Source organism: Dermacentor andersoni, chromosome 1 (genome assembly GCF_023375885.2).
Source record: "Dermacentor andersoni chromosome 1, qqDerAnde1_hic_scaffold, whole genome shotgun sequence".
NCBI classification, from domain to species: domain Eukaryota; kingdom Metazoa; phylum Arthropoda; class Arachnida; order Ixodida; family Ixodidae; genus Dermacentor; species Dermacentor andersoni.
In genome coordinates this window covers 213,881,660-214,006,978 of record NC_092814.1, presented here as the reverse complement: position 1 = coordinate 214,006,978, position 125,319 = coordinate 213,881,660, and the positions used below count along the sequence as shown (strand labels likewise).

The 125,319-nt window shown below is 41.6% G+C and overlaps 2 protein-coding genes across 2 annotated transcripts; both read right to left on the bottom strand.

The window, feature by feature from the left end:
* Positions 1-4,699: 4,699 nt before the first annotated feature.
* LOC126548112 (uncharacterized) lies at positions 4,700-86,262 on the bottom strand. The gene is made up of 14 exons (XM_072289161.1): positions 86,208-86,262; positions 86,034-86,078; positions 78,096-78,146; positions 72,738-72,835; positions 70,324-70,432; positions 63,735-63,814; positions 58,114-58,281; positions 57,160-57,338; positions 48,149-48,275; positions 38,737-38,879; positions 34,677-34,716; positions 32,056-32,133; positions 28,179-28,292; positions 4,700-21,329 (listed from the first exon to the last, which is right to left on the bottom strand). Exons 4-14 carry the CDS (start codon positions 72,797-72,799, stop codon positions 21,071-21,073), a joined length of 1,359 nt encoding a protein of 452 aa, XP_072145262.1. The 5' UTR covers positions 72,800-72,835; positions 78,096-78,146; positions 86,034-86,078; positions 86,208-86,262; the 3' UTR covers positions 4,700-21,070.
* A 3,204-nt stretch (positions 86,263-89,466) lies between these two features.
* Positions 89,467-98,731, bottom strand: LOC140219386 (uncharacterized). Its single transcript, XM_072289157.1, has 5 exons — positions 98,262-98,731; positions 97,468-97,540; positions 94,753-94,818; positions 90,010-90,039; positions 89,467-89,922 (listed from the first exon to the last, which is right to left on the bottom strand). The coding sequence occupies exons 1-5, from the start codon at positions 98,339-98,341 to the stop codon at positions 89,818-89,820; spliced, it is 354 nt and encodes a 117-aa protein (XP_072145258.1). The 5' UTR covers positions 98,342-98,731; the 3' UTR covers positions 89,467-89,817.
* Positions 98,732-125,319: the final 26,588 nt, after the last annotated feature.

The following is a 125,319-nucleotide window of genomic DNA, read 5'->3' as shown; positions in this document are numbered from 1 at the left end:
ATTGCGCCTTTCCACAACAAGCTTCAGGATTTGAGCATTCACTTTCTCTCTTCATCGAGCAGCTTGTCGAGCTGACCGCTCTCTATGTCGGGATGTAATTAACTCTTTCGTTACTGCACCTTTAGAAATTCCTCAATTTGGTCAACAGTTTTTCTACGTGTTGTTAAACATTTTCACTGGAATTCTTTTACTAGCAGCATCATGCACTGTCTGAAAGGGCGACTGAACTTCAACTATTTGCCAGATTTTACAATTTTGGCAGATTGGGGCGTCTGGAAAAATAAAATTTCGACTGGACGTTGTCTCAAAACTAGCCTCCAGTGCTCCTAGCACTTCAATAAAAAGACACAAAATTTGCACTTTTGACTTGACAACAAAATTTTTAAATGACAGCAGCAGTGAAGACACAGAAGCTCTCACGGTGTCAATTTTCTGATTTGATGTCTAGCCTGTTTTAACGATGTTTCAAACAACAGCAGATGCTCATGAGTGTGTGTTACTTTGATGATTGTGTTTCACTAATATATCAAGTGCAAGTTTATTTCCCCCTCCCCCATAGGTTGCTTTTATCCATCAGCACTCAAAAGCGTACGAACAAATTATTACAAGCAATCCTTCCAGTCATGTGGGGTTTTCACTCACAAAAGAGCATGGAGTTGATTTCAAACCGGCCTTCCACTGAAGGTTGACTAGCTGTCTAATCTCTTATATTTTGAACACCACCTGCACAAGTGTCCTTATTCATTTTTGTGCAATATCGTGCAACATTCCACATTACTGTACAGCACTGTATAGAAACTGCACAAAGCACGTGGAGGCTCCAGCACCAGTTGAACGCATACTAGACCACCTTGCTTGCACAGAAAAACTGACTGCAATAATCAAGCATAAGGAGGCTTCTTCTGCATGCTCCCTGATCTGACAACCATTGCTTCTCGGGACTAAAGAATGCAGTAAAGACAAGCCAGGTGCCTGCTGCAATGAAACAAATGAAACAAGGAAGTGAAAACAAATGCTCTCTGTACAATGAGAACTTACCCGTTCTCTTATTTGTGAAGGCAGTACTTTGCTGCATAGCATGGGCATCACTATATGATGCCCATGCTAGCAGCAATCCCCATAATAATTTTCTTGTGTGACCCGACTTATAAAATTTGGGAACTAGGAACCAGGTGCATATTTTGTATATTTCAGCTTGTCTTTCTTTTTTACTCTCAGTACTTGTGCTAAAAATAGCAAATTATTACTTTCGTGTTTCTTGAGGTGCTTCTGTGAAGTTTATCATTAGAATTCTCAAAAATTGTCGGAGCAATTATTACTGCTATACATCTATTCAAAACACCAGTGATTAAGCTATAATTTTATATATCGCAGTATACGTTGTCACTACTATGCCTTGAAATTTTAAAACATACAGCATTGAAAATATGCACATTTCTAGTGGTAACGAAAAAGTTTTGTTATTCGCTATGTCGCCTCATCTCTGCCGGGGCCCTCTCTGTGGCTGGTCAAGCTCCCTACCGCTGGGCCAGCATCGGAATGGTCTATGGTGAATCCTTGGCTGCAAAGTATGGCGAGTGCATGACTTTTCTAGACTGATTTTACCACGCTTTTGTTAGTGTTGACAACGAGAGTAAATTTGTGGCTGTCGTCGTTGACAAGTTCGCGCACGTCCCGAGACAGTAATTGTGTGCAGTTGAGAAAGCAGCTCTGAAATCGGCACTGAAGTGACATTCGACAACATTTCTTTTACAATATATCAAGTTTTATTTACTGTAATGTTTTAGTAATCAGTTTCAAGACTATCTTGCTCATTTACAAACTAGTTAACAAATAGCCACGGATGCTTCAATTTGTGAGAAGGCTGGGGTAGGTATTTTTCTCCCTTATACATGGGTGATCATCTTCTTTAAAGGGACACTAAAGGCAAATATTAAGTCAAGCTAAAGTGATAGATTAGTCCTTGAGAATCTCTGAGGAGTCATTATTATCACGAACAAAGCCTTAATAATCAAGAAATTGAGGTAAATGCAGGGCATGATTGGAGACTCCCACGATACATTCAAGCACTAGCCCGATGACGAAAGCACTCCTCAGTTAAATTTTGTCACTAGTACTCAACCATTTGTTCAAAAAACATCCTTGTATTGTATTACAAAACGAAATAAAATGCTACTTGCCTAGTTTTATTTCATTTTCAAGAAAAATAACTCACTAATGTTACCCTTGACAATGACGTGGGCGGTCAAAAGGTTTCGTTTCGCTCGACTCTGCGCCACCCATGCTTTCGCGTTTCAGTAGTTTCGTTATGGCGTAGTGCTACACTGCTTTTTCTGGCTCATGAAGCTCGCACAAACTGCAAGTAGCAGAGAATTCAACTTCCATGTGATGTTGCCAGATGCCCAAACGGTCTATGCCACTTGACGAAAAAGCAGCTGCAGCGGTGAATCCATTGCTCCGTCTAGGCTTGGTTCCGAAGTCTGTCATGCTGTTTTACTTACCGATGGCAGCAAAGGGTGGTATCGTGGTATCCAACGTCGCCACTCCCCCCGGTTGGGTGGTGGGAGATTTGAATTTCAAAAAAGGTATACGGACCCTTCAGATGCAATTTTCTCATAAACTAAGTCTTTTCTTGGCATGAAACAAGCGTTGCGAGGCTTCTGGAATGATATTCAAACAGTCCACGTCGACTTAGTATTTGCCTTTTGTGACCCTTTAAGACTTCCAAACTTCACTCCTGTTTTTGAAGCTGAGCTCTTGGCAATGGAATTCTCACACTGTGGACACTCCTTTTGAATGCAGTTGCTACTGATAACAGATTCTCTTTCAGCTTGTTCTTCACTTACTGCCTCATCAAAATCACCAATATTAAAAGTGTTCCTGTCATTAGTCTCATTACACTTTAATAATCAGATTACTATGGGTACCGGGTCACAGTAGGTTACATTTCTACAAGATGGCTGATTTATTAGCGTGATCATCTCTGAATAGTCCTATAATTTCTAATTTTTACCAGTATCGGCCTGCATCTCGGCGATGAGATATAGGAAACTCAATACATACAGACGCCATCGAAACATCAATAACATCTTTGACAGACTTGCATCTCGGGTTTTCTTGGAGAAATCAGTGATGCCCACGACAATTAGAAATATGAATTGCAAAACTGCGCTGCCATACAAAGAAAAAAGTTACTTGAAGCTACACTTCTTAAAATTTGAATTAAATTTAATTGCTTTGGTCCTGCTCTCCCTCAGAGCTTCAGCTTTAGGTTTTAGCCACAAGGATGTGTTTGACACTCTGTGCAATTCCATTCAAGCTAAAAAACCATTTCCATGCTGATCTCGGTTTTTCTTACAATACAATCCTACTAGTACTTCTACATTCCTTCCACCCTAAATTGTTCATACATCTATTGATTTGTTTCAAATTCTCCGATAATTATTTCTTCCCAAAATGTTCCAAGGTTCCTATACATCTATTTTTTCCTATATATATATAAGCATGTTCAAACTGCCCGATTCCTGGCCCATTTGCCACTGTGGGTAGTACATGCTTTATCTTGAAGGTACATCATCATCGTCCCTTCACCATTGCTGGGGAGCACAACCCTCACAAACAAGCTGATATAGAAGGAAATTTTCTGCTTCTCTAAATCAGATTGCTCACACACGTCTGTGAATTTTTACTCCAATACCACAGGAAACAGCGTAAGACATATTTCACCAGCTATCATGTCACTGCTTTACATTACGCACAAAACTGCAACCTTTATCAATCTTTTTTTTTATATTTACTCCCGAATATAGAGGTGGCAATCATGCATGAAAATATGCATTATGTATGGATGTCGCTTACTTTAACTGATCAATTTAGACAGTTCTACCAGCCTTATTTCTGGGGCTTGAAACTTTCATATGCTGAGTTTCTCTCTTTCTCTCTCTCCCTCCCTTAAAAAAGAAGTGTGGAAGAGCTTCATGAAAGAGAATTTGGGACCTTGGTGCAGTGATAATAACCACCCTTTCCTTTTTTTTTGATACCCCAACTAGACTAGCTACTACAAGGTATAGAGAGATAATAGTAAGGCAGACAGGTCGACTGCAGGAGCTAAGTTCCCAGCCTGTCACTAGACCTAAAGGAAACAGGGCTGGGGAAAAAAGAAGAAAAATGAAGCAGTGATGATGATGGTGATAAGTAGAAAGGTATCAGCACCTGACTGCAGGTACAGTCTATGGACCTGTCGATGCACTTTCATTCATATGACATAGACAGGGTCAGCACATGGAAAGCAATGCTATAGAATGCTGTTAAGCTCAGTCTTGCATTAAAAAAAATGTTGAGACCACTTTTGTTGCCATACCATGCACTCGCACTCTCTCTCCAGGCTCCTGGAATCTTGCTCTGAACATGGACAATCGTACATGCAAGCAAATATAAGTTTCTGGTGGCTGGAGTATAGAAGCATTCTAAAAAGCAGGAAAGCAGCTCTGTTAGCCTCCCTTTACACTTTAATCTAATCATGAAGAACTTTCTAATTCCCTGTCTTTATGTTATGGTGCTAACTTCAACTGCAGAATGGATTATTTTGTTCTCTACAACTGCCTCTATGCTATCATTCTCCTGTCTAAAATGACATGGATTTGTTATTGAGCAACCATGCCTAGATAATCCACACAGTGAAAATAAAGGAACATGGACATCAGGCAGGACAGCATTTATTCTAAAAGGAACCACAGCACAAAACTAGTGCCAACACACTTCTTAGGCAATGCGTGAAACAATGTCTTGCCTTTTGTTATAGAAGGGTGATGGTGCAGAAAACAGATGGTAGGATTGAAAATTTGGCAAATTTGTCATTGTACTACCTGGGATCCTGTTTTGTGGGACATAGAAAGGCATTTATGGGGCAGGAAGACGGGTTACACCTTTTTGTACTTTGCAATACACACAGATCTCTAGACGTAGCCTTGCTTTGGCAACATAATGGTTTTGATTTCACGAGATGAGGCTTCAGATTATGAATGTTGGTTGTGTACACCTCTGCAATCTGATTGCTACGCCTATATTCCCTGCAGCAGGGTGCGTACAAGCACTCTTCATCTAATAAAGACTTTCGAAATACCTATGCAACTAACTGAACAGGCAAGACTGAAAGTAAAGCATTTTTCTCAGCCACTTTCATGAGAAAGGAAAGGCAGGCATGTTCAGTTTTCAATATTATATAAAGCCAAGAATTTTAACAAGTTTACCGGGAAAATAGAGGAACAGGTAAGCATGGAATGTATCTGAAGACACTGCTGGCATATTAAATGCATGTTATGCCTGTTTAAAAAATGTCTGCAATCTGCCTAGAATGATGGAATATAACATTACAAGATTAAATGCTTTAAATACAGTACAACCTCAGTACAGTAATACCTCTTGGGAAAAAAGAAAGATAATCAGCACCTTTGTTATACAAAGAAGTTTGTTACTATATGTACATATATTAAAATGTGGTTGCTTACTGGAAGTTGTCTCAAAGTGAAAATTCTAACACTACTTTTGCCACTTGAGCTCCGAGTGTGCTGTTACTCTCATTATATCCACAAACATGTGCTTATACAAACATTTTCCAGCATCTAATAACATAAGCAGTGCATTTTTTGTCAAAGCATGCTGCATCATTAATGCCAAGACAGCACTTTATCACTCATGCTCCTGCTCGATGGTCTGAAACATGGTTGCCTTCAAGTTAAGAAAAATACTAGAGGATTATACACATGCGCACACAAGAAAAAACTATTTTGGCCTATGCTTTATATTTATGCACTTGTGAGGCTAAACTGGGTCTGCATATGTGTTTACAATAGTTTCCTTGTCTATATTTTACTGCTAATTGGTTACTATAATGAGGTTCTACTGTATTATGCAACACAGAACACAGTCAAATTTTCAGCTTTGCTTGCAGCTTTTAAGCTACATTCTTGTAGGGTACATTCAGATTAGAATAAACCAGGCAGCCCCATGACCATTTCTCATTTGGAATAAAATTTTCATGAGGGATAGAAAAATGCGTCTTCTGAAAATAGTGGGCCTTAGGTTGCCCTTAGAGGGCAAATTCTCAACCACATGTGTGGCTAATTTCTTGCCAGCTAATGAGCAAAATAGTTTACATCTATAGATTATGTTACGACCAAATACTACAAAACTGAAATTAGAGCGACATTAAAAAAAATAATGGGATATTCCTGATGGCATGAAAAACAATACAGAAATTCAGATATAGTGTTAGTTTTCCTACCTAAAATGATGCAGCATGTTTTTTCAGCTCTTGAATCACTACTTGGGTGGTCACCACTCAGAAAAATTTTATGCAAACTGAAGGTGACAAGTTCTTCATGGTGTTTGAAAAATGACAATTTTCAGTTTTTATATTTTTGGCCTCTTTAAACATTAAATTGCAAAAATCTACATTATTTGTAGCCACAAGTTATTAGGAAAGAAAAAATGAATGAAAATGACTTGAGGGGATAGTAATAGTAAAGTTTTGACCTATTTGTATTAGCATATAAGTAGACTGTATAGGCACAAGCTGCCCCACTTAACCTAATTCAAAGGAGCCTGCTTCTAGTGTCATGCTGCCACATTTTTTCTCCTTTATTTCGCACCACAAAAATCTAAACTTATACTAGCCTTAATGACAAGTGATCTTAAATTGCCATTACAAACTTCGTTTGGTAGAGTGTCTTAGTTTTTTTTTGTTATAATCCTTCACGCAAAGGCAAAATTTGCTAATTACAAAAATGCACCTTCTCGCATGCCATATTTTTTTTTTATATAAAAACTATGCTATAACCGCATGAAAATTTGATTGCAAACAAAAAGTGGTCATGGGACTACTTAGTTCATTGTTATCTGAAAATACCTTGTATTTCAAGCAAGCAGCACTTCGACATCTGCCATTAATATTGGACAAGCTCTAAGCTTTGTCACAACTTATCCATCATAGTAAATATCTCAGCATGATGAGCCACGCTACTGCCAAACAAAACTGGCATTGATGCCCATCCTATTCTAGCAAGTACAAAGTATTCAAGCATTACAGGGCATTCTGGCTTTGAAGTCATTGGCTGTACAAGTGCAGCGTTATATTAGCACTCACAAACACAGCCAAGCGCCACAGTAGCCAAGGTTCAGACAAGCACAATGAATACATTCCTGATACATGACCATTAAAGCTTTCAAACACACATCAGCTGGCCACTTCTAGCAGTGGGACGGAGACCTTGTTCACGATTGGCCAGCCAAGCACAGCTATTGGCTGCAGTTTTCAATGAGCAGTCAGATTCTTGTGCCAAGGTGCAAAATGAATTGTAAAAAACAGCAGTATTGGTGTAGCGATGGTGTACATGTGAAATGTTCGGTTAATCAAAGGAACACATCAGAAGTGCCAAATGTAACAAAATATCTGCTAACTTGGTGCATCCCAAGCATATATTTTATGCCTTAGCAAATTTGGTAGCCACAGCAGTTGCTCAAATGCACTCGCATGTGATGTTTATTCATGGCACATGAAACCACCGTATTTAGAACCTCGCTGCAGAGGGTTGTTTTCATTATTGTAATTGCACTGTTATCTGCTTATTCACATCGCTGATCACAGCTTTTCTTGCTTAAAAAAAAAAATAATACACACACAGGACACTCAGGTGCATTTGCGTAAATAAAACGTATATGTGCCATAAATACAATGTTGTATACACAATTCCAGTAGCAAGAATTTTGTGGAAGGCTACTATACAGCAACAGAACTGTTCCTATGTGTGTGAAAGTGTGAACAAAAATAAATAGGCCTGGCTGTAAGACATTGATACAATCTAGCAATGCCAACATATTGTTTTAAATAGAATTTAACTTACCACGTGCATTTCACCATAACTTGCAATATATTGTCTGCACATACTCTGGAGATATAAGCTACAAGTGAAGACCTCATGGTTGATGTTGTCTGGCATTGCATCCTAATGCACTCACTGGTACATCAGGAGTATCTGCTAATGCTAAGAACTAGCTGGGAAACATATTCATGCAGAACTTCATGTGGAATGTTTATGGGTATCATGACATACCATGTCAACAAGCGATACACTGTGGCTCATATCTCTAAGCTCTGTAATTTGATGCTTTGTGAATGCTAAATTCCACAAGGGCCAGTGTGTCACAATAACACACTAGCTATAACACTGTATACAGGCTGCAAAACAGTAACTAATAGTTAGCGGCAACTTCCAGGTGCTCGAATACTGCATTTGGCACTGTGCAAAGCAAAAAGAATGTACCCACTGCATTTCGGTGCACTCCAAGCCATATCTGTGTGAATGTTTGAAACTGCAATAACACAACTCTGCATTAACATGCGTCACTCTCATATGCGCCACTCTCATATGAATGCTGCAAACAAGATCGAAATATCCCAACACAGTACACTTCACGAAACCAGTTGCATTGCACGTATCAATGAGCATTTGTTTCAAAAATGGACGACTGGCATCTGTCATAAACCTAAGTGCAATACAGAAAATGGACAAAGGCCCAGTCCTAACCTGGCCTGGCTTATACTTTTTTGTTATCATGTACATGGGACGTCAAGAAATCTTAACAAAGGTAACCATGGACGAAATGATTGAAACACTCGAGACTTTTTAACCTTCAGTTACAGAAGGCAACATGATAATACTTCAAGCCGTGCAGTCTTAGTGTACGCATCTTTTACAACAGTGATGTACATCATTGCTTCTGCGACCTGCATCTACACAACACTTTTCATAAATGAACTTCATGTCATGCATCAGTGATGCATGCACTGTGTTATCATTGAACATTAAGTTTGCAATGGCAGCACCAACAAATCTAATGTGTCGTGTGCACATTCTACGGCCAGACACCACATAGCTACACAAAATTTAGATCATAAGTGCAAATTCTATATTCGTGCAGAAATAAACTTTGGCTGCTTTTAAATAATAATTAAGTGAAACATACACATACACATGTGTACCAGAGTGCATACACTTCCATGGAAACACAATAACTCATGTTAACTAACACTTAAACATACAGCAGCATTCAGGCAAAGTGCACTTTCTGCACTCTGTTGTTGCATGTACAGATCACGTTTGCTTAAACTAGAATTTGCAAATGACTTATGGTAGATAGTGAAGAAGCTTCATCTCTTCAGGAGAATTACTTGAAATGCAGGACATTACTTAGGTGACAAAATAAATTACATGGACAAATTGGAATGAAATTGAATAAAAAGCCAGGCCAATTAGTTGATTAACAACATATCAGTAATCAGTGATTCATTACTCACCCTAGAAAACGTACTGAGATTGTGCAATTGAAGCTGGTCAATCTATTTAATAGAAATCTCAAGACTAGCACTATTTTTGATATGTATATTCCTAAAATGTGCCACAAGACACACTGGCATTCTATATAGTTTTATCGTGAAGTGCTTAAGAAAGCCCTGCTATGGAAAATAACACTCAGAATGTCAATGTTTTAGTACATCCTTTTGGGATGAATTTATACTGAAACTTGCACTTGTTCGAGGATTTATAAAAATGAACATAGGCTCAGATTTCACAATGGCAACATATTACCTTAAGCAATTAGTTGTAATGCTAATTAGTGAAATTAATAAAGAGCTAATTAAACTTGATTTCTTATGAAAGTAACAAGTAGTGCAGCTGAAGAGGCAAAGCTTTACTTCCTACAACATTGATTTGCAAAAATTAAAAAAATAAAACAGGAGTTATCCGTAATAAAGTCTGAGAGGAATCTTCATGCACTTCATATTTTACATAATGTAGGCCTGAGAACCGAGTATATTAAGCACATAAATGCAGCCAATGTAGTCCTCAATGTATGAGTTGTGAAGAAAGTGGCTTCATTTAAGGTACGCAATAAGGGAAGACCCATAGATATGGCCACAGATCAAACTACAGTAGATGCAGGTCATTTCCACGGCAGTTGTATTTTTAGCCTGCCAAGGAATGGAAGCATAATTGTCAGTGCCATCAAGGCTAGGTAGCACTGCATTACATGCCAGCAAATTAGTATGTTTTGCATTTTTTTATGTAAACATCCACTGCAAAGGAATTACTTTGTACATGTATATGTTTTGCAATGGGTGTTGGTCACACAGACACACAGCTACTGACCTTACAGAAATAACCACACACAATGAAAATGGCAGTTACATTATGATAACGATGATTTCTAAAATAGATATCTGCTGCTGCATGTATGTACAAAAGGTTGCACAAGTATGATAGTGTAGGCTCTGAGGGTAAGGCAAAACAAAAGAGCAAGAGATGTACACAATTAGCCATATTGAGTACACTTTTCTTTCATACAAGGCCGAAGCCCGATTTGGCCAAGTCTAGGATGGCAATGTCAGCGAATGAAGCATGGTTCAATGCTATGAAGTATAAGCAATGTTTGTGAACTACTTCATCCCTTTAATCGTGTTTCAGGCTATTTTTTTTACAGATTGTAACATGTGGACGAAACACTGCTTTCAGGCAGCACACAGTGAAAAAATAGTCTCATCTTATGTGCACGTGACAACAGTGCGCACTATGTGCTCTGTATCATTGCTCTAAGCTTCAGTCAGGTGTGCTTGACTAGTTTGCTCATCCTTGATACACTTGCTTCACTTGGTACACATGTTCACAGTCTTGCACAAGCATTTGTCATTTTGCTTTCTTCTATTGCCTTCAGGATTTTTTAGAATGTCTTACTCAAGAAACTGAGTAATTACAAACCTGTCAAAGCCATATGAATTATTAAGTGCACATTATATTGCTGTTACTAAGAGCAGATAGCTTTAAATAAAAAAAAAATGCACCCCAGAAATGTCACACCTTGCTACTTTCTTTGTATGAACTACAAAACACAAAAAACACAATTTCACTAGGCACATATCAGGTTTATAAAATGGGCCAGAAAAAGTAGACATAAAAAAATTTCACTTCTACACTACATGCCACAAATTAGGAACCTAACTTTTCATTATCGAATACTGCCCTTGAATGTTGCTTCAAAACACTAAAGTGCTCTGAACACCCGAAGAAAAACAAACAAATAAATAAATAATTATGACTCATACTGTGTTATCCTCACACTATGATTAGGGACCATACATGGTCACAATAACAATCAGCTGCACTTGGCCTAGTATGTAGTACTCCTCAACACCTGTTGAAATGGTTCCTGAACTAATTAATTAATGTCTTGTTTAAGATCCATTTGCACTATCACCATGCAGTGCTAATGACCTTGCCTCTAAATGGATGCTGACAATACTTTCTATTCACAGAATTATCTGCTGCCCGAAACATCAGACAAACAATGTAGTTATAAACTGCAACAGCTCAGCAGCACTTTTGAACATGACTATGCAAAAGCTTCAAGTATACAAATGCAGAAATGCCAGACTGCAGCTAGCTGCAATGTTCTGCGCATGTACAGTGTGGTCTACTGTTAAAGGGGCCCTGTGATGCAAATAATGCATGTTGTTTTCATTCCACATTTGCTTACTGTATTACTTGATTATTTCAGTGGCAGTGAAAGTACCAAGGTCAGAGCATTGAAGACTTAATTTTTCTCCAGAAATCAGTTTCCCCGCCAACCACGTCTCCACACCGAAGATTTTAGCCAGTAGATGTGAGGCAGAAGGCATATGACATATAGGTTCATGCTGTTCATTTTGATTGGTTGGGCACAAAAATCATACTGTATATGTTGATACTATGCATGTAGTCATGATTTTTAAACAAAATCGTCTTTACACTTTTTTGAGGTATAAAGAGGTCTCAGCTGCTTGCAATATAACTTTTTAAACGTTTACAAGTGGCACTTGTGCGCTGTCCAACAGTTTATATAAATTAGGGTGCCTCCTTAATGAGCTCTTTTTCCCCCGAGAGGGAGCGCATCCAGGCACTCTAGCTTACACAATGGGCGCTCTTCACCTTGCACTGTGTTGGGCTCGATAGTGATTCAGGTTCTTCCAAAGGTGTTTCATCATATGGGATGATGCATAGTGCCTCACTTCATTGCAGGATATTGTGTTCCAATTGTGTCACATGAAAGAAACTCATTAGAGAGTTTTAACCTGCCTGTACACATATATTACGACTTACTGAATAATGGTACACTGGAGATGCCATCTTGTGGCACTGACGTCCACTAGAGCCCATTATAACGAACATGTTCTACCTATCTGCTGGTATGACAGCATTGGAAGCAAGAGTCATTAGCATATACTAGATTTTCTTTTTTGGGGAGAAAATGACACAACAGAAATATTTATTGGGTTTTGTGGTTGAAAGTGTCACATGATGGCGCCACCAGTGCTACGGTAACATGTGATGCACATGGAGATTGTAAGCACAGTGATGACCCTCATCAAAAAGTGTGGCTGCGAGTTGTCGTGGGAAAACCACAATAGGGTGACGGCTTCCACTACATTAACATAAGCCACATTTTGATTGGAAGCAGCGCAAGTCCTCGTAGGGTGCATGTAATGTGAAAGCGTATGCTTCTTTTTATCATCTGCTTTTATATTGAATTTGTAGGTTAAATAACTTTCGTTTGCTTGCGTCAATTTTTCTCATTATTTTTGCATTTACCTTGGGACTTATCACAATCAAACCTTGATATAACGAACTTTAATTTAATGAAATTTGCAATGTAACAAACTATTTTCATTTGCCGATATTAGTTGCATTGAAAACCATGTATTAATGTAACGAAGTAGTTTCGTGGCACGGTTTTGATTTAACGACGTTTTCGGCCATTTCAAGCATGTACTTGGAGCTTGTATGGCTAGTAAATATAGCAAAAATAACTATAAAAATATAATCGAGGCAAAAGTTATTTCAAGTGTCCTTCTGCACAAAAAGTTTCAGCAGTAAAAAGGCTGTCAAAGCGTGCTGGGACGCGGTCGGGCAGTAAACATCGCTGCACAATTTGTCGCGTTGGTAAACTATTGCCCAGGCAGCTCGCAGTGCTCGGAGAAACACGAGAGCTGACAATTCCTTCTGCGCAAAGGGGATGGGAAGGGAGTGAACACGCGGTAACGTGATCAAGCACGCATGGGGGAGGAGGAGGGGGAGCAGGAACACACTTTTGTCTGCATTCTCCTCCTAGCGCCCACTTCTGTGCACAGGTCACGCACCATATCTTGGAGGTAATCTCTGCGAGGCGAGTGCAAAGGCTGAGCCAAAATGGTTGGTGCCTTCGTGCGCATTTTGTTGTTCCCGCATGTCTATACTCGCGGACAACTGTGCCCATGAACGTCGTGTAACCCACTGTGGTTGCTTAGTGGGCTGCTAAGCACGAATCCTGGCCACGGCGGCTGCATTTTGATGGGGGCACAATGCGAAAACACTCGTGTACTTAGATTTATGTGTGTGTTAAAGAACCTCAGGTGGTCCAAATTTCCGGAGTCCCCCACTACGGCATGCCTCATAATCAGGTTGTGATTTTGGCATGTAAAATCCCACAATTAAATTTTTAAGGGGAAGCTACGGGCACGTGGCTGTTGCACATGTTACCACGCCATATGACTGCTTTTGGTTGATCGGAACGTACGCTGGAATCGACACAGCTTCCACGTGCGATGGTTTCGCGTTTTCCTAAACGTGGAAAGGAAAAGCTGCAAAATAAAAAAAATGCTTACACTCAGTGGTGTGTTCTGTCTTATTTAACTGTTGCTAATAGGATGTTTATATTTTGTCTTCCTCAGCCTAAACTAACGTGGATTAAAACGCGGGACTTTTTTCAGAAGCGCTCACACGTGTGCACGCTCTGCCTCCGTAGCTTTCACTTCACAGCGGCAGAAAGTTGTTCGCAAGTATAGTGGTCAGTATAGACAGAAAGTTCATGGTCATCCAGTCAGATCTGTCATGTTTGCCTGAGTGTGCGTGACACCGGTAAAGCTACGAACCATACTTTGTGTAGTTGTCTTTTTGCTATCGCCATCAATGCTCCATGAAACTGAATTTCTTTTCTTTTCTTTTTTTGCTCAGAATGAATATGCGTATCTTTTTACAATTTTGTTTTTAATTTGGGGAGCTGGCTGTGGGCACTAAGCATGGTCAGCTATGCCATCCAAGATTTATGGCGCTGTGTGACGCAACACACACAAATCTTGGACCCCGTGAGCTACGTCGATGCATTGCTCAGGGCACGATCAGCACCGCACGTGCTAGCGCTCATAACCGCACTATTATGTCCCGACCTTCTTGCAATTTGCTTATAAGTGCTTATTAACACGATAATATCCACCAAGAATGCTTTGGGAATTCGTGAAGTTGTCTTTAATGCTGAAACATTAAACCTCAAATTAATGAAATTTAACCAATTTAAACAAGTTTTTTGCTGCAAGCAGAAGTTCATTATATCAAGGTTTAACTGCATACAAGGAAACTGAAAGCGAAAAATTGTCATCCACCTGAGTGCAGCACAAAGCTACATGGAAACCCATACAAGCTTCTCAGAAAGAAAGCTTTGCAGTGGAAGAAAAATTTCGGACCAGGGCAAATTTTTTTAGACTGCAAAGCTTTCTTTCTGAGAAGCCCATATGCATTTCCTGTGTAGCTTCATGCTACAGTCGGGTGGATGACAATTTTTCCCTTTCATGAACTTTCCTCCACCTTGCCGGCTTCTGCAGAACCGATTTGCCATAAAAGGAACCTGTTGTTGCGCAACACTTGGCAGTTAAAATAATCTTGCAGTGCTCTTTTAAAGGGGACACTATAATGTGTGGCTCCCACTCTGCTCGCGCTCTAGGTGCATGTGCCAGCTGAAGCAATGTTAATGCACTGCACAGGTGTGTATAAAGGGTCCTGTACCACCAACCACAAGTCGTCTGTTGCAAAGCCGGGCGATTTTACACTTGCCAAAGGGGAAAATTCATATGTGCTGTACACTTGTGTGTTCCTGGGTCGCACTGTACTTATCCAGTGGACGGAACATGCACAGACTTATATTGCCCTAAGAACTGTCTAATTTAAGGAATACTGACACATAAAATTTTGTGTTGTGCTTTTATTTTGCTGTATCAGATAATTACCAATAATCATTTTATAAAATAATTGATTATATAATTTTCAACCCTTTACTTCCCATAGACAAGCAAGGTGTGTCTTCACACATTTCGCACACCGGCTACCGTGGATGAGCTGAGCTAGCCCACAGTAAAAAGTGCCAATTTATCTCACCAAGGACAATCTGAGTACATCCACGTGTCTAGTTCTGTATTTTGGTCACAGATGGCAAAGTAAGAAATATGAAAGATCAGCAGAAGCATTTCTAAAGTTGGCAACAAGAAAAATGGCAACGTCGTTGCCATTGTCGGGCACACTGATAATATGGAAACATGCCAAAAGGGTCATACGCAACTAAATATGATCCCATGTGGCAGTCGATTGTGTCAAAACTTTCACAGGCCACAGAAGTCGTGTTTGGGACGTTGACGTTTTGTTTTACTTTACCGACGCTGAAAAAGCAAACTTCAAGCAGTGCAGTTAAGCCAACTTTTGTTAGCATTAAAACAATTTTATTCGTGTTCTGTAAATAAATATAACGCCCTGAATGTATTTTTGGCATTTATTTAATGTGCGGATTCTATCAAGCATTTTAAGAAATCGGTATTTTGGGAATATTTTTTTCTAAAATAATTCGAGAGGTAAAGGGTCAATGTGACCAGTTCAAAATGTGCACCATGTGGAACGCAGCTTTGTGGCCTAGTGTGTGTTAAGCAGGACTCCTAGTTACAGCATGTAAATTAGAATTGGTGGCCAGGTGGTGTCACAAATTGCTGATGTGCACATCAGGTGCAGCAGCCATAGGCCACACCGTAACCGTGTTGCAAAAAGCTGGATGCACACTGCCATGTAGGCAATTCTTTCATCCTCTATTCTGCACTCCTCTGCATTCAGTGCGAGATAAACCTTGTCCACTGGTGTCGCTTCTGGCAGAACGCAGACCACATTTTTCTCTCCTGTTATCCTCTTGGATGCCTAATATGCTCAACTTCCAGTGAGATGGTCTTGGTGTGGCCAGTGACCACTGTACTGGGCTGACCAATCTGTGTCGGTGGTTTGTGATATCATGTGACCACCACCTGTGATACCTGTGATATAACGAGGAAGCCTGCTCAACAAACTTGGACCCACACGCAACATGGCCCATGTTTTGAAGTGGTGACATTAAAGAGGATGCAATTGGTGATTTGTTGTGTTTCCAAGAAAATTAGGCCCCATAGATTACAGAGTCGGCAGCTATCTAATAAAGAAGAGGGATGAAAATTCTGTGTCAGTACTCTTCTAACAAAGTAGCATGACAAATTAACAATTCTTCTATGAAACACACAGATTCATTTAGATTCATACCAGTTGATGTCAAAACTGATTTTTCCTTCAGACAGCCTCAGAAAGGGTTCAGTTTGGCATGTCTTTCTTGCTCACCATGGATAAAAAGCCGTATGGCAGAATGCAATTTTGAATTTGAGTTGTTTCCGAAACATTATGTGTTTTATTTGACAACAGCTATGCATGGCTACAACTTAGAATTTAACAACTTTTCCAAATTCTATTTATCTGAACACAATCACCTAGGTTTGTGACATAAATAATTGCTCATGCAGGGCTCCTAGCAACACAGGGTAATTTTTGTACCAATTTTTGCCAATGTACTGAATGTGCATTCATATATAGTAATTATATCTAGCATGCTACTAGATTTCTGTGTGCAAGCACTTCACTCAAAAATTCATTTTGGGCACCTGAGCCTGATGAAACAAGAACAAATCTAAATGTCACTGAAAGTGAAGACAGGCCTTCATTTAGGAACATGTGACCTAAGGCAAAAAAAAAAAAAAGGCGCATCTGCTGTTCTCTTCAGTAATAAGCAACGTTGGCAGTTTATCAAAGAGAGTGGAAAAAAAAAAGAGGAAGACAGCACCAACTTGAATTGCACACATTGAGGGTGAAAAGCTGCTCAATCATCATGGGACGGAACCATTTCCTCTTAAAGAATTTCAGCAATTCTTCAAAAGCAGCTTGAGCACTGTTGCATGTTAAGGCTTTTTTTGTGTGTGTAATAGGCAGTTAAGCATTTCATAAGTTATGATGTTAAGAATTGTAGAGTAAAAATTTAGGCATACATTTTTAGCCACACCTTGTACAGGCAGTGAAGTAAAGCATAACATTATTGGCCTAAACTTACTGTGCAAAAAATATGGTGGAGGCAGATTAAAAATTTTTACAATATGAGCAGTCTGTGTGGCTCCTCAGATGACACTCCAGAAGACAGCCCTTTGTGTGTCCATATATGAAGCCTTCTCATCTCACTCAACTGACTAGAAAGTAAAGCTGACTTAAGTGCATTGCTAGCATAAGCAGGAAATGCCATATCCAAGCATATGCCCTTGCAATAGTAAAATGTAAGGTTAGCTTTACTGCATAGCTAGCAATGAGCTTCTGTGTCTAATAAAAAAATGTTATATCCAATCGTGTGCACACCCAGCGTATAGCTAGCGCTCTTATTTTTGAAAACAGAAAATATTAAAGCACGTGCCAATGTAGTAGTCTGCAAGCATACCATATACTTGTTGCACTTTTTTTCTTTCACAATTTTGACGTGGTGCGGCCCTTAAACAGGACCGAATCTCTTGGTCAGAATCGTGCCGGCGCAGCTGGCGACTTGTGAATGAATGAATATTTGGTGTTTAATGGCGCAAGGGGCTGGCGACTTTTACACAACCAGGATGTACCATTGCATCAGAGGTCAATGCACAGCTCTTGCCATCTAGTAGCGACACATGGAAGTATGCAGAGCGAAAAAATTCGCCGATGCACGTGCGTGGCATCGTGGCATCGTGGCACCTAGCAGGATTGCTTCTCCATTGGAAAAATTTATTTTTCTACAAATTTTGGGCTGCCAAGTTGTGGATGCAGCTCTTACACCAAGTGCGGCCTTTACACGAGCCTATACGGTATTCATGGACAAAGGCCAAAAACCAGCTTGTGCTGATATTCACAGGAGCCATTTCCTGGAACAGTTTTACCTTGAGGCAAATTTACCTTGCAGTGAAAAGGGGGGGGGGGAAAGTCCCTAATAACCTTTGGAAAGTCAGTCATTCCACTGAAACATAGAAGAACAAGGGGGAGATTGCAGGTAACAATCATTTGAAGGCCCATTCACAGAGAATGAATACAATGAGCCATTGTTCTCAGCACAAGCCACTTAACCCCACAAAGCCCAGCATATAATTTTTGATCCACTGCAAACACACAGTGCAGGAAGGACAGAAGATGTGGCTCAGTGGCTATGGCATTCTGCTGCTGAACACATGCGTTCGATTCCTGCCATGGTGGCTGCATTCTGATGGGAGTAGAAAGCAAAAACACTTGTGTGCTTAGATTTAGCTGCATATTAAAAAAAACTACAAGTGGTCAAAGTTTATTTCTGACAATCTACTACAGTGCCTCTCATAGGCCCAGTGCAGCTTTAGGACATTTACACTTCATGAATCATCCAATCAATCAAGGAAAAAAGATGGTCCACAAGAAGAAAGACAGAAATGGCAGCACAGAGCTGTCTTGATTAATTTTTTGTGTGGATAATTTTTTGTTCCTCTTGCTGCAATGCTGTGTGTTTGTATTGAACCACTAAGATTACTAGCAGCCTGCTGTAATAGCCCAAATTATAGTCATTCCCTGAGGCGTCATTCACACCCCTTATCTTACAGAATAACAGTTTTATAGAATACGACAAGAAATAATCCATTCCTATGAACATCTGTAGACCTAATGATCTGCTTGCACAGCAGTGCAGCTCATAGCTGTGTGCATTGTGGCCATCCACAAGTGGCATTTTTCATATTTGCCTGTCCGTGTTTCTTATCAACATGAAAGTACATGTGGAGTACATGCCAATATGCAGACTCATGCATGCCTCCACAATAATACAATGGAGTGAAACACGTGGAAAATCAATGTGATAAAGTATGTTGGTGTTTACCTGTGAGTGCACAAAGCAGAGCACACACACTGGAGAATATATTAACATGCAGCTCCTTCCTTATTCTATGGTTCATGCAATACGACCGACACTAATTTTGGTAGCCAAAAACGAAAAAGTGTGAGGAGGTCCACTTGGTTTATGTACTACAGACATAAAGCATGAAAATCAAGGAGTTCCACATGTGGACTCACCGACATTACTTATAATTTGAATAGCTTCAAGGTTTTCATGAGTACAAGTGAATAAAACTTGCTTGGATGCTGCTGACAAAAATTTATGAAGCCTTTCAATCATTAGTCACACTCGTAACTTCTAATGTGACTCGTGAACTTTTTTTGCCAAGACACCAAAACGACCCATTCCATATTTCTTTAACGAGGATGTGTGTGTGTGGGGGGGTGGAACTACCAAGCCTAAATTGCAACTAATGAAAAGGGCACTCTGTTTCATGCTTTGTGAGACACTACAGTAACCTGCATATAAAGCGTGATCATTTTTAAGTTCTACGGAATTTTTTAAACTCGCCTATGGCAGATAGCACAATTATTGTGTTTGGGCTTGATTATTCGAAGAAGTGGACATTGCTAGCATGAGAAATCAAAACACATATTCACCTAATTAACAAAAGTTCTCTAATTAATTTCTTAATTAACTACTTTACTGCACATATTGCAATTTACTAATTGTAGCCGGTGAGCTTGCATCCATTTGAAATGAATTTCCTGGATGACACCAGTTTCAAGATTTTATTTCCCAAAGTGTGGAATGAAATACATGAGCATTCCAGTTACTTTTGTGATTCAATGCATAAAAGAGCAGTTTGTTAAAAAGCGAGTTGAACAACAATGCATTTTTACGGCAAGTTTGATGGTGCATATCTCTAAACTGGCGTCATTCTGGAAATTAATTCCAAGTCGTTATGCCTTGCAAACTCACTGGCTACAATTCATAAATTGCAATATGTGCCATAAATTAATTCAAAAGATAATTAGTTGATTTTTGTTAATTAGTTGGATATGTCTGCGATTTCTCATGCATGTATGCCTCTCTGAATGATCCAGCTCAAGAACTAGAATTATGTTACCTGCAACAAGCTATCTTTAAAAATTACATAAAACTTAAAAATAATCACCCTGTACTTACGCCAACAACTTATTATTTTTTTTTTTTTTTGCAAATACAAATAATTTGTTCAGGCTCAACTTTTGAACCAAGACATTTTGTAGTGTATACTGTAAAATAGAGGATTTAACATTAATAGCCTGCTTGGTTCAACCAGTCAAAATGAAAAAGCATCATCGCCAATTTGAGCGCAAGCATGCTGCACATTTAAAGTTGGCTTCGACTTGCGCCAGCTATAACGAATCGGGTCCTGCTCGCACTGCGTACATACTTCCCTTCGCATCATTTCAAGGCTGACGCTTTGACAAGCTTTTAGTGAGCATGTGTACCAAGTAGGCACCAAGGGCATGGCCCTGCACTCGGTGGCAGCTGCGTGTGGCTGCGCTAACATGCCAGCATTTTGACCTTGGTATTTTTAACAGGTTAGTGTGTGCAGATGTTGTGATAGTGAAGCACTAAATTTTCTCAATTTCCACTTATAGACACCTCCAGATCCTGCAAGCAAAAAGGGCAAAAATTATGTCTCATTTTCTACTACTATGCCAAGTCATCACATTTAACATAAATGTGCCACGCGGAGCAGCAGTGCTGCATGTCTGCACTAGGTTTTTTTTCTGCCCTCAATGCCAGATACAGCTTGCTTGTCAGTTCTAAAATATGAATTTAGAGCTTCTTTCACAATAGTAGTATTTTGCAAGGGACGAGTCATAGTCATGTTCTTGTGAAAATGGGTGAAAAACAAAACAAGGAAACAGCGAAGTTTCTATGCACTGTTTTCACCCAAAAAGAAAAATATGTGCAAGACACTACACCTTGGCTTTTGCTACTGCAGAAAGTCGAGCCTATGAGTACAGTCCTATTCTGATCACTGCTGGGAGGAGGAGGACTTTGAGCCCTGTGGTGAGTCACTACCACCTGAAGATAGTGAGGAACCTCGGAGGAAGGAGCGGAAGGTTATGTCCTTCAGGGGCCCTCGGCGGAACAAGCTTGATGCTTGGGGACCTCTGGCCTTGGTGGCTCCTTCCTTACTGGCAAGGTTCTTGGGGTCAGGGCCTCGTCGCAAGCTTGGGTCAGGACCTCGTCGGTTGTCAGGGTCCGGGCCCTGCCATGGCATGTACTCACGCCTGCACCAAGAGATGAACAAGGGTGCCTTTGCATGAGACTTTTGAAGCAACATTCTCTTCTGCTAGCCCCACTGAAGGAAAAAAAAAAACAAACAAATCCATAGTATATGAACAAAAAAAAAAACCATCAATATGAATTTGCTGTTCTTGGCGAGCTCTTGACAACTTTTAAGGTAACTGCTACTTGCACATTAGCCAGTGCAGCAATTAGCTAAACCCTTATGCACTTTTGTTCCCGTGTTTTAAAATATGGCAGTGAAATTTTAATAAAGGCCCTTGCAGAAGCCTGCTTCTGCACCACAGCTGTGCTGCTCTCAGTCACACCACAAACAAAGTAACTTTATCTGTGATGTGGCCAAGTGGCCCCATTAACACAACATACAATCTTTCTTGCAGGCGAGCTGGCATATTCACAACAGTGATTGGCTTTAAACCAGCTGTGGTGAATTAGCAGCTATGGTGTTGTATTGCTAAGTACAAGTTCGTGGGATCATATCCCGGCCACTGCGGTCACATTTCGATGGGGGTGAAATGCGAAAACGCCCATGTCCCATACACTGGGGAAGGTAAAGATCCCCAGGTGGTCAAAATTAATCTGGAACCCCCCACTACTGCATGCCTCATAATCAGATCATGGTTTTGGCACATGGAGTCCCAGAATTAAATAAAATTAAATTTGATTAGCTTTATGTGATGACAATTAAAAAGCACATGCTGAAAAACGTGACAGCAGCTATCACTAACAGCTGTGTGCACCTGGCACTAGGCTTGATGCAAAAACGGTCCATGCAAAGAATGTGGTGGCTACACCAAGAAAAATGCCCAATAGAATCTACACCAATGCAAGGTCACCTAAGGAGAATGTTTAGTTCATTCACAGAGTGTTTGAGAGCACCACTAATAAGGTGTGCAACTGGCTGGGGAATGTACTTCTTTTAGTTATCATGCACTTTTTAAATGAGAAAAAAAGCACTACAGAAAAGATATTGTGCCACAAACAATTCAGTTTTATGTTTTTACAACTGGTCGATAGCTTAAGTAGTTAAATAAAAGCTACAGTTCGTAATAAAGTTCATAATAAAGTTCATAAATAAGTTGCTTAGTCATTAATTCATTAGGCAGAACACAAAAGCCACTAGTGACTTCTCTCCACTGTTGTTAGCAGTGTGGGTTGTGGTTTTCTTACTTCACCCTGTATCCTGCTTGTATGGGTTGATGACTACTTGCCATGCTCTACCTCCAAGAACTGCTGCCGTGGTGGAAATGTGGTGAACATGGCTACCATAATGAAGCTTTCTTCCAGTGCAAACTGTGCTTTTCTCTCTCGAGTTTCAGTAATATGTGAAACACGTTATCAGGACAGGACCTGACTGATCTCCTGGTGACTGCCTTTCAAGCCCTTCCTCACCATAGGCAGACCTGTTATGTGTTTGACATGGAACTCGTACTCCCACAGCTTCTGTGCTGAGTGAACTGGTTCAGTCAGCCTAGTGCAGCAGTGTGCCTACTTTATCATTCTTGCAAGAACATTGGCCTCTAAGTTGTAACTGGAGTGTTTGGGTCAATAAAATCATCTCCACTGATGTTCCGACTCTGGAGCCTCCTCTGCACTATGTAAATGAGTTAACAAGCTATTCTGCAGTGTTGCAAGTGCTCTGTAGATGGGAGTCACATCCCCTACTGACAGTAGCTAGCTGGGTGGGCCCCACGCAAGGCCCCCTGTATGCAACATACATCTGGTTTCATCTGCAGAGAAGACTTTGCTTCTTTTAAAGTTTGGCCCACATTGGATGGGACACCTTGTATACAGAAGACCTCCAACACATACATGAAGGAACTTTAAGGCACATTCAGCTGGTCCCCACTGTGCTCTGACTCGGATTGCAGCGATGCAGAGCCTCCTCTTCATTGGAGCCAGAGAAAGCGTGGCCAAGCCGAATGTGCAGCTGCCTGCCAGAGCAATTAGAAGCTGGAATAGGAAACCCGTCAGCACGTCTTCTGTTATAAACAAACAAAGCACGTAGGCACCGAGGCATGCTGCTACAGCTGATGCCATGCCAACATTGAAAGCTGCAGGAGGCACATGACTAGAACATTGCCAGATCTTGGCTGCGCTCCCAGGTCGACAATGAGAGCACCTCCGAGCACTCTGAAAGAATCAGCCGAATGTGTTCAGAGCACTCGATTTCGACCAGCCGAACGAATGCGCACTGCCAGAGCCCTCTGGAGCGCTCGATTCTGACCAGCCAAATGCAATGTGCACTTTCAGAGCCCTCTTGAGCACTTGAAAATGACCAGCTGAATGTATCATTAGAAGTCTGTTCACCATGTCGAAAGTGGAGAGAAGGGTCCAAAAGATCATGCTATGCAAATGGGTACCATTTTGTAAACATGTACTATAGTATGAAACCATGCATGGGAATCTAAACAAAAGGTCCCCAAACCTGTTAAGCTCATTGGAAAATTTGGCTTAGAAGTTAGTTTCGATAGGAATATTCTGTAATTCTGTGCACAAATACTCGTTTTAATAATAATACCATAATGAAGCAGTTAAAAACAACAAAAAGTAAACTATTTTTCTCAAGTATATATATATGTCTCATGGAAAAAATGGCAGAACACACTCTCATAAATGCAACTTTAGAAGTGCCTCTGATGCATATTATTAATGATGCATCACTACTAAGTTATGATTATGACATAACAAAAACCTTGACTTAATGAAATCCATAATTTAACAATATCTTTATATTTCCAATTCCAATAAGCCCCATTAAGAACATGTTACTTTTTGCTGCAATTTATTGAAGCAATGCCACATTACAATTTTGATTTAACAATTAAATCATTGTGCACTGTGTACATACACTGGACTCTTTGAAACAAGCAAAAAAGAAACAGGGTGTCTACCAAGTTGACATTTCCCAATTCCCTGAGTTTTCCAGGTTTTCCCTGAGTGCCTTTGCAAATTTCCCTGAGCGACGCAGAACTGTTTTATGTCAAGGCGGGTAAGCATGTTGCCCGATGCTGTCACTCTCTAGCAAGCATATGAAAAAAAAAAAATAACGACTTAACCCAGTTTGAATATTAAGGAGTAGTGTTTATTTTATTCAAAAAGAGAATAGAGAGGAGGAGTTAGTAAAATGCACCACAAATAAAATGTCTTCAAAACAATTGCAAATCAAGTCGGACATTCTCAAATACGATAAAAAGGAGGCGCATACAGAAGCAAGTATTTTCGAATATGAGCTATTTCTATCAACTGATAGCAAGCTCAGTGGTATGAGGCCCAAACATTTTCATAATTGAGATTATCTCGCAACAGCTCATAAGTCAACCTCAACTGTCCTGACATACTCTCAGCCCGCGTATGACGCCTCAGTGTTGTGCTTCACTGCTATAAAGAGTTTATTTTGGTTTGTATGAGGAACGCCTGCATCTCGGCGTCAGCCAAAACTTTGTTTTTTGAGCTCAAGCTCCTTCAAAGCGGCCGCAGCACGCTTCCTTTCCCGTTCATTCCTCAATGCGTAGGTCCTTTCTGTTCTTGTCCTCCTTCCGCCACTCATTCGCCCCACGGACAACTTGAAGCATCTTCTTGGTCCCTAGGGGCCGCGAAAACGTCCGAAAAATCGGCCAGTTGGAAAAAATGAATGCAGGTCTTTTACTGCCCTTAAGGGCTCAAACCGCCACAGGCACATTCGAAAAAGCTCTGAAGGCCTATCGGTACATTTATTAGGCATATTGGTGCTCGTACTGTGACTGGAGATACCGGGTGCACGTGTGTATAATTAAGGAATACATACTGGGTCCCATAGAAGTTGCCTCTTCCCACGCTTGTTATGCTTCACCGTAATACTTTTGTGTACGCGTCACCAAGTAACATTTCTGTACAGAGGCGAAGCTGACTTTTGGGAACCGGCGTTATGCAACGCACAGTGCTTTTCGAGCTTCAAAGCCAATTGCAAGGACCACAAAGGCAGAGTCAGTGCCAATGCTGACAGCAGAGAATTCTTTCAATGAAAAACATGGAGCCCAACAGCAAGAAGCTTAATAGCGAACGTCTAAGCAGTTAGGCCTAGCATTGCCGCAGTGGTGGCTACGGCTTCCAGCGGATCTGCGTGCGAGAGTGCCGGTTTGAGGTGGCAAGGCAATCAAAACGGCAGCGGTGGTGGCTTTGATTAATGCCGTTTCGGACCTGCGGTCACGGCAAAAAATCTGGAAAATCGGATGGCAAAGGGTTCTTGCGTGCGAAATTTCAGACGTTCTAATACAGTGACACAGCGCGAAACCGTCTGAATTATCGGGCATCTGGAAAATCGGTCGTTGACTGTACACTGGCAACTCCTCCACCCGACGAAAGGCCATCAAAGACGATTCGTTACGATTGCTGTCTGTTACTCGAGCCAGCATTACCGCAACTTTCGTTCCCTTTCAACAAATTTACAACTAATTTTCCCTGATAGAAGCACAACTTCCCCGAGTTTTCCCTGAGTTTTTCCAGACTACTCAAAATCCCTGAGAATTCCTGGTTTTCCCAGTTGGTAGACACCCTGAAGGAAGGTGCTAAAATAGGCTGTCATTTGCGTATGCATATTTTCTTGTGGGTCATTCCACGCCAAATCAACCAGTCTTTCTTCGACTGTCATAGATATAGTTGAAAAAATTTCTACAATGTTTGTTGAAGTTCACAAATTATTTCTCCCCGTTTTTTTTCTTCCCAAAAATTTTCTAGCATTTTGGCGAAAATTTATTGTTCTTGCCCAGCTGAGCCAGAAGGCATTAATCAACATTTCTTTTTCAAAGGCTTACTTTATGATCCAGTCATTCAAATAGTGTGTATGGCAAGACAATGAAGTGATGTGACTGCCAAAATAATGAATATTTGAAATATTTAAATACATTGCATGCTTTTTGCACTGGCAAAATCCGCTAAAATAGTAAAGTTAGAATTTTTTTCTTGGAATGCGAGAAAACCCAGAAGCCATAAATTAAATAGAGAATGGCAGCTTCGTTGACATAGTGTAACTAACTGTAAGGTTATAATTTCTTGCAAAAAGCTTCGTGTTCATGGTTGAAAAAGTAGCTTTGGTGGTTGGCTTAAAAATGTATCTGATATATCATTAGCTAGCTTTACATGTCTGCTATTCATGTGAGAGGTTACAAAAAGGTTTTTTTTTTTAGACCCAAAAAATTATTTTTTGAATTTTTGTGTAAGCACCGCCTTTGCTGTGATGTGCGCTTAAGTTTGACATCCTGGGTTGCAGAGGACAATGCTGACTTCGTCTGCAACACAGATGACAGAAAAACGGTGTCATGGTCTGCGTTTTATTGCCAAGAAATGCACGCTCCAACGCAATGCGGCTTGTGCTTGCCGTGTGCCAGGTGAGCTATACAACCAATGCACATGGAATATCATGATGTGTTAAATTTGTCAGGGAGTCCTGCAGAGTTAAAATGTACATTTCATGCAGTTTATAAAAAGAAGCATTTGCACTTGGGTAGCCAGTAAATCCAGAAAGAGTGCTGATATCATTCACGCAAAGTATTTGAAAAGATATGTCGCACTGTAATACAGTGCGGCGTATCAATAGGTGCTGCGACATGCAATGCGGTGCAACATACAGGGAGCAGGACACTTTAGGCCCCGCTCCCTGGCACCCAAAGACGATGCAAACAGAAAACACTTTCATAATTACAACTGAAAGCCTACATGAGCGTGAACAAAGTATTCTGGTGTAGCGCATTACCGCTGTTCGACAGCCTGAACATGCTCGGCAATAAAATTCATATGTGCCCTATTCAGGATGGTGTGCTCAGACGTGGTTGATGTCCACTTTTCGCATTAATGGAAAGAAAGACAATACGAGTAGGGGCTGTGGCACTTGACGTTGCTTCTTTTTATATTAATAAAAAAAGCCAGTCACAGCTTGTTGAATAGTTTCCCGGGCTCGTTTTATTAACAACCTCTCCTTGATAGATGGCAAGGCTTCATATATTTATGCTGTCTACGTGATCCACGTACGAACATGTCAAAAAATAATTTTTTGCATTTGAAAAATAATGCCTTTTTGTAACTTCTCACGTTAATAACAGACATGTAGAGCTATCTAATGATATATCACGTACATTTTTGAGCCAACCACCAAAGCTATTTTTTGACCATCAACACAGAGCTTCCTGCATAAAATTATAACTTTGCAGTTATTTTTCAGGCGATCGGCTAAACCTTCGAAGCTTTAAATATTTTTTGGCTATACTATGTCAACCGGGCTACCATTCTACATTTAATTTGTGGCTTCTGGATATTCCTGCATTTTGAGGAAAAAAAATCAAACTTTGCAATTTTAGTGGCTTTTGCCAGTGCCAAAAGCACCCAAAGTATTCAAATATTTGAAATATTGGTTTGCTGTGGTAGTCACATCACTTCATTGTCTTGCCATACACACGATTTGAACAACTCAATCATACAATATACCTTTGAAAAAGAAATGTTGATTGATGCCTTCTGGCTCAGCTGGGCAAGAACAATAAATTTTCGTCAAAATGCTAAAAAATTTTTGGGAAGAGAAATAAAATGGGGAGAATGAATTACGAACTTCAACAAACACGTGAAAATTTTCTCAACTATATCTGTGACAGTCGAAAAAATGCTTGTTGATTTGGCGTGGAATGACCGTCGTATAAATGTTGCTGCCAATCCTCAGCAAGCAGTCTGAAGCCTGCTGCACTGTCGTCACAGTATAAAACCTGTGTGTGGCATGTTTCTTCAATGCTCCATCCTTCCATCCATCCTATCACAACACACATTTCAAACAAGAGACTAGACATCGTCTTTCTTATATTACTCACAAGAGGTTGCCATCATTTGGCCCTTTAAGAAGACTTGCATTGGGCCCCTTAGGACATATACGACTGGAAGGTTGCGTCATCTGGTCTTCATGGGTGCTGGTGCCTTTAGAGAACCTGCACAAATGACCAATAAGTCCATTATAATTGTTGGCAGTTTTACAGATGCAAAACTGTTTTGCCACAGTAGAATTCAGTTTGCACAAGGTGCTTCAACATAGTTGGAGCTATTAATACGATCTCCTTCTAAGTGTACACGTGAGAGACAAGTACAGTGTGCTTAGAAGCGTTTATCAGGTAAAATCCACAGGCCATTAAGGTTTCCCGAGGACATTTCTCGGCCCCACGACATACCACACTGCACAGGACACAGTTATATGCAACATCAGCAGTTTATAAAATTTTGCCTCATAATCCAATTTTCCTCTTACTGTGCGCCAAGTAAGTTCTTCTTCTTTCTTCCTATCAGAGCCCAGTGCATAGGCAGAATGACAGTGGACCACTCGTTAAAGTAGAAAAACACATTAATACTCAAAATGAGTTGTTCTTTATTTAAAACAAAACAATAAAAATATAGGGGGGAAGCCTTTACTTGACCATTGGTGGCAGGAATTATATGGTGAATATGTGAAGGAAGTTAAAACTTCCTTCAAACTCTAGTTGCTTAATTTGTGTCCTTTTACACAATACAGTACACCCTCGTTCACTTGAACTCTGATATTTCGAAATGTGGGTTGTCGAAATTTTTTTCCGGTCGTGGTTTCAACCCGCATGCTTTTAACCTCTTATCTCAAAAAGGTTTTGCGCAGGATTCTGGATATCTCTAAATCTCGACTCCTAAAATACCAGTAAAAAAATTAGCCTCCATTCCGCCCTGTGAAAGTGCATCACATACAGCGAAGCTGTTACCAACGTTAGACAAGAACAACTGACGTCAGATATGTACCACCACCCCAACTGATGGTAGACAATGTTAGACAAGCACCACCACCACAAGCGATGTTGGACAACCACAAACTACCGATGTAATACTTTTATTTTGTTATAGTTGGAAGTGCAGCAAACATCCTCATTCTTCTAGGCCCTCCACCTAGCGCAAGTGCACTATTGAACTAATTGAATTTTTCAAAGTAAATTGCATCAGAAAATTCCTAAAGTACGACTTACACACAAGCTGCAGACATGATAGCTTTGGATTGCAATTCGAATATAGAAGAAAACGTATTTCTGCTACGTGGAAACTCAGACAAAGCCCTTTTCCTTTTCCAGCTGCCGTTTGAGGTCTGTCTGAGTGGCCACGGCCACTAGGTGGCGGTACTGCTTTTGGGTGAGCACAGCACGAGCCTATGAAAAATCCCAACCAACTAATGGCTAACGGCTTTGCTGTAAAAGGCAACAAGGCAGCGTCAGCAGCATCGCTTGCACTCGCTTTTTACCTGGCGGCAGCTTGCCAGCCACGCCAGATACCGTGCTGGGCTGTGTGCTCTGCTTATCTTTCCCCATTATTTCTTTCTATCACCGCTCATGCACACTTGCTGGACTGCTTGCTGCCACTTTGTTGTGGCTTCGCAGCAGTGATGAGCCGGGAGTCGTTCCTTCTTTTTCCCCCCCTCTCATATGAGACACTGTCAGTGACACATCAATGTGCTCACAGCGTATTAATCGTGACCTTGAGCAAGATGATCGGCACTTTTAGCAGGCATGACCAGCCTACGCGCTGTGCCCAAAAGAAGCCAGCTTACGAGCCCACAGGAGTTCAGCGAGATCATGGCTTGATAAGGATGCCCGCCTCATGCCTCACGCCCTCACGATGGGGAGGCGTAAATGCCGCATCACTTGTGGGCGTCTGCTAAAGACGTGACAATTGTGCTCTTCTGTTAGTTTCAGTTTTTGAAATTGTCCGAAATTTATTACAATGCAGAATGTAGCAGCGCCAGCTTTGTGGATGTCTGAAAATGGTTATGCTCGAATGATTGGCTTCAAGTATATTGTTAGAATCAATCGTCTTGATTCTGAGCCAAGCATGCTGTCTTGGTATTGCCAGCAATGCCGTTGCCTGTAGACGCCAATGTCGCTGGTGCCGATGATGAGAAAGCTACAGGCCCACGGAGGCAATGTGCGCACAAGCGGGAGCGCTTCTGAAAAAAGTCCTGCACGTTCATCCGAATTAGTTTAATCTGGGGAAGAGAAAACATGAACACCTTATTTACAACAGCTAAATTAGACGGAATACACCATTGAGTGTTAAAGGTGACTTCCTTTGCAGCTTTTCCCTTCCACGGTTGGGCAAACGCAAAACAGCTGCTGCGCATGGAAGCTGTGTCGACTCAGCGTCTGTTCCGAGAAACCAAAAGTTATTCCATCCAGGTGTAGAAGCGCCACCCCCATAGCTTTCCCTTCATTGCCACAGAGTATAGCGGTATTTTGGAAAGGCTCCATGGCGTCTATGCAAGGCCAGAGGGTTTCTATTTTCGTGATTTTGCTTATCTCGAAATTTTCCCCCGTTCTTACAGCTTCGAGTTAACATGGGATTACTGTATTATGAACTAACGAACGCCCCTTTAAACATATGAGCACTTCATTTTCAACTTTATATGTGATAAAGTAGCCTAATGAGCTAGCTTATGCACTGCAGACCTATAGTAGTTCATTTCTGATTAAAATTTAATCTTCTAAATTTCAAACAAAGAACACGATAATACTGTATTTGGGAGGTGGGAGGTGCATTCATTATGCGGGGTAAGGTTTATGAGAACTTTTTTGAAAATTTTGTTAGATAATTTAGCTTTGCAGTAAATACACATGTCCACTATTTGCAGTGACAGCTTCTTGCAAACAGTGACAGCTTTACCGTTTTCAGCCACCAGAAAGCGAGACGTGTCCAATTCGTAGCGAGCAACTTGCCGTGCTGCTTCTGCCAGTAGCACACGCAGACTCTGTCAACATCGAAATGCCTTCCAGCAGCATGATTCCCCTGCTCCACGGCATACTCAATGGCCTTTGACTTAAAGCTGAGCGTATGACTGGAATTAAGGCCCATCGCCCACATCAAAACTTAAGACATGCACAAAAGCGAGCATTAGATAACGCCGTCATGGAACAGCTGCCTGCAATGTAGAAAAATAATCATGCGGATCCCACACATTGTGGGAATCGGTGTAACTGGAGCTTTAATGAGCTGGTAAGACAAAATAGCGCATTGTAATAAGAAAAATGGACAGCAAACTTCGATGAGGAATGTATTCTGTAACAGTCATCAGCCACGATGGCATACTTTACACAGCAAAAGTAAGTGGGCTATATTCTCAAGTGATCATTTTCTGTGTTACTAACACTTTCACAAGATTTCGTGCGACTCTGCAGTGGACACATTGAAGTAGATGGCTGAAAGCATTCCTGACAATGTGTGAACATAGCGAGCTAGCCATAGCACCAGGAACGCTGTCGGCCGTATATGCCAATGTGTTTGGTGCCAAGTCACGTGAAACTTTACAAAAGTGATCGTATTCTCCATAGCAACAGCTTCTACTCAGGGAGACAGCTCACGATGACCACCACAACCACGATGCGCCAAATTGCAGAGACATAGGCAAAGAAAACCTTGCTTTCAACAATATGGCTAACGTACAACTCACTGGTTCACTTTCCTCTAGGTGCGCAAATTGTTTTGATTGTGTGTCACACTGGCATCACGATGGAAAGCAAGTGAACCAAGAAACTACAGCCTGGCTATTCGTTTGCAAAACTGCACGAGACCAAAGTTGGGGGGTGCATTTATTTGCAAGCGCATTATAGTGTAGGTAATATAATACACCTTATGCAAACAAGGTAATAAGAATTTTCAATTGTTACAAATTGTAGATGATAAGAATGGACTCACTTGAACAACTTCCGAAGAAACTTGGGCCTAAATGCTCGTTCAGTTATCGATTTAGGAGGTGGGGATGTAGCCTTGTCACTGTAATAAAATTGCACCAGATGAACATATTGTAAATATAGAGGCATAGAAAACTTTCACAGATCATTCATATATATTGCCACACACGAGGGGAACACGGTGAGCATGTGCTGATGTTCACAATAAGGAAGGCCATTCTTGGGCATTGAGAACCTTTTTTCACAAGGCAATGTATTCTTGGACTATATGACACAAAGAGATGGATGCAAACACTAACAGTTTCTAGATAAAAAATGAAGATTCCGCCTACTCTATTTCATAATGAAGAGTGTGGCTCGACTACAACCCGATTATGTATACGGTGAAACGCAACTGCAAATTTTGCACAAAATGTAGTTATGCTTGCAAAGAAACACAGTAATGTATAACACGTCATAATGAGCTTACTACCTACTGATTTAGATATCTTATACGAAACGTCATTAGTGTGGGGATGTTGAGTAAATTAACATAATCCAAAAACAATCTTAGTTGGATGGTGCAAGGGTGCATAACCTTTTCCCAGCAGTGGGTGTTATTTTGTTGGTATTTCATTCACAATGATGGTAATAGGTGAGCAGAAGTAAGCATGAAACTTTGCAAAATGCAGTGCAGCAGCACTGTGAAATACCAGAGGAGCAAGTGGTTGTTTGAAGACTGCTCCTCTGAACACTGCAACCTTGTTTTCATCTACAGAGAGTGCATCAAGATGCCATAACAAAAATAGCAAGGTTTCATTCACTAAACATGTAGTATTGCCGAGTGTTCACTCTACCTAGGATTCTGTGTAATGAGTTTTCAGTTCTCACAAACTTTGTTCACTTTTAGATGTCGTCTGAAGAGACAACTTAACTTTTCTTTGTAATTTGTTCTGTTTTTTGCTTCAGCGCCTAATACCGTGAACGATGACTGACCTTTTGAGTGATACATGTACCTCGCCTTGAGTGTCAGCATAACATATTATGTCACACCATATTTGCATGAACATAATGTGTTTTTCGTTTTCACAACTACCAGCCTGAGAAACCACATCATATTATAATCAGACTGATGCTCTGAATACAATTAATGCAAGATTTTAAGCTTATGTTTCACTTCAAACTATGCCAAGCTAAGCCCCACAGCGACTGAGCGATGCGACAAAGGCAACCTGGCAATGCAGATGTGTGTAAGAAAGGTGCAGGTCTGTAACCAAGTGATAGTGCAATGCAGCACAAGAAAGCTATGCAGAATGCAAAGTTCCAGGGCTTCTTTGTCTCCAGGGTGCATTGAAATTCTACCATGTATTGCTATGTAAAACAAAAGTAAGATGCTGTTAACACGAAAGAGCACAACCAAAGTATGCTAGCTGAGTCTGAGTCACGTACAGCGTCTCACTTGCTGAGCGCCAAATTAGTATTCTCGATTGTTCATTTCCTGGAATATTGCTTTTACTGCATGTTGACTGGCTGAACCATGTCATTTCAATAAGTATAAAGAAAAAACGAGCCAAGGAAAGACGCACACAGGAAACATATAAGAAGGCAGGAAACAGCTTCTTTCCTGTCTTGCATGTTTCCTGCATGCATCTTTTTCTGGCTGGTTTTTTCTTAATACAATGCACCAACTAGCCCAACAACGCGTTTTACTTTACCATTTCATTTCACTTTATTTATTTATATCCCATAAAAGTGGAAGGGGCCACGGAGAGAAGCCATAGAAATGGCTTGAAAGTTCTTTAACCCTCTGTTACAGTGGACAGGATGCCGGTCATTCCACTGAGGCACTCTGTTGGACATCATGTGGTGTAAAACTGAATATATCTCTGAATGTTATCAATTGAGAATAGGGCTTTGGGTTATTTCACAGCTATGATGCTCATGGCACGACAGCATGAGTCAGAGCACCAGCTGAATGATGTACTAGAATTCTATTAGCCATGCTGCAGAGACTAGCCACAGTAGCAGTGGTATGCCATACAGTAGTACTGAGATATTGTGGCAATCATAAAAGGCTTCATCTAAGCACTTGGACCTTTACTTCTATGTGGCCAGAGGAAAGGAAAGTTTCATATGCCTTAAAAAAGATTTTAATGTCAGCCATACAGCTGTACAGCTGGTGGAAGTTTTGAGTATTGGACAGGTAAACTGGGCAACTTGGCAGGTATGCATTAGTGCCTTAATCTATCAGCATTTTTATGTGGCCTGGTCTTCTATCAGCCTCTACATGCTTCTCAATGTACGCGAAATAGTAGTTTTCTGACAAGTCATGTTCCAAAACTACATTTCCAATTTCCAACGGTGGCAGACATTAGGCTTCACAAGTGCAGCTTTAAAATTGTGGTCGCACACGCTCAGACCACACAAGTGACAAGGGCCCATTGATGAACATAAATTATTGCTTTCCAGAGTATTCAAAAGAATAAAGGTTACTTAACATAATCTTGATATACTAATCCCTTTGTTAAGTAATCAGAACTGTGTTAGTAACCCAAAATAGCAAAAACCTGGAAATGTGATTTTTGGCTAAAACTCATGACTTCTGACATCATGTCCCAGTTTAAATGAAAAGAAAATAGAAATTACCTGACAGTTATAAGTTGGGTTTCTTCTTTGGAGGACCCCTCTGAAAGAGACAAGTATTAAGTGAGCCAGTTCACTTTGGATAGTACTGCTTTGACAACAGTTTCGCATGCAGGCAAACCTGAATGCGCACAGGCAACACTTAACACAGGCAACATCTAATCTGAGTGAAACAGCAGCATTAACTTCACTTTTTGGATAAGAGCAGAAATAGACTTAGGTTATGCTACAATACTTAAGTATGGTGGCATGGCCTGTTATCAGTAGTACAGTGAATAGACAGACTCTGCAATCATATGCAGAAAGCTGTGTATGTAACAGCTGGCTGTTGTATATTTCTCTCGCGATGTCAGAATATAGCAACATCATCATCATCATCAGCTTGGTTACGCCCACTGCAGGGCAAAGGCCTCTCCCATACTTCTCCAGCTACCCCGGTCATGTACTAATTGTGGCCATGTTGTCCCTGCAAACTTCTTAATCTCATCCGCCCACCTAACTTTCTGCCGCCCCCTGCTACGCTTCCCTTCCCTTAAAATCTAGTCCGTAACCCTTAATGACCATCGGTTATCTTCCCTCCTCATTACATGTCCGGCCCATGCCCATTTTTTTTTCTTTATTTCAACTAAGATGTCATGTACCCGCGTTTGTTCCCTCACCTAATCTGCTCTTTTCTTATCCCTTAAAGTTACACCCATCATTCTTCTTTCCATAGCTCGTTGCGTCGTCCTCAATTTCAGCAGAACCCTTTTCGTAAGCCTCCAGGTTTCTGCCCCATACGTGAGTACTGGTAAGACACAGCTGTTATACACTTTTCTCTTGAGGGATAGTGGCAACCTGCTGTTCATGATTTGAGAATGCCTGCCAAACGCCCCCCCAGCCCATTCTTATTCTTCTGGTTATTTCAGTCTCATGATCCGGATCCGTTGTCACTACCTGCCCTAAGTAGATGCATTCCCTTACCACTTCCCAGTGCCTCGCTACCTATCGTAAACTGCTGTTCTCTTCCGAGACTGTTAAACATTATTTTAGTTAATACCTTAGCAACTTGAGATTCGCTGATGATATTGCCTTGCTTAGTAACTCAGGAGACCAATTGCAATGCATGCTCACTGACCTGGAGAGGCAAAGCAGAAGGGTGGGTCTGAAAATTAATCTGCAGAAAACTAAAATAATGTTTAACAGTCTTGGAAGAGAACAGCAGTTTACGATAGGATAGCAACATGCCACCACGATAGCAACATGCCACCAGACAAATATGGCCAACATGAACAAAGTGAAACACAATTAACTGGTTGAGTTGTGATGGATTAAGACATTGTTTTCAGCACTTTGGCACAAAAATATACAAAGGGACAAATTACGAGAAACAATATAGGAGCGCTGACTTTCAAGTGGAATTCTTGTTTATTTCACTATGCTTGTGCTGCAGTTTTTTGTGAATTTTTGTAACACATGTTTGCAATGTTTTCTTTATTGACAGGGCAGTACAATACTCAAGCGGTGCGCTTAATCACATGCATTTGTTTGGTACCTAGGTTGATAATGGCAGCCTTCTTACCATGCATATCATGAACGAAGGCTCAAGGGAATTGTGCAAACTGAGGGCTGCTTCATGGAAGAGGAAAATAATGTGTTCTTTCTGTGGACAACTTATGGACTTTTCATTATGAATTTTTGTGAAAGGAAGTTGTTTGTGCCTTTGCTAACAAACACAATGTGGAGAAAAGAGGCCCTTTTTCATGCTTTGAGAAGTATTGTACACTGCTAAGCAACCCAACAACACAAGGAAACTGGAAATGCAGTCGAAGCTTGTTATAACAATGTCACATCTGACACAAAATGCCTTTGCTACATCTGCTATTATTTATAGTGAACATACTGGTATTGGCAACAACAACAAAATCGCAATGGATCGATGTGAAAGAAATGCAAGCATGATGCATGATGTATGAGCATGATGCATGATGACAGCAAAGGGTCTTCTATCGATTTTCATGGCCCATAGGCTGTTACAATACAAGTCATGTGAACATACTCAATTACAAATGTGGTTTGTCCCATTAATAATATGTAACTGCATGATCAGTGTGATAACATGGGATCAGCAAGTTGGCTTGCGAGATGCAGGATAGCCAAGCTGTTGACGAAAACACGCATGCACTCTCAGAATGTGCCATTTCAACTTGCTCTTGCTGAGTATTTGGTATCTTTGCTACCAGAATAAACATATTAAGCTGAAAGCAAACAAATATTCATTTTGCTGTTAATGATATTACCTTAGAGCTTGCATTTTCAGTTTCGAGCAGTGAAACGCTTATTTCAGTGAAACATGACCAACCAAATCTTATATTTACTTTGTTATATCTGATAAATCGTTAAATCTGAGTTTGTTACATTGAGGTTCGATTGTATGCACTTTCTTACATGTTTGGGTACATATAACCTACATTTGCAACACTGGAATCTGCAATATAGTTTGATGGGATGCCATCAAAGTGGGTTCAAGCTTCTGACTGCAAGCACTTAATAAGGAAAAAATTATGCAGCAGTTTAATATAAATGAAAGCACTACTAGAAAACTTTTTTACAGAGTTTTCTTGCAGAAGAAGGGTCTAAATACAAAAAGATATTGTGAAAACCATGGTAATAGACTGTTGACATAAGTGCCATCATTTTGGCTGCAAAAGTCAAGATGGGAAGCATGGGCTCCACTTCTTTTTCACTAAAAGCAAGATTATTCTACTGAATAAATGCAAAAATAGTTCCAAATGAGCAAACTACCAGTATGGAATCATCTAGTCTTTTCCTTTAATGTCCCCTTAACATGCAGGGAAGTGAAACCTCATTATAATGAAGTTGGAGTAAAGTAGAACAGAACAACGCTTGCATATGACCATAAAAGTTTCGCACTAAACAGCTGTTTGGAGAATTGGGCAAGTTCGATGAATGCAAGTGGAAAACTGTGCAACGCTGTATAAGCTCTCTGGCCGCTAGCTGGACGAAGTGCAATGTGCAAGAAAACCACTTTTTCTGTATAAATGAGTGCCTTCAGACAACTTAGTGGCCCATGCTGTCTTTGAAAACTCAGCTGCCAACTCATATTTTTCACTGCATCAGAAGAGGAAACATGAATAAATTATTAAAACCCTGTGAATTAATACACAGCCCAGCTGCTGTTTGTCACATATGCTTCAAACGAAAAACAAGATTTTCTGCCATGGTCATGTTGTTGAAACAACTCTTATGTGCACTGAACTAGCTCCACAGTTGGCTAACGACAGCCTGCATGTTTGACCACATGTACACCGCATTGGCAAGTGCACATTGCTTTTCTACCATTGTTTCTACCATTGTCATGTGCTCTAAGAGACCTAATCAAAGCAAGTTGTAGTTGTGTTGCTGATCCTTCATATTGATCATCTCCAAATTTTGTCCATCCTTTTAAGCAATGCTACACCGCTCAAATGTCCACCTTCAACAAATGTGTTAATATACAGACCAATGGCCAGCACATGGCATGCGATACATGTACGAAGCTTTGTGCATAGTGCCCTTTGTGTAGCAGGGACATCTGACCTTGGTGCAGCACAGAAGACAACAGCATCACGTGCAATGCTATGTTCATCATCATTGGTGGGGCCCATTCAATCCTTTGCCAGGCAAAGACATGGGACCTTTGCCATGCATGGCAGCATCCAACACTGTTTCAAACAATACATGGGATGAAATAGACATTGCTTCAGGAAAAATGGTCTGTTCTATCCATTGGTAAGGAAGTTCGGGGTCATTAAAACAAAGTAACAAATGTATGCACTTCTATGAGATTTTGACGGGGGATTTTGTTTTGTTCGTTTTCATGATTATTTGATCAACTCATTTTGTGATAATGAGGTTCAACTCTAATGACACCTGCTTTTCTTTGCCCTAGACGCACATCTATCTGTGCCCATGCAATGTGCTCAGTGTGCGCCCAGAGCTTTCACCAAGCATGCAGAGCAATCTACATAAGCATGTCAAGAGCACTTGTAGGATGGAGTATGCACTGTATGAATAAGCTGACCTTTAGTGGACGGTGCAGATTTGGTGACAAGGGTCAGGCCATCAGTCTGGGCTGGGGAGGCATGGCGGCTTCGTGGTGGGACGGGCGGAGTGCTCTTAACCAACACTCCTGGCTGTATGCCCTCAGAACCAAGGAGTGGACGGCTGCATCAGAGCAGAAAAGACGTGCGTTATGTGCACGTATTCTGGTAACTTTTCAATTACACTACATATTCAGTTCGCAGTTGCAATGCTATAGAAACTACACAGATAGCGCAGTGGTAGAACATACATCACTCCACTTAAAAGCAAATTAATAATAGATAATTGTTTTTCCGACGAGAACCAGGAAACTGCAAACTATTGGCCTCGCACATGACTGATGGCAGCGCTGTGAATGGCACCTGGTGATATCAGCAAGAAGACTTTCATCTGTTGTAATAGCATTTCAACTTGTTTGTTCCTGTTGCTGATGCATATAGACATATCATGTTTCTCTCAAATTACAATTTCTCATTCTTTTGTGCCTTGATTTTAAAATATTCAGCAGTGTTATGCAAACAAATGCCACATTACTGATATCTTTCATAAATCAGCAGCCACGGCAACAAGACATGCCAACTATGGTCATGAGACTCAATTGCAAAACATTACATAAACTGAGTTGAAATACAGTCTGCATCACTTGAGAACTTAACAGCAACCTTGTGGCTCAGTCACAAATTAGCACATTGACTATGCTGCAGTGTAAAGTTAAATTCAATGAACACATTTCGTTATTTTTCCACTCATTTTGTGATGTATAACTGATGCTATCGTCAGCAAGAAAAATCTCGAAATTCTACTGTGGGGCGATTAATCTGAAAAAGAAAGTATTAGTGAGTTTTCCAAAGTTTTGCTAAATTGTTTTATGCATACTTTATATATACTGCCTTGCTGCAACATAATTTCATGAGATAATCACTTTTCAGTCCATAAACTAATGCACATTTTGTTTAATATGATGCCCTGCAATGGGTAGAGGGGGGGGAGGGCTTCAGGTTTCCCTCTTTGCTTCCTGACAGTCCCAGGCTGTCATATTTATGTATACAGGGTGTTCCACGCAACTTGAGCCAAACATTAAAAATATGCAAATGCCAGGTAGCTGGACAGAAACAAGGTAATGTTGTTCGCTGTCACTTGGAGATATTCTGATTATTTCTTGCATTCTGCCTAATTACATAATTAGTCTTAACTAATCACCCCCTCAAATATTATAATTGGATGAGGAGTGTGAATTAAAAAATTGTTGAGCAACATGAAAATTTCCCAATACAGCTTTCTGTTGCTCAATACAGGCTACATAAAAGTGTTTTTCTGAGCATGAAAGCAGCCCGTGAATACACGCAAAGCGCCTCAAGTGGACAGCTGCGCAGGAATTTTGCATGTATTTGTGGGCTTCTTTCATGCTCAGAAAAACACTTTTATGTAGCATGTATTGAGCAATAGAAAGCTGTATCAGGAGTTTTTCTCGTTGCTCTACAATTTTCTCATTGACACTTTTAATCTAACTATAATATTTGAGAAGTTGATGAATTAATTAAGCTAACATTTAACAATTAACTTAATTAAGCTAATGAACAATTAAGTTAATTAAGTTAACAAGTAATTAAGCTGACATGTAAATAGGCAGAATGAAAAAAATAATCTGAGTATCTCCAAGCGACGGCAAACAACATTATCCTGGTTCTGCCCACCTATGAGGTATTTGCATATTTTTAATGTTTGGCTTAAGTTACGTGGGAAACCCTGTATACAGAGTGTAGGTGGAAGGCCCAAACTCCACACTTCCAAATAAAATCATGGCTATGCCTCTATAACGTAACAACAACTACTTTTCAACGCACTTTTGCAAACGTTAGGCCAACCACAAAGCACTACGTTGTCAGTGAAAAAATATACTATATTCTGTTCATTGGAAAGATACACACCAAAGCCAAACTGTTCCATTCACTACTGCAATGTAATAACCTTTGTTTGTTTCACTTGTAAAATCTCATCCTTCACTTGTGCCTGCTACCAATGGCAGGAGCAAGGAAAGAAGCACGTGTCAAGAGCTCAGCCAGTAATTTGTATTCCTCATTTCTGATGCAGGTGCTTAACTGACTGACGCATAAGGGCTGAGCTGCATGTTTTGTGACTTGTTGCTCAATGCCAGTGGTAATGTGGAAGCAATCAGATTTATTTTTCATGTGCATAGGCAAGTCTTCTTTGCTAGTGAACTTTATATTCATATTCCACATTATGTAAGAGAAAATTTGATGGCACCATACACTACTTAATTTTATGTTTTTTACATAGTGTTTTCTGGTGGTGCTCTATGAGAGGTTCCACATACGTATTTCATAAACACCAAAAATCTGTTGCACTTATGTTGTGAAAATCTGTTACTGAAAATCTGAAGATGTACTGAGAGATTCATTTGTAGCGAATATTTATCTATACTTCGCTTCTTTTCACAAGTCGCCTGAAGCAGAAGAAAAATAGAGCATGAATTTAGAAGTTTCACATGCACTATTACTTTCAGAAGTAAATAGTGTTAAAACATAGCAATGTGGAATATAATTATGTTCTTTACTACAACCACGTTCACCAGCAATAGAGGCTTGTCTCTGAAGAAAAGGAGAAGCACGCTTCTGTCACTTAATCGGGGCTGGACATATCAACAAGCTTGTTGACTCAGCTTCAAAAACTAAAACCGGGGAGCCTAATCAGCTGTGCCAAGCAGCCTTCACAAAGCCAGCAAGTAGGTGCAGTGTGGTAGTGGAGTACTCTACAAGACACGTGACAAGGCGTCACTCAAACTTCTTGGGGCTTATAGACTGCTTAAAGGAGACAAGTGCTCGTTTATGAGGGCTCTGTTTCAGATAAGTTGCTCGAGGGAAGTGACATAGGCAATCCAGCTGACATGTTCACAGTACAGGACAGTGGCCAAATTGTTGTTTTACACAATGTAATTTTTTTTTTTTCAGAATGCATTTGTTTGAATTTAAAGTGACGCGGTTCACAGGGCAGGCTTTCTTTAGTATTGCCAATTCTTTAGCTTGGCAGGCAATTATGAAGCACCAATTTCGACTTTGGCAGTTATTACAAAAACATTGTGCCGAAAAACCAAAGGCTGCATGGAAGAAGTTGGCAGAGCACACATTCTGCAAAAACAAGGTGGAAGTTGTGCCATATATTCATAAGGCCTCGTACAGCCTGAAAAAGGTAGCCCAAAGATGCGGTGTATCGACTGTTTTTTCAGTCCCTTGCAAACTTTCTTGCCTATGTGCATGTGCTTCAAGGAAACGAAAGTAGACTGCTTACAAGAAGCGTGCCAAGCCTTTTGTTTTCTGTTCTGTGGGTGTCGTGTATGAAACTCCTCTATCATATGACTAGAAATAAATCAGGCAGACAGGCAGATGTACTGACAAAATTAATTGAACGAATTCTGGGGTTTTACATGCCAAAATCACGATTTGATTATGAGGCATGCCGTAGTGGGCGACTCAGTACTAATTTTGACCATCAGGGGATTTTTAACGTGCCCCCAATGCACGGTAAGATGTATTGATAGAGTATAAGAGCACGATCTAGCCACAAGAAATAAGATACCTGCTCACATGTCTGAACACTGCGAGTAGTACTCATACAAGCCACTGTGCAGCTGCATCATTAGGGTGCCTGGAAAAAAAATTCATCAGCCCTTCCACTCTGTGAACAAGGACCAGCAGCAAAGCTGTGTTATTATTACAACACACAATGCCCACTGGTGGTAACAGTGTGTATAGGATGCAGGTGGCCATTAAACCGAGCCCCGAAACAAGCGACGATATGCGTCGACCGAGATGCAGTCAAAGGAGTGCACAAAACAAAACATGCTTGTTTGTAATTTGCGACTGAGCATACTTTCTAGTTAATTAGCTGAATGAAACTTGGAAGGACTAGAGTTTTATTCTAGCGGACAAACATGGGGCTGTCCATTTCCCTTCTATAGAGGCCCATGTATTGACAGCAGACGGGAATCGCACAGTATTTACAACTTCACTGTGAACTATGTAATTATGAAAAGTAGATGAAACTCGGCGTAATGTTAGAGTCATCTTAATGGCTAATTGTCATATAATTTGCTTCGGGATACTTTTGATAAAACAAGAGTTACAGCTGTTTTTGTAACCAGACTTCCTCCATAGATGACCATGTACTGACAGCAGATAGGAATCCTGTAACGTCTACAACTTCGCTGTGAACTAACTAATTATGAAAAGTAAATGAAACTCGGCGTAATGATAGAGTCGTCTTAGCGGCCAATTTTAGTATGATTTCTTTCCAAGATACCCACATTAGATTGAGAGCTACAGAGCATTCGCGAGAAACTAGATGAACATTTATTCGTGCCGACGCAACGCGTAGATGAATGGACATCGACCATCACCGAAGGGTAGCTATATACAGCTTTGATGTAAAAGTAAATGCATTGTGGCATGTGAGCTGCTCGAGGCTTACTTTATTCACAGGAATGGTGAAACATGTGCAAGGGACACCTCAGTTTTGCTCAGAAAAAGTGAATTCAGTATGATTGATATGCTTTTACTGATTGCAGTTCATGGATGTTCACGTTCAATGTGCACATATCTGATAGCATCAGGTAATGCATATTTTGGCATGACAGTTTCCAATAAGTACTGGTTAGTTGTAAGTGAACACTGTCCTGAGTTCTTCCTCGTACCTGTCATTCCTGTGCTCCTTTCAAACGTCCAAATATGAACCAATATGTCCAACAACTCTTTGCTAAGATGAAGGACCTGTTGCAAAATTAGCTGCACTGGTGCTGCGTCCACCCTGCTCAGAAACTCAACAAGCGTGACAAAGACATCGGACGACAGCAAGAAGCACACACGACAGAATGTTAAGTCCAGTCAAGCATTCGAAGATGAAAAATGATGCAAAATCTAAATTCTCATTGTGTGACCGTTTAATTGGCTATCATGTTGTGGATGAGCATCTTTAAGGTATAAAATTTTGGAAATCTGGCAATAATTACACATTTCAGATGTTGGTACCCAATCCATAGGTTTTAGCCATGTCAGCTATAGAAACATAATCAAAGGAGCATCACCAGACTACAAGAACAAGGGCTTGTTTGCTGTGCAGTGAGATACTACCACATTTTTGCACATCACCCACATTAAAAATTCCAGAAATTCAAGTGAAAAGTCAGGTGGAGGTTACACTATGCTGTCCTTAAACTTGATAACTGTTACATTTGCCATAAAGTTACCAAGCAAATGCCTCTAGATTTGGCTGTTTTAGCTAGCTCACAATACCCCACTTGATCTTGCTGGCAATGATACAAACTGCTTGCTTCTATGTTGGTCATTCTTGCTGAAGCAGCTGTAGTGCTGCACAACAAGTCTCGACTTCTTAAAATTGAAATTGTGTAATTATGAAATGAAACTACATAATTAAATCCAGAGAAATATGAGTTATGCCCCATGAAAGTGTTGGCAAATTTTTAAAAAAGGTAAGTAAATTGAATATTTCAGAAGTGTGCAACATGAACATTGAACTGTACAGCTGCATCTCATTAATATGAACATTTTGCCATCAAACCAAAGCCACGCGTAATGCGAGTTGTCAAAAAAGAAGAAAGCAAAAAAACAACAAAGAAAAACCTTTGTGGTAAACAGAGACACTTTGACAAAGGGGCATCATAATCAAAGCATGCCTCTATGAATTGTGGCGTTCATTAGAGTTCAATTATAACAAAATATGGGGAACTTCAAATGAATGCTCCAGACCACCTCTGTGATTTAAAATTCACTGCACACTAATGTTACTTGTGGGTTTATAGTGGTATCAGAGCAGGTCTGGCATATGTTATATCCTGGACCAAAGGTGTTTTACTGCTGATAAACTCCCACTCCCACCAAATTCCCCCCACCCAATGAAATCCAACACATTTATAGGTCTTCAGTTGCAGCCTCAAACACCTCACTTCTGAATTGCCTCTAACTTGCCTCTGAGACAACCCGAAATGGTTTACCTTTTTATTCACAGTGAGGGAGTTGATTTATAGTGACTTATTATGGTTGTGATGCTAGGTTGTAATGTACAATACATGGTCTAAAAGCTTTGACTGTCTAAAGGCACAGACCTGTTGACACTTTTAATAGGTTTTGGCAGAGTGGGTCTTAAATTATTCGTAAACACAGCATTTCCCATTCAAAATACTCTTTTCTACTTATCTACTGGATTACCGACTCTATCTTCTGCTCAATTTATGTAAAGGTTTTAATATACTAATCTCTGCCACAAACTGTTATTAAACTTGGAATCTTAAGGATGATTGTTAACTTCTCTCATGTTCTTTGCACAATGTTATGGCTCTCTGTCCCTTGACCATAATCTCCAGCCTTATTTTACAACTTCCCAAATCTCTGGGTCCAGAGAGGCTGCCAATGGAAAATGACCCTGTCAACCTTTAATTGCCAAACTCTGTCAAGTGAGGCTAGCTTAGCAGGACTCTTTGAGGAACTATCAGATATTGTTTGAGATATCATCAGCCTTAGTGAGATTAGAAGAACTGGTGAGGCTTATACATTGCTGAATAACGGACATGTCCTCTGCTATAGAGGTCTCCTAGATAAGAAGCAATACAAGGTAGGATTCCTAATCCATATGGACATAGCGGGCAACATTGACAAATTCTACAGCATTAATGAGAGGGTAGCTGTTGTCGTAATCAAAATTAATAAGAGGTATAGATTAAAGGTAGTACAAGCCTACGCTCCAACATACAGTCACGATGATGAGGAAGTAGATCAGTTTTATGAAGATGTTGAATTAGCGATGAGAAAAGTGCAAACTCAGTTTACTGTAGTAATGGGTGACTTCAATGCAAAAGTGGGGAAAAAGCAGGCTGTTGAACAAGCAATTGGCAACTACGGCGTCGATTCTAGGAATGCTAGAGGAGAGATGCTGGTAGAATTCGCAGAAAGGAATAAGCTTCGAATAATGAACACCTTTGCCAGGAAGCGTAGCAATAGAAAGTGGACCGGGAAAATCCTTAATGGTGAAACAAGAAATGAAATTGACTTCATAATTTCTGCTGATCCCAGCATAGTGAGGATATAGAAGTGATAGATAGGGTAACTTGCAGTGATCATAGGTTAGTGAGGGCTAGGATTCGCCTCAATTTGAAGAGAGAAAGAGTAAAATTGGTCAAGATGAAACAGGTCAACCTAGAGGCAGTAAGGGTAAAAGCAGACAAATTCAGGCTGGTACTTGTAAACAAATATGCAGTCTTAGAATAGAGAGATGAAGATGACATAGAGATAATGAATGAAACCTTAACTAGGCTGGCTTCAGAGGCAGCAACTGAAGTGGGAGGCAAGGCACCAAGGCAACCAGTAGGCAAGCTCTCCCAAGCAACAAACGCCCTAATAAAGAAACGACAAAGAATGAAAGTGTCCAACTCAAGAAATAAGATAGAATTCGCGGAACTGTCAAAACTGATCAACAAAGCGAAAATAAGTGATGTTAGAAATTATAACACGAGAAAGACTGAAGAAGCTGTAAATAATGAACGCAGCCTGAAATCAGTGAGAAGGAAACTTGGCATAAGACAAACCAAGATGTATGCACTGAAAGATAAGCAGGGTAATATCATCAGCAATCTCGAAGATATAGTAAAAGCAGCGGAATAATTCTATACTGATCTGCACAGTACCCAGAGGAGTCAGGATACCTCAATTACAAACAGTAATGAACAGCATACAGAAACTCCTCCTATAACTAGCGATGAGGTCAGAAGGGCCCTGCAAGACATGAAACGAGGAAGAGCGGCAGCAGAAGATGGAATAACAGTCAATTTAATCAAAGATGGAGGAGACATAATGCTTGGAAAACTGGCGGCTCTTTATACAAAGTGTCTATAGACTGCAAGGGTCCCAGAAAACTGGAAGAATGCAAACATTATACTAATCCACAAAAAGGGAGACGTTAAAGAATTGAAAAATTATAGGCCCATTAGCTTACTCCAGTATTATATAAAATATTTACCAAAATAATCTCCAATAGAATAAGGGCAATACTGGACTTTAGTCAACCAAGGGAACAGGCTGGCTTCAGGAAGAGATACTCTACAATGGATCACATTCACGTCATTAATCAGGTTATCGAGAAATTCTCAGAGTACAATAAGTCTCTCTATATGACTTTCATAGATTACGAAAAAACATTTGATTCAGTAGAGATACAAGCAGTCATAGAGGCACTGCGTAATCAAGGAGTACAGACCGGTTACGTAAATACCTTCGAAAATATCTACAGAGATTCCACAGCCACCTTAATTCTACACAAGAAAAGTAGGAAGATACCTATAAAGAAAGGAGTCAGACAAGGAGACACAATCTCTTCAATGCTATTCACTGCGTGCTTGGAAGAAATATTCAAGCTATTAAACTGGGAAGGTTTAGGAGTAAGGATTGACGGAGAATACCTCAGCAACCTTCGGATTGCCGATGACATTGTTCTATAGCAACACCGCAGATGAGTTACAACAAATGATTGAGGACCTTAACAGAGAGAGTGTAAGAGTGGGGCTGAAAATTAATATGCAGAAGACAGAGATAATGATGAATAACCGGGCAAGGGAACAAGTGTTCAGGGTCGCCAGTCAGCCTCTAGAGTCTGTGAAGGAGTACGTTTACCTAGGTCAACTAATTGCAGGGAACCCCTGACCATGAGAAGGAAATTCACAGAAGAATAAAAATGGGTTGGATCGCATACGGCAAACAATGTCGGCTCCTGACTGGAAGCTTACCATTATCATTGAAAAGGAAGGTGCACAATCAGTGCATTTTACCAGTGCTGACATATAGGGCAGAGACTTGGAGACTGACAAAGAAGCTTGAGAACAAGTTAAGGACCGCGCAAAGAGCAATGGAACGAAGATTGCTAGGCATAATGTTAAGAGACAGAAAGAAAGCGGTTTGGATCAAAGAGCAAACGGGTATAGACGATAGTCTAATAGACATCAAGAGAAAAAAATGGAGCTGGGCAGGTCATGTAACGCGCCGGTTAGATAACTGTTGGACCATTAGGGTTACAGAATGGGTACCAAGAGAAGGGAAATGCAGTTGAGGATGGCAGAAGACTAGGTGGAGCGATGAAATTGGGAAATTCGTGGGCGCTAGTTGGAATCGGTTGGCGCAGGACAGGGGTAATTGGAGATCGCAGGGAGAGGCCTTCGTCCTGCAGTGGACATAAAACAGGATGATGATGATGATGATGATGATGATGATACACACAAATCACAATTGAACAGTGCAACACCAATTTATTCCAGCTTCAACCACCAAAAGTTGAAGCTGGAACCATCAACTTGTAATGTTTCAAAAAAATTGCACCTGTCCTGCGGAGTCATGGCCTGGAGGAACTGTTTGGCCCTGTCTTCATTGTACTGGCTGCTCTCCAGGGCCATGTTGAGCAATGTCTGGGACACCGCAGGGAACTGTTCATGCAGGTGTGACACCACTGCATGCAACAGAAAACAAAGCTTTAGAAGTATATCCTTTTATCCCATACTTATTGTTTCCAGAAAGTAACTTGTATTCTCTCGTAATAATTTTTTACTACACTAGCAATGCCATAGACTAGGCTAGCAGGCATTATCAGGCTTGTGTCATGGTGTAGAAGGGATGATGATGATGACACCCAACACAACAGCGGTCGGTACAAGTTTCAACATGGTGCCCACGGTACAAGAAGCTCTGAGACTACACAGTAGTAGCGCCATACGAAAATGTGAATTAAGCATTGTTCCAATCATTAGTATTTAGTTCACCAATTTTCTAATGTCAGTACTGCTGTATAGTCTTAGAGCCCCTTGTACAGTTGGCACCATGTTGTAACTCATATTGAGAATGATAGTACATAGACAATTGCAATGCAGATAGCAGAGTGTCTGGCAAATAGCACAATGAACGCAACCTGCCGGGCAGGCCTAATTCAGGTGATGGGTGCTACAATGCATGTCCCGCTGTGATACCTTCGGCCACAGTTTGCTGCCGACTTGCTTTGCCAAGCTGCTGCCTAAGCACAACTCATGTTGCCATTGCCACAACTATTAACACGAAAGCATTAAGGGCCCCGTGTCGCAGAAAATCCAGCGTCGGCATCCCACATCCGGCGCCCAGCGTCGACTGTCTTTTCGGCAAAAATCACTTTGAAGTACGCATAGCCAACCATTCTTTTATCACCTAAGTTGCTCATACCTTGTCTTTCATTCTTTACAAAGTTATTCCTTGGAATTTCGAGAATGACAACTCACAAACAAATATCATGTAAAAAGGCACCGACAGCCATACCTTTTATGTTAGATCTTCTCAGACTGAAATATTAAATGTCACGAAACAGTAACAGGAGATCGACCCACGCAAGAGGCCACGTTTCTACCAGAAAGCTCGTCTTCGTGCTTAGCATTCGCCGCCAGCATTTCCCAGTAAACATTACGTATACATAAGCTGCAGTTGCCAGGAAATGTGAAAAGTACTCAGGGAGCTGTCAGATATCAGACAGATAGCAATGGAAAGAAGACATTTATTTACAAATCAGGCACCTCATGGGCACTCAGTGTGTGGAAAAGGAAAAGCAACAGCAGTCACGACTTCGACAGCTTTTAACAGCAGAAATGGCACTTTTTGCAGGATCATCCTATTTGGTTAAGTCCCTTCTGGCTGCTATGACAGCCATTATTCTTTGAGAGAGGTTCTGGAAAAGGCAGGCCGCCAATAGATGATGCTCCCGCCTTAAAGGGGGTGTTGTCCTTGTGCAAGTGCAGTTTTTATGGGAATGAACTGCATGTATTAGCATAGTTGACACGGGAAAACAGATAGGAACTGGTGAAATGAAAGATGTGGTAACCACACTTATGCAGTGATCTGCTGTGCTGGAATACTGCTGTGCTGGAATAGTTAAATAGTGTGATAACACGCAGCTGTCTCTTTTTGTGCCTGTATATTATTGAGATTAAACTGCAATCATTCTGATTATTTTTGTGAGTGACCTTTGCGAGTACCTGCACAGGGAAAGAGGTCCGAACCAACTTGGAAATAGTTGTAGTGCCACATGTGATTAAATCAAATGGCATCATTCTTGTGTGAATAATCTACGTCAGACCTTCCCTAAAATTTTGCTCCAATGTTTTCATATTCACGTTTGAAGGCCAGCATGTGGCATGTGGCTTGGTTAAGACGTCGATGATAGCAGGATGACAATGGGCATAAGAAAAGAATGCAATTTAAGCAAGAAAGCAATATATGTGAGATAAGGGCATGCCACACTCCATGGCATGTGCATGCTGCCATGGGCAATGCCACACAGCATAAGGGTCGACAGCTGGGCCACTTGAAGGGTGAAAACCGGTCAATCATGAAGGGTCTTCTTGCTGGTTTATGTTGTCTCTTTTTACTGGTTTTCACCCCTCAATCGCATAGCATGAATAGCTGAGACAGCGGCAAGGTGAGTGGTGCTCTGTTGGTGATGTGGCAGAAGTATGCAGTAACTGAACGTACCACAATGGGACATGCTCGCATACCTTCACCGCCTGAACTGAGCATGCCCATTGCATTTCAACTGCTCATGCGAGTATCCTGCACATGCTGGCCTAATCTGCAGTTTTTTTCTTCCACAATCTTTCTAGTCTTCCAAAATAGTTGGCATTTGCTTTTTACAGCATCCATCTGAAAGCCTAATGTTAGACCTTGTGACCACCTTAATGCGACAGACATGCTTATGTCCCAATTCCAAATAGTCAGCTTCCTTACTAACAGCTGCAATGAGACAAAAGAGGAAAGAAGAGTGTTAGACCTCGTGACCACCTTAATGTGACGGACATGCTTGTGTCCCAATTCTAAATAGTCAGCTTCCTTAATAACAGCTGCAATGAGACAAAAGAGGAAAGAGGACAGCACAAAATTGTCCAGCAGAAAGTAGCGTGAAGTAAGGGTCGAACACCAATGCACAGTGGCCAGATCACAGTGCCTGTGAGTGATTCATCCAAGAAATTTCTTGGCTCACACAACTACTACAAAGTACACGTATAACTTTCATTCAGCATGATTAACCTAAATGAGAAAATGCTTTTGCCATTACAAAAATTATGGTACATACTCATGTAACAGCCACACATTTTTTTTGACAATCTTAATGAAGTGCAGCCCTCACACAAGGACGGGCCATTTTGGTCCAATTTTCCTGGTCATGCTTAGTATGAGCAATTCTTTTGTGCAAAAATAGTGAGCGCTATTGTTTTCATAACACACTTATTTGTTCACATGTGCACGCCATGCAGTTGGTGCCCATCTAGTTCTCATCACTGCCACTGTCACTGCTGCTCAGGCTGAGTTCATCAGCACACTCATTGATAGTCATCTACAATGCCCTCCATGGTGTTAGGTATGTCTGTGACATCAAAGGTTTTAACAACAATGTCCAAACACTGCACATGCCACGTGCTCAGAATCCAAGAGCATGTAACACAAGCTGCAGGAATGCTCCCTACAACCATCTGGTCGGCATCTTTGAACTTTTTTCCAACTTCATTGTTTTTTCTAATTTTGGTATGCCAAGTGGGGCTATAGCTCTTACATGAGTGCGGCCCTTACTCGAGTATATGCAATAACTAGTTCAGGTAAGTTGTTTTTCTCTAGCAGGAAGTATTGACTTTACTCATAGAGAATGTGCCTACAGAGTATTTTTCCAAACTGCACCAATATTTATAAGTTCGGGCAATACAAGTCATAGTGGCCTCCTTATGTTTGCACTTCAAGTGTCCAGATATAAGGAGCAATTTGTGTGGTTATGCGTCTAGTTAACAGAGCTGTGGCAATTGGTCTTTAATTAATGCCTCAGATAAAAAAGTTTTGTGACAATAGCTGCACATACAATTATTTCACCTTCATAGGCTCACTGAAATCAAAAACGAATCGGAAAGAGTGCCTATAACATTAATTTCTCCACCTCTCTCTCTTATCACATGTAAATTGTGGTCTCACAGCACTAATGTTGGTTGCCTTGTTCTGTCCACTCTTTCTTGTCCTGTTTTCAAGCTGTTTTTCAGTTATGAAATCATAGCAACAAACTTCGAGTAAACATGCTTTTATGGAAGATGCTAGTTCATTTGGCAGTGTCTTGTGGGTCAGTTTCTCAATGAGTTTTGCTCTCACAGGCCAGGGTGTAACAGCACAGCACATTCAGTGGCTCTGCAGAATAGCATAATAGTACAAAAATTGGGCTAACTGATTTGTGGATGGCATGGTGAACATTGCAGACAACAGGACTAGAAATAAAGATGAAGCAGATGCACAAGTGTTCTATCTTTCTTTCTAGTGGTTCTCTGCACTTTTCACCATTCTATCTATAGAAGCAGTTTGTTGCAGGACAACAAAACGCATGGGAATGTATAGCTTTAATGTAAAGCTCATGTGAAGAAGGCAGCACAGTGTGTTGCCATGAAGTGTACAATATAGTTTACTGAAGAGCCTGATGGCAGTGATACTCCGAAACAAGAAAAACACAGCACTTGTCCCACTGTGTGAACTTGAGCTTGTTATGGTTTGACAACAGAAAAACAGCATGAAAAATGGGACAAGAGCACTTGTCATGAATCCCAGAATACCTTTTGGTTATTTCACCTAACTGCTGTTCCCTTTAAAACTAAAATTAAAAGGGTAGTGCTGTGTGTAGGTAAAATATTTTTTACAAACTGATGGCTCAAATTTTTTTTTCACTATTATTTTGGTAAATGTACAATCTTGGTAATCTATTTTCATACAAGATAGCTCAATGCTAGGCTTTTGCGAGTATTACATTTTTGATTCAAAGCAAATAGTTCGAATAGTTGCGAGACTTGCATAAAACCTTGACTTTGTACTTTGTAGTAAATAAAAATCAACTTCAAACAAAAGAGCCAATTTTGACGAATCTAAGAAAAGTTGGTTCTTTGCTTGCACAGAAGGAAACATATTCATTTCTGGAGTCAGTTTATTATCAAAGTGCCGTCATTCTTATATATCCAAGCAAAAATTCAAGTTCAACATTTCCTACAACTCCAGCTGCAAAGAAAATATGTTTACAGGCCTTTGCTTACTGTTGTACTTCAGTCTAGTGAAAATTTTGCAGTGGTAAAGGCCGTGGGAGCGTTTCACTTTTGCCTGACATGTGTCATCATGACGCTGTGAAGTGTGACCTTGGCTGTGCAACGCTGGCAGTTTATGTTGTGTTGGGCAAGTTCAGCTTGATTCTTTCCATTTACATGTGGGCTTAACGCATTCTTTTCTGCAAGCATGCAGACAAAAAAAAATAATTTTAACAGTAAAATGGTTATGCTGGTTATATGCGAATTATGCCTCAAGGTGCAGTTTCACAGTTCACAGTGGCGCGGCTCATGCTGCCATGAAACCACCATTAAAGGGCAACTCCGGCGATTTTTTAATGTCAACAGATGTCGATGAAATTCGCTGGGTAAGTTCCTCTGAACACTTCCGTCATGTCCTCAAAAAAGCAGGTTTGAGAGTTGTACAGATTTTTTACAATGAATTTAATGAATTACCTCGAACACCCTACCTTGCCTCCTAACTTACAAGCCACATTGTGCATGACGTCAGAAATGTTCCATACAGAGCACGCCAGGATCATGCAGACGACAGCGGTGAGAGAATCGAGGAGTCAACAATCGTGAGCTAGTGCATGGCATGAGAAGCTGCTGTCGCGAGAAGTTGTGTTCCCTGTAGACGTGCAAGAGATGGGAGGCAAGTGGTGTTGCGTTGTTGGCTGCACGAACTTCAGCTCTCACCATCTGCACACACAGTTTGAGCCGATGCTGACCGCGTTCAGCCGAGGTTAAGCCTATGTGTCACAGTCGCGTAGCTTGTGCGTCTGCTGCTGGCGGACCTAAGCAACTGACCTGAAGCTAATTAAGCCATCAGGATGAAAAAAACTCCTTCTGTAGTTCAGTTTTGCCCATACGGATTTGAAATAAACCATTGCTCATTTCGCACAGTGCACACACAAAAAGCGAGAAGCGACGACACGGCGTAGTATCGACATCCGTACGTTGCCGTTTTCGACAGAAAGCTGCCCGCCGCACTCACCAGCACTTCCCTAAATTAAATGCGACTACGAAGATGGATGTATTTTTACGTATTGTCATGCTAACTCATTATTTAGCTTCCGAAGTGCACTGCTTGCCTCGTATCCCAAATGGGCAGCAAGCGTAGGCCCCTTCGATACAGCGGCGTAAACAACCACCTTGTTCAGCTGCCAATGGTGTCTATACTGGCATCGGCGTTTCCGGAGAAAACTACGCATTCTCTAAATGAACGATCACAAGCGCAAAGTCCTCATCTATGTACACTTTAAGGAACATATTGTGTACATGAAGAGAATACAAAGAATGATAAGTAGGCAGCATAACGCTCCTGTACTAGTCTGCCGCTCGATGTTTTCGAAAGGTGCACGGTCGCTCATATCAGTACAATTCAGAGTGATGCAACGGTGCTTACATGCACAAAATCTGCCTGTTTTGATATGTTCTGACATTATTTGATGTCAACGATGAGTGGCTTAATATATCTCAAGTGAATGACGAATGGTCGCTGCACCTGCCGATGTAAACAAATGCACCGTTCGGTGCTTTGGACTGTCAGCTGCGTTTTTGCAAGATACAAATGCGAAAAGTCGTGCTCCACATCTAACAGTAAGCATGCGAAGCGTTTCCCTGAGAAGGGGTGAAACAGCTAAAATAGCAAGCAGCATGTATAATATCAGTGCTTTGGACTACCCTTGGTCTTGATGTTGCAGCACGATATGTAGTGCATGGGCGCTGGCTCTCATGGTGGCGGGTTGAATGCGAACGGCGATTTGTGGCCATTGGATTCGTCAGAATCATATCTGTCAATATTTGACAGATCCGAAGAGGTGATGCAGCTGACATTGTCACCTGAAGATCCGGTGCGGTCACAATTCAGCCGAGCGTCTGCTCTTCGCTGCTAGCGGGTGAGACTGGCATGCCCTGCGCGCCTTCCCCGGTGAACACACTCGTGACGTCACACGGAGAGGTTCGCTCAACTGCTTGGTCAGGTTTCGGTTTCGTTTTTGCGCTTTTTTGCTTATTTAAAGTTATTTTCGAATTTGCGAAACAATTCTACTATCAGACGCGTGACAGGGGGGTCTCGGGAACCTAAATATCTCATTACTTCGACATGGCCAAAAAATCACCGGAGTTGCACTTTAAGACAAAGTTCTCTGTCATTAGTGTTGCTTAAGAGGTGGGGAACAGAACCAGTGGCCAAGCATATGACGTGGACGATTCGTGCATCCGCAAATGGAGACTGTTTTTACAAAGATTCGGGTGTTGTATGCAATTATTTGCACGGGTTACAAATGTGGATACCTTTTTCTTTCCAGGGTGTTGTTATTGAGGATGCGGTTTATACACAGAAAGGTATGTATAGTCGTTTGTTTTGAATAGTTCAAAAACATTGAATACTGAAATTCCAGCTGAAGCGAATATTGAATAACATATATTTGATCGAATATAAGAAAATATCGAATATCCACACAAGCCTTCTCAATGCACATGTCTCTGTGGTTGGCTGCTGAGCGCGAGGACACCGGATCAAATCCCAGCCACGGCAGCCGAATTTTGATGGGGGTGAAATGCGAAAATACCCGTGTACTTAGATTTAGGTGAACGTCAGAGAAATCCAGGTGGTCCAAATTATTCCGGAGTCCCCCACTACAACGTGCCTCATTATCAGATTGTGGTTTTGGCATGTAAAGCCCCATAATTTTATGTCACTGTGCTGTAATCTTTGGTATTTATGCATTTAGGTTTTCAGGCACATGTCATTAGCACAACGACTGAAGAAGGCTGTGTGACATAATGGCACTTGGCCATGATTGAAAAAAACTCATAAATTCACTTAGTATTTCAGTTTATCACCACTCATTTAAGGATTATAATGAGGGCAAATGTACTTTTTTACACTCTGCCCATATGAATGAATTAAATTATGGTGCTTTGTTGTCCAAAAGTGACACATGGGCTATTAAAGATGCCATAGTGAGCAGCATTGGATTAATTTGGATCACTTGGGGTTTTTTAACATCCAGCCTATGTACAGTACAAGACCATTTTTGCACGCCACCTCTACTGGAAGCCGGTAGTAATGGCCAGGAATCTAAACCATGCCTTCGTGCACAGCAGCTGAACTTCATACCCAGTGAGCAATACGAAAAAGCACTAATTATATATGCCAAGTGTACACAATTGGCATATAGTACTGCTTCCCTTTTACAACTATTTTAAAATTACAGAACTCCTGGGTACTCTATTTCTTTCTTTTCTCCTTTTTAAAAACTGTCCTGGATTACCATCTTTCTTTTTTTTTGGTTAAATGCACTCTTCCAAAAATAAGTTATAATTCTTGTCCTTCAGTTCAGGCCAAAACTACTGAACTCCATCCATGCACAATGGTACCGAAATCAAAATACATACCCTCCACTGCACAAACCATTTACATAATTTACTGCCACAAATTCTAATTCTAGTTCAATATCTCTATTGTTTCAATTATTCTTTATTTTTCGCACTGCACGCTCAATATTCAACACAATAACTCACATCTATCTTTTCCCAAACATTTCACACTTGATTCATATTTCAATACTTCAGCACCTACACACTCCCTAAACAAGAGTCAACGTGACCTACAAAAAACAGCAGGCACTTTATGCTTAATAATCATTCATGGGGTTTAACGACCCAAAACAACAGCTGAGTCATGAGAGATGCTATAGTGGAGGGCTCTGAATTTATTTTCTTATCTTTGGATTCTTTAATATGAGAGAGAAATGCTGACTTTAATGAAAACCCAAAGAAGTTACCCTGACTTATCATCTGGCATGCTACTTCAGTTATTGGGTGATAATTATGGTATACACAGTATCACACAAACACATAAATGGCACGTACACCCAAAGACACACAAACACACTAAAGTTATTCGCAGTTTCGCTAAGGCCTGCAGACCTCAGAAACACAACCAGCGCTTTTGTAGTGTGCAATGTGCTGGTGGTGCTTTCCCACAGGCTGAGAATAATGTGCGTCAAAATGTAAGTACATGAGCACTGTACCATTCCTGCTCAATCGGAATGTGGCTGTGCGAGCATGGATTCAATCCTGCAATGTCGTGCTCAGCAGCTGAATGTCAGATACACTGAGCCACAGCTTGTGGTCTAGATTTACTTACATGTACAGACTACTTAGACAGCATTAGCCAGAGTCAACGGTTGCAGTGGCTTACAGAATCACTAGGTACATGCTTTCCAAATGACAGCTGCTAAGAAGACATACGCTTCTGCCGATCTGCCTTGGTGGGTGGTACCACTTGGGAGGGTCTGCGAAATTCCATAATGGGCGGTTTGGCAGGTGCCACCTGTTTGATGGGCGTGCCCTTGGGCAATGGTGCATCACGCTTCTTGTAGCCCAGGTCATGCAGCCTTGTCATGGCCTCCTGGGCATTGTTATCACAGCTGCAGCAAACAGAGGATGAATGAAAGTAATATACTGTCAGTGTGACTCTTGAAGAGCGCAGAGGTAAGCTGAAACAGCTAAACAGCAAAAATGACATCAGGCATGTCATCAGGCTTCATATTGTTGTGAGAAATATTATCGGAGGTTCAGTCATTTCACATATCTGCATGAGCAACACAGAAGAACTCAAAGATTTATTAACTTTCTGCATGTTAATTCCCTTCTGGTTCCTTTCGGACTGCTTCACACTATATCCTTATTGGTAGCATCGTCACAAACTTTGATACAACAGTGACTGCTTTTGGTATAATGCTTCTAGAACATGCATGTAGGATGGTATGGTCGAAATTTTGATATTGACTGCACTGCTTGGAAATATGCATGATGATGAAAATGAGAAAGAATGTGTACAAAGGCATGCAAAAGTCAATGACCACACAGAAGACAGAGTGAACCAGTACAAGTGGGGAATAAACCATGAAATATACCATGGATGATATCATTTTGCAGACAGCATAGGGAATTCTGTTTACAAAATCATTTCTTGGCAGGCATTTATACAGTGGCCAAACTGGCCAATGCTTGAATGAAAAGTTTTCAAGAAAGCTGCACTTAAATGAGCATAGTAATTATGAAATATGGTGCAGGAAATGCAGATTGAAATATTTGGGAGCAAATAAATGAACTATAATATCATATTTGGTGTCTCTTTAGCAACAACCTGCGTTGTAGTGTGAGGAAAAGGTACTACTGATAAGGTATTAGGGAGCTTACTTATAGAGCATGTTGAAGAGCATTGCTTCGTCAGCTTCAGGAAACAGCAGCTTGAGATACCGCAGCTTCATTTTTGGTGAGCTTGGTGCTGCACTCTGGTGCCGGATGATGTAATTGTTGGGGCCCGACACCAGCATACGAATAACCTCATGCTCTTGGTTGTTGTGCCTGCATAGCAATGTCATGGGTTGCAGTGACTGTGTGTGACAACATATGTTAACAAAGATTTACATGATTTTATAAAAGAGCCTCTTTGGAGATTTAAAGATGCCCAACAGTATTTTTCTATATGAAAGGGAAAAACTGTCAGCCATCTGACAGTAACTCGGAGCTACAAAAGAAACCTATAAGAGTTTATCAGAAAGCTTCACAGGTGAAGAAAAATTAATCCTGGTCCAGGGGGGACAAATTTATCTTCACCTGTAAAGCCTTCACCCCAAGAAATCCTTATAGATTTCCTTTTATAGCTTTGTACTACAGCACAGCAAATGACATTTCCTTTTCATGGAACTTCCTCCACTCTGTGAATTTTCACAGTACTGATGTGCCAATATTTCTTTTGCACCTCAACTAAGAATAAAGTGTCACATGTATACTTGGTAAATAATTTTTGCATTTAGAACTGAGGTTGAAAAGCGCGATTAGAACAAGGACACGAAGAAACAAATGCCACAGACAAGCGGTGACTGCCAACTGGAAGTTTATTTGATATTCTCCAGCCATTTTATACATTTTCCACCATAGGTATGCATACAGCAGTCACTTATACATCTGAAAAATCAGCAACATCCTAATCTTTCATGCAAAAATGCTATTTCCTTTTCCGACAATGCAAGAGAGAGACACATATAGCTCCTTGCTTTCAAATGTGATATGCTTCTATTACTTCTCTTTCCCTCTTACTTTTTCCTTTTCCTATGAATTTTGTCTTTTCAAATATGGGAGTGCATGGACACTTGTTGAAAAGTCCCCCTAATGACTTCCATAGCCATTCTTCACGTTTCTACTGTGCTGAAGAGCTCTGTAATTGAAACACTGTCCCGTTTGTCCTATATAAGTTTTTCCACAATTATGCTGTCTGCTTAAAAACCTCGATCGTGCTCGTGCTCACGTGACTTACTTAGCGCTGCCTTAATGCATGTGGTCGCTATGCCTCTCTTAATCAATTTAGAGTGTGTGCTGTCATAGGACAACAAGTTTTTTTTTTTTTTATCTCAGATGATATGCCCAGCATACATGCTCATCCAAAGAAAAACAGAGATTAATATCGAGAAACTGAATGCGGTTGTTAATTGACAATTCATACGTGAACTTAAGTCCTCCTGATGAGTTTGTGAACATCCTCAATATTTCTTTGACTGCGTCATAAAAGTGCATACACATATCTTTTTTCATAACAATTAAGTAGTCGTTCATGTACCTAAACACTCGCGTTACAGGCGTGTCCACCAACTCAGCAGAAATTACATTGTCAACTGAGGATAAAAATATGTTGCGCAATATGGGGGCTATGGCTAAGCCTATACAAATGTTGGTACGTTGGATGTAGAACTGGCCATCATAATTGATGGCAGTTGAATGAAGATAAAAATCTAAAAGCGTTAAAAAATTGTCAGTGTTAAAACCGACAGAATTCTGAAAATTCAGTTCTCCCAATTTTAGCCTTTCTTTGTCATTATCTATCACATTATTTATCAGACACCACTTAGCTGTGGAAAAACTTATATATAATGTTTCAGTGACAGAGCTCGTCAGCACAGCAGAAATGTGGAGAATGGCTATGGAAGACACTTAGGGGGATATTGAAACAAGTGTCCATGCACTCCTATACTTGAAAAGACAAAATTCATAGGGAAAGGAAAAAGTAAGAGGGAAAGAGAAGTAATAGACGCATATCACATTCGAAAGCAAGGAGCTATATGTGTCTCTCTGTTGCTTTGTCAGAAAAGGAAATAGCGTTTTCGCATGAAAGATTATGATGCTGCTGATTTTGCAGATGTATATGTGACTGGCGCATGCATGCCTATGGTGAAAAAGGTATAAAATGGCTGTAGAAATTCAAATAAACTTCCAGTTGACACTCAGCGCTTGTCTGTAGCATTTGTTTCTTCGTGTCTTTGTTTTATTCGCACTGTCCAACCTCAGTTCTAAATATGAACCAACTAGTCCTCACCAAGCTCTTACTAAATTTTGCATGTTTGCTTTGGCATTTAACAGGTGAAACAATATTTGCATAAATGTACAAGGGTCTACTCTTAGGGCAAACGTGAGTACATGGCCTGTGCTCTGCAGAGCACTACATGTGGGCATCATGAGAAGCACTTGCGCAGGCACATTGAAACCAGAAGAGGGACTTCCAGCACCTCGCTGCTCGGTTATGGAACTTTTTTTGCAGCGGTGAAACAAACACCTTTGCTGTGTGTCACAACACGTCAAGGATTGGTTGCTTTATAGATGCTTACCTGAATTAACTACTCAAGAAGCTGAAAGATTATTCAATGAAATCCAGCAGGTGTACTATAGCTTAACGCTACTGACAACATTACTGAATAGCCCATTTTTTGTCCCAAAGTGCGAATTGCTTTGCCATTTTAACAGCTTGCAAGGTGCTGCTATTGCAGATGTCATGCAGGTGTTATGCTGACCTGTGTAACACTAATGCTATGTTAAGCCCAATATTATTACAATAACGATTACATAGTCACCCCAGGTGAATTTTCGCTACCATATTTGCTGTCACTGTGATGTTCCGTATAAAACCCAAGTGCGATAAGGTAACAGCCCACACGCCGTATATTGCGGGTGCAAGGTAAAGCATGAGAGGGTGCGCTGAGAAGGATGGTGGCTTGATGTGCGCCTTCTTGTCACGCAGCCAATGTTGGACGTCACATGATCAAGTGTACGCTAAGCATGGAGAGTGCGCATCTCCTCTTCTAGCCTGGACTTGTTGCGCATGGCTGTCCATGTGACAGAGCGCATAGGCGGTCCGTGCACTGTACCTTGGAGGTCATCTGTGGTGGGTACAATGGCTAAGGGCGAGGTGAAATGGCAGGTGGCTTTATGGGCACTGTCTTCCTGCCTGCCTAGTGTTGGAGGTCATATAATCTCAAGTTTCAAAGAAAAGGTGAAGCGACAACAGCATGACGCTTTCACTTCCCACTGCAATGTGGCAGTCTGGGCACGTCAGTGGCTTCCCACTGATGTTGCTCTTCATCACGCCAGCGTTGTAACGAGTGTTCATGGTGATCGAGTGAGATCTTATCATGCATGCCCACAAACGTGTGACGCCATGCTTGGTAATTTAATTACTTAGCGAATGTTTACTGAAATTTATACGAACGATAAAATTACGAACCTTACTTTGTGTAGTTGTCTAATTCTCTTGCCATGAATGCTTCACCTTTCAAGCGAGACTGACATTTTTTTGCTTTAGGTACCAGTTGTGCAAATAGGAGAGACCCCCTCCTAAATATAATAAGCTATCTGTGAGAATCATTTCTCTCGCCACGTCAAAGCAAGATTAGCCTAAAGCTAAGACACAACAAAGGAAGCTGAATAGGCCGACTACTACTGAGAGGTATCAAGAAAAGTTTCAAACAAACGTCACTCTGTTTTCATTAGGCAGTTTATTGTGCAGCATCCTAAGTTCGTTTGTACGATGAAATTTTTAAATTATGGGTAAACTACTCGGGGGTAAAATGCATTGTGCAATGCAAACTGCCTCTGGACTAAGCCAATTAATCAATGCATTTCTGCCCACAAGAAAGCAGGCAGTGATGTCACTCGACACTGAGCAGTAAAAGAAGCCATGAGATTGGTCATTGCTTTCCTTTCAAAGCGAATAACTTTCTTTGGCTTTTTCACCCATTTACGGGGTTAATGGCCAGAGGTTGGAACGAAAACACCAAAGCAAAGGGCACGTTCGTCGCTTAACGCCACTCATAGCTCTCCGAGACACACGTGCTATCCACCTGTGCTGCCACTACAGATGTCGAGAATTGCGCAATGAAACAACAAATCCTACATAAATATCCTCACTGCAACTAATATATGTCACCAAGCGCACTATTCCTCTAATAAAGCGAATAGCTTTCTTCAAGCATTCAGCTATTTGCTTACATTGACAATCATTGTCGATGGTTTCCGCACAATTTTTTTTTAAAAGGTTGAAATTTGTATTTTTTTTTTGCTTTCTGGTTGCTTTTTGAATGATCACAATGAAATGCCAAATTTTTAAAATACAACTCAGTAGTGGGTTCATTTAGCATCCTGTGTCATTCCTGAGCTACTGACTTTATGTTAGTCTTGTTCCAAGGCATTGGAAAAGAAATCATAACCATGGACTGCTTCCTGCTCCCCTACACACAGTGCAGACACCTACAAAAATATTGAACTTGACATAGTATTAGCATGTTTTACAAGAGTGGCAAAAAAAGAACAAAGCTTTTACGATGGCATCTGCTACAGCATCTTGCAGGCTGTGAGAACTAGGATATATTTCGTACCTTAGGACTAAAAAATCTAGCAATTCAGCAATTCTGCCCATAACATTTGAGCTGCGGCCTAGCAATTTTTCTGGAATAATCTTTCCATTCCATCAACAGTTAATTCTGTATCAAAGCATAGAACAACCAATGCTTGACCTGTGGTGACATATAAGAATGACACTCGTTCCACAGAGGTACAAGAAAAGCTACAGTGACCCAAGCAATGAGGTGACCCGTAATCCCCACCTGTAGCTCACAACACGCATGCGCGAGCACTCAAAACGATTGCACATAGCACCCTGCATGCAGAGCTCAGACCGCAAACTCGCATGTTTCACCTAAGAGTGAATGACACTATACCATTACAAAACATAACATAAAAGCACAGCTTTAAAAGTAGGAACATAGTATATGTTTTCTGAGCTAGCTCAGACCACAAACTCGCAGGTTTCCCCTAATAGTGGATGATACTATACCAATACAAAACATTACAAAAAAGTGCAGCTTTAAATGTAGGAACATAGTATATGTTTGCTGAGCTTAGCCAAACAGGATTCTGTGTGGTATTGCTACATCATGTTGCTTGTATACAAGAAAGCTGGAATCTTATGTACTACTAATACCTTTTAAAGCTCAATGTGAAAACAGATAGTATAGATAACACCTCTTGGTAAATGTGACAACATGATGACAATTCGAAGTACACTTGCCAGACCATTGCTTTACACTGAATTTGTGCATGCAATCCAAACAGGGACACATTCTTCATTCTTCTAGTGGAATGATTACAGATGCAGACAGGGACAGAGAGGACAAAACAACCACTGGACTATCTACTAGTGGCTTACTTACAAAAATGACAAATTATACGTACACGAAAATAACCAATAAATGCAGTGCAGAAACTTTACTCAATAGAATATCTACAACAAAAATAGAATACCTGCAGGATGTTTTGATTGGTCTGCATATGTAAAGTGTCTGCACTGCTTTTATTGGTTGCTTTTATATATATTGACATTGACAGGTTTCGTGTACATTCACATAAGTAGCCTTGCTAGAAAATGCATTCTTTCAACCCAAACCAACAAGCCCAGCTCATTACCCTTAGTGCAATAACAAAAGGTATCTTACTTGTAAAGAAGACCCCTTATTGTTTCCTGATCAATTGTTGGGAAGAAGCCATGAAGCTTTGTTACAAGAGTCTCATCAACCTGCAAATAAAAAACAGGGTCACTCATATTCCTCAGCCACGGGCTTGCTGAATGTTAATCAAGTACTAGCAAAGCGAAATAATAAAGCTGCAGCCTATTTAGTTATATACCTCGTGCACAGTGTCGGTCATGCCACCTGTAGGCCACTTCGCACAGTGCCCTTGAGAAAGTGTTTACACTCACAATGGCAGGTGTATACGGTCATGTGGCAGTGACAGCACCTTTTCACACAATGCGGCAGTGTTCAGAAATCTAACTGACCTGCCGAAGAACACTGGCAGTGGGAGCCCAGTTAAAGCATGTTTGCTTGTTGCTTGTCAATATTAATGGGGCACAGAGCAGAAAGATAAACAAACACATACAAAAACAACAAGCCAACAAGCTGGAAAAAGAAAAGCAATTGCCAGTGTTTATTGCATGCTGCCTGCGACACCTACACTCTTTGGTTGTGAAGTGCGGGTGCAAACAAAAAGTAGCACTGCGCTAGGACCACACAGGACTTCTTCTAAGCCTTTATAAGCTGCATGCGTACTGTGGCACTTTGTCACATTGAATTGAACTGAATTGAATCTTTATTATCGTGTGTTGTACATGAAGGATGGCGGGAGTAAAAGCTGCACAAAAGCAGCTTGACTAGCTCCCACTGTCTACAAAAGGGCCGCAAAGCAATGACATGTAATAGTAAACATAAGATATCAAACATGAGATCGGATAGTTGTTACAACAATAATTCAGAATTATTGCGAAACAAAGTTTAACAGGATACAACAGTTATTGCTCAAGCATTAAAAAAACAATAGAAGGTAAAATATACACGCATATTGAAAAGACATAGAATTGGATTACTGTTATGCAATTGGATAAATCACACTTATAATGAATGGCTGAAATTAGCACTAAGGTTATAACAACAATGCTATATAACATCTGTTGAAGGTATATTTTCAGTGTTCACATCAATGCCTATAAGATAATTTAACATCTTTGGAATAACATTGTATAGCATCTGGTCGCCATACTTAGTGCATGATTGGGGCACTAACCAGCGATTATGCTGGCGTGTATCATATCTATTTCCAGTGGGCTTAAGGTTGGCCAGTTCAGAAATTTTTGTTCTTTGTTTAAGTTCATTTTTTATAGCCTTACAAATGTTGTAATTGCAAAGATTCTGCATACCTATTCATTTCTATTTTTCTTGTATATAACTAACAGAATGATTGGACTCTTTTTTAACAACAATTTTAACAAATCTTTTTTGAAGTCTTGTAAGTTTACCAATGTTTGTTTGCACTGTGTCACCCCATACTAGGAAACAGTAATGAGCACAGGATAGAAACAATGAATGGTAGATAATAAGTATTGTTTTCAACGGAAGTAAATAATGGTTGCAATAAATTATGCCACGTATACATGCTCTTTTGTTACTACCTGCAGTGCTTGTGTGTCCCATAACATGTTATCTTAAAATATGACACCTAAAGTTTTAATGTGATTGACAATTTGGATAGTGTTATTATTGAGATATAGAAAAGAATTACATGCACTTGCGTGCCTTTTGCTTGGAAAATTACCGCCTTGGTTTTTTTCTGCACTAATTACTAGCCCATTTGAGCAAGCCCAGTCATATAACTTCTGTAATAAATGATTTACTTTTTGAATTAACTTGTGAATGTCTTCATGCGCAAAAAATGCACTCTTATCATCAGCATAAACGATCGATTTTGCTGAACGATCGATGTTTACAATATCATTTATGTATAAATTGGAATGAAAAGGGCTTAATATACTGCCCTAAGGAACACCGAGAGAGTTTGATTTAGTCGTCGAAGCAAAATTATTTATACATACATATTGTTTCCTTTCACTTAGATATAAGCTAAAAATGTCTAATGCGACACTGCATATACCGTATAAATCTAGCCTTTGTAATCTAACATTTGCTGCATAAGCTAGACTCCTGCCATTTGTGCTATTTCTCAGTGTGACCATGTTTGACTTACTATCTCTGTCTGTAAGAGTTATCGTTTCGCTGACTTTGTGCAACTGAAGCCAGAATTTTCTTTTCTAGAGACATCACGTGTCTCCCCTTTCCACCAACAAACAGAAGCCTACGGCAGCGATGCACTTTCTTTTAAATTCCACTTTTCCCACCACAGGATGCATTTTTTTAAATATTGTCATTGTCATTTAGTTTTTTACCACCAGCTGAGCTCATCCTGCAGGTCAGAGGGTCCCAATCTCAACTACTAGACCGCATCCCATTCTTACTTTGAAATAGAGATGTTCAACCATTCACTCTCAACCATTTATTTATTTGATGCAGTAAGGCAGTTAGCACCTACATGCAATAAGCAGTATGAGTACAAAAGAAAAGGTGCTTCTTAATAAACTGTTCATACATTATGAAATGCCTTTATTCAAGCACAAATTTTTGTCTCATTATCTGTTTTTTTTTGCATATATATACTGCGACTACCAATAACTTTCCTCATATTATAGACATTCATCACTGAAGAGTCTGCTAGAATTATTTGAACAATGGCAGTGGCAGTATGGTGAAACTCAGCTATTTCAGTACACAAGTGCATTTCATTTGTTCGTTCCTGTGGCATGCTTTCTGTACAGTGATACCTATGTGTTGCCTTATTTCGATCTGAAAATTTAACAGGTGTGCTGAAAATATTCTGTCTGCTCCACACAAGTTATGCAATATTATGAGAGGTGAGGAAGAAACATCTACTGCTCTCATTTGGCATGCAGCACAATACCATACTTTTATTATTTCCTATGGTGATCAGGGCATAGTAAGAAATTTTGCAAGCTTAAGGTGATTCCTTCAATAAACCCATGGCCCTCAGTCTCCAGCAGCTGCGAAGAACCTTACCAAGGCGGCGGTCAGACCTGTAATGCAGCAGAGGGTGCTAAGAATCTCTGGGTCCGGACAGGCCACCAATGGAAACTGACCCTGTCAACCTTTAATTGCCGAACTCTGTCAAGTGAGGCTAGCTTAGCAGGACTCTGAGGAACTATCAGACATTGTTTGAGATATCATCAGCCTTAGTGAGATTAGAAGAACTGGTGAGGCTTATACATTGCTGAATAACGGCCATATCCTCTGCTATAGAGGCCTGCTAGATAAGAAGCAATACGGGGTAGGATTCCTAATCCTACTTGCGGGCAACATTGATGAATTCTAGAGCATTAATGAGAGGGTAGCTGTAGTCATAATCAAACTTAATAAGAGGTATAGATTAAAGGTAGTACAAGCCTACGCTCCAACATCCAGTCACGATGATGAGGAACTGGATCAGATTTACGAAGATGTTGAATTAGCGATGAGAAAAGTGCAAACTCAGTTTACTGTAGTAATGGGTGACTTCAATGCAAAAGTGGGGAAAAAGCAGGCTGGTGAACAAGCAATTGGCAACTACGGCATTGATTCTAGGAACGCCAGAGGAGAGATGCTGGTAGAATTCGCAGAAAGGAATAAGCTGCGAATAATGAACCCCCTTTTCAGGAAGTGTAGCAAAAGAAAGTGGACCTGGATAAGCACTAACAGTGAAACAAGAGAAATTAAATTTATTTAATGCTTTCTACCGATCCCAGCATACTGCAGGATGTAGAAGTGATAGGGAGGGTAAAGTGCAGTGATTATAGATTAGTGAGGGCTAGGCTTCACCTCAATTGGAAGAGAGAAAGAGTAAAATTGGTGAAGAAGGAACAGGTCAACCTAGAGGCAGCAACGGTAAAAGCAGATAAATTCAGGCTGGTGCTTGCAAACAAATATGCAGCCTTAGAACAGAGAGATAAAGATGACATAGAGGTAATGAATGAAACTGTAACTAGGCTGGCTTCAGAGGCAGCAATTGAAGTGGGAGGCAAGGCACCAAGGCAACCAGGCAAACCCTAGTGCTCCTCCTGAGCAGCAGTCTGCATAAACCACACTGTGGTGCATAAAGTGGTCCGAGCAAAATGGACAATAAACTTTAATGTGCAAATGCTGCCAGTTTTCTATCGGTCTCATCTCGTGCGCTACTGAGGTGTAACACCTACAACACGCATGTCAGCCCTCCTCATCATGCCAGCGTCGCGAGATGCCCTATCTTGCAGGGCATTGTTTCTGCAAGACAGCAGCCATTGCCTTGTATTGTGTGTTGTGCCAACATGTCACCCCAGTATATTTCTCGAACACTGTCTAAGGAGCTAAAGTGCAATACTAAACCTTGCTATCACTTTCAATGCTTTGCCCTTCTGGCGAAACTGCCAAATGTTTTTGTGGTGTGAATGCTCTTGCTATTGGCCCTCGACAGTGACCTTTACTACGAGGTCAGCATAAGACCGTGATAACTTGCAAATAACTAAACATATAGGCAGCTGAGGTCTAGTAAAGCTGACTAGATGAGCTTTTATCCAGTGCTCTTTCATTCAAGTAAATATGTACCTAATAAGTGAACTAAAGAATTCATTCATTCTGTTGTCAAGCACGATAATAGTCAAAGCAGGGCATCCAACAACATTTCAAATCTAACTAGCAAAAAGCTGTCTGCATTAATTAGCAGTTGGCCATTGATGTTGCCTTTCATCTCCAGTGTCATGACAATTGTGTATTGCCAACCAACCAAACAAGATTAATTAATTCATTCATTAGTTCATTTAGTGCATTACATAATGCTGAAAATGTAAGAGCAAAGGATCAGCTGCATTTTGTAACTTGACCCCTTGCTTTGTGGTGATTATACAAAAAAACACATTTTCATGCATGTGTGCATTCTTTATTACTCCAAATAGCAGAAAAATTGCTTACTTCCCCCCATTCTGTGAAAGGGCCATCGTTCATCTGCTGCCACCACAAAAGTATCTTTCCGCAGCATTTCACGGACAAAAAATTGTGCCACTAAGAGTCGTTTCTGCAGTGAGAGGCTGTAGTCAGTGGCACCTACATTCCCAAGAGTGCTTCAGAAAGCAGCTGCAATGTGATCGACAGTAGCACCTCCGCAGGCAATGGACACGACATATTTACACATTTCCATTCCTCAAACTCAGATTTTGTATTCATTCTGTCTTGATCAACAAAAATTTTCTCTGAAGAATCAATGATAGCACTGAACCACAAGTTGAAGACTGCTGGCCTGATTCCAAGCCACGATGGTTTTATTTATTTGGATAGCCATGAGATACAAGAACGCATGTGCTTATAATTTACAGATATCCTGTTTAAGAAATTGGAAATGCACAACAATGTAAATTTGTTCTAAGTGGCCTTTTTGCTTCAATACACTAATTACCGTAAAAACCGGACTATAGGTCGGACCGGAATATAGGTCGATCCCCCAACTAACGAATCCTCAAAATGAAAAAAAAAAAAAAAAAAATCCTTTTCAATGGCAAAAGTACCGAAAGACATGACACCCTTACCTTGAAACAAATGCGACTCGGGGGGTTGCACAATGGTGACAGTATTTATTTAAATGCTGCTCGCATGTGCACCAGGCCAAGTTTTTAGCGGTTTCGCGCGATCATCGACACGCGTGCTTGTCAACACCTTATTAATGGCGCTGAGCAGCGAAACAAACGAGACACGCGCATGTGTACACATGCCCTTACTTTCGCTATTTCGCCGCTCCGTGCCGTGATGATAAGGTGCTGACAAACACGCGGGTCGATGGTCGCGCGATACTGTTAAAAGTTCGTCGGGTGTACAGTACACAGAAGGGCACGAAGTGCGCAAGCGCTACTCCGAATCAGAGCAACGCCTTTGATCAGAGTCGGATGACGAGTGCTTCTCGCTGCCCAGTCCATAGGCGCGTGCGATCTCTACCGCTTTCAAACGGATGCATTCGGCAGTCACAGGCAGCGATCTTACACGCAGCTCGCGGACGGACTCCGCAACCTTGCCTTCCAGTTCTGCAGTCCACTGCGATCGGGCACGAAATGACGTTTTCTTTTGGTTGCTGCAAGTTGTAATACGTTGCTTTTGCCTCCGCCACTACCGAATGCTCTTTTCGGATACTTCAAGTTCGCGCTGTGCCGCCAGGTTGCCGTGGGCTTCCGCGTACTCAATCGCCTTTTTCTTGAAGGCGACGGTGAATTGACGTCGGCTTCCGCTCCCGCTCAGTTTGAAACAAAATGAAAGTGCAGCCTTTAATTAATATAACTTTGCGACAATGGAAACGCAAAATGCCGGTGTCACAGGTGCCACAGCGTCGCCACGCCGCCATGCTGCTGATGGCGATGGCGAAGGCGGCTGTTTACTTTATCCGCCCATTGTTGCAAGACTTCCGTAGTTTTTCCGCCAATGTCCGGTATATAAGTCGAGGGTCGACTTTTCGCGATGGGTTTTTGAAAAAAAGTTCGACCTATATTCCGGTTTTTACGGTACCATGACGCATAAAAATGAAATGGCCATAACACACATAATACAGCAACACATATTACTAAAACACCACAGCATTTGGCTTATTTTTGAATTGTGATTACATGGTATGCATGAAAGAATAGTAAGTAAGAACCTTGAGCAGCTTTGGAGGTAAGTGCTCATGGGCACTGGGGTGTGTCTGGGCACGTGGATGTCCCTCAGCCAGCAAAGCGCTCACCACGACATTGTCCCTGTTGTGGTATCTAGTGACAAAGGAAAAACACAAGTACAAACAATGAAGTGGGAGAAAGAAGAAAGCAAGCGCCCCAACAAAATAGACGGCACTGCTGCAAAACAGTGGTCAAGTCATAGAGTACAACCATCTGTCGTTAGTGCAACTTTCAACAAGGTCTCTTTTAGAGAAGTAAGAATGAATGAAAGATGCCTCTGTGTGTTTTTAAGCCAGAACTTCAATCATCCCATCTCCTTACCCTGAGGCCATGCAGTGATGACACTGCATAATGCTCACCAGCTCACCCTGCTGTGCTAAAGGCATGCAGTCACTGCAGCCTCTGCACCAAACACCATTCCTCATGTTGAAATGCTCAAAGATGGGGGAACTAAAATGTTAAAGCAATGCCAGTTACAATTCACGTCACTAAAAGGTCTGTTGTCATGCCATTTCATGAAGTGTCATGTCAACAATAATTGATCACATAAATGTACACTCTACCAAAGGAGACACTTCATCTGTGTTCAAAGAGTAATTCCTACAAAATGTGTAGGTCAACCTTACTCTCTGCTATATATTATAGGTCTCATGTTGGAGAATTCCACTCATAGAAGTTCTGTTTTATACGTGTTATTTATATGTATGTTTCAGTTCAGGCATAAGGAAAATTACCAACTTTAACCCCTTCAGTTTCTGGGTTTTTTTGGAGGTGATGCACCTCCAGCATCTAGATTTTTTCTCAGGTGTTATAAAATGAACAGAATAAATTATTTTTGGTTGTGCAGAAACGAAAAAGATGGCACTTATAATGGCAAATGCTCTCTTGGTGTGGCCTTCACATTCCTGACAAAAGGAATATCAAAAGGAACATGGCAGGACAGAAACACGGAAACATACCGGTATGTCAGTGAAGCTGAAAGGGTTAAATACAGATCTGGTGTTCCCTTAGCTACTAGCATGTGTTAATAAATGGCACCGTGACAAAAGGTCATGTGAAGCACACAAGCTTTTTAATGGTGTAAATAGAAGTCTCCTGATGGATGTGAGAATGTTTAAAACAACAAAATCCTGAGTCATACTGGCAATAAAAAAAGAAGAGCTGCAAACATTTATGACACCTTTCACAGCTTTCACTTGATAAGCCTTCAGTAGGTAACTGAAAGGACTGTGTGACAAACATTGTGTGACCAGTAAAACATGATAAAGGTCACAGCCAAAATAATCCTCTAATCCTGAAAGTTGCTAGGAAGTAGTTTTGTACTGACTTGCAATGTGCCAAAGCAGAACATCACTTGCAGCAAAATGTCAATGCACATCACGACATTCAAATTTTCTATTAAGATTAAGAAACAAAAAGGCTTTTAAATACACTAGCAAAAACGAAAAAGGCATGGAAGTTCTAGTTACAACTGAAAGCGCAGCTTTTTTTTTTTTCATAATGATGGTGTTATTGTGATTGAGTGGTGCCACCTGGCCAAAGGGAAAATCAGCAGCATTATCTTGAGGTGGTGATCAAGCTAAAGGAATGAGAGAAAAAGGAAACATGAGTTGTACGAAATGGAACCCTGAATTATGTGTCATAAACAGTGTCCCAGTTCCCAATGCCTTGTGCGACATTTTCAGCCAATAAAATCATTGAAGTTCTGGGTCACCTACCTTAGGCATCAGGTTAGATGTGCACTACTTTCACCAATTTCCTCTAGCTATACCAAGTTTCATAAAGTTGGGTGAAAGTCACATTTAAAGGAATTTGCTTTTCAGACATTTAGAGGAGCTTATAAAAGCAGTGTTGCTGTACAATAGTAGCAGCAGCATTAGTAATTTGTTGGATTCCCATAGCAAAAAAAAAAGAAAGAGGGATAAGCCACAGGCATCATAACTGCTTCACATTTTAGTGGACACGTGAACTGTCCCACAGCAATGGAAAAGATACTGAGGAAGAGAATAGAGGAAGAGGACAGGAAATTTACAACAAGAGTGGTTGCAAAGAAAGCATATAGATGGATACATGCCATGACCTACACTATTGCTTTGATTAAACCATACTTTCACCACTACAGCTATCCTACCTCACATACCTTACCTCACATATTTGTCGAGTTAGAACCACTGGGCAAATAATGTTGAGCACGCTAGATGCCAAACAAATTGCCATCAGTAAAAACTGCACATTATATGAACATACTATTATACAGCAAATGATGACTTCTGGGTGTTCCTTGTTTCAAAGATAGTTGGCAACTCCGCTTGACAACAGTAATTTCCCTAATAGCTTAGTGGTCACAATGTGTTCAAGGCAAGGGTGATTGACTGGCATTGCAAAACAAATAACTTACTGCTTTAGCAGAGTGAAGATGTGGCCCTCTTCTACAGTTGGAAATTGAAGGCAAAGTTTCATGAGAAGCTGCTCATCAACTGGAACTGCTGTGCCAGACTGCAAAAGGGAATTTATGATGCATACAGGCTGATAAAAGTGTTTGACATTGCTGCTAATGAACTGATATCTATGTACACTACTCACACAGCACAGCAAAAAAAGACAAAAAAAGAAAAACAGCAGTGGCTGCTTTTATTGGGCACTGCCACATTAGGTGTTAAGCTGCTAATATAAGAATATTTTTCATGGCTACATTCAGCAATCACATACTACAAAGGAAGTGCAGACTTTCAATCAACTGAAGGCTAAGCAGTCCAGCATAAAAAGCTCCAAAGGCAGCATTTCAACGATGTATTATGAACACAAGCGGCTGTGATTTAGAATAATTTCTACAATAATACAATGTGATACACAGTTTGCAAACAAAAATACAAGTTAAACAATGATTGCCTTGCATTGTGAATTTTATTTTGAGAACTTTACACACAACGGCTTAAGTAATATGAAGAAGCATAAAGTAACAGATGTCTTTCAATATAGCAACTGTAGCTGTTGAAGGCTTCACCAAGAAAACACAGGCACTGCCAAGGTCATGTAAAAGACTGCACAAAGGACAGTAGTCAGGAACTATGCAGTTAATAGAGTTGCAAATATGCTTTTTTTTAATTCTGTATTTACATTGTCACACACATGCTACAGACTGCATTTTAATGCGAAAGCACTACATGCCCCATAGAACGAAAATCTGTCATAGTCGGTATGACTGAATGATGGTACCAAAAATGGCTGACGCAAAGATTAAAAAACATGTCAAAACATGCTTGGATTGACATCATATTTCTCAGGGAAGTTCCTGTAAACAAAGTATATTAATGGCTTTGAAAAGAAAATTTGGTAAATTTCGGTCTGGGTGGGAAATGCACCCAGGCCACTGAGATGCGAGACAAGCACACCTCCCCGACGCCACAGCAGCTCCACGTTCTGGCTGACTAAAGGTGTGCCTAGTGCATGCATCACTGCACACATCATGTCGCAGCCATCTGGCTGACTAAAGGTGCGGCCTAATGCGTGTGTCGTTTGGCATGTGACGGTGCAGCCAATGGGGATCAGGTGGTGCCATGTCATGAGTGCATAACATGAGCACGTTCCTAGCATTCCAAGGTCTAAAAATAGTATAATGCTTTTGCATTCCTACATGTAAGCAGTCTTAAGTGTCTGCCAAACTTTTTCTGGTCAAACTAGATTTCAGCACATTCTGTCACGGCTTAGTGCAGCTACATCATGTCCACAATAACTGCACACTAACTGCCTAAATCTAAAGTTGAAATTTCACTTGGCATCAAATCTGTGACAAAATCCCTAACATTTAGTCCTAGGTACTCAGGCCACCATTGCGGAAATCAGTTTCAGGTTGCTAAATTTCACACCAGAGAACAGGACAATTTAGAAAGAATAAAAAGCTTGACTTTGGTGTGTGGAAACTATTAGGCTTAGTAATGGAGATGCAACCACCACACAAAAGCAGCGATAGTAGTGGATCAACATAATGAGGTAAAATTCCAACAGAAACAAAGTGACACAGCCACAAATTTATCTTGAGAAAAAGTGCCGACCAGTGCAGCTGAAGTGAAACTATAGGAATGTAGGAATAATATACAAATCGATTAAAACACACAGCTGGGTGTAATATGCCTTAGGTGGAATTTTAGCATTACTGAAGAATAAATTATGCACGAGCCAGAGCATGCCTTTGTGTTAATCCCATGAATGCTACTCTCCAAACGGCAATTTATAACACTGCCATAAACTGAAGCAAAATAGGTGCTTCAGTTTATAGCAGTGTTATAACAATGGATCTTTGAACTATGAAAGTAATTTTCTATGTAAAAACTACTAGCTCCCAAAGCCTTTTTCTTTACGGTTCAATGAATGGCTTTTGCTTAAACTGTGCAGCAAAATTTGGCATGCATGCATTTTCCACTACCATTCCTGACTACAAAAGTTGCATGAGCAACGGCTGAGCTGAGTTTATCAAGAATTGCAAAAGTGGGAATTAGGGGTGTATAAAGATTCAAACTTCAAGCTCGAGCCCCTGCCTGAGCCTAGTGCTTAAAAACAATGGGCTCTAGAACAATGGGCTCAGCCCTAGAATGCAAAGCTGCAGCCTTGCCCAGTCTGACATGGCAAGCCTACAGTCCAAGCCAAGCTTGGGCCTGGCTCTAAGTATTTGTCAGCTCTGATCAGCCAATAGCCTCTACAAAGAGTAAAACAGAAACAACTACAAAATGTGCAAACCATTCATTTCATTTCTACATAAAATGTTCTATAAGGCCAACCAAGTATTTCTGTTTGGCAAATACAAACAGGCTTGAGGGAGAAAAAAAGTTTCCAATAGTTTTACTCCTGTGTTTCTTTTCAAATAATTTTAGGAAAGTAGTGTAATGAAGAGACCAGGCCACTGCATAGAAGTCACTTAAGACTGCAAGCCCACCAGCCTTTTCACCTGCACTATTCAGAGATAATCTAAGTACTAAAAGGTAAAACTTCGCTGCTAAGCATATGTATGTTTGAACTCCATGTCCCGACTCCATACTGCTTCTATATGACGAGTATTATAAATGAGGACTGAAATGTCAACAGTCGATAGGTGCATGTGCAGGCTAACACTTTTAAAAGCAAGTTCATGCCTTAGCATTGCACAGAACACATTGCAAACATTCTCTGCCTCACTGTAGGCCTGGAGCTGGGCCATGAATGCGCACAGCCACACCCTCCATTGGAAAGGTACAGTGGCTCAGGCCTAGCCCCATCCTAATGCAAAATATGGTTGGAAAATATTGAAGTGCAAAACACGGGACTACAAGGAAGACTATACAGATGGGACGGGTGCTACCAACAACTGAGTGTTTATTCAAAACTCCTTTGCCGCGGCACGACACAGTGTGCATATGCCCAAGATTCTCTTAAATACAGCTACAAAAAGTGCAGACGACATAAAAAAATGCAGACATGTGCATAATTTCGCTATGTAACTTGTACCTTCTTGGGTTGGTAGAGTTCCTGTAGCGGCGACCACAAAAATAAAACTGGGAGTCTGATGCGACTCGACAGGTCCGGCCACATGTATCTTTTAGTCACAGTGAGCATTCAAGTGGGTTTTGTGCTGTCATGTTTCGTGTGTGTGCATATGTGCTCTTGTCAATTGCTTCTTCAAAGCATGCACTGGTGGAGCACTGTTTAGAAGATGGCCATGATCCGTCTGTGTTAACATGGTGCATTGCGTGCTTAGTCTGGTATAGACCGCGAACAATACACGAGGACCAGAGGGAGACACGGGGCGACACCTAGAGCCAACTTTCAGCTGCTTTTAATTGTCCTCATTTATTGTAAGCTACGTGCATCACTGGTAGGACCATCAGACCATTTTCACAGCATTCCCACTGCACCCATTTCATTGGCAGAGTAGGCGACCCTTAATAGTAATGGTGTCGCATTCACACATGCGCAATCAAAGAAGGTTCACTGAGCAGCATGTGACCACTGTCAACAACACATAACTGGTACAGAGGGCATATAACCAAAAAAATGTGAATAATGAACCAGCTTAACTGTCGAAATACATGAAACAAGCTTATTTGTTTAAAAGTGCCACTGAAATCATACTAATGCACATATTGGGTCCAATATTCCCATCCCACTGCTTCTAAAATCTAATCTTTTAGTTGTGTTTTCCCACGGCCGACAACTTCGTATTCTGCAACCATGGATGGCAGCCACCATTTGTAATGAATAGCCAAGTTCAAGCCTTTTCATGATTACACACACCTGAAATGCTGCCAGAATTGTATTTAAAAATATTGCATGTTTTATTACCCAGCTGAATTATGCAAACATGCCAATCTTCTGTCACTAGAGTTGCAAACAAAGCAGGAAAGACTGAAGTTCTTTTTATCAAATAAATCATATGCTCATTAATGTGGATGGTGATTATTACTTCAAAATCCGTACTGTATTTCTTTCTTCATGCAATTGCGTAATCTGTTCCGTGGAAGGTCTGAATTATATTGCAGACATCATGTACTCGTGATGTCTGCGGCAGAAAGAATGTTCCACATCCGCCACCAAGGTTTGTGAGTGGTGACGCTGGCTAACACTCCCAGGGTTAGTTCTAGTAGTGGGAAAAAAAAAAACACACACATTAATACCGAAGAAAGTGGATGAGAAAACGGCACCCCAGTAGCTCAATTGGCAAGAGCATCGCACGCGTATTGCGAAGATGTGGAATCGTTCCCCACCTATGGCAAGTTGTTTTTTCATCCACTTTCATTTCCATTAATTTATCGCTTCTTTAATTCAATAAGTAACTACAAGCAATTTCCCCTATGTTTTCCTTGGTGTCTTTGTTTGTTGCCGTCTTATGATAAGATGTTCATTTGTACCACTTATGAACAACTTTTTCCCTCCCCCTCTCTCTCTTTTGCTTTCCCCTCCTGTAATGGCCTCAGCAATGGGGCTGGCAGTATTAATAAATGAATTAATTGAAAAAATGCTTTCGTAGCCTATCACTGAGCCTATCGTCAGCACATCATCTCATCTGTATCATTTTCCTTATGGTCCCATGTTTTGCACTTAAACATTTTCCCAAGTACGCTTCACCAAATGGCTCAAAAGAATATTCTTCAAAAATATGGTTAGATGGCCTGAGCCTGGTAAACAGGCTGGGCCAGATACAGGCTTCCAGGTTATCTAGAACCTGTGCACACCTCTATTGAGCACATTTTCATGACTTTTGCATCAATGAGAAAGAAACAAAAACATGCTTGCACATCAGTACACAATGCATGTCCTCATTAAAGAAAATAAGCACTCAGGCTATGCTGTTCATTTATATGCAAAGAACAAGATGGCATGAGCATGGAAAGCACTGAGCTTGAAACACAGCTATAGGGCTGACTTTGAAAAGCTAGTGCCAATGTAGGCCTGTAACTACAGAGATGTATGTTACAAATGTTTCAGCATGCTAGTACTGCCACAGTGCTTTCAGTCATGTTTATCAAAGCGTGTCAACTTGTTTCCCATAGTAAGAATGCAGCGCACACTTGTGTGTACAACAACAACTTTACGAGGTGTAACCCTAATGAATACTCATAAGGACTGCACAGTATTGCTTCTGTGGCAGGCTACAGATGCTAGGATGTGCAACAGCAAATCAAAAGCAGGAGTTGCAAGAAAAACAAAAACAAATAACACATGCTCAAAGTTGAAACATGCATAAAAGAGCCACAAGAAAATTAATAGCTGCAGTGAAGCATGTCACCTTGAAACGATATGGTGTTCGGGGACTTCCAAAGTAAGGTGAATAGGTGCCCTAAAGATAAAGTTGGAGGAGAAAAAGAAACATGGGACTATATAAATGCTCTTCACAATGGTCCAGCCCACTGCGAGTAAGTTTCTGCACTTAAAACTCGTCGAAAGGTAACATGACAGTGTATATATTTAGTTTGTGCTGGATTCTTTTACTTCCTTACTTCTTAAGTTTTCTGGATGTTCGCACCATTCATAAACAAACCTAAGGATACCAAGAAGGTTTCAAAATTACAACTTTGGCAAAGAAACAATGAATTACTTCTGACAGTTCACAACAACAAAGGACTTTGTGCAACATCCTGTTCAATAAAAAGAGTGCAGAGAGCATGAGTAAGCCAGTGGCTGTCACATCATGGCATCTAACGTCTGCAGTAGCACTGCGAAAAGCAAGCTGCAAGAGAAATGAGCTGGGAAGTGCCAGTTAAACAAGACAACTTATGCACTGCAAGATAGGATGAAGTTAACATATACACGGTGTTTCAGCCAACTTTAGTCAGAGTTCAAAACTATGCCGATGCCTAAGACGACACTACCAAATGCATGTTGCTCACTTTTGTATGTAGTGTGTCACACTATATTTTGTATCTTGCTTAATTAGATAATTAGTCAAGATTAATTAACCAACTTCTGAAGCAACAAAACTAGGAAAAAAATTCCAATTTGAAAGTTGCAGAGCAGTTTGCAAAACGTCCGATTGAACAGTTTCTAACTTTCTATGTATTAGGCATTAGTATTTTTCCGCTTAGTTGAGATGCCTGCGAAATAAAAAGAAATACCACGTGACAGGTCCACTTGCGCACCGCGATTTCAGTGCTCCCAAACACTCTGCGTACAAACGAACATAGCGTTTAGTCGGGTGTGATGCCGCTGCGACTGCTTATCGCTATCATGAACCGCCACGAGGGAAGCACGTCGGTGGCGTAAATCGCACAGCCAACAACTGCGTCACTGCCCTGTCGCCTTTTAAGCGGCAGCACACCCTGCTAGGTGCTATGTTCATTTGTGCAAGAAATATTTGGGAGCGCTGCAATCACAACATACAAGCAGGCATGGCACATGGTATATATTTTTTTTATTTCGTGGGCATCTGGAGTAAGCAAAAAAACACTAATACTTAGTAGACAGAAAGATGGAAACTGTTTATTTGGACGTTTTGCAAACCGCTCTGCAACTTTCTAATTTGAATTTTTTTCCTACCTTCGTTGCTTCAGAAGTTGGTTAATTAATCTTGACTAATCATCTAATTACACAATATACAAAAAATAGCATGACACACTACCTACAAAAGTGAGCAATATGCATTTGATCGCGTCGTCTTAGACTGCATCGGTATAGTTCTAAACTCTGGCTAAAGTTAGCTGAAAGACCCTGCATAAAAGAGAGACTCACAGACAAAAATCGTGACAAGAAGGGTCAAGCAAGAAATTAAATTTGCCTGCAGGTCAGTGAGGTGATGCAAGCAGTGAGGAAACAGTGCAAGAATCATACTTTACACCATTGGATGAAGCAAAAAGCAGGTAAATGTTGCCAAGCTACATCACAGTGTTTAAGCGATTTAACCAATAAACTGCTTCTGGTTGTCCCAGAAGCCACCATATCACTGTAGTTTAATATAGTTACCATGCTTAAAACACATAATAAGGAAGGCTTCTAGAACATAACAGACCAATCAGTCTGTGCATCAATAAGTGTGATTATGAGTCATTTCAAGGTTAGAATCAACAATGACACTGTTGTAGAGGACCAACGATAAGTGCTGTTACCATGTGCAACACAGTGCAACTGCATACCCAATTTAAAGAATCCTTTGAAATTTGCTTAATCAAGAATTCAATACATCGCTATAAGTATTAATCCAATGTTTACCACTAATGCCACAAGTTCAAGATGTTCATCATAGAATTTCAATGCAAAATCTGGGCAATATCAAAACTGAGCATGCTGGGAGCATCAGGAAGGCAGCCCTGCTATTATGTCAGGAAGAAATGCCCCACAACGGAAGTGCGTGACAAAAAGTTTGAATGACAATACATCGCAGCCGGTATTGATGTGCAGGTCATAGCAGGTGCTTGCCAGGCAAAGCAGCAAGCTATCTCAGAGCCATGAGCAAATTGTTTAGCCTTCAAGCTTTGTCACACACTTCTTCATCGGTGTTTCTGTCTGACATCATAAGGCATTTGTCTGATGGAAAGTTAGTGGAGTTAACTTTCTGGTGCTACTGGCACACTATCTTTCAATATTAGCTGGATTCAGCATTGAAACTTGGACTAATATCACCAATTAGGAGTGATTTTCAGGATTTAACAAAAATAGGGGAGCCTTAAAATGTGACTGCCTTCAAATTCGCCATAGCAACAACTGCCCTTAAAGTTCTAATAAAAAATATTTGAAACATACTTGTGTTAATCGGTCTTCTCAAACTTGCATGAATAGTGGCAATGTTCATCTTACCTTACAATTCTTGTGTAAAAATGCCACATGCACTATGCTCATTGCCTTTATAGAAAAGCTCTGCATAGTCTAAACAAATAATAAAAATGCCCTTCATGGTACTTAAGCAATGACAATTAAAAAACACAGAAATGAAGTTTATTCAACATGGCAATCTACTCAAAACACATACTGTACAATAGTGCTTATTTGGTCTTGGTGGTACACACTCAATTGGAGGAACTGTGCAAGGACAGAATAAAGAAGGCAGCGCTTCATTCATCCTATTTTCTTGTCCTGTCCCTGCACTGTTCATGTTCAATTAAGCCAGTTTGCCTTTCTTCAGCCAGCTCATCTTCTTTAAGGAAGCTTCTCTGTATGTTTTTATACACTTTTTATAAACACTAAGCCTATGTAAACAATTATCACAAAGGAGAACAAGGTGACAACGAGGCTTCTGCTCAAATCACTGCTGATACAGGCGACACTTAACACTATCAACCAGACAAATGGCTCCATGCCCCAAATTTATCTTCACTCTCTTCTTCACGTGCTATGCATATAAACTGACTCCGACACTATGTCCAATGCACAGTGAACAAGGAACACATATGGGTTCTGAAATCTCAATAATAGTTTTGACTTGGTCAGTGCATACTGTACTTTTTCATTTTTTTTTGTAAAACGTCCTACCTGACCAGATGAGCTTTCATTGAACCCTTGACTATATGCAGTATACCAAATTCACCTAACTTTTGCAACTGCATATGCACCAAACATAAAGTTGGTGAAAATTCATTAACCTGTTAAGAGCCAAGTGTACTTTTATGTGCAGCAACGTTTTTATTTTTGAATAAATCAAGAAAAAACAAAATACGATTTTATTTAGTACACCATTTTGCTACCGAGTGCCCTGCCAAGATGACTGCATTGTAGTTTTTGTCAGCTGCATGATGCCTTTGATTTGTTTATTGCCAAGCTTGGAGAAATAGGGATTATAACAGGTACTGCTATTATTTTTATGTTGCTTAGTACCTGCTTGTGGAAGCTGATTTTGAGATGCAGGTTTTATGGCAGAATGTGTAAATGATGAAGGTGTGGCATTGTATATACTATGCTTCTTTATGGCATGGCAAGAAAATGAATGCAGGTGCACTTTATAGAGTACACTGGGCTTCTGTGTATGCAAGAAGGGCTCTTTTGTAGGGGTGTGCGAATATTGAAATTTTTGAATACGAATCGAACACGAATAAGGCAAAAAACTGTCTTCGAATATCGGATATGTGTGTGGTATTAAAAAGTTCAAAACGAGGTAACAATAGCTTTATTACCCTTTTGAAAATAATATTGCATTTTACAAGGCTGCTTCAGGTTAAAGAGGCACTCATTATAGGTAACGCACTCAGGTAATGTCAGGTAATGCTCTCAGTCAGGTAATGTGCTTGTTACAGGTCATTGTGAAGGAAAATTAACTGCTCAACACGTTCAGAAAGTAAGCGCTCTCTATTCATTGTGACAACATTTCCACCGGTAGAAAAGACTCTTTCACTAGGAACTGAGGTGGAAGAGATGGCCAAGTACTTCTGTGCGAGTGCACTTAAAAGCGGGTACTTGAAGCGGCCAATGGACTACCACCACTCACAAGGATCCTTCCGCCTCTCCAGAATAGGCTTTTTCGCATAGTTTGTAACTTCCGTCTGAGGGGCAGATGCCAAATGTGTCTTCTCCTTGTTCATCACTAGATCGTCAGGAGCATTCCATACACTCATGTTTTACATACATACATATATATACACTACATGTTTTATTGCGTATACTTACAGAACCCGAAAGTACATCATATATCGTTATGAAAGAGTCCTGGAATAAAGCTTGGTAAAAGGAAACCGAAACTGATCATGTCTCACAGGCATGATGTAGATAGACTGAAACAGAGCCTACAGATAATGAGAGGATCATGCGAAGTTCTTAGTGAACAAACATGTTCTTAGGAGAATGCGGAGCAAGCATTTAATTTGTTACTTGCTCAATTTATCGCAGTCTGTCCTAATATTCGCCGTTGCTACCGTTATTCGGCCGTCCTCGGATATTCGAGAATTTCCAAATATGCATTCCTCGAATCGAATACGCTTCGAATAAAGGAAATATTCGATCCGTATTTGAAATTTCGAATATTCGCACATCCCTACTTTTTTGTTCTCAGCTCTATTTCGACAAAATATTTTTTTTGGGGGGTAGCAAGAATAGCTTCAGATGTGGTTTCAGGCATAAACGAAGGTATAAATGAGGAATAAGTGAAGAAATGAGGATCACATCAGCAATACTGTTATACATTCCTGCTACCTTTCTCGCCTCTGACGAAGGTGACAACGCTCTGGTGTTCAGTTGATAAAACAGCGAGCATGATTATACTAAATTTAAGTAAACGAAAAACTATTTAGATATAAAGGCTTTTTTTTTTTAAAGAAGTCATTTATGCATGATTGTGTTACAAAATCAGTGGAAGGACGAACAACAAAGAAAATGTCTGTTCCTCTGTAAACGAGATTAGCTATGTGATAAAGTAGGTAACTCCCAACTATAACCAGTGGCAGCCTCCATCTCACAATAGGGCTGCCAAATCTAACTGAAATTTGTTTGTTGGATGTCACCAAGCAAAGCATGGAACAGGACTGAAACAGAAGAAATTGACTGTCATTGCTGTAAAGACCACCAATTATGCTGAATGGTTCTACCTCCATTGAGTCAAAAGTTTAGGGTTTTCGTCTTCCATCACAAATGATTATGTCCATGCCCTTTATCAAATAAATTATTTATCACTGCGTCTGAGAAAGAAACACAAAAAGTTTTCCCCATTACCTGCCTTGAAAAGTAAGGACACCAGCCTTACAAAAAATAATTAGTATTGCTAAAATGCATGTTTTTTACATGACCATACTAACTGGACCAGCAATAAGTTTGGTGCGACGGTTTGTTTTAGGCATTTTGTTTTATTGGGTTCCAAAATATACCACAAGTTCAAGGACCTGCACCAAGTTATGCTCCCATAAAGGCCCAGCATACTTTATAAAGTACACCCTTGTAACTTGTGAAATAATAAAGAATAATTCATGAAGCTTTCAGTATGCAGTTAGTGTGAAAATATCAATGCATACCAAAAATCAATAAAATATGACAAGTATATTTTCCTGGAGCCTTAATGGGTTAATTCTCAGTGGCCTAACACTGCAGTCAGTAAAAGAATGAAGGATTGCCACTTATGAACAATTTGGAGGAGCACAGACAATGCCGAGAGACTACAAAGAGCTGACCATGCAATTTAATATGTACAGCCTGAAGTTCACTTCAGCTCCATTAAAGAACATTCTCTAGTAGTGTCACTTGTCATGTAAGCTTCACCCAGATAGTCATAGATTTACACATACAGGTCACGTACAGGTTGTCTTGAGTAACTTAAGGCCAGCTTTAATAAGAAAAGTGGTGTGCTGTGACTGAAAAAACTGAAGCATTGTCATTGGATATGCCAAGAAAAAGTGATTAACTACAATCAGTCATTTAACTCTTTAGCTATTTAGATTGGAAAGAGAGCTAGTGCAGCTCAAGAACTAGGTAAAACAACACAATTTTTACACGCACACAAGAAAAGGCCTAGTTCGGAACTTTTTGCTTGGAATTCTAATGCTGAAGTGGCTAGAGTAGTAACGCAAACCAGAAAAGCTGAAAATACACATTTATGCAGTGTCTTAACATGCATAAATTGCATACTCTCTACATGAAACTGCCACTAAGTGTTACTAAGTTTTCATGGCTACAATCACTAATCTCACATGTAAACTCCTGCCATCTCTCACTAGTCCGTGTTTTATCAGTGCATTTCCAGTCTAAATTTAATCATTATTATTATTATTAAAAGAATGGAATCATTCGGGAATTTGTTCAGTACAGTGTGTTTTTTTAGAGAGTTTCAGTCATTCTAATGGCTACTTTCTACTTACTTCAAGAGAAAAGGCCTGCAAATTCTGAACTACAGAATCTACTCAACAAGTGTTTGTCATGTTTATTCCCATGTCCTCCACACATGGGTGAAATGTCAAGGCCACTAATAAAAAGTTGTTCACAGTGCTCTGCAACATGTTACTTCACACCTGCCGTTGAGAAAATATCTTTGCAAAATCACAGTGCTATGGCATGACTACATTCTGTAGTTACCATATTCAAATTTGACATAGTGAGGAATAAAAGCTATACAGCAGGTGTCTGGCAATAGATGACGTGTGAACCTTTTATCATGCTTGCATTTGGTGACTACAATAAAAAAAGTATGATAGAAAACTAAGAAAAAAATATTATAACGACAATTTCTAACTCGGAAGTTCTACCTCTTGAAACTTCTTTTCGTTAAACACCATATTAACATCAAAATGAAGAAATTCACAAAAGTGTAGCACACTTAGACATTCAGTCAAATAAAGTTTTACGATGCTTTACAGTAGCACACAGAGGATAGGACATTTTGTTACCAGCACTAAAAACAAATGCAAATAAAACACTGTACAAGCATTCACAACTATAACTGTATAGAGTGCTTAAGGTTACATGACCAGGTAGTTAAAATAGTCCTCCAAAATGTGATGGGCACACAGCACTGAAAAGCTCTTTTAGCCCAAGCACTGACAAGATTTGCATGTTGAGCAAATGATCTCAAAATATTTAATTTGCAACAAATTCTTTTGCTCCAACACACCAGCACACAAGCCAAATGCTGCCATTAGTGTATACGTAGGCAGCACCAATTAATTTTCAAGCAGCCATCTCAGCAACAGGTTGGTTAAAAAACAGTCTTGTATACCTGCTGGTAATTCAACATGCCACCAAATATACAGAAGCCTTCAAGTACCGAGTATAATCTCAAAGCAAACAACATTTGTTTTACACCATGTGAGCACATTGCAATGTGCAACAGTACAAAAATCTAACAAAAAGTCAGCCTAAGTAAGGCAGGTCCCCTGTATGGCTGTAGCAATTTGCCAAATTAAATGGCAGTGCCATTTTAACACTACCATTCATTAGGAATGCTAAATGTTTAAGATCACTCCTTGTCATGATTATTAAAATGTAGCGGCAAGTCAAACACCAAAGTCAATAAGTTTACTTACCTGAAAAATGAGTGTCATTCTTATTTATTCTGAGAACAAGTGTGCCTTGAGTTCCTAGGCTTAGTAATGAGCCAGAAGAATAAAGAAAACAGAGGGGCTAAATTTTTTAGTAGCTATCATATGAAGCTACACCGACAATGAAGCCAAGGAAAGCACGTGGGAAATTATCGTCACTACTTCTGTTCGCTCTATAGCATCAGAAAAAGACCATGAAATCTTAAGGTTAAACTACACAATGCAACTGCAGTATATGTTGAGTGTTTTCAAGAGTAAAAGTGTACAAATCACAGATTCATACATACCACAGGTCTCGCTGCTGCAGTGTAGAAGCCTTCCCTGGGTGATGCCTACGGAAGCGTGACAAAGCAAGTGACTCATACAGATAATTGGAGGAATGTGGGTACTACGAAGTCAAAGTAGAGCTAGTCTTGTCTTCATTCAAAAGAATAATTTGAAAGCTGAGCTTGTGCTATTACCTGTTTTTCATATGTCTATGGCTGCCAACCCTTCAAAGAAATTGTCTGAAACAAAAAATACAGAAACAAAGGCAATAACGAACTGGAGGATAAACAAGCAAACCCAAACCTAATTTACAGTGCCAGGAAATCTACACTGCAAAAACGTAATCCCAAAGTTTGGAAAACCAATAGGAAAGGAAAATAAAAATATCGAGTACGGAGACAGGTTGAAGCTAAATTATTATACTAAATAAAAAATACAAATAATAAGAAAAAGGCCTAAAAAGATATAAGACATAACCTTTTATATGAGGCAACTTCTAGCAATATAGATGTGGCAGCTAAAAACAATAAACATCTATAATGCCCCACAGTGCAAAACCTACAGGTCTCCCTCTGCTTGGGCAAACTGTCGCACAGCCCTGCAAAAAGAAGTGTGTGCTTCAGGCCAATTGATGGCCTGTTATTATTTTAATAAGCTACTAATAACTTTGTTCAAAGCCAGCACCGGTATGCAATAACAGACATCAAGATTGGGCATGGTTCGGTTGCTTCTAAGTGTATAGTAGAACTTTACAGTGGGCTGCTAATTGGGGTCTAGATTTTAAAAAAAAGCAAGAAAACAAAATAAAAAGAAGCTAAGCACTTCTAAAGGACAACAATATGGCATATGGTGCAATCTGTGTGTAAAATGATAGCATTAGGCACAGCAAGTGGTAGTACATAACTTAAAACATTAATGCATGTAATATATTAAAAAAAGAAGGAAGAAACAAAGAGTGAGACAATAAAAGCTTACTAATACAAAGTACCAATACAAATCTACCAGTTGCAGCATGTGTGCATGGCCAAGAGATAAGCTTGCTATTCATAATCAATGTTGTGTGGCACTGGCAAATACACTACAGTCAGTGTACCATGACAGACCAATGCATGCACACCTGAGACTTAAGATTGCATAGACAAATGCTGTGGCCACAATCAATTTAGCATGGTTTTCCTGGTTAAGCTGTAACCTGATATAAAAAAGATAAATCATCAGTCTTCAACAATCCCTTCAGCTTTGAACTCATTTATTGTGACAGCAGTTGCTCCCCTGACAAGCCTAAATGTCCCCAACTTTGTGCAAAACTCCTGCAAACATGCAGAAAGTCCACAACTGTATGGAACAGCTGTTTATGACCGCAATGACGATGATGGTGGCAGCATGACAACAAAGCTTTGTCCAGTAATATTCAGTATGGCACAAAGCCTTTCCAACATGAACGCTGACAATGAGAGCTCCGGTGAAAGCCACACTGCAAATGACTGCTGCACTGCAGACTAGCCATTCTAAAAAAATTAACAGGTTTACAGTCTAATGTCCCAAAGCAAGATGTGGGCTATGAGAGATGTAGCAGGAGGCTCTGAAGTAATTTCAGACGCCTAAAGTTCATTAATGTACACACAAAGCATGGCGCACAAGCGCTTTTGCCCCCAGCATTTGCCCAAATCGGATTGCAGTCGCAGCAGCCAGGAATTGAGCTCGCGACCAGCAGCAGAATGCAACAGCCAGAGAGCAACAGTAGTGTGTACCAGCTTTGCTGTGTGAGCATGTTGAAACCGGGTGACAGAAAGGTGGCGGTATCTGCAGCGAGAGTATTCCATATTAAAGCTTGATGACGGCTTAAAGCTTCAACGCAACGCTATTCCAATATGCTCACACAACATAGTTGGTCCACACTGTGGTAGCTACCTGGCTGTTACATTCTGTTGCTGGTCATGGATTCAACTGCTGGCCGCTGGAGTTCGCAATTGCACCCACAACCAGTAGCAACAGAGCTGTCACCGAGCTTTACTGTGGGAGGCTCTTGTAGCCGACACCCCAATCATCTCAAGGAAAACCTTTTTTTTTTGTAATACGTGTAGCAGCTGATAGCAGCTGCGAATTTACCGTGAAGCAGACAATGTGCCAACCTTCAACAATGACAATGAAGTGCCTGCTCTTCTCTCGACCGTGCGGCATGAAGAGCATGCACCAGCCAAATATGAAACGGTCGACTCTGAGAGGAACAGGGAACCTGGGCAGCTGTGCTCTCCTCTAGCAATGCAGTGCAAACCACTGCAGCTAAATGTTGGCTATTTCTCGGCCTCAACACCAGTTATTTACTTGCGGCCCACCACCTTCATTCCTTGGCTAGCCCCACACTATGCACATGTAGAATTTGTCGGCTACAGTATTGCTGCGGTGGCTTCCGAAATACATGAACACACCCCGCCACCTTCAGAGTCTGCACAGCGTGCAAAACCCTACAAAAACTGAGAAAGCAATGGTACCGCACAAGAACTGCCAAGTTCAACTCCCAGTGGTAGCCAATGGGCAATGCTTTTGTTTTTGCTTGCCAGATGGTGAGGGTGAAGATGAGGATGAGAAGGTGGCCTAGCAACAACAAGGAATGTATAGGATGGACAGACAGACACAGCAAACCCAGTTTCAAGCTGTTAACTGGTGTCACGGAGTAAGCATTGCACTGGTGCATACAGAGAGAATTAGAATAAGGTTTTCCTTACTACACAGAGAGGATAAAAATTGAATGAGACTGAAATAGACAGAGCGAATGGGACATACTGCTCTTTCACTTACCAACAAAAACACACATCATATGTGTCTGCAATAGTTATGACTTGCTGAGGCTACACAGAACACTTTATATCTTTATTTTCTAACTATAGATTTTATCAGTCCTTGACAGAATGACTAACAGGAATGTGCTAATACTTTATGAGAAATCCACAATATAACATTAAGCCTTTCCCATGGTCCTACAACAGGTGCTAAACACAAGAATGCAATACTGAAAAAGTATCAATGTTATAGGGAAAGCAAATATTTACAGAAAAAACACCTCGAAACTTTATGTGCATGCGTCTGGCGAAAAAATAGGTTGTCATCAAATAACATGGAGCCATCAATCCATTGATATCTGACACAGCTGACACAGATGTTGATGGCGTTACATTATTTGTTACCATAAAATTGTCACCAAAAGCTACGCTGGTCTTTGGACTACTGCAGATATACTATAGGCAGTGCAGACAAATATCATAAGGCCTTACTTCTGCCCTGTCCTATGACAGTACAGAATAGTTATCTATGGTACTTATACTCATTTTTAACCCAGAACAGAAAACATGCTTCAGTGACTGAATTTAATTATATATTTTAATATTAAACAGCTTGATGTAAAGAGTTCCTAGTCACAAGGAGAGTTAATTTCTAATTATTAAATACATGATGTGCACTATTAGCAGTTGCTGGTGAACCTTACTTACACATATACAACAGTGGGGAACCATCAAAAATTACAAATTTTTATTGACATGGCTCTTTATTACACCGCCTCCCTTTCCTACCAGTGCCGTTTTCTTTCCAGTGGGGAGAAGGGTCGCTTAATATGTATCAGCTTACATTATGCTATTGATCAGCTTTACAGCAGAGAATGGCTAGGTCAATTTGTTTCCTTTCTTTTGTTTTTTTTTCTGCCGCTGAACATGATTATACTCCATGCAACTTTGCAATGCAATACAACTTCCTTGCACATAAAGATGTGTGTGGCTCAAGGACAACAATAAGGTTAGAGCCTGGTGTTTAAAAAAGAGTGAAACGTTTATGGCTCACTGTGGTTGAATTAGAAACTGTCGTTGAAGGTGGTGGTGGTGGATAGTAGACCATGCCATAGTATGGAGGGCAGGCCTGTGGATGCAAGTGATCACGAAAGAGTCAATTATGGAGCTTAAATCCTTCCAGGAGTTGTAGAATCAAGGCGGAAAAAAAAATTACCATTGCAAGGTCATCTTGAAAATACTTTTGCTGCACAAAAAAAAAGAAAAATGAAAGGAAGAAATTAAAGTCATGTGTTAATAACTTCGTAACACTAATAAAAAAAAAATGTCCTGCTTCAAAATGCAGACACAGCCATTTACAAGGTCCTTTGCAGTTTCACATAATGTAATCTGTAAATGCACGAAGTACCACTGGCACAGATAAAGCTTTAAAATAGAGAGTAAAGTGGTTTCACATTTATGCATGTGTACGCTTCTGAAAAATAAGAACTGGCTTCAAGAAATACATATATAACAATGTGTGCTGCCGTCTGAGAAGATTGTCATAAACAATAATCATGCTGTCATGCACCAGCACAGTGGTAAAATGAGAGGATTTTTATGGGGGCGTTCCCATCTGCAGAACCTGAAGTTTTGCATTCAGTTGTGGCTTTATTTTCTGTCCCCAGCTGAATGACTTGCTGAAACTACACTGAGCACTTTTTATCTTTACTTTCAACTATAACATTTTATCAGTCCTTGACAGACTGAATAATAGGTATGCACCAATACTTTATAAAAATGCACACTATAACATTAAGCATTTCACCATGGTCTCACCTACAACGGGTGATGAACACAGGAAAATGATACTGAAAGCATTGAAACAAAGAAAAATGGGATGAAAATTATTAAAAGACTGCTTCCCTGGATGGTTTACTTGCAGTACGAAATAGAACATACAGCAATAATCAAAAATCATGCACAGTATGTAAGTCTCATAATTGCAGTGGATTCAACAAGTCTCATGCCCAGTGTTTGCTAAAACATACTGCACGTTTTCGCAATGACTGTCTCAGGTTTACTGAATATAGGGGATATTAGACAAAATTATAGCTTTTAAATACCAATTGCAATGAAATCTCGGAGTGCGTAAAAAACCAAGTTTAACCTCTTCCATCCTGTTGTCAGCAATTTCATGAAAATTGAAATCTTAGCTCACAAATCCAAAAAGGACGCTTAAACAAGAGAAATCATGATTGTGACGTCATCTGTGGTAAACTGGAAAAAGAATGCTTTAGCGTGTCGCCATCTTTCACTCAGAAAACAATGCTTTGCGTATGCTACTTCCAACAAGAGAGACTTCAAGAAACTTGTGCGACTACATCTATTCAGGCGCATAAATTGAAGTCGCCATCTCTGCAATACTGACATTTTTATAGATTGCAATAAGATGCCAGACAGATACCTGCAAAGTCTGAGTTTGTTTAGTGCAAAAGCATGTAAATATAAGGGCATTGTTTTGTGCTAGATGCCCATTTCAGTTTTAAATGCATAGGCATTTTTATGCCTACCCAACGAGGAACCCCATCCATTCATCCATCTGTCTGTCATGCAAGACGAATCACTACAAAGAAATTAATGCATAAAATTCAACAAATTTGAAAGGAAAAGTGTTGGAAGTGATGAGTTTGCAAAAGGTAAATATATCTGAACAATATGAATGTGTTGTACTGGCGGTACAAAACAAATGTCAAAGGAGGACAGTTTCTATGAAGGCTTTGTCGAAAGGTTTGGTGATGGTGGAATAAAAGCCATCCCTAGGACCACATGTAGAGTCGACTTGGAGCATTGAAGACATCAGGAAAATTCTGACTTTGTAAAAATTTAATGCCAAACACATCACAAGCCCGATGCATTTCGGTGGTCGCGGCACGCACCTTCCGTTGGAGAGTTTCTTCATCGACCGAAATGGCACCGATCTCTGAGGGCTCATGCGTTTCGTGTCCCGCAACACTGAGGCAAGCAGTCAATGAGCTAACAAGGATGATAAGGAGCGATCAGGGGTTATATGGGTCTCACCACGATTGATAATGATTGGATGCGGATGGATCTGGTGCTAAAGAGTGATAAGGGCTTACAATGATTGGAGCAATTCTGATAAGGTTGATAAAGACTGATGAAGGTTGATAAAGGTCTGGTTGAGTTCAATAAGGTTTGACAAGGGCCCAGTAATAATTGATAAGGGTTGGATAATGGTCGTTAAGGTTGATAAGGACAGATAAGAGCTGATGAGGAGAGGATTGATTGTTATAGGGTTGATAAGTGTTCATACTGGTTGGATCAAGTTTGACACAATTGACAATGACACCGGGCTGTGTGGAGATGAGCAAGTGGCACAATGACTACGCATACTTACACAACTCCAGTGGAGTTTTTATGTGAAATTTTTCTTTAAGTGGATCTACATATCTCACCCGAGGCAGCAAACGGTATGAGAGTAATTTTGGACATTGGAAACGAGAGTACGCATTCGATGACCAAGTGAGTTGTAATAATTGTAAGAGCGCACTATGCCGCGAAAAAAGAGCTCTTTTTAAAAGGAAGTTAGGAATATATTAATTGTTCTTCACTAAGAATTTCTTTAGTCTTGTCAGCATGTGGAGACATTGGGAAAGAGAGTAGGCATTTGATGGCCAAGGGAGTTATGAGAATGCACTACGTTGCGAATGGCATTAAGCTTTAATGCCACCAAGCATGTCCATGTGGCACCCCGCAAATGGCATTAAAGTTTAAGGCATTAGAAAGTTAACGTCATTTTTTGTACCCATGTGGCACGGGTATTCAGTCATAGCAACAACCACCAGGTGCATGCCCTGCGGCTTTGCAAAAATTTCGTTAGTGGTATAAACTCATTTATAATAAATTTTGCCAAAGTGAAATTTCATTGCAGTCGGCTTTTAATTATTTCATCACACCTAGAAATGTGCTCATTTTCAGTACTTTGGTAGTAACATTTTATTTAAAGACATAGTAGTTGCAACGTGCCCTGCGATACATAAAATTATAGCCTAACCACTGGTGTTTTGAATGGATGTACAGCAGTAATAACTGCTCAGACAATTTTTGAGAATTATAATGTCAAACTTCACACAAGCACCTAAAGAAACACGAATTAAAGAAATAATTTGATATTTTCAGTAAAGTACTGAGAGTAAAAAAAAATCTGAAATATACAATATACGCATCCGGTTCCTAGTTCCCAACTTTTGTAAGTCAGATCACGCAAAAAAATTATTCTGATGTTTCTTTGGCACCAAAACTAACCATAGTGATGCCCATGCTATGTGGAAAAGCAGTAGCTTTGCAAATGTGAAAATGAGTAAGTTCCTATTGTACAGGGAGCTTTTGTTTTTACTCACTGCAGCAGGCTCCTTTTTTTTGTATTTTACAGCATTCTTTAGGCTCGCAAAGCAATAGTTGTCAGGTTAGGGAGCATGCAGAAACCTCCTCATACTTGTTTACTTGTCCTCATACAAATAGTTAAAGTTCAGCGGTCATTTCAGACGATGCACAATGTTGCTAGCAGAGAATTGCAATGGAAAATTTTATCAATCCATAAAAAAATGTCAATAAAATTTATTTATTTCTATAGGGGCGGTAATGAAACAGTTAATCACCAAGCTTCATGGCAATGGTGGACATCAGAATTAGCATGATAATCACACTGTGACAATTATTAATTAGAGAAGGTTCACTAATTAGCTTTTTTATTTATTCACTTTAGGGGCATGTTGTAATTGAATAATTGAAGCCAGTTAGAATGAAAGCATAACCTTTTTGCTAGAAACTCTACTAGAAGCTCTCTGCTTTGCCGAAAATTCAACAAATAGGCACTCAAGATCTGCAACAGAGTACATTGCTATTTCAATTAGAATTAGAATGTTTCTGCACTGTGAAAACATACACAATGCAAAATGTTAAGTGGAAGAGCAAGTATTTCACAGCCCATCTCAAGCCCATCATTCTCAAAACTGGTGCTAGGCACATTGTTTCTAGTAAAATGTTTTGATTGAAATACTAGCCGATTTCATTCACATGCCCCCTAAAGTCCTCAATTAAAATGTTAACCAGTAGAATTGCTAATAATCATATTGACAATTATCATGTAAATCCTGGCGTCGACCACTGCTATAAAGCTTGGTCATTAAAAATGATTATTTGTCTATAATACCCTATTCTCAATAATATGAGACAGTCATTGCAGAAACATGCAGCATAATGCACTGCTTCCTAAACGGGTCTGTCAGAAAAGGGTTGGTTGGCTGGATCAATAAGGTCCTGAATCCAACTGTAAAAATACATGAAAGAAAGCACTGAGAAAGTCTGCCACAAAGTTTCAGAAAGCTTGTTCAAACATGAAGGCAAGAAAGCCACGAGGGCAAGAAAGCCACGAGACGCAACAGCAGAGAGTGTAGGAGGGGAGGCCACAGATGGCAAGTGGGAAGGATAAATAGAGCTGCTTCGATAATGGCAGGGTCACCCCTCCTGTCAGCTCACGGTAAAACAAAACAAAGACAAATGAGCAGAAAGAAAAGGTAAAGGTAGGGGAGGGAACACATGGCCAACCCTCTATCTCACACAGAAAAGGAACAACTCACTCTCCGACCAGCAAGACTCTCTGTTCTGTCTTTTCAATGCGAAGACAGCCGTGAGGTGAGAGAAGAGAGGGGGGATTGGGGGGGGAGCATGCAAGGGGAGTTTCTGCTAGCGTGCACACTTTTTTTGTGTTTTTTTCTTTCTCTGGCAACTAGTACAGTAGCTAAACACGAGAACTGGACAGGTGCCAGGGGGAGAAATGCCGGCAGAATGCGTGGCCGGCAAAACAACCAGCAAGCCGGGAGGCGCGACGTGCTCTGAAGAGATGCAAAAGAGGTGCAGCGGCCAGTGGAGGGAGACAACAGAGAAAAGGAAACGGCACCTTGGATGCTGCCTGGCCTGGTGTGGGCTTGCCACTGCCGTAGAGGTAGTACTTTGCATAGCTTCCCTGCATTTGGGTAGCAAGGAGGCAGAAGAAAGTCAGAGGAAGAATACATGGTGGCAGATGCCTCAACTATGCCTCCAAGGTGAGCCTTCGTTGCATAATTGGCCCACTCTTTATCGCATATATTAGGGTTAATGCTGGCCTAATTTGACCCAGCCAAAGAGTGCACACAAATTTCCTCTAGAACAAATCATGTACAAGTTAAAAAAGTAAGCATAGCGTGCAGGTTTCACAGATTACTTGAGAAGACCTTAGTGCTTTTTCAAACGGTTGCAAGCAGTCTCAAATGGCCAAACAAGTTTTTCTCTGGAAGGAGCTTCCATTGTAAAGTACATGCATGTTCAACAGTCACTGTAGTCATCATAAGTATCATGCAATGCACTGAAAATCCACACAGTGACGAGCTCCATCATCATCCAAGCACACTTCATCTTAGCATAGTGTTCAACATACTACCCCACCCTAGACATCAGAGATGATGGCAGTATTCAACACATGAGATTCTTTATCCTACCTACCTTTTTGTTTTTATACGTCCACGTGGCTATGTTGTATAGATCAGCTACACATTAATAAGATTTTCGCATTAAACCACAGATGTTCACTTTGCAACAGGACATAAGCCTCATGCTCTGCCTACACAGTCAGTTCCACCACGCACTTATGAGCACACAGTGTGTAATTGTTAGACTGGGTGAGAATTGGGAAGTTGCAGATATAATTTTAGTTCAGTGTCTATTTTTGTCTTTGTTTTATGCACGGCAGATAAAAATTCTACCACAAACAGTAGAATGCACAATGCTATGTACACTGCTCAGCAAAATACATATGAAATAAATTTTGTATTGTATGTGTGAATCAGAAGGAATGATGGAAAGCATGCTTCGACTTTCTTATCCAATTTTGGTCCTTAGCTTGGCACATATTTAAAATAAAATAATAAATAGCTAGCAATGAGGCCCACTGAACATATCACATGAGCTATAGCTGCAAACAGGGCTGGGCAAAGATACTTTGCAATTGTATCATGATACGATACAAGATACTCGGGCAACAAGTATTTGAGATAGATACAAGATACTATCGAATTATTGTAGCCGATACAATACTTATGGTTTGTATCTTAAGATACTTCGATACATTCACAAATTACTTATTTTAGATCTATATAACATAGCAGCAAATGTGTATGCACAAAAATGTTAGCTTGGAAATTGCTCAACTCGGACCAACCTGGTTTCATTTGAATGAAATGTCTGTTAGTATCTCAAAATGTTTGTCTTTCTTGCTCAAAGTATAATATTTTCATTTCAAAACAATTTAGCATGGTTGTTTTAGCTGCTTCACATGAAAGTTCTTTATACGCTACACTGTCAGCGGTTTTTGCTTGCCGCTTTTGTAAGTGATGGGAGTCGCTGCTCTGCTTGTCAACCAGCTAGCGGGTCGCCATTTAATTACAAAAACGTCGATAAGAGGCCTCTGCATGATGACACAAATACCTCTGTGGAGTTTTACCTTGTCTGTGAATGTATTACCGTTTACGCAATACCGGATCACCGGACAGGTGAACAGCAGCAACAATGCTTGTAGCGACATTTTTTGTGACACATCATGTATACAGAGAGCACATAAAGTTGCAATGACCTTTCATATTCGTTATCTGCTGTCGTAAAGCATTCATTGGCAACATATTCATTAACATGCAATCCTTTTACAATTTTTCTTCTATGAGACAACTTGTGCAGCCCAAAAACTTTTCATACACATTGTAGTGGCACAAAGTGTCGCAGGATAATGCTGCTATTCACACTACTGCCACTTATAGCTCCGATTACCTGGTGATTTGTAACAGTAAGAAATTTAAAGGTGAGCTGAAAAAAAGAAAAATATATCTAAGTAAAACAGAAAGGTGGTGCCGTATCACACAATCACAGTGAATACATAGAAACACGATACAGGCGGCACCGCTAATAGCTATGACATTTAAGCATGAAGTATTGTCAACTTTCCTGTTAAGTACAGATAATTTAAAATTCAGTACCTGTGTAAATTCAGGTGGCTTAGTGGCTGCACTATCAGTTTGAGAAGTGGACTTGAGCGAAAGTTTATAGTTTCACACGGTAACGTTGCGATAGCAGTATCTTGTATGTTTAGATACACGATGCATTCTTTAATGTATTGAAAATACAGATACTGATGCACATATTGCCAGAGGTATCATGATACACATACAAGATACCCAAAGAGTATCTAAGATAGAATCTAAAATACATGTATCTTCGATACTGCCCAGCACTGGCTACAGACAACATGGACTGTTGAGAGTTGGCAAGTAGCGATCTTCCTCTTAGTGAAACTTTACATCCACACGTTTACACTCGCCAGAAACACAGTACAGTTCCAACATGCAAGGTGCCTATGAATGATTAGAGAAGGGGTGTAGAAATTGACTTGGCAATTTCCACTTCCCTTTCACTAAATATGCTCTATTGACTGTACGAGATGCAGCCGTGAAGACAACGAAGTCACTTCCAGTTCTCTCCTCCCAATCTATTCTTGGCCTACATTCGTAGCGTCTAGCGCCATTGTCGAGGTACAACAACAATCAAAACAATATTTTTACAGAAACTACATGGGTGCCTGTCCCGTTACCTGCTGTAACTGTGGGTATCGCAGCCGCGGATCTTCCCATGTTGTCGTTTGTTCCCTGTGATTTATAAAATAGCTAAATGTGAGAGAAAAAAAAAGAAAAAGAGGGCACAATTAGTCTATCACACAACAAATACACAGCTCAATTCACAAAAACCACACCACTTAGGCAGCACTGACGTCATAATTTAATTATACAAATGGCTTAGCCAAGTAACATGGCTTGAAATCTATGTGCATACAAATACATCTTACAGTACGTACAGTACCTGAGACGATCGACACAGAACGCTAAAAAAAAAAAAAAAATGACAGAAACGGCAGAATTTGTACATGCTGCCATAACCTAAACAGCGCGGCATGGAACCGCGTTAATGCAACCCGCGATCAAGACTCATGGAATACGCGCTAATAGACAGCTGATGACGCGCGCAACATTCAACGTTCTCGTTGAACTTGGGAGGCCGGAGGGGCTCAATGCAGTTTCTACGCAAGGATGGAGTACGTGTTCGAAGCTAGATGCTAACTGGCTAACCAGTTGAGGCCGAACTTAACATACTCTCAGGGCCAAAGTATAAACAAAGGTTTTGCACGGTAGGGTCACAAGATCACAGCACTCTGGTAGCGCTAGCCACCAGACCACGGCAGGCATCGGATCGATAGCGTTGTAGGAAAGCCGACCTGTGCAGCGCACGTCTAGGCCTACAAGAACGCTAACTGAACGAGACCAGTAAATCGGCTAGCGTGCCTGGCCCAGCAGACGCATAATTGAGAAGCTTAACAGCCCATCCACTCACTTGCGGCCCGTTCTGGGATCAAAACGGCATTCCCAGCCCGACGGCAGAGTCTCCGCCGGCTCCGGGTGAACGGCGGCCATTTCCGCGCGCGCTGCTTTCGTTTCGCGTTTGTTTCCGTCCGCTGCTCGCGCCGCGCGCTCTTTCTTCTCACCTGGCGCCCTCTGGCGGGACGCTGCGGTGTCTCCGGGACCGTGCTCCGGGAGAAGAATCGCGCCGTTCGGTGGGAAAGCTGGTGTACGGGGGGCTCTGAGGGTGATGATTCATAGAGACTGGAATTTTAGGAACTAAGAAAGGTGCACCTTAGGAGCCTAGAAGAGACACTTAAAGCCTCGGTTTTGGCGTGATAGAGGCCGAAATAGACACGCTAACCACAAACTTCTTTATGGATATTAAACGTGTACGGCCCACTTTAACGGAAAGAAAGCTCTGAAGTAGCGTTTACAATCACACTATGCAAGCCATCACGGTACTTTACAGGGCTTCGCAAGGCATATGAAAAGCCGGTTTTTTTCAATCACGTACTTCAGTCATTGTTTAAAGACAGTGTTATGACGCAGTGAGCAGATAAGGCATATTTAATAGTCAAGCGTTTCAGTTCAGTTCAGTTTATTATTCTTTAAATACAATGAATTGATAAGAGACAATATACAGACGAGGGTACTATATACTTACAATAGCGCATTAAATGGAGCAAACATAGAAGACAAGTACGCTAGGAAAGTTCCTAAACCGAGAAGCTAAACTCCTTGTTAGATCAGGATGCCTGAGCTAGAATGCGATGTTATCGGCAGAAATTTGATGATGTCACCTATACACATGTAGCGTGCGGAAATAGCGCAGCAACCATGGCCCATATTTTTTGCTCCTACTTCACCTCTGAAATAGAGCCATGTCGGGCGGTGTCCATTTACAGATGAAGTGCTTTGGTTCTTTTAATGTAAATACTATAGGCTAAATAGGCTAAATGTAAAAAGCTGGTTGTTTCCGACGAAAGTGTTATCTTCAGCTGAGTACTGATGAGGTTATATCTGCAATAAAATTTTACGAGACGTCCAGGCCTCATCTTAAAACAATAACACAAAGATACACGCTGAACAATATCTATACGGCAAAATAAGCCATGAAAAACTCGTGGGGCGTTTGAGGAGAGTGCTTCTTTTCATTCAGTAATAGCTACTATATTATCGTGCCCCTCCTAAGATGGCGGCAGCCAGGCTTTACATTAGGGACATCATTTCCACTCCAGAATTTTTTTTAGTCCTCCTTCAGCCATGCAGAGGACAATGAGGACGCAGAGTAACACTGCCCGAGACATTAATGTCTCCGGCAGTCTCTTGCAAAGTACCTCGGGCGGCCAGTCGGACGGCAATTTTGCGTGTATTCGCGGGCTTCTTTCACTCTCGTAAAAACACTCTTATGTAGCACGTATCGAGCAACGCAGAGCTGCATCGAGAGTTTTTTATGTTGCTCTACAATTTTACCATTGACACTTTTCATATAATTAGAATATTTGAGAAGTTGATTAATTAATTACTGCTAATTACACAATTAGGCGGAATGCAAAAAAAATTGTGAGTATCTCCACGCAACGGCCAGTATTATTACCTTGATTCTGTCTTACTACGTGGCATTTGCATGTTTTTAAATATTGGTGCATGATAGTTGGGACACCCTGCATATATATCGGATTCCAGCGTAATCACTGGTGCTCGCGTTGGTTCCAGAATGCATGGGCACCACTCTTCCTATCGCACACTCCATCTAATTAGACAACATTCTTTCACTGTTACAAAGCGATAACTCTGTAACAGTGGTTAGCCGGTGAAAAAAACGATTACCGGAAAAATATAAACAATGTACGCGTGTTATTGTTATTGTGTATATAACAAATTGAGTGCGATTTGTTAGGAAACGATGAATCCACGCTTCAAGGTTAAAATTAAGATTTAGTCTACTTAGTTTCTATAACGGAAGTTTGACACACCTTGTCGAAAGCTTTCTAGAAATCTAAAAAAAAATTTACAGTTAGTGAAAGAAGTACGATCCAAAATTCGATGTAACTTATAAGTGAAAGATGAAAGTAGCGCTTCGCAAAAAAAAAAAAAAAGAAGTATTTGAAAGCGATGCTTGCGATGGAGGGAAAAATAAATTACACTTGATCAAACTGACAAGTTTAGAATATGTTCTAGTAGCTTACAACATGCGTAGGTTATGTAAATGAGACTGTAGTTCTTTCTGACTTATGGAGTGGAACCACCTTCACGCTCGTTCATTCGTTAGTCAATGTGCACATATCCAGACAGTGCTGGAAAAAAAGTCTCGTAAATATAATTTAACTAACAAGACTAGTACTTTGTAAATGTTTTGGGTTAACAGACTCGTAAACGAAGGAGGAATTAATGCATTAATCAGTTTGCAACATCACCAGCAGCTTCAACAATTATTGAACGTATTTGAACGTTCTCGCATTCAGAAGGCAAATCACTTCTGCACGCGTTTGAACAGTTTTAAAGCGAAGCTATCTTTGGCTGGCATTTTGTTTTGATGACCAAAGCAATGGAAGCCCGCACTGTTTCTAGGTCACTCATGACGCCGGTTGCAGATTGTGGCACGTCTTTTAATATTGCTAGAGCATCACCTCGTCAATGCGTAATGTGATTGTGATGATATCAATAGAATTCAACAGACCGTGAAAAACTTCAGCATCACTCACATGGGTTGGCAGCCATGTTTCGGTTAAGGCAAAAATTTGGGCACCCCATGTCGACTGCGGGTGATGAGGGTTGTATAATATGTATTAGGAATGTAAAAAAATTAGACGAAAATAAATTTCGGAAGGCTGGACATCACTGACAGTGCACTCACAGCTGATTTATTACATTGAAAGGCCAGATCAAAATATACAGATATAGCGTCAATGTTCCGTCTTCTGTACTTTGTTATCGTCTAATTTGCGCCACAATGCCTTCCGCAAGTATCAAATAAAAAACAAGCTTGTCTAGCCTCAAGTTCATTTGAATGGAAGCACACGGTCTTTGCACCTGCTTGCAAGATTAGAAAAAGAAAAAAAAAGATATCCAATAAAGGCATGTGTTCTAGTTAGCAACATAAACCGGATAAGTGTGTGTATCTGCGTTTTGCGCACGCCAGGCGGTATTGTGTGAGGCCTTTTTCCACCGAGCCCATTCGAGACCACAGGAGGCGCCATAAACAGAGCTAGGGTTCCATGGTATGCTGAGCGCTACCGGAGTACCGGAAATATCGTCGACGGGGCATCGCTTTGCTGCCTTGCGAAAAGGGATTCAGTGCTTATGCTGACGTCAGTTCTGACTGTATACCAGTTCACCGAACGTGACGTTAGGTAGAACCAGTGACCGATTAAGTCACAGATGATGATTGCTCTGCAGTATCGTGATGTTGCTAGGACAACGCATTGTCATGCCTATAGACATGTACATCCAAGCGAGCCTGTAAAAACTGCTCAAAATCAATGCTGCGGTAGAGAGCCGTACCGGCGTATGATAGTTGAAGACGGGCTCACCATTGCTGTCAGTGAACAGGGCCGCAGCGCGTTTCCTGTCTCTCGTTCAATTATGATTTACTAATGGAGAGACCCAAACAACAGTGCTCACCTTCGGAGGAGGACAAGGGGAAAATGCAGTGTCAAGTTACTAACGCAGTCGACAGGATCCGAGAGCGAACAGACTTCGCAGCGACAGCGTCTACCAGAGGGTCTCACGTTAGACTTCCGCTCCTACTGATACATTGAAAACATGGCACGTGCTGTGTTCTCTGCCGAAGGAGACGTACAGCACGCCAGCCAATACGGGCACGGGCGGCTCCAGACAGTGGACGAAGACCATCACCAGGTTCATCACCCCTAGAGAACAGCGATAGCCTGCTGTTCCCCGTCGTCTACCTCCTTCCCCAGGCTTTAGCTCACGGGTTCCCAGCGCCAGCTGCCCTCGATTACTCCATGTGACGTATACCCCGGTTTCTTATCAGAGTCGCTTTTAGCAGCCTCTGCTCTGATGATAAAGTGTCTAAGCTCCATTAGCCGTGACGTTCGTCAGACTGAAACACAGCCAGAAAAAGCAGCGATTGCGACTTCTGGCGGCCACCAAACTCACCACTAGTGTTGCCGCAAGATCTCACTCGGAACAGGCACACTGATACGTGTCTCGCCAGCCGCCAAGGCGCTGCTCGCGGCTGTATCATCTCCACGGCTTGGAATGGACGCTTACCGCCACAGACTGGCCAAGGCTACGACTTTAAATATGCCAAGAACTTTCGTCAATCCAGGTCCATCGGTCAGCACGGAAGGGAAGAAGTCCAAGTGTGTTCCTTAGGTTCACATATTTCTACGCGCGCTGTGGTGCTTTAGCTGGCCTTCCCAGATAGTGACTATATATATAGGTTTGCCCATTTAAATCCGTACAAGAAAGCCCGAAGGACGTTCGCCCAGATTTCTCTGGACTTAAATATCACTCGATGGAAACGGAAAACGTGAGTTTGGAGGATGCCGTTGACGGCGTCGAAGCTCAAAACCTTCCCTCACAACGGAGCACGAATACAGGAGCACGAGCTTGCCCGTCTTCGTGTAAACACCTTTTCGCGGACGCATAAAGAGACGAATGAGGCAGCACCGCATAGCGGTCCGATAGGCCTAGCTTTATAATAATAATAATAATAATAATAATAATAATAATAATAATAATAATAATAATAATAATAATAATGGTGCGCACATCGAGACCCTGCGGCCCAGAAGCTTTCTGCGCACTATATAAGCTGTGCTCTGCCAAGACTAGAACACTAGTGTTGTTCTGTGTGGAATACGCCCTTCAGGTTCACCTGACCAATACGCTGGAGAGCGTCCAGCACCGCGCCACCCGGACACTGCTCACCCGCCTCGGCTGCGGCTGCGACGTATACTTCTACGGTATGAGGCACGATTGCGACGCTTTGGATGGCAGACGCTCCAGCACCGGCGCACTGTTGCTCGTGCAGGCCTTCTCCGCCGCTGCCTGGATGGATCCCTTGGAGACTCCTACAACAGCACATTCGCTCGCTATAGCAAACGAACGGGTGAGCCCGAACCCATGTACGCAAGGACAGTCCGCCACCAGAATTCTCATTTCAGCTGCAGTGAGGGACTTTCTTTCCGCACCCCGAAGTGTGCAAACACCCCTCCCTTCGGACCATGCGGCATCTAGGGAGCTGTGCAGAGCACTGGCGAGAAGCTTTCGTGACGGGGCTTAGTTCGTTAATTAGTTAATCGATTAATTGCATTGAGTCTACCCATCATTCACGGTATTTTCCTCCTCCTTTCCTCCCTGGGCGGATGACTGACCCCTCTTTCTCTTTACATCTCTACCCCTTCTCTCTTTTTCCCTTGACGTTCAGTGCAAATAATAATAATAATAATAATAATAATAATAATAATAATAATAATAATAATAATATAATAATAATAATAACAAGGCTCCTTGTTGGAACACCTTAAGTTACCCGCCGGCGGTGAACTGCCTGTCCGATTTGAGTCAGTGGAAGTTTCGCTAGAGCAGGACGTTCCCAGACAGCAGTGGGGTCAGATTTCATCCTATGATTGCTTTAGTCCACGTGGCTTTCGACGCTGCTATCCCCCTCCCCCCACCTCCTCAACGTTGCAACTGACTTACTTAAGGCTGATTACTAAGAAAGTTCCTAAGTGCTGGCTAACGCAAAATAGAAACCTGGAAGGCGTTCAATTTGCACCCGCCTGCAGAGTTGTCTCAACTTTTATCCCGAGGCATGTCGTCCTTCGGAAGGCTTCTCAAGCTGTTGGTCAAGATTCCAACTGAAAGTGGGCTTAACAGTGGAACCCCTTAAAAAAATGAAGCGTGCGAAGAAGAGAACTGGATAAGTGTAGGTGAATTGGCACAATTGTTGCAGGCATTCGAAGAAGCAGAGTGTGAGGTAGCATAAATGAAGGAGGTCGGATAGTTACAAGCACTAAAGTTCGAAACACAACACAAATGCTGAAGCCCCGAGCACTCCGAAATTACTTAAATACGTGGCACCATGGCTGTACAAAACCAGCACACACAGGTCATCAACTGATGGAAAATAGGCTTCAGGATCAAGCAGCTGTTACCACTGCGGAAGCTAGAGAAACCTTGCTGATCAGTGCCCGTGTCACTCGAGAAGAGACACTCTACCAAAGCGCACGCGACTACGCGCGGATAGGCTAATGGATATAGAGTCAATGTGAAGGATGTTGGATTGGCCTTCATATGCAAGTCCTTGAGGCCAAGTCAAGGTGATCGATATAATATCGTTGACAGTGGAGCGGATATCACAGTGGTCCGTTAGAGCCATTGTACGAGAAAACATCATCACAAAGAAAGGTAGTGCTGCAGTGTCAGCTTTCGGTGAGAAGGTGAAAGCCAAGCTCGCAGTATTATCTCGTTCTATCGCGGAACGTCGCTAATAAGTGAACTGGAGGACGTTACGCCAGTAGCGTTCCTGCTTACGAACGAACTCACAGATGCAGGCTATCTAGTTTCTGCGTAGGCATGGGAACACCTGCAAAGTCTGTGGCAGCCCGACACTGAGGTCCACGTGTAAGCAGTAGAGACGTGCTTGGACGTCTCCACTGTACACCTGAACGTCTCTACTATAAGCCTGTTAGCACTAGAACTTAGCATCACACGAACCTCACGCAGATTCGAGCAACGAAACTTCCCGAAAATAACCGGTCAGAACGGGCTAGGAAAAAAAACAGTGTCGGAAGGCCTGTGGTGCCAACCTGCTGTTGCCAGATCGAGTGACACCTCGAAAATCCCTTCATTTTCAGGTTGGATGGGTGTGGTGAAAATGCCATTAGTGCAGAGCCTCGCTTACGGCATTGTTCAGTGCAGCAATGATAAACGCCACAAGGTACCGTTGCATGATACAAAGTATTGCTTTGTGCGCTCTTAAGCATTTAAGTAGTCATTGACCGCGGGAGCTGTGCGCACATGTGCGCTGTTAAAAAAGGCTGACATTTCTCCTAGCTTGTTTAAAAATTCGGCATGGCGCTCAAGCTGAAAAAATAAATTTAAAAAATGCGCCGACGTATTCAGGGCGTCATGTGTGAATGCCGCTGGTTCTTGTAGCCACTGCGCAGTGTCCTTACCATATTATAAGTGTGCAGTGGCCCCTGGAGGAACTCCTGAAGTTATTCAATGCGTATGCATTTCTACGCCAACCCAACGAGAAAACCCGTCCATTCAGCCGTCTGTCGCGTAAGACGAATCGCTATAAAGAAATTAATGTATGAAACAGAATAAATTCAAAAGGAAAAACGTTGGCGGTGGTCATTGAGCAGTCAATGAGTTCATAAGGATGATAAGGAGTTATGAGGGATTAAATGGGTCTTATCACGCTTGATAATGGTTCGACGCGGATGGATAATGCACTAAAAAGCGATAAGGACTTATAATGGTTGGAGCAATTCCCATAAAGCTAATCAGCGCCGATAAAGGTTGATAAGGGTCGGATCAAGTTCGATAGGGTTGATAAATACCGATAAGAGTTTATAAGCGTCGAATCGTGTCATGTAAAGTTGATAAGGACCGATAAGTGTTGTTAAGACTCGAATCGAGTCCGATAAGGTTGATAACAACCGATAAGGGTTGATAAGGGTCGGATCTAGTCCGATAATGTTGATAACGACCGATAAGGGTTTATACGGGTCGGATCAAGTTTCATAGCATTGATAATGACAACGGGCTGCGTGGAGATGAGCAAGTGGCACAGAGATTACGCATAATTAGACGACTCCCAAGGTAGTTTCTGCGTGAATTTTTTGTTTCTGCGCTGTCGGCTCTGCAAGCTTTCGTGTCGTTATCGACGCTGAAATGGCTGTTTATGCCCACAGAATCTCTATTTGCATCTCGTGTAACGATCAGAGCAGCTTCCACCAAGTCTGATGTTTCGGACATCTCGATGAACCAAGTACCAGGCGAAAGTTTGCCTTAACCGAGCCATCGGTTCGTGTTAAACGGGTTTTTCGGGCATTGGGTCTATGGGAAACCAACGAAGTGTTCCCTTATTGCTTCTCACATTCAAAAATTCAGCATAAGCGCACATATCCAGCTTTTCCGGACACGTACGAACTAGCGCCCCAAGCGGGAGCGGGTCCGGCACGAAGCTAGCGCGTTTTCAATGGAACGAGCGGGTTTTTCGCGAATAACAAAAGCTGCAGGACGATTATTGAAAAAGGCAGGTGACAAACGTGTTCTGGAAGACAATCCACGCGAGCCAAATGCAGTGATCACTCTATGGCACGTAAGAATTTTGTTCCCACAGCGGTTAAAGTTTTAGCAATGGAAGCCTATGGAAATGACGAAAATTTGAGCTCGATTTTTGAGGCAAGAACGATGACTGTAATAAAACTATCCCGTCTATCGTAATACCTAGTGCAGCGTATGTAGTCCGGAGACTCAGCTTTCGATTGATGCCTATCTCGACTCTCCACATATGGCGTAAGACTGTTCCCGAAAGCGATTTTTGTAACACTGTCGTGAAAATTCACGTGGTATCTATAAAAACATGAGCGTACCGCTTGGCGAAGCCACGGCAGCCGTGGCCGAAAAATAAAGAAAAAAAGGAAAAGTAGCCGTGGCCGAGTGGTAGAATAGCGAGCACGTTTAGTCCTGCGTCACAGTGGCCGCGGTTCGATTCGCGCTTCGCATTTTTTTTTTTTTTTAGAGCCGCATAGGACCTAGTTTTGTAGTCTCTCACTAGATGGCAGAATCACAATACCCAAGATTTGCTTTCGGTTTTGGTTTTTCAGCAGCGCATTTTTTAAAGCCGCATAGGACTTAGTTTTATAGTCTCCTATCAAATGGCAGAAACACAAAACTCAAGATTTGCTTTCGGTTCTGGTTTTCCAGTGGTGCTCTTGAAATATTATGCTTTCTATTTTCCTTCATAAAACGTAGCAGTATCGTGTTCATTTGTTAAGTCATCGGTTTTATGAAGATTTTATTCATTGGACATCATAATTAGAAGCTTGCGCACGGCTTTGTATTATGAAAAAAAAAACTTTCGTGCTTTGTAGCGTGGAACGTGGGAGAAAAAAATGGCTATTCTTATTGCGTTCTTCTTGAAGGTCCGTTTTCTTCGACTTTCGGCTGTCCTTAATGGCACACACTCCGAGCGAATCACGTCCACCTGTGCCCCAATGCCACCCGGTGGCCAGTACGTGCCAATCCTATGCAACATTCGTGTGGAACAAAGGGTCTGCTAGGCTGAGTCGCTGCCCGAACGTTAATTATTTCTAAAGATTCATCCAAATAAGAAATGCACCAACTAGGAGAAGATGTGCAGCGTCTGGATTAATAGCTACTGTTAACGTGTTCCCTACAGCCAAATGGTATCAATCCGTAGGTGTGGCCGTAAAAAACTATTTGAATAAATGTCCCGTGCTATGTCTGCCCCGGTCTCTCTACAGAGAAGGTAGCTTGGCTAGCCGTCAGCATTTAGGAACAACATATGGTGTCCTTCGTTCGGTGCATTTGCTTTTAATGCGCAGCATTCTTTGGCGAGCAAAATTTGGTAGCAAAATCGTGCAAAATCGTGTCTGTAACGCCAAAAGCTTGACGCATTTCCCATATAAATATATAGGTCTTCATAGAAAGGGTTGGGGTGGCCAACTTGAAATTGGAAGTGGCATCAGCATAAATTTGGGCATGATACAGAGATGGGCCAAGCTGAACTTGATAGTGATATGGGAGTGGCCCTACCTAAATTTGGGGTGAAATGGTAGTGAGCCTAGCTGAATTTGAGGCTGATATGGGGGTGGCCAAACCTAAATTTGGGGTGATGTAGGGGTGGGTGAGCCTAAGTTTGGGGGAATATGGGGGGTGGGCCAGCCGGGATTTGGGGATGATATGGGAGTGGGAGAACCTAAATTTGGGGGTGATATGGGGGGTGGGCCACCCTAACCACGGGCGTGATATGGGGCTGGGCGAAGCTGAATCGGGGGGGGGGGGTAGGGGGGGGGGGCTAACCTAAATTTGGGACTGATTTGCAGTGGGCCATCCTAAATTTCAGGTGATAGAGGGGTGCGCCAGGCTACGTTTGGGGCTGATATGGGGGTGGGCCAACGTGGATTTGGGGATGATATGGGGGTGGGCCAACCTAAATTTGGAGGTAATAACATGGGGACGGGCTAACCTGACCATGGGGGTGATGTTTGGCTGGGCCAAGCTGAATAGGGGGGGGGGGGGGGCGGTGATGGGTGGACTAAACTATATTGGGGGATGATTTGCGGTGGGCCATCCTAAATTTGAGGTGATCGAGGGGTGGGCCAGCGTTAGTTTGGGGCTGATATGGGGGTGGGTCAACCTCGATTTGCAGGTGGTATTGGAGTGGGCCAATATAAATTTGGTGGTGTTGTGGAGGCGGGCCAATCTGTATTTGGGTGCGATATGGGGGTGGGCCAACCTAAATTTTGGGGTGCGTCGACTGGAAATTTGCGGGACGATTTATGGAAATTTGTCGGTGGACCAACTTGAAAATTAGGGGTGGCCAAATTGAAATTGAGGATTGGGCCAACTCCAAGTTTAAGGCTGGGCGAAAAGAAAATCGGGCGTGGCTGACTTTAAATTTGGGAGTGGGCCAATTTAAATTTGAGGGTGTGCCAACTTGAAATTTGGGGGTGGGCCTATTTAACGTTTGGGGGTGGGCCAATTGAAATTTGGGGGCCTGTTTACGAATAGTTAGACAACATCAGTGGTGTTTCTGCCTCTTTTTCATGATCGCAAAAGTACGTATATTAATAATTGTTACCTAATACTCCTCAAGGTGAGCTACCACTCGAGCCTTCCCAGCCCACTGGGCTAATAATGTCACAGAAGTACTCTCACCGTGACAACTGCGACGTTCAATGTGGAGATCACAAGAACAAATCGCAGACCGAGCTGACCATTTTCACACCAATGTCATCGCTAACACTCCTCGCTCGTGCTTGAGGATACATACAAGCTTACAACGATCATAATTCAACTTTCACTCGCACGCTAGTCGACACGCTCTCAGTGCACAATTTCGCCCATCATTGGATAGAACCTTGCTGGATGTTTTACTGTCATGTTGCGTCGTTTTTCACGAAGGCCGTCTCCTGAAAAGGGAATACATTTTTGAGATTGACGAGACAAGCTAGTATATAACTCATACGAAGCAAATGTATAAACGGTTATAGTGATTTTTCAAAAATGAATATAAGTAAATAAGATTTCAGATGGTATTATTTCAACCGGGCATGACAACGAGTTTTTCCCACCTGTCACAGCGCTTTGACCGAAAACCTAATCATATTGCTCAAACGTGTTGCCCCAATACTACATGTGCTAAATGTACAAAAGTGCGGTGCGTGGTCACAGCCTCAAAGCCAGTCTATTTTGTGTAAGGCTGTTGATATTGTAGTAATGTGGAGTTTTCTTCTTCATAAGAGCAGAAAAAGAAAAATATAACAGATGCTAGCTAAGCGCAAAGTACATTGGAAGAACTGAAACCAGCAATTATTTTTAATTTGTGGGTTGGTCCTCTCCACCGGTAGATCGCTGTCCGATCACTTCAAAGAATTTTGTTTGTGTGCAACTGCAGCAAAAACGAAGATACTACCATTTCATTGCCAGGACCTTTATGCCCTCCACACACACAAGAAGGACACCAGATAATTGGCAATATCAGTTTATAAACTGACATTGTTTTGCTAATTTCAGTGTAGCGTGGTGCCTGCGGACGGAGTATTTTCTTAGTATCAGTCCAGTGTTAGCAGTGAGAAGCAGTTCGGTCTACCATTCCCATGAGGGCATACTAGCCACTGTAGCGCTTTACTGTAGGACAAGTTAAGTGCTAAAAACTTGGTGTGCCTTGTCCTTTCCGCAGATCGTCCATCCATTCTGTTATGGTGACGATCAACGTTGTGTCCGTCAGGCCTCCTCCTCATTTTTAGCTTCACCATCGCGAGAGTGGACAGAAAAAGGAAGCTTTCTTCACAATCAGCCCCAGCGGAATTTCACCACTCGTAACTGCTGCAATTTGCATTCAGTGGCTGGGCATGCTAACCACATCCTTAGTTTCACAATGACTAGAGTACGCAGAAAAAGTAGAGCTTTGGTCGCTATCACTACCACGAACCCATGTCAATGCAGATATAAGCACGTGCAGGGGCTGGGTAAGCTAACTTCTCCACTACCACCTGCTTCCACCACCTTAGATTTTCCAGGCATACATGCTTCTTGTTTTGATCGCAGACGCATGCAGGATAAACGCAGGTAACTAAAAAATCTCAGTGCCCTTCCACTCTGTGAAGAAACATGACCTGCAAAGCTGTGTATGTGGGCCCCTTAATGGCGAACTGCACCTCCATCGTATGTCGGCCCCGCATTGCACTGTCTTCGGTATCGGCCCACGTATGGGGAGTGCTTAACGCCTGCTTCATCTCCGCCGCAGGTCTCCCCGGCATGGCGTTACATTCGGGATCAGCCCACGTATGGGGAGCGCTGAACGCATGCTTCACCACCGCTGCGGGTCGGGCCGGTATTACGCTATCTTCGGGATTTGGCTCTACACGCGGACGCGATAGTGGGGAAAGAAGCTTTAGCTCTGGTGGTCCTATATAAATAAATGTAAAAGTTGAATTCCTTTTTCTCGACAGCCACTGCATCTAATTTGACAAGGTTTGTTGCATTTAAAGCAAAAACTTAAAATCTAATGTCTGTTGGTTTCGAATTCTTGATTTAGGTCATCATTTGTTTATTCAATATTGTCAAAAATCGCAAATTTTAAGAAAACGAAACCATCAAGTTTACAACTCTCTTTCGGCAATGAAAACTGATGGCACAATTATGTACATTGCATCTAACAGCACATCTAAAGCAGACAAAATTAATATATTACGCATGAATCTCAAAAAATTTAGTGATATGGAAATACAGCTTTTCCACAACCCTTGTTCACAACGTAACGACTTCACGTAAGATATAAATCGGCATATTGGATTTGTCCGCTTTGAATTGTCTAATGGATGCTGTTTACAGAACCGCGATATCAGTTCTTTATGCGGAGTTAATAATTCGTAAACTTCGTGCTTGTGTACTTTTCGCACTTACGAATTTTTGAATATCTTTTACAAAAATTCAGGCCCTAAATAGAAATTCCGCTTCCAATAGTCACTACAATTTACCATTCTCTCCCGAATCCAACAAATTTGATTAAGATCGGTCCAGGGGTTATCTAAGAAAAGCGTTTCGGTGGTTTACATCTATTTGAATAGGCTGAGTCGGAGTAGGGCCCGTGTTAAAGCTTCCTCTTAAACTTCGCTGTAAATAAAAGAATAAAAGAATAAAAGAAAGAAAAAACGCTGCAGCCATCAATATCGCCGCCTCAGATTTCGTCATGATGGCACCGTCACCATCGGCACGGCACCGTGAGCAGCTACCAAGCTGTTCACTTTCGTTATCTTCCTTCCCTTGGCGGCCGCGCATTGTCTTGATGCCAGCGACGCGCTAAATCTGCACCATGATTCTGTCATGCATCGCTTCTGCGACCAAACAAGCTTTCGGCGGCACACGTACACTGCCGCATTGACACTAAAACTTTAAAATGCTTGCCTTCGAGAAAGCAGCATGAACAAAAATGGAACGCGACTATGTGGCCACGGGGAACATGTTCACGGGGCCATACTATTGATGACAGCATCACAAAAGGCTAGATGTAGTCAGGTTGACTTTACAGGTTTGGAAGGAATGACTGACGGGCTAGTTGCTTCATTATCACATAAAGAACAGCGCTTAAAGTTAGCGCAGTTTGTGTGTGTTTCCTCCTTTGTGTCCCGTCGTGAACTGCTGTTCTTTCTGTGGCTTTACAGATGTTCTTTTTCGGCGACAGTTACGCCTTCGATGAGTGTTTACTTGGAAAATTTTTTTCGCATGGCTCTTACAGAAGCATGTTTAGTCGAAAGTTTTTTCGCTTGGCTGCATAATCTCGAGGATGGGCTCCAAACTGCTCATTTTCTTTATCCACGTAAGAACCATTACTGAAAATTTAATTAACGTAGCTTTGTTAATTACGCAAACAACTTCTCAACTTACTCCGCATCTAGAGATTACCAATCTGAACACTCGAATGATAAAATGACGTTAACATTGTTTGTATCGTTTCAGTAGTTTTGTTTCGTGCAGTTAAAAGCAGCCGGCATATTGATGGTGCTGTAGACTTCTTATAAAGTAAGTGTGAAAGCTTGGACAGGTTATCTTGGCACAAATAAACTTCATGAGCTTAAGCACATGGCCCAACCTTGCACGTCTGTCTTTACAACCGATTCTCATACATTATACAAGAAGCACCTCAGCGCTACGGCACATCCCACAAGCTGTGCGAGAACATTGTGCGCGCTCCCGATGAGGTTTCTGGGCGTTGGTGGCATCAGGCTCGGTTTCCTGGCATCATAAGGAATAAAAACAGCTTCCTGGAGGAAAGCATTGGGTACATTTTAAGTACTTTGTAACATATGGATAAGCACGGATATGTACGTTAGAACGAAAAGTACTGAAATATTAAGGTGCGGGTTTCGCTGGATGTATTTTAGCTGTCTAATGATAAGATCCAAAGAAAAATGTACTGTGATTTTGTGACAATTATTGCTAACATGAAACATGAGCTCCGACACAGTACCCGTGGTGGAACTCGCCCCTGGACTACAGGGCTACATTGAACCACGATATGCTGGTTTGATAAATACCAGTAATTGGAAAGTGGCTCGCTCTTGAATTTCTTGTATGTCGGCGTCGCTGTGCAGTGTTGGGAGCCCTTTTTAAACCACAAGCATTATGTTTCAGCTAATATTGAAAGCAACTGTTCTTTTTTTTAGGGGGGGGGGGGGGGGGGTTGGGCTTTTTTTAGCGTCTAACCACAGTTCCAAAGTTATCAGTTAGCTCAAGATGCGCCTGCATGTGTTTCTAATATCCAGTATGTTGTCACGGATTCAATAGCGAAAGAGCGTTATCTTATCAGATTGCGCGCGTGAAGTGAACACTGGCGTACATTCTCCATCACATTTGACGACCCGAGATTGCGCTGCAATGTACGAGCATTCCAATATGACGAACCGACGCCTTGATCCGTAGATCGGAATCAGAGGAAGCACTTTGCGCGCAGCCATCGTTATGTTTGAGTGTTATTTTCTTTTCCAGCGCAAGCTCATCTTATAATGAGTAACATTCGTGACTGACTCTTTCGGAAGTGTTTTGTTCTTGACATTACTACAATGTGAGAGTATAGAGGTGCTCCATCTTCATTGAGTGAATACTGGGAAACGGACTATAGCCTTTTCTTGCGTCTGCGTTTGCACATTTACCGGACCAATTTATTTTTCATAACTTACTTTTTAATTTGGGGGGCTGTAAAGCACAGCAACCTTTTATTAACACGATGTTTTAATAACACCGAAAATTTAAATGCTTATTAGTCGGCTTTCACCTCATGGTAATGGTAACGAATTTATATAAAGACATACTTATGATAATTAAAAGCCTATCCGTTTGACAACGTTTCATCTGAGTTCCCCTTTGCAAGGTCATACAGACTTGCAGGTATTTCGTATCGGGGACCCTCGACATATGTCCAACCGCCAAACAAAGGGTTATTCCGAATGTTTCATTTCAGGAAGGCGTGTTACCCTCCTGTCTTTCATTCCCGTTCGCAAACACACAAGACGAAAGTGCTGCGTGAAGAGCGTCGTTAGTCCAGGCCAACGAGCTACCACAACTCACCTCGCCTATATCGCCGTCATTTAGGCTTAGATAAGAAATATATATATTTCAAATCGACGCATCACGAATCTAAAAAGAGCTGCCCGCGACCAGCCCAGCTAGGTTTCTTTCATTTCGTACTTCGTCGTAGCGGCTAATAGTAGCTGACGAAGCAGAGCACTGAGTGTGGATATGGCAGAGAAGGTGTTCTATATACTGTCTCGTCACCCGCCTAAAATTGCCCGCCGTGCTACTGGCCATTCCTAGAAAATGGTTTGTGTGACGCACAGCCATTTGCAACACAGCAACGTTGTTTTGCGATGGTAGAGTCCAGGTGAGAGACAGGGTGGTTATGGAGATAAAGACACGCTATTTTCTGCAGTAACTTAGGAATGCATGAATGAATGCCTTCATTTATTGAGAAAAAGGAGGAGCAAGCATCAGTGGAAGCACGTCTCAGCAGATTGGGAAAGAAGCGGGGGACAAAGACGAAAAGCTGCGGCCCGGGTGGCAGGCGAAGTCGCAGCTTGGGGGCGAGAGAATATAAGCAAGAATTGGCAAAACCAGTTGAATTCCAGTGTAGATGTGTGATGTGCCGAGTAAATGATTGGAGTCACCGCCCAGCATCCGTCCTTTGCGGCAGTATAAGCTCCCGCCGTTTTCGGTAATAAACCTTTACTGAAAACCAATCTTCGCAATTACTTATTCATCAGCCATGCCTAGCCACGTATTCCTCAGTGGCAGGGTCTGTGGATTACAACTACGCTGTCCCGACAAGTTACGACTATAACATGACGCTTGCGGTTACGGATGCCATACTCGTGACTCTTACTATGCTACTACTATACTGCGCGAATACTGTAAACATGAGTTTACTGCACAAGTTAGTGAACAGACATTTTAGAACCGCGTTTTTCGCCTTACATACGCTCAACGCAAGCACCACTGCAGCAAGTTAGGATGCGCGTCCCTTCAAGACAGAGACGCGAACGCAAAGAACGCGTTTGAAGACAGTGTCTTGGGCCTCGTGCCAGACATATCCAAGCCAACAATATGTTAACAATCATGCCGTCGTTTCTATGCAAATAGGTTATTTATTTAAACTTCTGGAGTGACAGTCCAATCCGCCACCTACGGGAGCGCGTGAAGCCGCCGGGGGCCACATTGTTAGAGAAAAAGGAGCACGGCCACAGTGCGTGGCTGTCGCATACGCGCGACGCAACCTGTGCTTGCGGTTCTGCGATGAAAAAATAAAATGAAACCCCTTTAGGAAGTATATCAGTCCGCCACTGTGTGTCGCTGTTGTCAAAAATAAAATGTCATGGTAGTGGGTGCCTTGTGTTCTGTGTACAATATCTTGCGAAAACTGAAAAACAGGCGTTTCCTGTTTTCTTCATTCAGTAACCTGCCGCGTGCATCGGCACTGTGATGCCCTTTCGTCGATACGTGGTGCGGGCCCATATTGACACAACGACATGACCTCGAAATACAGTATCCTTATGCCATTTCTTGAAAAAATCACTATTTGTGTAAATGAGAGTTTTTGGTTTAAACCTAGAAAACAAGAAAAAAATATTCAACAGTAGGTCTCATTTTCGTCCGGCATTTCAGTTCTAGCTGAAAAGAGTCAGTGAAAGCAAATTTACAATAAAGCTAAGGGGACCCACAATCTGCACGCACCCGCAAACCTACATGCGCTCCAATGACAATAACCTGTCAAAGTTAAGGTCATGCGTCAGCTGGCGGATCAAGCAATCTTTACTTTTTTTTTCGTTCTGCATCCGTTCTGCCTGCGTCTGAGGCAAAAACGTGTAGTGGGAAGGCAGATAAGCAGAAATTGGTGGAGGCAGGTGGTAGGGTAATGGTTAGCGTGCCCATCTCCCAAATGCAAGATGGTGCATTTGGGAGATGAACTCGAATCCCGGTGGTTTGTTTGTGAAGACAGCTTTCTGTGCTCCCTGGTGACTGCGAATCTCAGAATGAGGCGGCAGCCTGACGACAACGGTCGCCGTCAACGTAACAGAATAAGCGGGCGTGCAAGGTCACACCTAAAGCTGAAAGCACATTCAGAGGAAATACACTATGCTCTTGTCGACAAAAAAAAAAAAAAAAAAAAAAAAAAAAAAAAAAAAAAAAACGTGACGAGTAACGAGCGGTGTTGATGAGCGAGGCTGTAGACGGATAATTTCACCATAGACAGGACCACGCTCCAATCCCGGTGCTCAGCGGAAATATACATAGACAGCGTGTCAACTAGCGTGTGATTGATACTTCATTAAGGTCGCTGCGTGTTTGTGTTGTGTCTAGCAGGAGCGAGTAGTGTAAGAGATGACACTGGAGAGAAGGCGGGGAGCGAAGCACGCGAAAAGTAATTGAGGATAGCCATATTGAACGTCGACGCCATGTTGAATAAAGCCTGCGACTTCATTTGCTCAGCCGCCAGAAAGGCTTGAGTGGTAGCATACCGCTGGGCGTATTTGGTACCCACAGCGATAAACACACACTTTGCGGAAGTAAACAGAGGAAAGTGACGTAGTGAGTTGGCCGCCCTTTTCGATCTCTGCCATAGTTTGAAAAATGAATGTGGCGAAGTGTGACGCACAAAATAGTATATGTCAACCCAAATGAATCATCGTGGTCATACTTGCGCGACACGCCATGGTGGCCTGCCACCAGGACATCATGAAGTTGCAGCGATGAGAGTTTTAATTGGGCACTTGAGAATAAAAACTAGCACATCAGACACGTCCGAGGGACATTTCTAGGTTACAAGAGCACATCGCCCCCCCCCCCCTCCGAAAAAAAAAATATAAATCACGAATATAAGCTTACGAATAGGGACATCATAAGATCGAGCACTACGGCGCTTGTTGATCTTGTTTAGGATGACGTCAGCATTTCATTCAGCGTTTATTCCTGAGAAAATGAGTTGAAGTTCCGTTTATTCGCATCACAATGACAGGCGTAATCAGGCAAACATTGACAGCATTTCATTAGAGAGTGCCTGTTTAGTCTGTGGAGATTACGTATGACAATGACAACAAACACAGAAGGCTTTGCTTAGATCGATTCGCACATACATGGGATCCGCATAATTTTTTGACTGTCAATTTAAATGCTTAAGAATGGCGCTCATTAACGCAATATTTCCATTCACCATGAGCAAAAGCGGCTGTCGTATCCACAGTAGTATTGATTTAAATGGCTTTAATCCCATGCACATTATATCATTGCCAACTTCCGTGGGATTGGAGTCGTCAAAATGGGATACACTTGACAGGGAAATCAGGAGGTTGATGAACGGCAAGAAGGCAGAAGCTTGCACAAGACCTCAGGGATATAAAATGACTTTTTGAGCAGCTTGGTCAGGGGCCCACGCAATGGTTTCCACGTCTATTAAAAATTCTAAAAAAATGCGGGCATTTAGGGAAAGCTGAAACCGCTGGAAATTTCATAACAGCATTAGCCTAAACATAAAAGATGACTTAAAAATAGGAAACCATAACGATGACAAGCTGGCCAAATTTTGGCACAAATAGATTGGCTGTTGAAGCAGTTCAGCTGAAACGCAATGGTGCGAAATAAGGCGAGAATGTCGGCAAGTGTTGAACAAAGGTCAAGTAGGTCCTGTGGACGACGCCAGCGCTCGGCAGCTGTCAAGCGACTGCACGTATTAGCGAGATGCCTAGTCGTCAGTAGTTACAGTATGATTCGGGTCTGAAATATTGGATGCGGACTCCATCACATTGAACACAGTGCATTCTATGGTGTCATTCTTCGACAGATGGTACCGATTCTCGCGCAATGAGGATGGGAACAAATTGTCTCACGTGCTGGCTGTCACCTTCCTGCTACTGCCAACATTCCTTCCCCTCCATAGTTGCTTAGCTTTTATTGGGTTCGGCTGCTAATCACGAGGTCTCGGGATCAAATCCCAACCACGGCAGCCGTATTTAAATGGGTGTGAAATGCGAAAACCCGCGTACTTAGGGTTCGGCGCACGTTAAAAAAAGCCAAGTGGTCTAAATTATTCCCGAATCCTCCACTACGGCGTGCCTGCCTCAAAATGAAATCGTGGTTTTGGCAAGTAAAACCTCATAAGGTGTTATGTAACATTCGTTAAGGATGTCCTGGGCAGTCGCACAACTCTTGAATACAATTAAGTGTCAGGAGTTGTGCGCGAGGTCTTTGAGAGTGTGAATAGCCTTTATGGCGTTCGATAGCTGCTAGTCTACATTGCGGCTATATAATAAAGGTGGAACGGCAACACGCTAGAGGATGTGGAGAATATACAAATCCCGCATATATTACTGCACAATAACTTTAAATAACGTTCTTGCTTCACGCACGTGGATAACCGCCATAGAAGACGACATTGGAAACTAACTGCAAGTACTGTATATGTCGTACCCAAGGGTGTACCTGGCCTGGTGGCCAGTAAATGTGACGTAATATTGCGAGCAGCTTCGGCCATAGCATGCTAACGGACGACGACACAGACTGAAGTGACTAGCGCAAGAGGCAGGGGACACTAAAGACGCTACAAGGACAAGCGCCCAGTTGGAAGTTTGCGCTTATCCTTGTCGCTTCTTTAGTGTCCCGTGTCCACTCTTGCGCTAGTCACTTTAGCATGGAATACTAACTAGCCCGGTCTCACACCCTGCCACGACACAGGGACAGTTTGCTGAACTCTTGTGCCGTGACTTTTGTGTCAAGGTGAAAAACCAACATATCCATGTATATGTCTTAATATTTAAGCACATCTAGATTTGCAGCTGCGGCGGTAGCCCATGAGTGCGCATTGAAAAGTCATTAGTGAAATAATTGTGCGCGCCTGAACGAATTCGATAGGGTAAAATCAAAATCCGTCCACGACGACGTCTCTAGTAGACGCTGTGCGATGTGTGTGCCGACTGAAGAAAGGCTGCCCCGAAGTGCTTCTGACGGTTAGGCTAGCTTCTTTACTCCGTAGAATGAAAAAAAGAAAAAGAAAAGGAAAATAAAAAAAGCAAGAAAAAAGGAACCGCATCAAAAGCCCAGAATCAACCATTGCTCGTCGCGACTAAACGCTCTTAGGATGACGAGTAATTTCCAGGCGACGAGCGAATACGCTTTATCAAGAACACTGATAACGCCGGCGGGACAAGCATTGTGGCGAAGTTCAATGCGCAGGGATAGCTTTTATTTTTTCATTTTTGTTTGGTTGACGTCATCACGCGTCACCGCGGGAAGTTTGAAAAGTTGAAGGTCAGTACGCCACGTGGTGGCACTCACGCGAACTAAACCCTTGTGTCCAGAAAAGCTGGATACGTTCGCCTTAACGGGAGCATATTGTATATTTATGACTGTTATTCGTGCTGAGATGTTCGCTCTAATATGCCACGCTACATAATGGCAGTACTAAAGCGAATGAGGACAACAGCTAAACACGTAAAGGACGCGTTATTGTCTCTTCTATTATCGCGATAGCGTTAAGGGCCCCCTGTCGCAGAAAATCCGGCGTCGGGCTTCGTTTTGGCAAAAAGATTTTCGAACCACCCATAACCAGGCCCTCCATGTGGCGCGAGGAAGCTACTGAAATAATTAAATTCTTAAGCTAAAACACGTAGAAAAATCGTAAAGTACGACTTACACACAACCTACAGACACGATAGCATCGGAGTGTAATTGGAATATACGAGGAAACATAATTCTGTTACGCGAAAAATCAAAGAAACTGCTTTTCCAGCTTTCCTACCATTCACAGACCGGCCACGGCGTCCGTCATTTGAGCGCGCCGGCGCGTTAGTATTTCGGGGGCCATGGAGCGGCGCGCCCAGTTCCTTGCAACATCTCCAGATGGCGCTCGCCCCCGCCGCATCGCGGTGATATGTTCGTTGGAAAGGAAAAAAAGAAACCGAAAAGCTGGTGGAACAGGGACATACGAGAAGCGATCGCCGAGCGACAGAAAGCATCCTGAGAGCACAGGCAGGCAAAGAAGGCGCAGTTGCCGCAGGATGAAGCAGCCAGTAAATGGGAAATACGAGTATACCGGGAGAAAAAGTCTATGGTTCAAATATTGGTGCGAGCAAAGATAAAAGGTGAAAGTGAACGTTGGTTGTCAGAAACACGTGAGAAAAAGAAGGCCGCACCTAGAATATTTTGGAACGACATAAAATTATTAGGCAGGAAGTCAACAACAATACAACATATCCTAGACGAAGATGGAAACAAACTGGAAGGGGAAGCGGCAATAAATTACATCCGAAAAATAACAGCCGTACCTTTCCAAGGCAATGATGAGGGTGTGTTTGAACAAAAAAAGAGCATGAAAGAGACCCAGGTGGAAAAGGAACTGGTGCTGACATATTTCTACTGGAAGAAAGCCGAAGAGAAAATTCATAAGCGCACAAAAACAGGGCTAGACGAGGTTCCCGTTAGGCTGATTAATGAACTGGGACCAAAAAGTAAGGAAGCTCTGGTGAAAGCAGTGGAAAAAACTTTAGAAGATAGACGAATATCAGACAGTTGGCGACAAAGTAGAATGAATTTAATTTACAAAGGTAAAGGGGAGAAATATAGAATTCACTCGTACAGACCGCTGACCATTACATCGGTAATATACAGGCTAGCAATGCAGGCAATCACATTAAAGCTGCAAGCATGGGCCGAGAATAATGACATTTTGGGAAAACTTCAGAATGCCTTCAGTATAGGTAGATGTTTAGATGATAACTTATTTGTTCTTACTCAATGTATTGAAATATCAAAAGTAGAAATCACACCGTTGTATGCGGCCTTTTTAGACATTACAGGAGCCTATGACAACGTAGACCGCAACATTTTGTGGAATATTCTGGAAGGGGAAGGTTTAGGTGACGATTGTGTACAGCTTTTAAGAGAGATTTACCCAGAAAATACCATTTGCCTTGAATGAGAAGGGATGAGGAGAGAGGAGAAAGTTGATATCAACAAGGGACTGAGGCAGGCGTGCCCTTTATCCCCACTGCTGTTTATGATGTACATGGTGAGGTTGGAGAGGGCGCTAGAAGGAAGTAATACCAGGTTTAATCTCTCATGCAAACAGGCGGGTGCAGTAGTAGAGCAGCAGCTTCCAGGTTTATTTTATGCGGACGACATTGTGTTGCTAGCTAACAAGCAAAATGATTGCAACGTCTGGCTAATATCTGTATACAGGAAGGCAACAATTTAGGTTTGAAATTTAGTGTTAGAAAATCAGGTGAATTATGGTATTCAATGAAAACAGTGGACAGACAGTGGCGATACAGGGCCAGGAAATACCTTGGGTAACAGAATATAAATACCTTGGTCTATGGATAAACGAAGGCAATAGATATATGGAAACGTAGGAAAAAACACTAACAGCTAAGGGGAAGAGAAATGAAACCATAATGAAACACAGAGCGCTATGGGGATACAACAGGTACGAGGTGCTCCGGAGTATGTGGAAAGGTGTAATGGTTCCAGGACTTACTTTTGGAAATGTGGTGGTTTGCTTTAAATCAGGGGTAAAATCAGGACTCGATGGGAACCAAAGGTCAGTGGGACGCCTCGCATTGGGCGCTCACGGGAAGCCTGCAAATCAAGCTGTGCAGGGTGATGTGGGCTGGACTAGTTTTGAAGTGAGGGAAGCTCGCAGTAAAATTGATTATGAAGAACGACTGAGGAATATGGAAGAAAGTAAATGGGCTGGGAGAGTGTTGAGGTATCTGTACAGGATAAAAATTGACTCACAGTGGAGGAAAAGAACTAGGAAGCTTACCAGCAAGTATGCAGCCTGTAGGGTGGGCAACAAAGCACCAAAGAACAATGTCAAGCGGAAAGTCAGAGAGGCTGAAATAATCTCATGGGTGGCGGCAATGGAAAAGAAACTTGCCATGAGCAACTACTTTAGAGGAAAAAACGAAATCAAGAAAGAAACAATTTATGATAACTCAAAGGGAAGCTCATTACTTTTCGAAGCGAGATCGGGATGCCTTAGAACACGCACCTTATAAAGCGAGATATAAGAAGGAAGAAGAAGCATGTGCTTGCTGCGGTAAAGCTAGGGAAACGATGGAGCATGTTTTATTAGAATATGAAGACGTCTGCCCAGCGGTCGATTTACGCACCACTGGCCTCCTTGAAGCCCTTGGGTTCAGCCAGAGCAGTGGCAAAGTAAACATGCCCGCAATAGAGATTAGTAAGATGCGATAGGAAGATTGGTGGAAGAAAAGTAGGGAAACGACAAAAAACGGAGACGTGCAAAAGCAAAGTTCGAAATAGGGGATCAGAAAATTTGGTTGTGGAAGTTCACAGTGTTTTTTTTTCTTTTTTTCTTTTTAACCTAGGTAGGGCTAATGCCCTACCTAGGTACCTAGGCCCTACCTAGTCACGCTAGTCACGCCAGCATAACAGCAAGAGCTTGGTGGCGCAACCCACCGCCCCGTTCCAAAGGGGACGGTCACAACATCCATCCATCCATCCATCCATCCATCCATCCATCCATCCATCCATCCATCCATCCATCCATCCATCCATCCATCCATCAATTGTTAGGAATGGCAGGCCGGGGTGGCAACGTGCCAGCTATTTCAGCCCGCTGCACGTGCTTCGACCGACCCGCGGTGGCGGCGCCCTTCAGAGAACGAGCGAGGACGACAACGCTAACCGACCATGCGCCGCGTTTGGAGGATCGGTGACGACAGCAGGGCTGGCCACGTTTGGCGCCCCGTGCATTGTTGGTTAATTTGCCGGGTCGTCATGGTCTCTCTGCGACAGGGGGAGCCTCCCTGGCAAAAGGGTGCTTTGCGGTACGGGGGCCCCAGGATTCGTCACAGTCTGCTGACACACGTGGCGCCTACAGGAAAAAGGCAGCTCTGGAATTTAGCGGCGCCGGCTAGGGTCGGGCGTGACCAGCTGACTACGGGGACGCCAGACAATGGATACCACGACGACTGCGCTGCGAAGGTCGTCTGCCCTCGAGAGAGCACTGAAACCTGTGCGGCACGTGTGTGTGAGCCTCCTCCAAAAAGGCGTGTAGTCTGCAAATACGTCGAACGGAGTGCTTATAAGCAGCCAATGTCGGCTGCTAGAGGGTGCTCGTTGTCGTGCTCGAAATGTACTCGTGAGCTGTGTGCTCCTTTGCTGTATGCTTTGTTTTGCGGGCTCCATTTGGGAGTCACGCTAGACTGTCGATGTATGTCTTGTTTATACTGTAAATAATGTAAATAAATCCTGCTCGCCTAGTCCTGTCGCCCCAAGTTCCTCCGATCGTCCTACAAGCCCGACTCCAAATCTTACAAATGGTGGCAGCGGCGAGATCGTCCGCCAAATCTTACACCATCCATCCATCCATCCATCCATCCATCCATCCATCCATCCATCCATCCATCCATCCATCCATCCATCCATCCATCCATCCATCCATCCATCCATCCATCGCCGCCCACGCAAAGGGCCGCGTTTCTACTAGAAAGCCCGCCTTCGCGCATAGCGTTCGTGGCCAGCATTTCCCGGTAAACATTACGGTTACATATACACTCCAGTTGCCGGGAAGCGTGAGAAGCAGTCAGGGGCCTTTGAATGCTATCGCGTTCCACTCTTAAAGGCGAAGCTTAAGCGTCCTCTATACTTTTCTAACCGTTCGCGTTGTGTGTCATACTGGTTACACCATCACGAAAATATAAACTACCAACTAGTCAATTTTTCGATTTGCGCTTTGCTGCTCAAATGTATTTGCTGTTAATTTCGACGAATCGCTTGAGCACTATTAATGAATGGCAGACAGATATGTGCACCGCAGAGGAAGCATTGCCTTTTTCGTATTTATTAATATGGCTCAAGATAGTATAAAATAAAGACAGGTAACATAAACAATCAGAACACGAAATAAATGTGCATAAGTTTGCTTCAATGTTCACCGTTTGTTAACACCTTCGCTTTTCCTTAAAATTTATGTAGCTTCACTTTCGTAAATAAATTGCTTATTTTCAGCCATTCCCAAACGTCCTGACGCGGTCGTTCCCCTTTTTAAGCATGAGCAAAATATTCTTTAATGATTATGTTTTCTTCGTGGACAGCGAATCATCCGCACAATATGTTTGTTAACAGCCTACTCCTTTGCATTAATTTCAGCTTCACTTGCGAAAACAATTTTGAGAGCAGTATTCAACAAGGAAAAGCTTAGACCTATCCAAGAGACCAGAGGTGGCGCCGTGTTTTCTGGCCCACTGACGCTGTTCTTCGTCTGTAATGTTGCCGGACTTCTTTCACGAGAGCGGCTAGTAACTCAAGCATTTTTTTTTTTCTGTTGCGGCAGAACAATAAATACATACGTGAAGTAAACTGAGGGAGAAAAATAGTAGGAACCGAAGGCTCAGTTTTGGTAGGTACAACCACATGAGTGTTTGCCGAGATGCAGAAGCAAAATGGGATCCACTCACCAGCTCATATTTGTTTCCTTACGCAGCAGTTATTACCCCCCCCCCCCCCTCCGATAATATATGCACAAATTCAACATTGGGAAGAATGCCAAACAAGCTTTGAGCACCTTTTGAAATCCCTAAATTCTGATAAGACGCACCCAATCCCTAACCTAGCTCCAAAAACCCTATAAATCTCGGGATGAATTCCTAACACTGCGCAAGGCTAGAGGGGGCGAGCTCAGTCACGCCTTTGCTTTCATGACAAGCATCAAGATCATCGATCACTATGCGATGCCTAGAAGAATGCCAAGAAAGGCAAGCCAAAAATGGCTGCCTTAAAGAGTCTGCCCCACTACAAAGTTATCGGTCAGAGTGCGCAACAGCTGCAGGTGTACTGCCCCAGTCGCGACGCCGCGGCGCTCTTATACTCTAAGTGATGGCTCATACTGGGGTGACCGCCTGGGCTTTCGGAAGACAAACGCGCGTTTAAAGTGATTCATTTACTGACCAGGCATGGAAGAAGACATAACCGAGCATCGCAACCGCTGGCGCAGCTGTCAAGTTCGCGCGGATAGGCTTCGGTGCGACCGAGTATACCGATTACACTGCTCACGCGTTAAGTTACCGTTTCAAAAGGACAACATAGATTATTGGCCCCAATGACCCACCGTCTGCGGCAGGGGTATCTTACGTACGATGTGAGATTGACCTGTGCACGGGATAGCCAGAAGTGGTTTTCTTAAGGTCTTCGTCAGCCGAGGCAACTTGCGAGGCGCATTCTGTATCTCTTCAGCATGCAAGGTAGCCGAGGTAGTTTGCTCAGATTGCGGAAATAATAGAATTCCTCAAGCGGCTGGGCTCCGC

Bases quoted from the DNA above. Each gene is read 5' to 3' on its own strand.
- LOC126548112 (XM_072289161.1), bottom strand. From the start codon at position 72,799: ATGAAACTTTGCCTTCAATTTCCAACTGTAGAAGAGGGCCACATCTTC. The intron at 58,282-63,734 runs GTAAGATACCTT...ATTGCTATGCAG, and splicing joins ATAAGGGGTCTTCTTTACAA to GCACAACAACCAAGAGCATG. The intron at 32,134-34,676 runs GTAATTTCTATT...ATTTTATTACAG, and splicing joins ACCCAACTTATAACTGTCAG to TGACAAGGCTACATCCCCAC.
- LOC140219386 (XM_072289157.1), bottom strand. From the start codon at position 98,341: ATGGCCGCCGTTCACCCGGAGCCGGCGGAGACTCTGCCGTCGGGCTGG. The intron at 97,541-98,261 runs GTGAGTGGATGG...TCTCACATTTAG, and splicing joins GATCCCAGAACGGGCCGCAA to CTATTTTATAAATCACAGGG. The intron at 90,040-94,752 runs GTGCCGTTTCCT...TTTTTTGTGCAG, and splicing joins CAGGCCAGGCAGCATCCAAG to CAAAAGTATTTTCAAGATGA.